Raw genomic sequence first — 144,179 nt, forward strand, 5'->3', positions numbered from 1 at the left:
ATCTGGAATAACTTTTGGGTTCAAGGTTTTTGATGTACAAGAAGAATTCCCACTTAGTACAAGCGAAGACTAGCAATTAGATTGAGAAGCGGCCAACTAGAGAGCAACAACGGCCATAAACATGAATTATTTGTAAGTAACATTGGACACTAGCATGAGTAGGATATGAACACCATGAACATAAATTTCATAGAGGCTACGTTGGTTTTGATTCAACTACATGCATGACCATGTGCCAAGTCAAGCCACTCGAACATTCATAAGAGGATACCATATCATCATACTACATCACAATCATTTTAACGCAATGTTGATATCCAAGATAAATCATTATCCACACCCAGCTACTTATGCATGGCATGAGAAACTATAATATCTAATTGTGATTGCAAACATGTTTAATCATAATGGGCTGAATCATGGATACTAGGTTAAACATATTTACACAAATAGAACAAGTCGAGTTCATACCAGTTTCTCTCTGCCACGGCCAGTTCATCGAATGTTGTCATTATTGCCTTTCACTTGCACGACCGAATGATGTGAATGTAATAATAGTGCAAGAGTGCCATGGACTAAGCTGGAATCTGCAAACATTTTATTCAACAGGAGAAGACAAGGTAAAATGGGCTCTTTATTAGTTCAACAATTATTCATATGAGAGCCACTCAACATTTTCATCGTGGTCTTCTCCTCGGTACAAATCGAATAAAAATAAAAGATATACAGAGAAACACACTGAAATATTTTTGGAGTTTTTGGTTTTCTTGAACAAGCAAATAAAAAGGGAAAAGCGGAAATGAGAAAAACTATTTACACGGGAAAGCTCCCAACAAGCAAAAGAATAACAAGGAAATCTTTTTTGGTTTTCTTTTTAATATTACTACTAAGCATGCATAGAAAGTAAACTAGCTACAACTAATTTTTTTTGTTTTTTCTAAGGTTTTTCAAACACACAAGAAGAAAGCAAGAAAATAAATCTAAGCATGGATGATATAATGAAAAAGTGTGAACACCAACAAATGCAATAAGTGAACATGAATGTAATGTCAGTGAGAACACGTAGTCACCCAATCTTAGGCTTTTGGCCTATCTTGGTAGTCGATCAGTAGCCTGGATGGTAATAGGGGTACTGAGGAGAGAGCATCCACTCATCCCACTGCTGAGGTTCCTCTGCTGCCTCTGCGGTAGCCTGAGCGTTCCGGTAGGCGATGATGTCCGCATGCATAATCCTATATCCACCCCTGGCAATAGAATCAAACAATGCAGGAGCAGGCAACGGAAAAATATCACGAGTCTCAATGCTAAAAACCAGGTTGTAAGGGATTGGAATGTCAGGAGAATTTTTATCAGTGAAATGGTGGTGATCAATGGCTGTGCAGTCTAGATAAACCTTAGTTAGAGGGTAATCTTGATGGCATATCTCAACATTAAAGTGAGCCGCCAAACGAGTAGCATAAATCCCACCATGTATTTTACCCTTGGATTTATTAATGTGGAGGCGACGAGCCACAATAGCCCCCAAGCTATAAGTGTTGTCACCCTCCAGTGCACGACGTAAAACAACAAGGTCCCGTGAACTAATTGCACCCACCTTCTCTCTAGAAAGCAAGCATTTTGTAATGAAAATAGCAAAGTAATGAACAACAGGAAAATGCAAGCCAGTTGCAGTGATAGCTGACACCCCTCTCTCATCTCCCACTATCAAAGTGCGATAAAACGTCTCAAACTCCGCCGGCCTAGGCTCGGCTAAGCTCCCATTAGAAGGGATCATGCATATGTCACAAAATCTAGTAAGTGGTATCTGATGGTTTTCAACATATAAATCAAAGCTCACTTTAGGAGGATTATTCCTAGGCAGGAAAGTAAAACTTTGAACAAAGATGTTTGTGAGGATTTGATCCTGTTCACACTCATCTGCAATGAAGTCGGTGAGGCCGGCATTAGCAGCATATTGTGTGAACTCCTGAAGAATTCCAGCCTCTTCCCGGAACGGGGTGTGCGGCCATTCACACGGCGTACTTCTGCCAACCTCCAAGGATGGAGATCACTATCAGAGGACTCCCCAATAACACCCTTGGAGTTCTTCTTAGAATCAAACTTCCTAAAGATATTCATCTTTTTCCTATGAACAAAAATTCCAAAAATTTTAGTCCACAAATTTTTCCAACAGAACTTCACTAAATTGATAGCAACTACTCATAGGGATGCATAGAGGCCATAACAAGCATTCAAACTACTTAGAACTCTAAGAATTCAACATGCAAGCTCATCTACAACAACACCAAGAGTAGCTAATTATTCAAAATATAAACCACTAAAACAAAAACTAATTGGACAAACGGTGGATTCACATACCAAGCAACAATCCCCCGAAACAATTTCGGAAACGGAGCTTCGAGCAAAGAGATCAAAATCCGCGGGTTTGAGAGCAAGAACACGGGAGAGAGAGCAATGGAGATTTTTTTCTGGAGGTAAGTGATGATGTGGTATGAAGAGATAAGTGAGGGGGCCCACGTGGGGACCACAACCCACCAGGGTGCGTCGGGGTGTGTTGGCACGCCCAGGTGGGTTGTGCCCACCTGGTGCACCTCCCTCTAATATTATTTGCACCAGAAATTCTGAAATATTCAGAAAAAATTGCATTAAATTTTCAGGGCATTTTGAGAACTTTTATTTTTGGGTCATTTTCTATTGCAGGGGAAATTCAGAAAACAGGCAAAACATGGAATTTTATTTATTTAACTAAAAAACAGAAAACAAAAGGTAGGGACAGAAGGTGGTTCTTACTAAATTCATCAACTTCATACCTCTAAAAAATGATCCATTAATAATGTTGATTAGGTCTTATTAACAACCACTTTCGATTAGCATGAAACCAAAGAACTTTCATAAATTACTAAGTTACTTCAATGGGGATGTGAATGTCCCCAGCAATAAGCATTTCATATTTCTTTTTGACGGTAGGTAGAGGTATTTGAAAACTTCCAATAGTGATTGTCGGAGATTTTTCAATAACATTAATACCATTCACTTGGAATTGTTTCTTCGGAAAGTGCACCGTATGCTCATTACCATTGATATGAAAAGTGACCTTGCTTTTATTGCGATCAATAATAGCCCCTGCAGTATTCAAGAAGGTTCTACCAAGGATAATCGACATGTAGTCGTCCTCGGGCATCTCAAGTATAACAAAGTCAGTCAAAATAGTAACATTACATTCATTTTGATGAGATGTATGTTGTCTTTCCTCTAGTGGTGTTATGTGAACGTCGACTACATGACACTTCACCATTGTTTGGTCCTAGAGGAAGGCATTGGGAAGTAATAAGTAGATGATGGGTTGCTAGAGTGATAGAAGCTTAAACCCTAGTTTATGAGTTGCTTCGTAAGGGGCAGATTTGGATCCATATGTTTCATCCTATGGTTAGGTTTACCTTAATACTTCTTTTGTAGTTGCGGATGCTTGCAATAGGGGTTAATCATAAGTTGGATGCTTGTCCAAGAAAGGGCGGTACCCAAGCACCGGTCCACCCACATATCAAATTATAAAGTAACGAGCACGAATCATATGAGCATGATGAAAACTAGCTTGACGATAATTCCCATGTGTCCTTGGGAGCGCTTTTCTCTATATAAGAGTTTGTCCGGGCTTGTCCTTTGCTACAAAAAGGATTGGGCCACCTTGCTGCACCTTATTCACTTTTCTTACTTGTTACCCGTTACGAATTACCTAATCACAAAACTATCTGTTACCGATAATTTCAGTGCTTGCAGAGAATACGTTACTGAAAACCGCTTGTCATTTCCTTCTGCTCCTTGTTGGGTTCGACACTCTTACTTATTGAAAGGACTATGATAGATCCCCTACACTTGTGGGTCATCAATCCTCATAGATACCGATAGGTATGGAAGTTGATTTGTCAGCCATTTGCAAAGATATTTCAGTAGGTGTGAGTTTATTCAAATCAAGTCTTTTATATAAAGAGAAAGGCATAACACTAACACCACCTCCTAAATCACACAAAGCAGTTTTCACATAATTCTTTTTGATGGACCAAGGTATAGTTGGTTTTCCCGGATCTCCAAGTTTTTTAGGTATTCCATCTTTAAAAGTATAATTAGCAAGCATAGTGGAGATTTCAACTTTTGGTATTTTTCTCTTATTAGTGATGATGTCTTTCATATACTTTGCATAAGGAGGCACTTTCAATATATTAGTCAAATGAGTATGCAAAAATACTGGCCTCAGCATTTCAGCAAAGCATTCAAATTCTTCATCATATTTCTTTTTAGTTGAATTAGGTGGAAAAGGCATAGGTTTTTGAACCCACAGTTCTCTTTCTTTACCGTGCTTTCGAGCAATGAAGTCTCTTTTGTCATATCTTTTATTCTTAGGTTGTGGGTTATCAAGATCAACAGGTGGTTCTGTCTCAACATCATTATCTGGTTCTTTTTCATTTGGTTGAGAGTCTTCATGAACCTCATCATTATCATTTTCATTATCACTAGGTGAGTTTTCATTACCTAATTGAGTTTCAGCATCAGAGATAGAAGTTTCATTATCATTATCACGAGGTTTTTCTATTTCAGGTTCACTAGAAGCATGCAAAGTCCTATCATTTTTCTTTTTCTTTTTCTTTCTAGAAGGACTAGGTGCATCAGAGTTAACTCTTTGTGAATCTTGTTCTATTCATTTTGGGTGTCCCTCAGGAGAAAGTAGTTCCTCGGTCATTTTACCTCCTCTAGTTGCAACTCTAACAGCAAAATCATGTTTATTATCATTATTTCATCAAGTAATTCTCTTTGTGATTTAGCAACTTGTTCTAACTGGGTTTGTACCATAGAAGCATGCTTTCCAAAACCTCTAACATCATTTGAGATTCTAAATAATAAGTCACTCAAGCGAGCAATAATATCAGAATTATATTTCAATTGTTTCATAACATTTGCATTGAAGTGATCTTGCTTTCTAATGTAGTTTTTAAACTCATAAAGGCATTGGCTAGGGTGCATATTGTGAGGATTGTAATTAGCATTGAACTTCATTAGAGAATTTACCTCTACCACCTTAGGCATTGGTGGTGTATCAAACCCATGTATTTCTTCAATAGGAGGTAAATTTTTAACATCCTCAGCTTTAATACCCTTTTCCTTCATAGATTTCTTTGCCTCTTGCATATCTTCAGGACTGAGATATAATATACCCCTCTTCTTCGGAGTGGGTTTAGGCGGTGGTTCAAGAATAGTCCAATCATAATAATTTTTCAATATATTATTCAATAATTCTTCAGCTTGCCCAACAGTTCGTTCCCTGAAAACACAACCAGCACAACTATCTAGGAAGTCCCTAGAAGCATCAGTTAGTCCATTATAGAAGATATCAAGTATTTTATTTTTCTTAAGAGGATGATCAGGCAAAGCATTAAGTAACTGGCAAAGCCTCCCCCAAGCTTGTGGGAGACTCTCTTCTTTAGTTTGCACAAAGTTAAATATTTCTTGTAAGGCAGCTTGTTTCTTATGAGCAGGAAAATATTTTTCAGAGAAGTAATAGATCATATCCTGGGGACTAGGCACACAACCAGGAGCAAGAGTATTGTACCAAGCTTTAGCATCCCTTTAATGAGAACGAAAATAATTTGAGAATAAAGTAATAATGAGTTTTCTCATCATGAGTAAAAAGGGTGGCTATGTCATTCAACTTAGTAGTATGTGCCACAACAGTTTCAGTTTCATAACCATGGAAAGGATCAGATTCAACCAAAGTAATTAACTCTGGGTTGACAAAGAATTCATAATACTTATCATCAATAAAGATAGGTGAAGTAGCAAACTTAGGACCATATTTCATTCTAGCATTTAGAGATTTTTCTTTATACTTGCATAATAATTTCTCTAGATCATCTCTATCCTTACAAGGAAGAATATCTCTAGTTGTCTCCTCATTCATAACATAACCTTCCGATACCTTAGGCAATTCATATCTAGGAAGGCTAGTTCTAGCAGGTGTTTCAGGAGTTTCAGTTTCAAGCTCATCATCAGATTCAACAACATCATGTTGTATCACTCTTGCAATTTGTTCATCAAGAAATTCACCCAGTGGCACATCATCACTAAGCAAGGTACTAGCATCATCATAAGAATTATCCATAGCAGAAGTAGCATCATCAATAACTTGCGACATATCAGAATTGATAGCATGTGGTGGTGTTGCAAGTTTACTTATAATAGAAGGTGAATCTAAAGAAGAACTGGATGGCAGTTCCTTACCTCCCCTCGTCTTTAGGGAAATATCTCAGTCTTAGCACTACTACAAGATGCTGCTAACGCGACACTACGATCAGAGACCCTTCGACGGAACTGTGTGCGATGCAATAATCGCAAACGGTGGTGTAAAAACACGTCAAAAAAGGTGCAAAACATTTGCGATGGAGGATGCATCAAACAATGTTCAGAATTAGCTGCGTGTGCGATGCAGAGCATACGGTTCAGTTCAATTAACTATTTGCAATGAGGAGGAACAAAAGAAACGGGCAGCCAGATGGAGGTGTGTGAGATATACAACATACGGTTCACTCGGATGAACTGTTTGTGATTAGGCAACACAAAAGAAACGGTTATCCAGATCAAGGTGTGTGCTATATACAGCATGCGGTTAACTCAGATGAAGTGTTTGTGTTGAGACAAGAAAACAGAAATGGTTCAATATAACAAGATGTGTGTGATACGCGGCAAACAGGTCTGTAATCAGAAATGTGTGCGAAGACCGATAATAACACAGGCGGTTGCTGCTAATAAGACGTATGTGTTGTGCGATGGGATTGCATACAGAACAACAACATTATATACACACTTATAAGGACATGGTTGCATAACCAAATTAAACATCCACTTACATAGGTGGCTACTACAACCATGGCATTTGCACACACCAAAGTAAACTATTACATGCATAATTACATAGGTGGCTACTACACACATGACATTTCCACACACCAATAAAGTAAACTATATATTACATGCATGATGAACTAGCATAAACGATCATCTGATCATCATGTACTTCTTGTGACGCTTGCTCTTCTTGTGGCTTGATCCGGGCTCGTCAATTTGGGTAACGAGGCACTTCCTCATGTTAACGATCCGCCTGTGCATCTTGTACCATGTGAACACGCTCTTGGCCACGAACCTGAGGTGAGGCTCATCTAGTTGCCTCATCCAGGCCATGTGCCAGGATATGAGACTTGTTCTCTGGGCATCCTGCTTCATCTTTTCATAGTAGGGGTCGATGATGGCCAAGGCAAGTTCGACTAGGGGGTCCTTCTTCGTGCTGCCGCAGACCATGTAGTGGTCACGAATTTCGACAAGGTTCTTGTAGGCCAAGCACGTAACACTGAGCGCTTTTACATCATATTTGGTTTCCACCGTGGCGAACTTGTAGTCGGTGCTGTTGACAAACCTGTTGAAACGGTCGCAAGGCTCGGTGGCCATGCAGTAGTGGTAGATGAGGACATGATGGCGCACGCAAGACTGGGTGATGGCAACCTTCTGATCTACGCCGGGACGATCGGCGGTGTACTGGAGGTCGGTGCCGACCACCTTGTACTTGTCTCGAGCAAGCAACTGCTCAACGCTGTTGATGTAGCTCTCCACCACGACCGGGTCGATGGTGTACACCACCGAGAGAGATCCGCCTCTCTCGCGTGTGTTGGGGGAAATGACACCGATGGGACCACAAGGATCCCTTCTACGGTTGGCGGGGCATGGAGCTGTGCAAAGAGCAGGTCTAGTGATCAGCACGAGGGGATTTTACCCAGGTTTAGGCCGTAGAGATGCGTAATACCCTAGTCCTGCTTTGGTGTATATTTAGTGTTCTTGAGCTCTTGAACAAGCTGCGGTGCATGCCTAGCCCAAAAAGTCTGAATCCTCCCCCAGTACGCCTCGAGCCTCCTTTTATATGTCAAAGGGGTTGCCACCGGGGCACACAAGAGGTGGAAAGTATCTACAGTATACAAGCTTATCGCCTGACATTATAGGACAAACACTTTTAATGCGCCGCTTACGTGTCCTCTCGCTTTATCGGGGATGGCAATAGAGCTCATACCATCCGTCGCTGCCTCGCCTTGCTTCAACACGCGTCCAGGCCGACAAGGCATGTAGTGCCATGCAGGCTGGCAGGTTGCTGTGCTTCTGCGGTGTCAGGTCTTCACGAAGATCTGCATGCCACCATGCAGGTGCTTGACTCGTTGGTCTAGAAGCCACACGCTACCACGCAGGCACTTGCCTAGTTGATGAGCCAGCCACTGTGCTGGGGCGGTGACAGGGCGGCAAAGCCTTGCTGATACGTTTCCAACATATCTATAATTTTTTATTGTTCCATGCTATTATATTATCTTTTTTGGATGTTTAATGGGCTTTAATATGCCCTTTTATATTATTTTTGGGACTAACCTATTAACCGGAGGCCCAGTGCTAGTTTCTGTTTTTTTGCCTATTTTAGTGTTTTACAAAAAAGTAATATCAAACGGAGTCCAAACGGAATGAAACCTTCGCGAGGATCTTTCTTGGACCCAAAGCAATCCGGAAGACTTGGAGTTGAAGTCTAGGACTCTATGAGGAAGCCACGAGGAAGGAGGGCATTCCTAGGGGGGTAGGCACACCCCCCACCCTCGTGGCCCCCTCGTAGCTCCACCGACGTACTTCTTTCGCCTATATATACTCTTACACACTAGAAATATCAGGGGGAGCCATGAAACCACTTTTTCACCGCCGCAACATTTTATACCCATGAGATCCCATCTTGGGGACTTTTCTGGTGATCTACCAGAGGGGAATCGATCATGGAGGGATTCTACGTCAACACCATTGCCTCTCCGATGAAGCGTGAGTAGTTTACCACAGACCTTTGGGTCCATAGGTATTAGCTAGATGGTTTCTTCTCTCTCTTTTATTCTCAATACAAAGTTCTCCTCGATGTTATTGGAGATCTATTCGATGTAATACTCTTTTGCGTTGTGTTTGCCAAGATCTGATGAATTTTGGATTTATGAACTTGATTATCTATGAATATTATTTTGTTCTCCTCTGAATTCTTATATGCATGATTTGATATCTTTGCAAGTCTCTTTGAATTATCGGTTTAGTTTGGCCTACTAGATTAATCTTTCTTGCAACGGGAGAAGTGCTTAGCTTTGGGTTCAATCTTGCGGTGTACTTTCCCAGTGACAGTAGGGGCAACAAGGCATGTATTGTATTGTTGCCATCGAGGATAAAAAGATGGGGTTTATATCATATTGCTTGAGTTTATCCCTCTACATCATGTCATCTTGCTTAATGCATTACTCTGTTCTTATGAACTTAATACTCTAGATGCATGCTGGATAGCGGTTAATGTGTGGAGTAATAATAGTAGATGCAGAATCTTTTTGGTCTACTTGACACGGACGTGATGCCTATGTTCATGATCATTGCCTTAGATGTCTTCATAATTATGCACTTTTCTATCAATTTTTCGGCAGTAATTTGTTCACCCACCGTAATACATGCTATCTTGAGAGAAGCCACTAGTGAAACCTATGCCCCCAGGTCTCTTTACTATCATATTACATCTCTTTTATTTACATTGCATCTCGTTTACTATTTTGCAATCTTTACTTTCCAATCTATATAACAAAAATACCAAAAATATTTAGTTTACTATCTTTATTAGATCTCACTTTTGCGAGTGACCGTGAAGGGATTGACAACCCCTTTATCACGTTGGTTGCAAGGTTCTTGATCGTTTGTGCAGGTACTAGGTGACTTGTGTGTCATCTCCTACTGGATTGATACCTTGGTTTTCAAAACTGAGGGAAATACTTAAGCTACTTTGCTGCATCACCCTTTCCTCTTCAAGGGAAAACCAACGCATGCTCAAGAGGTAGCACTTGTCGTGATCTTGCTGAAGCCCCTGGCAAGGGTCTGCCGAGGCCTTGTGGGCGCCCTCGGCAAGGATCTTGCCGGGGCCTCATGGCATCCTCGGCAGGGATCTTGCTAGCATCTTGTCTTGTGGTTCTTATATAGGCTTTGCAGGCTTTTGGTCTTGAAAAAGATCTGCATGCCATTATGTAGGCGCTCCCGAGCCTTGTTCTTGGTGTTATCGATCGTGTCAGTACTCTCAAGCTCAAGGGTAGCGGCCTTGCTTGTGTTGGGCAAGTTGCCCCAGCAAGGCTCTTGCTGGGGCTACGCGGGCCGTCCTGACAAGTGCCTTGCCGGGGGAAGCCCATCTTGCCTCTTTGCTCTTCATGCCTCTGGCTTGTGTGCTTGTCTTGGCACTCTCATACTTTTCCTTCCTCTGCTCCGCCAAGCAAGGCCGCAGGTGCGGCTACGACTGCCCGTGCACAAGTAAAGGGGTATAGAAGGGCCCCAACTTTTGTACACCGACAGGAGCCCCTGGGCTTGGACCACACAGAAGTGTGAAACATTGTTGGGCTAGGCCCATAACAGTGCGCGGGCACGCGTATCAGAGTCTTAATCACGGTAATTTTTTCTTCCGTCGTGTTTTGCCAGTTGCGCTTCCCCACGACCTGCATTGAGTGCGTGACGTGGGGGGCATGCGTGGAACAGTCGCAGCACAATTGCGTCACCTCGCGGTAAATAGTAAAGAGGCGGCCCACGCCTTCCCCATAAAAAGAGGAAACCGCAGGGGCGCTGCTCATTTACTCTCCGTGCCTTTTCCAATCTTGGAACCGCCGTTCCCCTCTTCTTCTTCAAGCACAAATCCGAGCTTTCGCCCCTGCTTGCCGCCGCCGCCGCGCCCCCATTGCTCTTGATTCTTCATCTCTTCTCAGCCGCCATGGCACCCAAGACAAGCAAGGGCAAGGGAGCGGCCAAGGACGCTGAGGGGAAGGAGGCGCCGGAGAGCGAGTTAGTGGAGCTACGAATGCAACGCGCCCTCTTCCTCTTCACTGAGGGAGTCCTGGATTAGGGGGTATCCGAACAGTCGGACTATATGCTTTGGCCGGACTGTTGGACCGTGAAGATACAAGACTCAAGACCCCATCCTATGTCCGGATGGACTCTCCTTTGCGTGGAAGACAAGCTTGGCGATCTGGATAATATATTTCCTTCTTTGTAACCGACTCCGTGTAAACCCTAGCCCCCTCCGGTGTCTATATAAACCGGAGGGTTTAGTCCTCAGGGGGACGATCACAATCATAATCATCATAGGCTAGCTTCTAGGGTTTAGCCTCTACGATCTTGTGGTAGATCAACTCTTGTAACACCCATATCATCAATATCAATCAAGCAGGAAGTATGGTTTTACATCCATCGAGAGGGCCCGAACCTGGGTAAACACTATGTCCCTTGCCTCATGTTACCATTAGCCTAAGACGCACAGATCAGGACCCCCTACCCGAGATCCGCCGGTTTTGACACCGACATTAGTGCTTTCATTGAGAGTTCCTCGGTGTCGTCGCTGCAAGGCTCGATGTCCCATCTTGTTGTCAAGGACAATGTCAACTCTAGGGGAGCGCTGGCTGCAGGCCAAACTCTCTGACTAGGCGGCTTCATCATGGCCGCCCAATCGGCTCTCGCGCCGACAATGACCTCTTGGGTCATCACGAATAGACTCCACGTCAATTTGGAACTCGCCAAACAGATGGATCGGATGGAGCTCTCCTCCCTTAATGAGCTCTTGGATCGCATTGCCGCTTGGGGAGATGCCACAGACTATGACCGGATTGGGCTTAAACCCGACCAAAGGGATATTAAATCCCCGCCGGTCACCCACGAGATAGCGGTAGTGGAGGAGCCACATACAAATTACCCTCTATTTTGAGGACGAATTATGTCTGAATCACCGAGCTCCCTTAGCAGGGAAGACATGACCCAGACCCCGGACTTAGAATCGGGTATTGGGCCAGAAAAATTGGGCAGCACCCCGGATCCCGAGCTGTCAAGCCCGGAAGCTCGCCTGCCCCAGGGTGTTAGATCGGATCAGAATCCAGATTCAGCTACACCCACCCACCCGGACTTAAACCGTCTCTCCCAGATTAGTCAAGAGCCCCAAGAGACAGTACATCGCTACTGTGCCAGATTCCTCCTTGTGCTAAACAAGGTCAAGGACTGTTGTGAGGTGGACGCAGTCTCACTTTTCTGCAAAAACTGCACGAACAAAGGAATGCTTAATGCTATAAGTCGATGTGACATAGTACACTTTGCTGACTTGGCAACCATAGTACAGAAGTACTGTGCGATGGAAAGCGCCTGGAAAACCCAAACATAATTTCGGGATAGTCCGGCTCTCACTAAAACCTTTGTCCGAGCTAAATGGGCGAACTCCCATAAGTCAGCCGATCCAATCCCCAAGAAACCAAAGCCCACCCCAGGGCGTGGAACCGTATTGGAAGAATGGCTCAATGGGCCATGTAAACTCCACAGCACGCCGGACACTACACCAACACATAGCCTTAGAGCATGTTGGATACTCCGGCAGGTAGCAAAAAGTGGCGAGGATCTTCTCGTAAGCCTTAAAGAAGAACAACATCCCACCAAAGAAAGCAATATGGTATTAACAGTCTTTGAGACTTTCGCCTCAAACAATAGGCGCAAGTGAGCTCATCGAAGCTCCGCTGAAGTTTGCCACGTGGCACAAATAAATCCGTGGAACGACGCTGCTATAACTTTCAGTGCCAGTGATGAACCTCAATTCCAAACAGTCCGGGCACCAGCCTCTTTGGTCCTTAGCCCAATCGTGGACGGCTTTCGGCTCACTAAAGTACTCATGGACGGCGGAAGCGGATTAAACTTGATCTACGAAGAAACACTCAACAAGATGGAAATTGATAAAAACCGCATTGAGAAAAGCGGCACAACCTTCAGGGGAATCATCCCTAGTCGGGAAGCATGGTGTGCGGGAAAAATCACACTCGATGTGGTATTCGGCACTCCGGAGAATTATAGGTCCGAATAAATCACATTCCAAGTGGCTCCTTTCAGCAGCGGATACCAAGCCCTTTTAGGGCGGGACGCGTTTACAAGCTTTCAGGCTATACCCCATTACGGGTACATGAAGCTTAAAATACCCGGACCCAATGGAATCATCACTCTAGCCAGTGATCCAGACGACGCACTTCGCGCCGAAAACAAAACTGCAGCACTAGCCCTGGAAGCATTATCCGAAGCCCTAGCAGCCTAAGAACTAACGACGCTGCGTGCCACCATGGACAGGTCCATCCAACGGACCCCACGAAAACAGCTTCCATCGGGACACAGTTGAGCCCCACAATGGACGCCGCACTGCGAGACTTCCTACGCGAGAATTGGGACATTTTCGCCTGGCACCCCTCGGACATGTCGGGCATCCCACGCAGACTGGCCAAACACAGCCTCAATATACTAAATGGATACAAGCCTGTCAAGCAGACTCTAAGGCGCTTTTCAGAGCCCAAACAGCAAGCCATGGGGAAGAGCTAGCCAAGCTACTCGAGGCCGGATTCATTAGAGATATCAATCATCCGGATTGGCTGGCAAATCTGGTAATGGTACCAAAGAAGGACAAATCTTGGCGCCTATGCGTCGACTTCAAAGACCTCAACAAGGCTTGCCCCAGGGATCCCTTCCCCCTCCCTCGCATCGACCAAATCATCGACACCACCACAGGACACGACTCACTGTGTTTCCTCGACGCATACTCTGGATACCATCAAATAAAGGTGGCAGAGTCCGACCAAGCTGCAACGGCTTTCATAACGCCATATGGTCCTTTCTGCTTCAACACTATGCCTTTCGGGCTTAAAAATGCCGGCGCAACCTATCAACACATGATTCAAACATGCCTGGAAAAGCAAATCGGCAAGACAGTGGAGGCATATATGGACGACGTGGTCATAAAAACAAGACACGTCGAAACCCTAATAGACGACTTGAGGCTTACATTCGACAATCTGCGAACATACGACATCAAGCTAAACCCGAAAAAATGTGTTTTCGGCATGCCCTCTGGGAAGCTGCTCGCTTCATTTTTTCCAATAGAGGAATTGAGGCGAATCCGGCAAAAATCCGAGCTCTATCGCAGTTGGCTATCCCAAGAGACCTCAAGCATATCCAGAAACTAGCTGGATGCATGGCTGCCTTAAGCCGCTTTATCTCCCAATTAGGAGAAAAGGCATTACCTCTTTACCGCCTTCTTCGGCGCACCGAACACTTCGTGTGGACGGAGGCAGCCACGGCCGGACTGGACGACATAAAGACCTTGTTGGCCAGTAATCCAGTCCTAACAGCGCCAAATATTGGCGAACCTATGCTCCTGTACATAGCTGCAACATATCAAGTTGTAAGTGCAGTTGTCGGCATTCTAGGAACGGGGGTCCCCAGACTTGCCTGACTGCGGCTTGTGGCGTGGCTCAAAGGGGGGCCCAGCGCGGCCCATCTTCATCGACTCAAGATCAAGACCGTCGCGAGGGGCCAAGCCTCGCGGGGCGGACGACAAGGGGCTTCCTCAGGCACGGCCTCATCAGGCTGGCTCGTGAGGAGGCGGAGAGTTCAAGGCGGGGTACCTCGCGTGGTGCCCATGACGCAAGCCATGACGACTAGGGGCGCCAGTTGGGCGCCAACCCGCGCAGTGTCCTCCTTTCCTCTTTGGTGAAAAGGGAGCAAGCGCAGGCGAGAGCATCGAGCAAAGGCATCCATTTCGGTGCTACAAGACCAAGACCAGCCCAACGGCAGGGAGGAAGTCATTATGGATCCCAAGCTGGCGTCACCACCAGAGCCTTTGGCAGGCGAGGACCAACTTTAATCAGGATAAGTGTACCAGATGTTCCCCTTCAAAATGGCCAATTGTTGGCGCCCTTCTCGCTCAATATTTGGGAAGAGGCCCAGGGCCTTTTCCTATAAATAGGACTAGCCACCCCCGGGGTAGAAAGAGGCTGGACCTGATCGAGAACTGTCACGCCCAAGATGCGACCCTATCCTAAAGGAACTCGAAGGTCCCACCAAGGATAGAAGTGCATCTTGGGCGTGACAAGTTGGTATCAGAGCCTCGACCGACCCTAGGAGCCCCCTTGATTGATCGTGTAGTTTGGCCGTTGTTGAGTCTAGGAAAAAACTGTTTTCTGAGTCTAGTTATATCGGAGAGTTGGAATTCTTTTTACTCCTCAGCCCCTTCGTTGCTCTGGTGAGAAATCTTGACGTAGGTGTTTTGAATTACTCCTCTTCCCCTTCAAATTTTTCTTTAGGACCACGTTGTTAGTTTCGTGAGTTGTCCATCCTCTTTTATCCGGTGCATCTCTCGTCAAGCTGATTCGAACCTCTTTGTCTTTGGGAGATCAATCCTCAGCTTTTTTTCAATCAACGTTGTTTCCCTGTCCGAAGTTGTCCTTGTTTTTCCCACCGACCCACCCCTTTTCTTCTCGGAACCGGAGTCCGTAATCGAGTATCCATCCTACTCGTGCGAAGTTTTTGCTTTCTTTCCTCAATGATTTCAACCGGTGTTTCCTATTCAAGATATTCGTCGTTTTCCTATTTGGGAACGTAGTAATTTCAAAAAAAATTCTACGCACACGCAAGATCATGGTGATGGCATAGCAACGAGAGGGGAGAGTGTTCGTCCATGTACCCTCGTAGACCGTAAGCGGAAGCGTTAGCACAACGCGGTTGATGTAGTCGTACGTCTTCACGATCCGACCGATCCAAGCACCGAACGTACGGAGCCTCCGAGTTCAGCACACATTCAGCTCGATGACGATCTCCGGCGTCCGATCCAGCCGAGCTCCGGAGATGAGTTCCGTCAGCACGACGGCGTGGTGATGATGATGATGTTCTACCGGCGCAGGGCTTCGCCTAAACTCCGCGACGATATGACCGAGGTGGAATATGGTGGAAGGGGGCACCGCACACGGCTAAGGAACGATCCGTAGATCAACTTGTGTGTCTTTGGGGTGCCCCCCGCCCCCGTATATAAAGGAGCCAGGGGGTGAGGAGGGGGCCGGCCTAGAGGGCGCGCCAAGGGGGGAGTCCTACTCCCATTGGGAGTAGGACTCCCCTTTTCCAAATAGGAGTAGGAGAAGGGGGGAAAGAGGAGGAAGAGGGGAAGGAAAGGGGGGGTGCCGCCCCCTTCCCTTGTCCTATTCGGACTAGGAGGGGGAGGGGCGCACGGCCCCCTCCTGGCTCCTTCCTTCTTCTCCCTCTTGGCCCATGTAGGCCCATTAACCCCCCGGGGGGTTCCGGTAACCTCCCGGTACTCCGGTAAAATGTCGATTTCACCCGGAACCATTCCGATGTCCAAATATAGGCTTCCAATATATCAATATTTATGTCTCGACCATTCCGAGACTCCTCGTCATGTCCGTGATCACAGCCGGGACTCCGAACAAACTTCGGTACATCAAAACTTATAAACTCATAATAAAACTGTCATCGAAACGTTAAGCGTGCGGACCCTACGGGTTCGAGAACTATGTAGACATGACCTAAAACCATTCTCGGTCAATAACCAATAGCGGGACCTAGATGCCCATATTGGTTCCTACATATTCTACGAAGATCTTTATCGGTCAAACCGCATAACAACATACGTTGTTCCCTTTGTCATCGGTATGTTACTTGCCCGAGATTTGATCGTCGGTATCCAATACCTAGTTCAATCTCATTACCGGCAAGTCTCTTTACTCGTTCCGTAATACATCATCTCATAACTAACTCATTAGTTACATGCTTGCAAGGCTTAGGTGATGAGTATTAGCGAGAGGGCCCAGAGATACCTCTCCGACAATCGGAGTGACAAAACCTAATCTCGAATTATACCAACCCAACAGGTACCTTCGGAAACACCTGTAGAGCACCTTTATAATCACCCAGTTACGTTGTGACGTTTGGTAGCACACAAAGTGTTCTTCCGGTATATGTGAGTTGCACAATCTCATAGTTGCAGGAACTTTGTATAAGTCATGAAGAAAGCAATAGCAGTATACTAAATGATCAAGTGCTAGGCTAACGGAATGGGTCATGTCAATCACATCATTCTCCTAATGATGTGATCCCACTAATCAAATGAAAACACATGTCTATGGTTAGGAAACATAACCATCTTTGATTAATGAGCTAGTCAAGTAGAGGCATACTAGTGACTATAGTTTTGTCTATGTATTCACACATGTATCATGTTTCCGGTTAATACAATTCTAGCATGAATAATAAACATTTATCATGATATGAGGAAATAAATAATAACTTTATTATTGCCTCTATGGCATATTGCCTTCAGTCTCGCACTTGCACTAGAGTCAATAATCTAGATTACATAGTAATGATTCTAACACCCATGGAGTCTTGGTGCTGATCATGTTTTGCTCGTGAGAGAGGCTTAGTTAATGGGTATACAACATTCAGATCCGTATGTATCTTGCAAATCTCTATGTCTCCCACTTGGACTAGGTCCCGAATGGAATTGAAGCGTCTCTTGATGTGCTTGGTCCTCTTGTGAAATCTGGATTCCTTTGCCAAGGCAATTGCACCAGTATTGTCACAGAAGATCTTCATTGGTCCCGATGCACTAGGTATGACGCCTAGATCGGAAATGAACTCCTTCATCTAGACTCCTTCATTCGCTGCTTCAGAAGCAGCTATGTACTCTGCTTCACATGTAGATCCCGCCACGACGCTTTGTTTAGAACTGCACCAACTTACAGCTCCACCGTTTAATAAAAACACGTATCCGGTTTGCGATTTAGAATCGTCCGGATCAGTGTCAAAGCTTGCATCGACGTAACCATTTACGACTAGCTCTTTGTCACCTCCATATACGAGAAACATATCCTTAGTCCTTTTCAGGTATTTCAGGATGTTCTTGACCGCTGTCCAGTGATCCACCCCTGGATTACTTTGGTACCTTCCTGCCAAGCTTATTGCTAAGCATACGTCAGGTCTGGTACACAGCATTGCATACATGATAGAGCCTATGGCTGAAGCATAGGGAACATTTTTCATTTTCTCTCTATCTTCTGCTGTGGTCGGGCATTGAGTTTGACTCAACTTCACACCTTGTAGCACAGGCAAGAATCCTTTCTTTGCCTGATCCATTTTGAACTTTTTCAAAATTTTGTCAAGGTATGTGCTTTGTGAAAGTCCTATTAAGCGTCTTGATCTATCTCTATAGATCTTGATGCCCAATATGTAAGAAGGTTCACCGAGGTCTTTCATTGAAAAACTTTTATTCAAGTATCCCTTTATGCTATCCAGAAATTCTATATCATTTCCAATTAATAATATGTCATCTACATATAAAACTAGAAATGCTACAGAGCTCCCACTCACTTTCTTGTAAATACAGGCTTCTCCAAAAGTCTGTATAAAACCATATGCTTTGATCACACTATCAAAGCGTTTATTCCAACTCCGAGATGCTTGCACCAGTCCATAAATGGAACGCTGGAGCTTGCATACGTTGTTAGCACCTTTTGGATCAACAAAACCTTCCGGCTGCATCATATACAACTCTTCTTCTAGAAATCCATTCAAGAATGCAGTCTTGACATCCATTTGCCAAATTTCATAATCATGAAATGCAGCAATAGCTAACATGATTCGGACAGACTTAAGCATCCCTACAGGTGAGAAAGTCTCATCGTAGTCAACCCCTTGAACTTTTCGAAAACCTTTCGCAACAAGTCGAGCTTTATAGACAGTTACATTACCATCAGCGTCAGTCTTCTTCTTAAAGATCCATTTATTCTCAATGGCTTGCCGATCATCGGGCAAGTCAACCAAAGTCCATACTTTGTTTTCATACATGGATCCCATCTCAGATTTCATGGCCTCTAGCCATTTTGCGGAATCTGGGCTTATAATCGCTTCCTCATAGTTCGTAGGTTCATCATGGTCAAGTAACATGACTTCCAGAATAGGATTACCGTACCACTCTGGTGCGGATCTTACTCTGGTAGACCTACGAGGTTCAGCAGAAACTTGATCTGAAGTTTCATGATCAATATCATTAGCTTCCTCACTAATTGGTGTAGTCGTCACAGGAACCGATTCTCGTGATGAACTACTTTCCAATAAGGGAGTAGATACAGTTATCTCATCAAGTTCTACTTTCCTCCCACTCACTTCTTTCGAGAGAAACTCCTTCTCTAGAAAGGATCCATTCTTAGCAATGAATGTCTTGCCTTCGGATCTGTGATAGAAGGTGTATCCAACAGTCTCTTTTGGATATCCTATGAAGACACATTTCTCCGATTTGGGTTCGAGCTTATCTGGTTGAAGTTTCTCACACATAAGCATAGCATCCCCAAACTTTAAGAAACGACAACTTTGGTGTCTTGCCAAACCATAGTTCATAAGGCGTCGTCTCAACGGATTTTGATGGTGCCCTATTTAACGTGAATGCGGCCGTCTCTAAAGCATAACCCCAAAACGATAGCGGTAAATCGGTAAGAGACATCATAGATCACACCATATCAAGTAAAGTACAATTACGACGTTCGGACACACCATTTCGTTGTGGTGTTCCGGGTGGCGTGAGTTGCAAAACTATTCTGCATTGTTTCAAATGTAAACAAAACTCGTAACTCAAATATTCTCCTTCACGATCAGATCGTAGAAACTTTATTTTCTTGTTACGATGATTTTCCACTTCACTCTGAAACTCTTTGAACTTCTCAAATGTTTCAGACTTGTGCTTCATTAAGAAGATATACCCATATCTGCTCAAATCATCTGTGAAGGTGAGAAAATAACGATATCCGCCACGAGCCTCAACATTCATCGGACCACATACATCTGTATGTATGATTTCCAACAAATCTGTTGCTCTCTCCATAGTTCCGGAGAACGGTGTTTTAGTCATCTTGCCCATGAGGCACGGTTCGCAAGTACCAAGTGATTCATAATCAAGTGATTCCCGAAGTCCATCAGTATGGAGTTTCTTCATGCGTTTTACACCGATATGACCTAAACGGCAGTGCCACAAATAAGTTGCACTATCATTATCAACTCTGCATCTTTTGGCCTTAACATTATGAATATGTGTTTCACTACTATCGAGATTCAATAAAAATAGACCACTCTTCAAGGGTGCATGACCATAAAAGATATTACTCATATAAATAGAACAACCATTATTCTCTGATTTAAATGAATAACCATCTCGCATTAAACAAGATCCAGATATAATGTTCATGCTCAACGCTGGCACCAAATAACAATTATTCAGGTCTAAAACTAATCCCGAAGGTAGATGTAGAGGTAGCGTGCCGACCGCGATCACATCGACTTTGGAACCATTTCCCACACGCATCGTCACCTCGTCCTTGGCCAGTGCTCGCTTATTTCGTAGTCCCTGCTTTGAGTTGCAAATATTAGCAACAGAACCAGTATCAAATACCCAGGTGCTACTACGAGCTCTAGTTAGGTACACATCAATAACATGTATATCACATATACCTTTGTTCACTTTGCCATCCTTCTTATCCGCCAAATACTTGGGGCAGTTATGCTTCTAGTGACCAGTCTGCTTGCAGTAGAAGCACTCAGTTTCAGGCTTAGGTGCAGACTTGGGTTTCTTCTCTTGAGCAGCAACTTGCTTGCCATTCTTTTTGAAGTTCCCCTTCTTCTTCCCTTTGCCCTTTTTCTTGAAACTAGTGGTCTTGTTGACCATCAACACTTGATGCTCCTTCTTGATTTCTACCTCCGCGGCTTTTAGCATTGCGAAGAGCTCGGGAATAGTCTTGTTCATCCCTTGCATATTATAGTTCATCACAAAGCTCTTGTAGCTTGGTGGCAGTGATTGGAGAATTCTGTCAATGACACTATCATCAGGAAGATTAACTCCCAGTTGAATCAAGTGATTATTATACCCAGACATTCTGAGTATGTGTTCACTGACAGAACTATTCTCCTCCATCTTGCAGCTATAGAACTTATTGGAGACTATATATCTCTCAATCCGGGCATTTGCTTGAAATATTAACTTCAACTCTTGGAACATCTCATATGCTCCATGACGTTCAAAACGTCGTTGAAGACCCGGTTCTAAGCCGTAAAGCATGGCACACTGAACTATAGAGTAGTCATCAGCTTTGCTCTGCCAGACGTTCTTAACGTCATCAGTTGCATTAGCAGTAGGCCTGGCATTCAGCGGTGCTTCCAGGACGTAACTTTTATGTGCAGCAATGAGGATAATCCTCAGGTTACGGACCCAGTCGGTGTAATTGCTACCATCATCTTTCAACTTTGCTTTCTCAAGGAACGCATTAAAATTCAACGGAACAATAGCACGAGCCATCTATCTACAAACAAACATAGACAAGCAAGATACTATCAGGTACTAAGTTCATGATAAATTTAAGTTCAATTAATCATATTACTTAAGAACTCCCACTTAGACAGACATCTCTCTAGTCATATAAGTGATCACGTGATCCAAATCAACTAAACCATAACCGATCATCACGTGAGACAGAGTAGTTTTCAATGGTGAACATCACTATGTTGATCATATCTACTATATGATTCACGCTCGACCTTTCGGTCTCCGTGTTCCGAGGCCATATCTGCATATGCTAGGCTCGTCAAGTTTAACCTGAGTATTCCACGTGTGCAAAACTGGCTTGCACCCGTTGTTGATGGACGTAGAGCTTATCACACCCGATCATCACGTGGTGTCTCGGCACGACGAACTTTGGCAACGGTGCATACTCAGGGAGAACACTTCTTGATAATTTTAGTGAGAGATCATCTTAAAATGCTACTGTCAATCAAAGGAAGATAAGATGCATAAAGGATAAACATCACATGCAATCAATATAAGTGATATGATATGGCCATCATCATCTTGTGCTTGTGATCTCCATCTCCGAAGCACCGTCATGATCACCATCGTCACCGGCGCGACACCTTGATCTCCATCGTAGCATCATTGTCATTTACGACATCTATTGCTTCTACGACTATCGCTACCGCTTAGTGATAAAGTAAAGCAATTACAGGGTGTTTGCATTTCATACAATAAAGCGACAACCATATGGCTCCTGCCAGTTGCCGATAACTTCGGTTACAAAACATGATCATCTCATACAATAAAATATAGCATCACGTCTTGACCATATCACATCACAACATGCCCTGCAAAAACAAGTTAGACGTCCTCTACTTTGTTGTTGCAAATTTTACGTGGCTGCTACGGGCTTAGCAAGAACCGTTCTTACCTACGCATCAAAACCACAACGATAGTTTGTCAAGATGGTGCTGTTTTAACCTTCGCAAGGACCGGGCGTAGCCACACTCAGTTCAACTAAAGTTGGAGAAACTGACACCCGCTAGTCACCTGTGTGCATAGCGCGGCGGTAAAACCAGTCTCGTGTAAGCGTACGCGTAATGTCGGTCCGGGCCGCTTCATCCAACAATACCGCCGAACCAAAGTATGACATGCTGGTAAGCAGTATGACTTGTATCGCCCACAACTCACTTTTGTTCTACTCGTGCATATAACATCAACGCATAAAACCTAGGCTCGGATGCCACTATTGGGGAACGTAGTATTTTAAAAAAAAATCTACGCACACGCAAGATCATGGTGATGGCATAGCAACGAGAGGGGAAAGTGTTCGTCCACGTACCCTCGTAGACCGTAAGCGGAAGCGTTAGCACAACGCGGTTGATGTAGTCGTACGTCTTCACGATCCGACCGATCCAAGCACCGAACGTACGGAGCCTCCGAGTTCAGCACACATTCAGCTCGATGACGATCTCCGGCCTCCGATCCAGCCGAGCTCCGGAGATGAGTTCCGTCAGCACGACGGCGTGGTGATGATGATGATGTTCTACCGGCACAGGGCTTCGCCTAAACTCCGCGACGATATGACCGAGGTGGAATATGGTGGAAGGGGGCACCGCACACGGCTAAGGAACGATCCCTAGATCGACTTGTGTGTCTTTGGGGTGCCCCCCGCCCCCGTATATAAAGGAGCCAGAGGGGAGGAGGCGGCCGGCCTAGAGGGCGCGCCAAGGGGGGAGTCCTACTCCCATCGGGAGTAGGACTCCCCTTTTCCAAATAGGAGTAGGAGAAGGGGGGAAAGAGGAGGAAGAGGGGAAGGAAAGGGGGGGCGCCGCCCCCCTTCCCTTGTCCTATTCGGACTAGGAGGGGGAGGGGCGCGCGGCCCCCTCCTGGCTCCTTCCCTCTTCTCCCTCTTGGCCCATGTAGGCCCATTAACCCCCCGGGGGGTTCCGGTAACCTTCCGGTACTCCGGTAAAATGCCGATTTCACCCGGAACCATTCTGATGTCCAAATATAGGCTTCCAATATATCAATATTTATGTCTCGACCATTCCGAGACTCCTCGTCATGTCCGGGATCACATTCGGGACTCCGAACAAACTTCGGTACATCAAAACTTATAAACTCATAATAAAACTGTCATCGAAACGTTAAGCGTGCGGATCCTATGGGTTCGAGAACTATGTAGACATGACCTAAAACCATTCTCGGTCAATAACCAATAGCGGACCTGGATGCCCATATTGGTTCCTACATATTCTACGAAGATCTTTATCGGTCAAACCGCATAACAACATACGTTGTTCCCTTTGTCATCGGTATGTTACTTGCCCGAGATTTGATCGTCGGTATCCAATACCTAGTTCAATCTCGTTACCGGCAAGTCTCTTTACTCGTTCCGTAATACATCATCTCATAACTAACTTATTAGTTACATGCTTGCAAGGCTTAGGTGATGAGTATTACCGAGATGGCCCAGAGATACCTCTCCGACAATCGGAGTGACAAAACCTAATATCGAATTAAGCCAACCCAACATGTACCTTCGGAAACACCTGTAGAGCACCTTTATAATCACCCAGTTACGTTGTGACGTTTGGTAGCACACAAAGTGTTCTTCCGGTATACGGGAGTTGCACAATCTCATAGTTGCAGGAACTTTGTATAAGGCATGAAGAAAGCAATAGCAGTATACTAAACGATCAAGTGCTAGGCTAACGGAATGGGTCATGTCAATCACATCATTCTCCTAATGATGTGATCCCACTAATCAAATGACAACACATGTCTATGGTTAGGAAACATAATCATCTTCGATTAATGAGCTAGTCAAGTAGAGGCATACTAGTGACTATAGTTTTGTCTATGTATTCACACATGTATCATGTTTCCGGTTAATACAATTCTAGCATGAATAATAAACATTTATCATGATATGAGGAAATAAATAATAACTTTATTATTGCCTCTAGGGCATATTTTCTTCATTTCCCCCTTCCAAGTTACCCTTGTTTTCCCGCCCTCCCACCCTCTTCTTCCCGAAGCCTGAGTCTCTTTCGAGCATCAATTTTCATTCGTGCGGAGCCTCTTCAATCTTGCCTCAATTATTTCAATAGGTGAATTCTCGTCTCGTTCGTCATTCTTCATCTCTTTTTCTTATACGGTGGATTCAATTCAAGTTTTCGGGTTGATCATATTCTTTTCCTTGGATCAAGTGTTCTCCTTTCTCGTTTGCCTCTCGCCATTCAATCATTCCGGAGTTCGGAAGACATCTCAGGAGATTCGTCCGTGTTCCAATTAATTCGAGGTGGTCACCTCATTGAAATATTTCAATTGTTCCGGTGCATCATCTACCTGTTCAACAATCCTTTTCAACGGTGTTTTTTCTCTTTAGTGGGCCCTAACCCACAGGTCTTTTCCCAGGTTCTTACCTGACTCTTCTAATATCCCCGGAGCTATTCTCAATTTTTTTTCGGAGTTTGACGTAAGTATGAATTTCATCAGTCAGATGCTTTCCCAAGATCGATTTCAAATCATTTTCATTGTTGACTCAACATTTTCGGTTTTTCATTCTACCGGAGTACCTCAGTAATTTTGGTGGTGTTTCTCATCATCATTTGAAGAAGAGTTTTCCCCCTAAATCTTGTCTGTTATCCCGGAGATTCGCTGTGCTAGCTCGATGTTATCCTATCAAATTGTTTTCCAGTCGTGCAAATTCTTTTCACTCATCCGGAGTTTTTCAGGAGTTGTTTTCTCGTTTCTTTTCACCGGAGACCATCATTCCAGAAGAATTCTTAGCCCTCACATTTCAGCTACTGTTATCCAATTATCCCGGTGCTTCGTTCAAGTGTTCTTAATCAGCTCATGATCTCTTTGTTCTTTTGCATCTATATCCCCTCAAGCATATTTGGTTTTTCGAATTCTTCCCGGTGATTCATCCTTTTTCGTCAATCATTTTCGAATTCTTACAGTGGTTCGTTCAAGATAATTTTCCTTGTTTATCATATTAATCCATTCGTTCTTTTCAATCCTACCGGTGGTTCTTGAAGACCTTCTCAAGTTTGCGATATGTCACTTCTCAACCCCTTTTCAAGAAGACTAAGTAGTACGCAAAATCCATTGCTTGTCATCAATTTAATTTGATGAAGGATAAGCATACAATAAATCTTATTCTTATTTCATCTTCGTGGCTTCATCTTCTTCATGGACTCGTTCTTCTTCCTTGCGGGATTTTAGGCAAGATGACCACTACCCTGGATCTCCCTACTATCATTGCTATGCTAGTTGCTTTGTTCTATCGCTATGCTGCGTTACCTATCATTTGCTCTTCAAGCCTCCCAAATTGACATGAACCTCTAACCTTTGACACCCTTCCTAGCAGAACATTGCTTGGCTATGTTACAGCTTTGCTCAGCCCCTCTTATAGCGTTGTTAGTTGTAGGTGAAGTTGAAGATTTCTCCATGGTGGACAGGGTTATGTTGGGATATCACAATATCTCTTATATATTTAATGCATCTATATACTTGGTAAAGGGTGGAAGGCTCGGCCTTATGCCTGGTGTTTTGTTCCACTCTTGCCGCCCTAGTTTTCGTCATATCGGTGTTATGTTCCCGGATTTTGCGTTCCTAACGCGGTCGGGTGATTTATGGGACCCCCCTAACAGTTCGCTTTGAATAAAACTTGTCCAGCAAGGCCCAACCTTGGTTTTACCATTTGCCTCACCACCACCTATACCTTTCCCTTGGGTCGGCCAACCCAAGGGTCATCTTTATTTTAGCCCCCCCCCCCCGGGCCAGTGCTTGTCTAAGTGTTGGTCCGAACCGAGCAACCTACGGGGCCACCTCAGGGCAACTCGAGGGCTGGTTTTACTCGTAGCTTGACTTATCCGGTGTTGCCCTGAGAATGAGATATGTGCAGCTCCTATCGGGATTGTCGGCGCATCGGGTAGCTTTGCTGGTCTTGTTTTACCATTTTCGAAATGTCTTGTAAACCGGGATTCCGAGACTGATCGGATCTTCCTAGGAGAAGGTATATCCTTCGTTGATCGCGAGAGCTTATCATGGGCTAAGTTGGGACACCCCTGCAGGGTATGAACTTTCCAGAGCCGTGCCCGCGGTTATGTGGCAGATGGGAATTTGTTAATGTCCGGTTGTAGATAACTTGACACCAGATCCGAATTAAAACGCATCAACCGAGTGTGTGGCCGTGATGGTCTCTTCTCGGCGGAGTCCGGGAAGTGAACACGGTTTCTGTGTTATGTTTGACGTAAGTAGGAGTTCAGGATCACCTCTTGATCATTGCTAGTTGACGACCGTTCCTTTGCTTCTCTTCTCACTCTCATTTGCGTATGTTAGCCACCATACTTGCTTAGTCACTGCTGCAACCTCACCACTTTACCCCTTCCTTTCCCATTAAGCTTTGCTAGTCTTGATACCCATGGTGATGGGATTGCTGAGTCCTCGTGGCTCACAGATTACTAAAACAACAGTTGCAGGTACAAGTTATGCGATGATCTTGACGCGAGAGCGATGTTGCTTGTTTTGGAGTTTCTTCTTCTGCTTCTTCGATCAGGGGATAGGTTCCAGGTCGGCAGCCTGGGCTAGCAGGGTGGATGTCGTTTGAGTTTCTGTTTGTGTTTCATCCATAGTCGGATGGTGCTCTTATGTAAGATGATGTTGTACTCGTGTGGCACTGTATGCCTTTTGTATGTATCCCCATCTATATTGTAATGTTGATGTAATGATATCCACCTTGCAAAAGCGTCTTCAAGATGCGCTTCTATCCTTGGTGGGACCTTCGAGTTCCTTTAGGATAGGGTCGCATCTTGGGCGTGACAAGAACCAAGTAGCACCAACCAAGAACAGACCCTCGCGAGGCTGTTCTTCCTTGTATAGTTCATCGTTAGCCCAAGAGGCAATCCACCACACCACACACTGGAGTAGGGTATTATACCGCAATGGTGGCTTGAACCAGTATAAACCCTGTGTCTCTTGTGTTGTTTCTTCCGTGGTTTAGATCCTAGCGATTTGGCGAGGAGCAAGTAGGCAGAGGGTGAAATCTCCGCGCGCACCCCAGTGTTCCAACCTCAAGGGTCTGCCAGAACCCGAAATCCGACATTTGGCGCGCCAGGTAGGGGTGCGCCGGGATCCACCTTCTGCCACTTCGCGTCCCATCGCATCGTCATCACCATGTCCAGCGACCAGGCGGGCAACCCTGATCCCTCGGCTGCTTGGCCCGCCCGCACAGAGCCGCTCGCCCCGGGCGACCCCATGCCCCAGGCAGCTCGCGGTTCGCAGGGGGCTGCGGTCCGCGGGCGGCGCGGACAGGCCCCGACAGCTCTCACGCCGCGGTAGACGCGGTCGGCAGCAAGGGCCTCCAACCACGCCGTGGCCACGACGCCATACACCCGTCGGGAGCAGGCGAACTCAGGGGCCACGCTCACGGTGGCCCGAGAGCTGCTGCAGTGCAGGCTGATGGAAGGCGGCCGCGATGTACTACTGGAGCGGGTGGCAGAGCTCCTGGGCTTCGCCGCCTCAGGGGCTCATCCCTTCAGCACTTAGCTCCCGTCTCAGGCCCAGGGCGGCCCGCGCGGGGGCCCCACGCGCACCCGCGGGCTCCAAGGCTACTCCAACACCAGCGAAGCTGTCAGCACCGAGCTAGTGGCAGCACTGACTCCGCTCCCCGCCAGCGAAGAAGGACTCGTCGCGACCCACGGCCCCAGTGGGCCGCCGCGCTACTACCCCCAGGTTGGCACATCAAGCAGAGCTGCATGGCAAGCGGCGCACTATGGCGCGGCTTTCAGGATGACGGCCCCAGAAGAGTACGTGCCCCACATGATGGACCAAGGGCACCCACGTGAGGGCGAACAAGGCTCGCTCCTCAGCCCAAGCTGGGGGGACGCGGCGCCAGAAGCTGAACTCTTCCAGGAACCCCGGGACGGCCCCACCGGCCACGTTGGAAGCGATGATTATCGGGTACCACTAATTCCTCAAGAGCAGGCATACGGTAATCATGGGTCGCAGGAGGTGCAGGTCGCCACAGCAAGCAGCTGCCCCGCTCCCGCTGTCTCCTACCCCTCAGGAGGAGGGCATCAGGGGCTGCAGGGGAGGGGCCAGGATCCGACATCACCACCGCGACATTCGGAGCAAGGCGTTCCTAGGAGGTAGGCCCTCCGCTGGGGAGGTGCCTCAGGGCCTGCCCCTAGAGGAGGACCCGTGGTCGTCGGGGGAACCGCTGGCGACCGCTCTACCCCATCGGCGGCGTCCTAGTTTCCGGTCGTCGTTGATGGCACTATAGTGTGGCGCAAGGCGGGGCCCTCATCTGGCGATATGAAGCAAGGCCGGTACCTGTGAAGAAGGCCCAGTGCCTGTGAAGCTCGCCGCCCCGTCACACTCTCACGTAATAATGAGTCGGGCTGTACACGCCCCGGAGTCTCAGGGGTGCCGGCCTCAGGCCCTAGGGCTCCCTCCCACGCCTAGTGGCAGCACTTAGCTCCACGCTGGTGAGAAGACGTCCAAGACTAGACTAGGTGCCGGACACGGCCTTTTTCTGCTTTCATTGCTTTTCTCTTGGTTGTTGCTTTCCCCTGCTGGATTTAAGTCGGACTCGAATTTGAGATTTGTGTGTGTTCGGGGAAGGGGTGCTTAGTCTCGTTCGAGCAATCTCTCGCGTTTCGGTTACGACCTCGCCTCAGCTGCCTCCCCTCGTGAGCCCCTCGCGAGCCGGGTCTGGCCTAGCTTGCGTGCAGCCCAGACTGCCGCTGACACACCCTCTCAGGAGGTTTTTCACTGCAGATCCTACAGATTCGATCAGGAGGCATTCGAGGCACCACGGCCTCCCGCAAGCTATCTTAGGACCGGCTCGGGACCAAGGTAAACTAGCCAGCCGGCTCGTCACATAGCCAACCACTTGGCACGGGCATGTGGGTAAAGTAGCATTCACCAGTACGCTGAACATAAGTTTTACAATGAGGGGCACCCCCTCCCAAAAATGCTCTTACAACCATCAGGACAAAAGCCTGAGTTCTGTTCGTGCAGGGTAGGGAAACAGGAGCAATGCACCGTTAGTCGGATAAATCCCCCAATGCATCCTCAGGAACGCCGCCCAAACTATCGCTGGCACTGTTGGCCTCGCCATCGCCCTCCGCGTTGTCGTCAGCGGCGTCAGGGCCGTTCACCATGCTGCCCTCGTCGGCGGCCACGATCGCGCCATCATCATCTGAAGCAAAGGCCCTGACGAGAGCGTCCGCGTTGTCTTCTACCCAGTACGCCAGGTCGTCCCGGACAGCCTGGGAGACTGGGGCGATGGCGGCATCAAATTCGAAGTGAGGATCCATGTTCTGGAGGTGGCTGAAGACGCGGGAAAAGGCGCGCCCGAGCAGGGCTCGGCTCCTCTCCTCCACTAACCTGTTGGCCCTGACCGACCGCGCCTCCAGTTGCGTCACGATATCGGTGAAGAACTGAAGATTTCCGGCGTAGTTAATGGCGTGCGGCTCGCCGACGGCCGCCTCGCAGATGTTACCTAAGGCAGTGTTGGCCCTCTCCTGAAGCGTGGTGAGCATGGGGGCGTTCTCATGCTCCAGGAGCCGCCGCTGACGTATCTCGTCTGCATTCTGGCGGGCGACGGCCTCAGCCTCAACCACCCGCTGGCGAAGAAGAAGCATCTCGGCATGGGAAGTAGTTGACTCCCCCTGCGCTGCCTCAAGTGCGGCCTGCAAAGCATCGACCCGCCGCGTTGCTTTGTCCAGCTTGGTCCTCAGGACGGTGGTCCTACCTTCGGCCTCGGTCCGGACCAACTCCAGCCTCTCCTCGAACTCGCGTTCGAGGTTCTGGCGCGCCGTCGCCACCCGATATCCGACCTCCTCCGAGACACGGGTTTCTCGCGCAGTGACGTCGTCCTCCGCCCGTGTCACCAAGCGCTCCCTTGTCTCCAGGCGCTCATACTCGCGTGCGCGTTCGGCGGCTTCTAGCATCAGCGCCTCCTCACGCTTCTAGAGCTCCGCTGGGTCGCCGGAAGCCACCTTCATCGACGCGAGGGCCGCCTCGCGCAGCTCCATCTGCTCCTCCAGTGAGCGGCACCGGGCCAGGAGTTTCCGTGCCCGCTCCTCTGTGGCCTCACGCCGCCGGTCAGCTTCCCGGGCTTCTTCGACGGCCCGGGAATGGGCCTCCCGAGAGGCCGCCAGCGATGCCTTAGCCTCCTCATCGTCAAGATCGCGCCGACGGCGTGCGAGGGCGACGGCCGCCTCCAGCTCGTGCCTCTCTGCAACCAGGCGCAGGCCCTCGGCCTCAAGGCACGCATCCTCATCAGCGAGCTCTTCACCAAGAAGTCCCACCGCGTCAGCCGCCCTCCGGAGAAACCCTTGGTGAAGGGCGCGACGCTCCCGGGTGCGCTTGAGTACGTATTCCACACCATCATCCAGCCCAAGCAAGCGCCCGGGGGCACGGATCAGCACTCCCGCTCCGGGCTGGGGGCTGGGGGCTGGCGTCCTTGAGGCTACCAGGCACGCCCTGCCGGAAGCCTGACCTAGAGCCAGTCCGCCTCCAAGTGAAGAGCGGAGGAAGTACCCCAGTCAATCACAGTCCACGACCAGACAAGAAGCCCACGGCAGGCTGGCTATGCCACGAGAAGGCTCGCGAAGGAAGGTCGCAGGGCGCGCAGGGCCGTGTTGCGCCTCGGGATGGTTTGTCTCTCCAACCGGCCTCACCACAAGGGCCCTGCTGCTCGAAGCGATCGAAGACAGCGGAGAAGGCGGAGGCGAGGGGGATGGCTCCTCAGCCATCTCCATGAGCTCAGAAGGAAGGGCCCTGCGGAACAAGGATCAGGAAAGGCAATAGAAGAATCAGGAGCTGGGAAGGAAGAAGGCTTACTCATCGATGGCGAAGTACTTCCTACGCTTCAGCAGGCGACAAGGGTAATCATCGCCCAGGGCCTCCCTTCTCTTCCGTAGGGCCTCAAAGTCCATGCGGAAGCGACCCAAAAGTTGAGCGCAGGGGTCAGCCTGCGACGAGGAGGAGGCACCAAGATGACCCGTGTTGGGAGCATCTTCCTGATGCGCGCCGCCGGTCGCCTCACCAAGGAGAGCAGCTGGGGCCTCGGGGGCCTCGGCCGCAGGCACTTCGAGCGGCTGCTCGCCGCCTTCAGCTACGGCAGCACGAGCCTCAGGGGCCGCTCCCTCATGAGCGCCGCCCAGTGTTGTCACCTCGGCAGGGGCACCCTCGGCCTCCAGAGGCCCGTGTCTCCCTGCTCTGCCACCTGAGGGAGAGTCGCCTTGGCCGACCGCAAGGGCAACCACCACCACTGGGTTCTCGCGAGGCCCCTGGAGGCCAGTAGGGCGCGGGCCCCACTCGTCGAAGACGGGCATCTGACCCACAAAGTCACTTCGATTCGAGCAGAGGTACAGCAAGGCCCCTCCTTGCCGGATGCCGCCGGGGGAAGGATTCCCAGTCAATACCAAGAGCACCTTCCTCAGCGCTTCGGGCGTCAGGTCCTCTTCCTGGAGCCGCATACGATCCCCACGACCGCTGAAGGCCCACATCCGGTGAGAATGGCGTTGGAGAGGGGCAACACGGCGTAGCAGGAACTCCTTCACCACCTTGGGCGCTGTCACGCCGAGCTCCCTCAAGAACTCAAAGCGACGCCAGACGAAGGCGAGCCGGGGGCTCGCGAGCGTCTCCTGACCCCAGCCTGAGTTGGGGATAGCAGGCGAAGATGGCTCTGTCAGAAGGCGGCTGGGCACCCCTACGTCCACATACAGCCACCGCTCGCGAAACCCAGGCGCGGCCCGAGGAACACTGAAGTCAATTCTTGAAGCCGCCGTCTCAGGCGCAACAACAAAGCTCACGCACCCCGAACATTGGGTGGGGTCGACCAGGCGCAGGGAGAAAAAATGGCGCAGCAAGGCAACTGAGGGAAGGATGCCCATCATTGCCTCACAAACGAAGGCGAAGACCACGAGAAGAGTGATGGACTCAGGACCCAGATGCATCATATGGATCTGATAATGGGAGAGCACGGCGTTGAAGAAATCAGAAAAGGGGGGAACCAGTCCCGCCCATAGGGCGTCGACGAAGTATCAGACCTTGGTGGCAATCCAGTCAATGGAGAAGTGGGACGCGGGCCAGGCCGTCGTCCTCCCGCATTCGTTGAAGATGGTGGCCAGGGCCGAGCTGACCTTGCTCAAGCCCTCTTGATTGATTATGATCGGCCGATCGATGGCGGGGGCCGCTGCCGACGATGAGCGAGGCGGCGACATGGGCTTCTTCCCTCTTCCCTTCTTCGGCGGAGCCATGATGGCAGGAAGGGGGGGGAAGGTTCGAGATTGGATTGGATGTGGAAACTGGAGTTCGAGAGGAGAAAGGACAGAGATCGCTCGAGCAGCGGAAAGGGGAGCGGCTGTGTGCGGCTACGAGTCCGCCTAGCAAGGAATAAAATAAGGAGGCATGGGGTAACGGTGCCGCCCACGTCCAATCAACCGCCACACGGCGCCCAAGGCCGCAGGCTGTTAGGGCCCGCGACACTTCGCACTTGCCCTTTCGCCTCTTTGCTCGGCCAAGTCCGAGCGCGCCGTGGGCCTGGGGGCTACTGTCGGCGTTCTGGGAACGGGGGTCCCCAGACTTGCTTGCCTGCGGCCTGCGGCGTGGCTCAAAGGGGGGCCCAGCGCGGCCCATCTTCATCGACTCAAGCTCAATACCCACGCGAGGGGCCAAGCCTCGCGGGGCGGACGACAAGGGGCTTCCTCAGGCACGGCCTCATCAGGCTGGCTCGCGAGGAGGCGGAGAGTTCAAGGCGGGGTACCTCACGAGGTGCCCATGACGCAAGCCATGACGACCAGGGGCGCCAGTCGGGCGCCAGCCCGCGCAGTGTCCTCCTTTCCTCTTTGGTGCAAAGGGAGCAAGCGCAGGCGAGAGCATCGAGCAAAGGAATCCATTTCGGTGCTACAAGACCAAGACCAGCCCAACGGCAGGGAGGAAGTCATTGTGGAGCCCAAGCTGGCGTCACCACCAGAGCCTTTGGCAGGCGAGGACCAACTTCAGTCAGGATAAGTGTACCAGATGTTCCCCTTCAAAATGGCCAATTGTTGGCGCCCTTCCCGCTCAATATTTGGGAAGAGGCCCAGGGCCTTTGCCTATAAATAGGACTAGCCACCCCGGGGGTAAAAAGAGGCTGGACCTGATCGAGAATCCAAGGGCCAGAACCAACTAGCACCAACCAAGAAGAGACCCTCGCGAGGTTGTTCTTCCATGTATTGTTCATCATCAGCCCAAGAGGCAATCCACCACACCACACACTGGAGTAGGGTATTAAACCGCAATGGTGGCCTGAACTAGTATAAACCCTGTGTCTCTTGTGTTGTTTCTTCCGTGGTTTAGATCCTAGCGATTTGGAGAGGAGCAAGTAGGCAGAGGGTGAAATCTCCGTGTGCACCCCAGTGTTCGAACCTCAAGGGTCTGCCGGAACCCGAAATCCGACAGCAGTGCTCGTCGTTGAACGAGAGGCTGACGGATACAAATTCCCGCTCCAAAAGCCAGTATATTACGTATCCACGGTCCTCACCCCATGCAAATCCCGATACCCACACTATCAAAAGATAGCATACGCGGTCTTCATGGCATCCTGCAAGCTACAACACTACTTTCAAGAGTGTTCGATTACGGTGGCTTCCGAAGTACCACTCAACGACATAATAAATAACCACGACGCTACGAGCCGGATTGCTAAATGGGCCATTGAGCTCCGCCTGTTCTACTTAACATACAAGCCACGACGGGCCATCAAGTCACAAGTACTGGCTGACTTTGTCGCCGAGTGGACAGAAGCCAAACTCCCTAAAGAGTACGGCGCGTACTCTAACTAGATCATGCACTTCGATGGTTCTAAAATGCTGGCCGGATTGGAAGCAGGTGTAGTCCTGACGTCTCCCACCGGAGACACGGTCCAATACATACTCCAAATATTATACACAGACTCCAACAATGCGGCCGAATACGAGGCTCTATTGCACGGTCTTCGGATGGCAGTCTCTATGGGCATTCAATGCCTGGAGGTGCGCAGGGATTCAAACCTCGTAATATCACAAATAAACGGAGACTTTGATGCCAAAGACCCGAAAATGGCGGCCTACCGTAATGCCGTCCTCAAAATGTCAGCTCAGTTCGAGGGGCTCGAATTCCACCATGTGGCTCGAGAAAACAATCAAGCGGCGGATATCCTCACCCGAATCGGCGCTAAACGCGACCCTGTCCCACCTAACATATTCCTGGAAAGGTTGTTCAAGCCATCTGTGGTATGGGAAGGGGAGTCCGACAACACTAGCACGGATCCGAATACACCCCTAGATTCCGAACCGTCACACATAATCGGAGGCTTCGCCACCGAAATAACACCTTCGGCCCACAAAATCATGGCTGTAATCGCCTCGTGGACTGAGCCTTTCTTGGCCTAACTAAATAGGCAGGAGCTCCTCGAGGACCAAAATGAAGCACGTTGCATCGTGCGGCGTTCTAAAGCTTACAAAGTCCATGAAGGGGAACTCTATAAGAAAAGTGCGACCGGAGTGCTCCAAAGGTGCATCTCCGAAGAGGAAGGGCGGCAGCTCTTGGCTGAAATCCATGTCGGACTGGGCGGGCACCACGCCGCAGCTCAAGCAGTAGTCAGCAAGGCCTTCTGTACAGGCTTTTATTGGCCGACAACCCGAGCGGACGCACAGGACCTTGTCCAACACTCCGTCGGTTGCCAGCTCTTTGCCAATCAGAGTCATATGCCCCCTACCACTCTCCAAACAATCCCCATTACATGGCCCTTCGCGGTCTGGGGGCTGGATATGGTCGGACCCTTTAAAGGGGGAAGACATAAGAAAAAATACATATTGGTCATGGTGGACAAGTTCACCAAATGGATAGAAGCTAAACCATTCAAAACGGCCGAATCTGGACCAGTGATAGACTTCATATCCGGGGTTGTACACCGATACAGCGTCCCCCACAGCATCATCACTGATAATGGCTCAAACTTCACAGCCGATGAAGTGAAAACTTGGTGCGGCAACATGGGCATTAAGCTCGATTACGCCTCCGTCTATCATCCCCAAACAAACGGCTAGGTCGAACGTGCAAACGGTCTCATCATGAGCGGCATCAAACCCAGACTAGTGCGATCCTTGACAGAATCGTACACGCACTGGGTCGAGGAGCTCGACTCCGTACTCTGGGGGATGCGGACCACGCGGAATCGCACCACCGGATATACACCATTTTTTATGGTGTATGGCGTGGAAGCAGTACTACCCTGTGACATAATACATGATTGGCCTCGCCTACGCATGTACGAAGAGAAGGAAGCCGAGTTGGACCAGCAGGATAACTTAGATGCCCTGGAGGAGGAGCGCGACGTCGCAAAAGCCCGTTCCGCATTCTATCAACAGCAGGCTCGACGGTACCAAAGCAGAGAAGTGCGGGCCAAAACTTACAATATTGGCAAAATCGTTCTACGCCTACCAGAGAAGAAGAAGGACAAGCTCAAACCTAAGTGGGAGGGTCCCCTCGTCATTGATAAAGTTCTCACCGGAGGAGCGTACTGCTTATGTAATGCATCCCATAACAGACTCGAGCCGAACCCATGGAACGCGGCCAGAATATGGAGATTCTACGCCTAGCGCCGAACTCAGTGTTCGTCTCCTTACCCCCTCCTTTTTAATTTTGTTCTCTCCTCTTTCCTTTCTCGACCTTTTTCCTCTTCACACAAAGTACTCAATACAGTGCGGACGCCCGGATTACTCCAGCCGCACTATGTGTGTAAGCCATACCTGGGGGCTTCCTATCCGGAAGCTAAATGTAATAACTTTAATGGCTTTTTGCCCATCACACATGCGTTCTTTTTCCATATGTGCCTTTTCTTCACCATTATATGCATCGATATGACTTAAGATGTGTCCATGATGGGTTGCCTGGCTCTTGTGTTTATGCCCTAGGTTCCCGTTAATTCGGCTAGGGTATAAGGGTAGCACCTCTGCGATTGTTACTGCCGGTTCAGCCGGATGTGTACATCAGACTGGGTGAAGCCGAAAGCTAGGGTTCTTAGGGAATATTCAGTCGGTGAGCAAAAGACATTCCTTCTGTTTCTTACAACTTAAATCCCCAGAAGTTTTGTATCCTGCACCTTTGTTCGCAATCCGGACATGTACATCATTGCATGCATACCCAGGGAAAGGAACCCCTAATGGAACTATTCTCCCTGGAAGATGTTTCTTACTATCCATGTAATATAACATAACTAGTTGGGTACTTGTCTGTTCAAGCACTTATGATCCCTATGCCTGGTTTCCACGCATACCCCGGTTCTGTATAACTGAGCGGGTATTCGGATACACCCGAGACTATCGGATCCGGGGGCTGAAGCGAAAAGGTCCGCCATGACAAATTGATTTTAATCCGGCTAGGGACTACTTATGTCCATTGAATTACACAGTCACTTGGACTGACTATATTCCTCCTCTATTCCATCCAACTTGCTATCTAGCTTACAATCCTATTGGGAATACTTTGCGGCTAACGCTACCTGGTCATACACCAAACTCAAGGGAATTTCTTGCCCATCTGGCCCCGCCGGTCCGACTTCGGCCATATGGTTCGGGTCAAGCTTGGTGTAGCGCATCTTCACCATAGCCCAGGCTTCTCTTGCACCTTGTCGACAGGCTGACATCTTCCACAATCGGAAGCACCACCGTGCTCCTTGGAGCACATCCATGAGCTCCCCCATGCCCTTCGGCAGGAAGCTTGATGGCCACAAGGCCTGAGCAATGCCCTGCATCACCTGTCGAGATCGCTCGTGTAGCTGTGAGAGGTCTTGCAGCAAATCACCTGCAGACGCGGGCATCAACTCTTCAGGGCGGCCCTTCAACATATCTACAAATAAAAATTCTTTCAATATGCTTCCTCGCCGAGTTTTACTATAGTTCGTCTAGGCACTTACCATAAGTGCCACGACGAAGCCTTTTGTTTTCCTTCACGGAGTCCGCCAGCTAAGCGCGAACATCTTTTAATTCGACGTCTAGCCGGACATTGGCATCTTGAAGATTGTTCTTCTCCTGCCTAACTTGCGTAAGAACACGCTCACCAGCTTTTAGCTGCCTTTGGAGATGCGACTCGTTATCTCTTACGACCTACGGATTCACCCCGGGATTGTCTGCAGAATTTTCTATTAGACTTATCATACAAGCCACTTACTAACTGGTACATCTCCGTACAATTGAGACAAATGTTACCAGATGAGGCCTTCTGGGATTCCTCTAACTTGGCAACCGTGGCCCTCAGCTGGGTCATGCACTCCTCCAGCTCTCGAGACAATTGCTCATTCTTATCTACAAGGACTTGTGCATAAACTGATCCTTAAAACAATTGTTCCAACCGTTTCAAGTCTCAGGGGCTACTGCTATACATGCTTATCTAATTTTCTTACCCGTATATCTTTGGCATACTGGTCCATCGCTTGGGCAAGCCCGCCTTGAGCAGCTCGGATGTATGCGTCTCCCGAATTGAAAGCATTAAATGCCTCTTCGGAAAAGATGTTGTTACGAAGTACGGCCCGTCGGCGCCGGTGATTCGTGGCGCTCTCTACTTCGGATTTCATGGCGGAGAGCATATCTGCATCCTCTGTCGGAGGACAATGCGGCATCGGCCCCGCGTCCGCCTCCTCTCTTGAATCCGGTTATGGAATCCGGCTGGTGGAGGCGTGATTGGCAGGATCTCTGAATATAGTTCGGCTATTCCTCTTTCTGCCAGGACACGAAGGACACTGTTACATTTCAAACATAATAATCACAGAGCAGGTTTTTACCATACCTATGTAGCGGCTTTTTGGCCCTAACCGCCTTCCTCTTAAGCCTGCCCGATGCGGACACCCTTTGCCGATGAGTCCCCAGGGGCTCGGCGCCGCGCTCTGGCCGTCGTCTCTACAAAAATACGACACTTCAGGTGTATGGCATGGCATCAGAAAGGAGTCCTCTTCGGAGGATAGGGTTTTTTGGCTTGGCTTAAACGCGATGTAGGTAGCAGTCTGGGATAGTCAACGATAATAGCCACTGAGGCGCCATCGCAGCTCGCCTAATAAAATATCTCGTTGACGAGCTCCACAGTAATATCCGGGTCTTCTTTGAGTCCTGGATCAAAGGCCCTTCCGAGGTCCTCTGGCTGCGGGGAGGGGCTGGAGATTCCTTCTACGTCCCTCCTTAGTTCCTGCTCGAAAATATCGAGGTAAATTATCTTGACAAAGAACGCCAGAATGAGTGAAGCGGGGGAAGGAGTGACGACTTACCCAGCTTGGGGGGTTGTACATAGAAAACCCATCGCGTGGTTTAATGTGAAGGAATTCTTCTTCTTCTCATTTTTACAGATTGGACAATATCCTCGCTAGAGCAGTGGCGGAGTCCGGACCCTTGCGGCCACAACGGGTGGCATCATCTTCCCTGTTGTAGTGCCACATGGGCTTCCCCAGATATTGAAGCGGCTGCACTCCCCACATTATGCATATTTCCATAACCTCGACTATCGTCAGCCTGGATTTGGCCAGTAACTTTATCCTGCTCATCAGGAAGTGTATTTCTCTGGTGTCCTCCTCTTGGGGGCCCCAAGGGCGCCAGCTTTGGTGTGCCTTCGGCGGAGCGTTACTGAACTTAGGGAGACCTATCCGGACTTGATCCGAAAGGGGAACGTTGTCGACATAAAACCACTCCGAAGGCCAGTTCTCCTGCGCCTTCTTGGGAGTACCGGATAGATATCCGGTCTTGGCGATGTGCCATACTTCGACTCCGCCCACTTGACATAGGGACTCCCCTGGTTGCGAGGGACAAGGTAGAACAACTTCTTCCATAACCCAAAGTGAGCCTCGCAGCCTAGAAATAGCTCACAAAGAGCAACGTATCCTGCTATATGCAGTACAGAGGTAGGGGTGAAGTTGTGCAACTGGAGGCCGTAGAACTCCAAGAGCCCACGAAGAAATGGGTGGATAGGAAACCCGACGCCCCTTAGCAGATGCGGGATGAGACATATTCGCTCCTCTGGGGATGGATTAGGAGATCCCTCCGCTTGCTCCCCGCCATTATAGGGGCAAGTCTGGCTCGGACGGGGACCATGAACGCTGGTGGGAGAAACCCTTGGGTATGTAACTCTATCAAACGGCTGTGAGGAACTGAACACTCCTACCAGTCACCCGGCTTGGAGCAAGGGGAGCGAGAAGAAGAGCTGCGGCGACCAGCCATGTTGGAATGGTTTTTCCGAAGCACTCTATTGGATGATTGCTCGAGGGAAGAGGGTGAGCTTTGGATCTGAGAATCCCCGTCTCTTCAAATAGACGGTTAGCCTGCCGGACCGGGGGTGGGAAATGCAAAACTGCCTCGGTTCCTCGTATTCGCTCGACACGTGGAGATGGTCATTATTGAGGCATGGAAGCCGAGGAGTACAACATTGATGGGAAGCCGGACACTGTTTGTTGCAACAGGTACTTTGGAGTATTCGGAGATGGAACCCGCCTTGCAATGCCGAAGACAAAACTGCACGCCGGACTCATCGTCATTGAAGCCTAGTTCAGAGGCTAGTGAGGGAGTCCTGGATTAGGGGGTATCCGGACAGCCGGACTATATGCTTTGGCCGGACTGTTAGACCACGAAGATACAAGACTCAAGACTCTGTCCCGTGTCCGGATGGACTCTCCTTTGCGTGGAAGACAAGCTTGGCAATCCGGATAATATATTTCCTTCTTTGTAACCGACTCCGTGTAAACCCTAGCCCCCTCCAGTGTCTATATAAACCGGAGGGTTTAGTCCTCGGGGGGACGATCACAATCATAATCATCATAGGCTAGCTTCTAGGGTTTAGCCTCTACGATCTCGTGGTAGATCAACTCTTGTAACACCCATATCATCAATATCAATCAAGCAGGAAGTAGGGTTTTACCTCCATCGAGAGGGCCCGATCCTGGGTAAACATTGTGTCCCTTGCCTCCTGTTACCATTAGCCTAAGACGCACAGATCGGTACCCCCTACCCGAGATCCACCGGCTTTGAACCGACACTCACCCTCGAGGAGGAGTTCACGCTGCTGTGGGGGTGGGAGATGTTGGGCACCCCGCCACATGCATCGTCCCGGCATCCTTCGCCAAGGCTGGTCGAAACCGATATCCTTTTTTGTCGATTATTTCTCCTGCGGGCTTTGCCCCCCTTTCTCAGATTTCTTCAACGACGTCATGCGCACCTGCGGCTTCCACCTCCTGGACCTCCGAACATCGTGGCATGCATGGCCTTCTTTTCCCACCTTTGCGAGGGCTTCGCCGGAGTACTCCCCAGCATGGCGCTCTTCCCTCACTACTTCGCCCCTCACATTCAGCCAGGGGGTGCCATCTCTGGTTGCATCACTTGGATTCTGAGGTCCCAGAACAAGGGTACTGTTGACGCTGGAACGCGTCACACGAACACGTCGATGTGTACCCGCGGCGCCGAGGGAGATGCTCCGCAACTCACACCGCGGGAGGCCGACTTCCAGCGCGATACGCAAGACAGCAAGCCGGCGCTTTTGGGACCCTAAACCCCACACGCCCGGGAGCGACCCCGTCTGGGCGCGTGGCGGCTATGGGCTGACCTAGGTCGACCTGATCGCCCCTAGGGCCTCGAGGTTCGCCACCCTGCAATGAAGAAGAACGAACGAAGAACGAGGAAGAAGAAGAACTAGGGTTAAGGAGAAAAGATAAAAGATAAAAAGTGGTAGATTGGTTTGTTCGATTGTGTGTTGTTCAATCGGCCGTCACCTCTCAGGTATATAAGAGGCGGCTGGACTTCCCGTGCAAGGAAAAGGCTTGGATTCACGTCCAAAACCCTAGTCAAATTCGGATTGGTTTTGTCCGAACTTTCCAAAACTGTTCGGTTTAAACTGGTTGCACCTTGCGGGTAACTTTTGAGGTGGTAAACGACCTCGGATTGAAACGAGCCCAAAAGAAAACTTGACCGTTTCGACGAGACGAACAACTGTCATGTTGAACGTTTTTTGATTAGAGTTCTTCTTGAGGGTCAAATCGCTCGTGCAATACATGCTGTTATTCGCGCTACCCATCAGACAGGGTGTCTGGTGGGGCGCGCCACTTTTGGCTCGTGATAGTACTGTATTCGGATGGCTCTAACTTTTGCATACGAACTCGGATTGGAACGATTCTTATAACAAAATCGAACGTTTCGACGAGACGAAGACAATCCATGTAGATCATTTTTCCATACGAGGCAGTCTTGGGGGCGTAATGTGTCGAATAGTGTTCTGAATACAAAATCTCAGTATTTCGAACACAACTTGGGCCTTCGAGATGAGATCAGATGGCGATGGCCCAAACTTCAAAGATGTTCGTATCGACAATGCGAAACTTTTTCATGTAGAACATTTCTCCACTTGAGGCCATTTTAAATAAGTCTTGACTGTGCCAAAATCTGGTGTCAACACATGCCCCCCTGTTTTTCGGCAAAGCCTGTGTGCCGAAAAATAACTTGCACATAGCTTGCTCTAAGGACGATGTCAACACTCCATCGGCCATTTTGGCATATTCTTAGGACGATAAGTTTATATCGGTCATTGCTTGTGTGAATATTTTGACGCAAGCTTGGGTGAAACTTTCTCAACTTCCTTAACAATCCGATGATAAAGTCCCATAGATATGTATCTCAAAAAGTGTGTTGACGCTGGAACGCGTCACACAAACACGTCGATGTGTACCTGTGGCACCGAGGCAGATGCTCTGCAACTCACACCGCGGGAGGCCGACTTCTAGCGCGATACACAAGACAGCAAGCCGGCGCTTTTGGGACCCGAAACCCCACAAGCCCGGCAGGGACCCCGTCTGGGCCCGCGGCGGCTATGGGCTGCCCTAGGTCGACCTGATCGCCCCTAGGGCCTCGAGGTTCTCCACCCTGCAATGAAGAAGAACGAACGAAGAACGAGGAAGAAGAAGAACGAGGGAGAGAGATAAAGGTAAAGGTAAAAAGTGGTAGATGATTTGTTCGATTGTGTGTTGTTCAATCGGCCGTCACCTCTCAGGTATATAAGAGGCGGCTGGAATTCCCGTGCAAGGAAAAGGCTTGGATTCACGTCCAAAACCCTAGTCAAATTCGGATTGGTTTTGTCCGAACTTTCCAAAACTGTTCGGTTTAAACTGGCTGCACCTTGCGGGTAACTTTTGAGGTGGTAAACGGTCTCGGATGGAAACGAGCCCAAAAGGAAACTTGACCGTTTCGACGAGATGAACAACTTTTATGTTGAACATTTTTTTATTAGAGTTCATCTTGAGGGTCAAATCTCTCATGCAACACAGGCTGTTATTCGCGCTACCCATCAGACAGGGTGTCTGGTGGGGCGCGCCACTTTTGGCTCGTGATAGTTCTGTATTAGGATGGCTCTAACTTTTGCATACGAACTCGGATTGGAATGATTCTTATATCAAAATCGATCGTTTAGACGAGACGAAGACAATCCATGTAGATCATTTTTCCATACGAGGCAGTCTTGGGGGCGTAATTTGCCGAATAGTGTTCTGAATACAAAATCTCAGTATTTCGAACACAACTTCGGTCTTCGAGATGAGTTCAGATGGCGATGGCCCAAACTTCAATGATGTTCGTATCGACAATACGAAACTTTTTCATGTAGAACACTTCTCCACTTGAGGCCATTTTAAATAAGTTCTTAACTGTACCAAAATCTGGTGTCAACACATGCCCCCTTGTTTTTCGGCAAAGCCTGTGTGCCGAAAAATAACTTGCACATAGCTTGCTCTAACGACGATGTCAACACTCCATCGGCCATTTTGGCATATTCTTAGGACGATAAGTTTATATCGGCCATTGCTTGTGTGAATATTTTGACGCAAGCTTGGGTGAAACTTTCTCAACTTCCTTAACAATCCGATGATAAAGTCCCATAGATATGTATCTCAAGGTCATCCTCGGAACCATATTATTCACCCTTTTGCTAGGATTTTGCTGATAATAAATAATAAACTTTCTCCAATCCTTATTTTCGCCTGTATAAGAAAAAATCATTAGTGGCCGAAGCGGTGGACTTCGGTTCGGCCTTACCTATTCTAACGAGACTAAGCATCGGCTATTGATAGAAATGCAACACACCATGATTAACATAGTAGCCGGATGCTTGCTGTGCCAACTCTTTCAAATTGTCATGTCTAGAAATATGAACAATTTTATAGCAACCCAAGGTAATTTTGCATCTAGACATACCTTAAGATAAACTATAAGTGACTCGTCAAAGCATTGATAACCCTTGGATATTTGTTGTACTACTTATAACGAATCACTGAAAGCCTCAATCTGTATAGCACCTATAGCAACCAAAAGCTCCAAACCGAATAAATTTCATATTCGGCTTTGATTATTGTGTAAAAATATTTTAAGAGGCATGAGGCTTCACATAACAGCACCATATGGAGATATATAAACAACACCAACACCATGGCCATTGTTATGAATTCAACTATCAAAACATAATCTCCATAGTACTTGTCTCGCTCTCCATTTGAACTAAGGACGATGTAAGAATATTACACCGGCCATGATCGGATAGTTTCTTAGGACGATAGTTAATTATCGGCCATTATCATGAGGTCCATGTAGAATTCATCCATTAAAGCATGTATAGCCGAAATAAACATATAAAATAGCAATAAAATATTTCGGCCCCTTTGTCTTAGCAACAAAAATGTAACTAACCAAATGTATAGTGATTTGGTAATACTCTGTCATGATATGGAAAATTATGTTGCATCCATGGATCAAAATAAGTCCATGGAGGGTAACTGATCATACCTGTGGATGAATTCCATGGCAAAGGCATCAATGGCATTGTTGAAGAAAATGGATGATGTGCTAACCGAAGATTTTGATGTTGTGATGCGCACCTTCGGCTTAATTGTTTGTGGCTTTCATTATTTTCCTTGTTCACTTTTATTGTACTTGTTGCAACAGAAGCATTTACATCATTTTTGTCTTGATTGATCTTCTTGGGAACCCATGCCATGTTCCTCTTTCTCAGCTCTTGTGCACTAAGATTTTGTAATTCCTTTTTTTGCCAATACGATAAGCCGAGTGGGCATCTAGGCTGTGATTCTGTTTTGACCAATGGCAATTCTTTCTTGGCCTTGTGCACTCTCAACTTCTTTTCTTCAGGTTTGACACTTTGACTCTTAATAATTGGTTGCTTCATCTCATTGCCTTTAGTAGCCAATGTCAACACTTTCATTGGCTCTTTTTCATTTGAGATCAAATCTGAAGTAGCACTCTTACGACCATCTCTTTTAACGCGGTAAACTTGTTTGACCACCTCTTTCTTCTTCCTTGAGCTCTGGACCGATTCCTTATGATTGAAACGGTCTTTAACATGTGATTGTTCAGATGTTGATCTTCTTGGAGCTGCATAATATTGGTGAGATGGTCTAAAATAAGATGGAGAATGCGCCCTTGTATCATACCTGTCCCATGATGAATATGTATCTATATGAGCATAGGGAGGCATCCACGACATTGGCATTGGCGGCCCAAAATAAGGATATGAATATGTTGCATTAAAATTCGCACTTTGCCAATACCGATCCTCATATTTGCGCCTTGGGGGTGATCTTGGTTTCTTTGCATGATTTGGCCGATAAGCATTCTTCTCTTCACTCTTCTTTTGATTTTTCTCCAATAGTTCAGCGAAGGTGATTTTTGATCTCTTACACTTGCGCTTATTTCGGCCTTTGTTTTCTTTTCGTTTGCTTCCATCGATCATTGGATTTGCTTACTACCCCCCAGTCCTTGGCGTCTCCATTGTAGCTTCGATGGAATTTTTGCCCTCAAGGTTATGTTCATTATGCTCTTCAACAAATTCTTTACTTGAAAGCTCGATCCCATCACCTGCTGTTTTTACCTTCTCTTTAAATGGATCGGCTTGAAGCAGCCGATGCAAAAACTTTCTGCCATCGGGACCAACCGGAATAGACTGGTCATCTCTTGGTGTCTCAACAAATTTCAATCGTCCTTTATCAATGGCCGATTTAACTATTTGACGAAACATATTGCAATCCTCAAAATTATGTTTGAACGAATGATGCAACCTACAATACATTCGTCCTTGAATTGATGGCTTAACATGGTGATCAAGAATTCTAATGTAATTATTTTTCAACAACAAATCAAAGATTTGATCACACATGTTTGAATCAAAGGTATACCTTTTGTTTTCTAGCCGATCTTGTTGTGAGAACGGCTTTGGAGTTAAGCAAACGAATGGTTCAGATTTGGCATCTTCCCATTCGGCTATGAATTCTCTTTCGCGTTCTTTTTCCAATGTCCTTAAATAAGAAACTATACTAGCATCGGTTTTCCCAAAAGATTTTAACCTTGGCTTTGAATTTCTGAAATCAAAGTAGTTAGAACATACACGTCTCAATTGAGACCATGCGTAAGCCAAGTATGAAGCAAACAAAGCTACCCAATTAGATATGAACTTTAAATAAAGCAATGGGAAAAGCTTTGGTTGCAGTAATAAGTCACTATCGGTCTCTTTGAATGGTACAATATATTGACCGATATGCTTAGTAACAATTTTATTGCTAACAAGTATATTGCCCTTCTTCATTGGTCTTTGAAAATTACTTATTAGAATTTTTCTAATAGATGCATCAACAATAAAGTTGTGACCAAATCTGAAAATAGGTAAATTACTTGCTAGACATACCTCTTCAAATATGTTGGGGGAGCATGATGATTGCATATGATGAATAATATTGTGCTTTGCTTCTGGATGACTTCCCAACACCATGTCACAATTTTCTTCTTGATTTCGTGCATCATAAATTTGAAGATCTTTGTCAACCGAACTTTGTTCGGCTACTTGTTCTTGTCCTTGAAGCTCATCAATTTCTATGGAACAAAACTCATAGGGCAGCAAGTAGGTTCCCTTAATTTCAGAAAAATCAAGTATGGTCGTTTTGCCATGCTTTCCATGCTCGTTCTCAATACCGCTTGCCTCTTTGGATTTGATGGATTCAGAATATATACTACTTGATTCGGCTTTTTCAACCGAAGCACTTTCATGTTTCGAATTATCCATCTTTTCAATGATACTATCAATTGGCAATGCTTCTTTTATTTGAGCCAATTCTCCTTCAATTTGTTTTCGGCGGCGAGCGGCAAGATTGGCTTTAAGCTTTTTCTCAACGTTAGCCCACTCCGGATATGATCGCCCCCCAATGCTTTTAGATTCTTTCGGCAATGACACATGGATGTTGCCGAAGCTTTGCAATTGTGTAGGGGGTGTATAATATGATGTAGTACTAGGTGAAGGCATATGCATTGTTGTAAAACCATATTTTTGCTCGCCATTTTTATCAACTGGCAAAGATTCATCTTCTTGCAAAACTCTAGCTTTTATTGCGGCATAATCAGGAAATATCCCCTTTTCATGTTGTTCAAGGCAAAGAGCACTAATCCTCTTATTTTGGGCTAAACTCTTCAATGCAGCCACCACTACCTCATCTTCTACAATATTGGGCACAACCGCTCCAGTAAAATTTACATTTATTCGGCTATGACCAGGAAGGTGTGAAGCCGAATTATGAACATCTACAGTTGTGTATGGTGCTGAAAAATTGTTGTCATGAGGTGTAGCATATGACAGTTGGGAATAACTGGCCGAATAGCTAGTAGTAGCATGGCCAATTCTCTCATTCATCGGCATGGTTGGATTAGTATATTGCACATTACTTGCCGATGAATAAAAGGTTGAAACACTTTCTTGCATGGCATTGGAAATCCTAACATGAGGTGTTTCAAATTTATTAACCAAACTCACCATGTTGTTCATCGGCATATGGATTTGTGGGGTTGCCGATGCATGAGAGTTTGGATACATATGTTGTATGTTGCTAAAATCATAACAATCTGAAGCATGAAAATTGTTTTGCATCGGCCCTTGCGCATAATTAGATGCATGATTGATAAAACTAGGGTTAGCCGATACATTATGCTCATTAGATGATCTAGCAACAACATATGGGTTATTTCCATCTACAAAGGGGAATTGGGTACTCATATTACCTTTGTAGATTGCAGCAACTTGATGACGATCTCTTTGTAGCAAGAACGGGCCAGAGACCGTTCGAAGCTTCGTCCCCAGCGGAGTCGCCAAAAAGTGTGTTGACGCTGGAACGTGTCACGCGAACATGTCGATGTGTACCCGCGGCGCCAAGGGAGATGCTCCGCAACTCACACGGCGGGAGGCCGACTTCCAGCGCGATACGCAAGACAGCAAGCCGGCGCTTTTGGGACCCGAAACCCCACACGCCCGGGAGGGACCCCATCTGGGCGCGCGGCGGCTATGGGCTGCCCTAGGTCGACCTGATCGCCCCTAGGGCCTCGAGGTTCACCGCCCTGCAATGAAGAAGAACGAACAAAGAACGAGGAAGAAGAAGAACGAGGGAGCGAGATAAAGGTAAAAGTAAAAAGTGGTAGATGATTTGTTCGATTGTGTGTTGTTCAATCGGCCGTCACCTCTGAGGTATATAAGAGGCGGCTGGACTTCCCGTGCAAGGAAAAGGCTTGGATTCACGTCCAAAACCCTAGTCAAATTCGGATTGGTTTTGTCCGAACTTTCCAAAACTGTTCGGTTTAAACTGGCTGCACCTTGAGGGTAACTTTTGAGGTGGTAAACGACCTCAGATGGAAACAAGCCCAATAGCAAACTTGACCGTTTCGACGAGACGAACAACTTTTATGTTGAACAGTTTTTGATTAGAGTTCATATTGAGGGTCAAATCGCTCATGCAACACAGGCTGTTATTTGTGCTACCCATCAGACATGGTGTCTGGTGGGGCGCGCAACTTTTGGCTCGTGATAGTGTTGTATTCGGATGGCTCTAACTTTTGCATACGAACTCGGATTGGAACGGTTCTTATATCAAAATCGATCGTTTCGACGAGACGAAGACAATCCATGTATACCATTTTTCCATAAGAGGCAGTATTGGGGGCGTAATGTGCCGAATAGTGTTCGGAATACAAAATCTTAGTATTTCGAACACAACTTCGGCCTTCGAGATGAGATCAGATGGCGATGGCCCAAACATCAAATATGTTCGTATCGACAATACGAAACTTTTTCATGTAGAACACTTCTCCACTTGAGGCCATTTTAAATAAGTTCTTGACTGTGCCAAAATCTGGTGTCAACAGGTACATACCCGGAGGGTGCCCAGAAGGAGAGGTGGGAAGAGTGGCGGGGCTGGTGGTGCTGGATTGAGGAGACAGATCTGCAGGAGTTCTACCGGGTCCGCCGGAGGCCGCCAGTCTGTCGCAAGGACTGGAGCGAGCTTGACGCCGACGACAAGAAGCTCACGGTTGCCACCACCAGGATCCATCGCCTCACCTCAGCCGGGCTTACTCTTGAGATGATCGGGGACGATTTCATCTGCCACCGGATTGCCCCACTGCACAATAAGGGGAGGCCGGCCTGGGACTTCAGGAATGCGGTTGATATCATGAGGCTTCTCCCCGGCCTGAAACACAACTTCACGGTGCTGCAGGATGCCCATCACTCCCTGAGGCTTTTCCAGCTTAAGGTTCACGAGGTCAGCAAGGTCGAGAGGACCGGCAAGGCCGAGAAGTCCAGCAAGGCCACCAAGGCTGGCAAGTCTGATGGCTTGTTCGGGTTACCAATGGGGGTAGTCCTGTTGAGCAACAATTCTCGCTAGACCGCCATTATCGCCATGATGCCGGTTTTCAACGCGCACGACCTCGACCTAACCTGGGTTGAGCCAAAAGCAAAGGTGGTGCAGGCATTCTTCGACAACTTGTCCGAGAGGTATGTTCGTGACGAGCCACTGCTCATTAGTGACACCACCAAGGAAGAGTTGGTGTACATCACCGCCAGGGCGGAGGAGGCAACACTTGCCGAGGAGGCCGGCAGCCTCGGCATTGTGGAGGACGAGGCCGACACGGACGCCCAAGAGAAGGAGTTCACCGAGTGGGCGGGGTCTGCCAGGGAGCCCAGCGGCGTTGGTGTTGGGGCCCCCTTGTTGAAGAAGTGGTCGAGGAGTCGGCCGAAGAGGAGATCGATGCGGACGATTCCTTGGCCCCAAGGAAGAAACGCGTCCTGCGACGGGCTAGCTCCGGTGATCCGCTCTGGCCCGGCAGGTCCGTACAGCGGCAGTAGGCCCAGGTGCAGCCCGTGCACCAGACGAGGGTTGCGGCAGCGGCCGCTGCCTCTTCTTCGTCCAAGCGGCCCAAGACTCCATCCCCTTCTCCTCCCCTTGCGGATACCAGCCTGGAGGCTGATTTTGACCTTGGGTCCTTTAGCCCGAAGAGGAAGAGGAGGCTAGAGGAGGAGGAGGACGAGTAAGCATCTTGCTCCTCACCATTTCCTAACCCTCCACCCGTGCCATCTTTCCCTAACTTAGTCTTGTCTTCTCAGGTACATGGAGACACTGGCTCAGAGGGCGGCAAAAAGAGCCAAAGCTTCGACGGGAGATGAGACGTTGGTGAGCGCTCGGTGTCAAATTTCGGGTTCCGGCAGACCCTTGAGGTTCGAACACTGGGGTGCGCACGGAGATTTTGCCCTCTACCTACCTGTTCCTCGCCGAATCGCTAGGATCTAAACTACCAGAGGAACAACACAAGACACACAGAGTTTATACTGGTTCAGGCCACCATTGTGGTGTAATACCCTACTCGAGTGTGTGGTGTGGTGGATTGCCTCTTGGGCTGATGATGAACAATACAAGAAAGAACAGCCTCGCGAGGGTCTGCTCTTGGCTGGTGCGATGAACTGCAAGGAGGAGTTCAGTCTCTCTCTCTCCCTCTCTTGATTTTAGATGCCCCCTTCCCTGGGGGTGGCTAGTCCTATTTATAGGCAAAGGCCCTGGGCCTCCTCCCAAATATTGAGAGGGAAGGGCTCCAACAATTGGCCATTTTGAAGGGGAACAGCGGGTACACTTATCCTGACTAAAGTTGGTCCTCGCCTGCCAAGGCTCTAGCGGTGATGCCTGCTTGGGCTCCACAATGACTTCCTCCCTGCCGTTGGGCTGGTCTTGGTGTTGTTGCACCGAAATGGGTGCCTTTGCTTGATGCTCTTGCCTGCGCTTACTCCCTTTGCACCAAAGAGGGAAGGAGGACACTGCGCGGGCTGGCGCCCGACTAGCGCCCTTGGTCGTCATGGCTTGCATCACGGGCACCTCGCGAGGTACCCTGCCTTGATCTCTCTGCCTCCTCGTGAGCCAGCCTGATGAGGCCGTGCCTGAGGAAGCTCCTTGTCATCCGCCTCACGAGGCTTGGCCCCTCGCGAGGGTCTTGAGCTTGTGTTTATGAAGATGGGCCGTGCTGGGCCCCCCTTTGAGCCACGCCGTAGGCCGCAGGCAGGCATGTCTGGGGACCCCCGTTCCCAGAACACCGACAGTAGCCCATGGACCCAAGGCGCGCCCGGACTTGGCCGAGCAGAGAGGCGAAAGGGCAAGTGCGAAGCGCCGCAGGGCCTAACAGCCTGCAGCCTTGGGTGTCGCGTGGCAGTTGATTGGACGCGGGCGTCTCCACTTCCCCATGATGCCTCGGCAACTGGGCTTGACAAGTCCCCTTCCAGTTTATCCCCTCTTGCTTCTCCTTCTTCTCCATGGCCCCGTCAAGGAAGTTCTCGGCCGTAGAGAAAGGAAAGGCCGCCAGGTTGAGCCTGCCTCTCCCCCGCCTAAGCGCGGTCGAGGCCGCCCTCGCAAACACCCTGTGGCCTCCACGGAGGCCCCCCGCGATCGCGGAGGTGAATTCCCGCGCGATGACGGGCGGCTGACCATGGCCAGGGGGCGTACTTCGGCCGTGCGACCCCCTAGGCCGCGCTTCCACTCCGTGGAAGTGCTGTCGGAGTTCGTTGTGTGGGCGGCGGAACCGACCAGCGCCCGGCTTCAGCTCCCTTGCTTCCTCCTAGGTGAGCTCCTGGCTGGCACCCCGGGCGGCCTCTGGCTCCAGGCAGATGGCTGTTGCAGCCGGGCCTCGTGGGCTTCGCTGGAGGTCTCCGCGGCCGGGAGCCTGGCCTTGACCCGCGGCTGCCAGACGTTTGCCCGCGCGCGTGGCCTGAGCCGTCGATGCACCCTGCACTTGAAGTTCGACGGTGATGCCACCCTCTACGTGAGGGTGTTTGTGGAAGATGGTCGCTGCGCAGGGTGCTGCCCTGAAGACGACGACTGCGGCCGGGGACCCAGCCCCGGCGAGGACGGAGAGCATAGCGCGCGCGTGGTTGGCAGCACCTAGGGTTCCTCAAGCTTCACTGGCTCTTCTTCGGGCAGCGACTCTTCTAGCAGCAGCCGCGGTCAGCCTCCACGCCGTCGTGCCTGCTTGGAGGGTGGTAGCGAGTCTGCTCACCGTCGCGCCCTGGTGAAGCGCGAGAGGGAGTCCGCTTGAGCTCCGGAGGCAACTCGAGTCCTCCCTGAGGGCCGGCGTAGGGGGACCTTCGCCTGATTTGTTCTTTCTTTTCCTTTTTCCTGCGCAAAAAGACAACAGTGTGGGGCGCCGTGGGGGCGTGTTTGGGTTACCGTTGTTAATCATCATACTATTTCCGTTATTTTGGCATTGTTCCTTCCTGTCGTACGCCCGCGCGTAGGTAATCCCCAACCTCAGTCGTGGGGGCGACCGACCCAGGTCCTGTATTCGTGTCGCGGTGCCTGTGAGGCACGGACTGGAGGGGTGCTCCCGTAGGGGACCCGGGTTGTGAAACCTTGAACGATAAGGATAGAAACACTCGCGAGGGCCCTCGGGGCTGCCCCCTCGCGAGCCCTTGCGCAAGAGAAATCGAGGTAGGAGGCCGAAAAGTCGAAGAACCATATGTCAAAAGACGGCGATAGTTGCAATAAAACTTCAAATGAGAATGAACTAGCCAACTGCAGAAAGCAAATAAAAAGCCGCGTCCGGCACCTAGTCTAGTCTACGACGTCTTCTCACCAGCGCGGAGCTAAGTGCTACCACTGGGGGTGGGAGGGAGCCCCAGGGCCTAAGGCCGGCGCTCCTGAGACTCCGGGGCGTGTACAACCCCAGCTCATTATTACGTGAGAGTGTCACGGGCGGCGAGCTTCACAGGCGCTGGCCTTCTTCACAGGCTCCGGGCCTTTCTTCGGGTAAGCAAGCTTCACGGGCATTGGCCCTCTTCACAGGCTCCGGGCCTTTCTCAAAAAGATAGTCTTCACAGGCATTCGCCTTCTTCACAGGCTCTGGGCCTTTTCAAAAAGGTGATCTTCACAGGCTCTGGGCCTTTCCCAAAAAGGTGATCTTCACAGGCGTTCGCCTTCTTCACAGGCTCTGGCCCTTTTCCCAAAAGGTGATCTTCACAGGCGTTCGCTTTCTTCACAAGCTCTTGGCCTTTTCCAAAAGGTGATCTTCACAGGCGTTCGCCTTCTTCACAGGCTCTGGGCATTTTAAGGGTAAAACCTCCGGAGGTGCTGGATGTTCCACGCGTTCTGGACTGGCACCCCTTCCTGAGTCTCCAAGCGCGCGGAGCCGGGCCTAGAAACATGAACAACCTTGAACAGGCCCTCCCACATGGGAGAGAGCTTATGTAGTCCCTCCCTGGAGAGAACCCGCCTGAGCACGAGGTCCCCTACCTCAAGAGTTTTGGGGCGGATGTTGCGGCAGTGGTATCGCCGTAGTGCTTGTTGGTATCTTGCCGCTCACAACGCGGCCTCTCGGCGACGCTCCTCCCCCAGCACGAGGTCCATCCCCCGCATGGCGTCCTGCTGCACTTCGTCGAACGCCAGGACCCATGCGGAGCGACGTCTGACCTCGTGAGGGAGGACCGCCTCGGCTCCATAGACCAAGAAGAACGGGGTCTCTCAAGTCGGCTTGGTTGCGGTCATGCGGATGGACCAAAACACGGATTGAAGCTCATCGTACCAGCCTCTGCCGCAGGCTTCCAGCTTCTTCTTGAATGTTCTGGTCTTGAGGCCACTCAAGACCTCCGCGTTGCCCCGCTTGGCCTGGCCGTTGCTTCGGGGGTGCGCCACTGAAGCGTAGCATATATGCGTTCCAAGGTTAGCACAGTACGTTTTGAAGAGGTTACTGGTGAACTGCGAACCGTTGTTGGTGATGATGCGGTTCGGCACCCCGAACCGGCTCATGATGCCCTTGATGAACTTGACTGCTGAGCCCGCAGGGATGGTGTGGACGGCTTCCACTTCGGCCCACTTGGTGAACTTGTCCACGGAGATGTAGAGGTAGCCATAGCCCCCCGGTGCCCGAGGGAACGGGCCCAGGATATCCAGCCCCCAGACTGCGAATGGCCACGAGAGGGGTATAGTTTGCAGAATTCCTACCGGCTGATGGATCTGCTTGGCATGGAATTGGCAGGCTTCGCAGGCCTTCACTAGCTCGACAGCGTCATTGAGTGTAGTAGGCCAATAGAAGCCGCTGCGGAATGCCTTGCCCACGAGGGTCCGTGATGACGAGTGGTGCCCGCAGTCTCCATCGTATATATCTGCCAGCAGCTCCTTCCCTTGCTCCCTGGATATGCAACATAGGGACAAACCATTTGGTCGCTTCCGGTAGAGTTCTCCATCTCTGATACAGTACGCCGAGGCTTGCCGTGCCACACGCTCCGCCTCCTCCTCCTTCTCCGGCAGGGTCCCTTGCGTTACGTAACTCCGGAGCTCTGTGATCCAGCACCCCTCCTGAGGCTCCATCGTCAGGAGTAGGCGCGCTCCTGAGGCTGGGCCACAGACCGGAGCTCCCGAGGCAGGTGGCTGGGGGAGCTCTTCCCAAGGCTGCGCCGTGTTTGATAATGATGGCATGGCCGAGGGCTTGAAGAGCCACTCCTCAAAGACGCCAGGCTCCTAAGGTAACCGCCTAGATGCTCGTTTGGCGATGTCATCGGCCTCCTGATTGGTGCCACGGGGCACATGCTGCAACTCCAACCCCCAGAACTGCTTTTCCATCCTGCGGACCTCCGCAAGGTAGGCCTCCATGTTCTCATCTTTTGGCTCGTATACCTTATTGGGGAAATTGACGAGGAGTTGTGAATCACCCTTGATGGTAAGGCGCTTTACCCCTAGGGCAGCTGTGGCCTTCAAGCCTGCTATCAGTCCTTCATACTCCGCTATGTTGTTGGAGACCTTTTCGCCTTGCTGGAAATAGAGCCGCACGGCGTAATAGATCTTGTCCTGAGTGGGAGATATGAGCACCTCCCCAGCCCCAGCGCCATGCTTGGAGAACGCCCCGTCGAAGTACATGACCCAGCCTTCTGGCGCCTCGCTTCCTGGGGAGAGGGATAAATCCTCGCCGGCCTTGTGGCCCGGTGCCTCTGTCCATTCGGCCACGAAGTCCGCTAGCACGCCCCCCTTGATGACTCTGGTCGTGCTGAATTCGAGATGAAACGCTTGTAGCTCAATGTTCCACTCGGCGACCCTTCCGGCTGAGTTTAGGCTCCTGAGCACCCTTTCCAAGGGGTATGCCGAGACAACCTTGATAGGGTGACCCTGAAAGTAGTGCCGCAGCTTGCGCGAGGCCACTAGTAGCGCGAGGAGGAGTTTCTGGGGCATGGGGTACCGTGCCCTCGCATCCCGCAACACTGTGCTGACGAAGTACACTGGGTGCTCGACGAGGCTTGTAGCGTTGGTGCTGGCGGCGTCCTCCGGAGGCCATGCCGCCTCCTGAGGCGGGGGAGCCTCCAGAAGCTGGTTGCCCGGGGGAAGGGCCTCTTCCGTTTCCGGTGCGCTCCCCTGCGGCGGCTGATCCTCCTCAGCCGTGGTAGTGATCTCCGGGAGTCCTTCTTGGTCCTGCTTTGCCTTGACACGGGTGGCTGCCGTGGCCTTGGTCCGGCGCTCCTCCCTAACCGCCACTAGAGCCGCGCTAGCGGAGTAGGGAGTGGCAGTGAGGTAGAGCACCAAGGGCTCTTAAGGGCGTGGGGCCACCTTCACCGGAGGGCTGGTTAGGTATCTCTTGAGATCTTGGAACGCCTTGTCGGCCTCTTCAGTCCATTCAAAGGGCCCCTTTTTCTTCATCAGCTGGAAGAAAGGCAGCGCTCGCTCCCCTAACCTGGAGATGAAGCGCCCTAGCGCAGTCACGCGCCCAGTGAGCTTCTACATCTCTCTGAGGGTCTTCGGCGGGCTAATGTCCTTGATTGCCTTGACCTTTTCTGGGTTGGCCTCGATGCCTCGGTGGGACACGAGGAAGCCCAAGAGCTTGCTCGAGGGGACTCCAAACACACACTTCTCCGGTTTGAGCCGCAGGCTCACTGCATTGAGGTTTGCAAAGGTTTCCTCCGGGTCTTGTATCAGGGTCTTGGCCTCGCGAGACTTCACTACAATGTCGTCGACATAAGCTTCCACATTCTTCCCGAATTGCGGGCCCAAGGTGATGTGCATGAGCCGCTGAAAGGTTGCCCCCGCGTTGCATAGTCTGAACGGCATGCATGTATAGCAGTACACCCCACACGGGATCAGGAAGGCCGTCTTCTCCATGTCTTCCACCGCCATCTTGATCTGGTGATACCCGCAGAAGGCATCCAAGAAGCATAACAGGTCACACTCAGCGTTGGAATCGACGATCTGATCGATGCGAGGGAGCGGGAACGGATCTTGCGGGCATGATTTGTTGAGGTTGGTGAAGTCGACACACATGCGTTCCTTCCCTACCTTCTTTGGCACAACCACAGGGTTGGCCAACCAATCTGGATATCGGACCTCGCGAATGACCCCCGCGGCTTCTAGCTTGCGGGTCTCCAGGACGATGCAGGCCTGCTTTTCAGTGGACTGCCGCCTTGCTTTCTGTTTCACGGGGCGCACGTTGAGGTGGTGCTCGATTACGCCCCGTGGGATCCCTGCCAACTGATCGGGTTCCCAGGCGAATACCTTCTTGTTTGCGCGCAGGAACTTGACTTGGGCTTCCTCCTGCTCGGGCCCGAGGTTGGCGCCTATGGTGAAAGTGGCGTTAGTGGACCCGTCCTCGTCGATGGGTATCTTCTTGGTCTCTGCCTTGTCTTGGGCGAACAAATGTTTCTTCTTGGTTGGTGCAGCCCCCTTGGGCTCGGGGGTCCCCGCGTTGGCGGGCTGTGCCGACGCTGCCGTCTTGAAGGCGAGCTTGAGTGCTTGCAGCGCATCCCCGGTGTCTCCAGGCACGGTGAGGACACCGCTACTCCCGGGCATCTTCATAAGGTTGTACGCCGGGTGAGTCACGGCCATGAACTGGGCCAGTGTTGGATAGCCGAGGATGGCATTATAGTGGAGGCCGATGGGGGCGATATCGAAATCGACCTGCTCCATGCGGAAATTTTCGTAGGTGCCGAAAGTTACTGGGAGCCGGATCTGTCCCAAGGAGCTGGATGAATCGCCCCCGACGCCCGAGAAGGGCCGGCTGGGTTGCAGCCGCTCCCGGGGTATGCGGAGGAGGTTGAAGGCCTCAACTGAGAGCACGCTGAGGCCTGCGCCGCCGTTGATGAGAGTCCTGGTGACAGCCACCTGGCAGATGGTGGGGGTGCACAGCATGGGGAGCGCACCCGAGCTGGCCGAGTTGGAGGGGTGATCCTCCGAGCTGAAGGCCAGCCTGGCCTATGGCTCCGACCGGTCCGGGGGAGCCCCCTGCCGCATGGAGGCGGCGCCAACCTGGCGGACGAACGGCTTGACGTGGTGACTGGAGGGCGGCGCCTGCGAGCCGCCCAGGAGGGCCGCGATGACCGGGGAGACCGGCACGGCGTGGTGGGGGAGGAAGAGGCCACGTAGCACTTCCAAAGAGGACGCGGGGGGATCCTGGGACAATGCTTGCTGCTCGTTCCCCGCCGGGCCGGTGGCAGCGTTGACGGCAGGTGATGGGGAACGACGAGGACGCCCGCCGACGGGAACCATCTGGGTGACGCGGGAAGCGAGGGCGGCTCGGAGCTCGGCGCGAGCCCGACGAGCATCAGACATGGATGCGACGGTCGGGGAAGAACAGGGCGACGGAAGACGAATTCCGGTGCACCCCTACCTGGCGCGCCAAATGTCGGATTTCGGGTTCCGGCAGACCCTTTTGGTTTGAACACTGGGGTGCGCACGGAGATTTCGCCCTCTACCTACCTGTTCCTCACCGAATCTAAACTACGAGAGGAACAACACAAGAGACACAGAGTTTATACTGGTTCAGGCCACCATTGTGGAGTAATACCATGCTCCAGTGTGTGGTGTGGTGGATTGCCTCTTGGGCTGATGATGAACAATACAAGAAAGAACAGCCTCGCGAGGGTCTGCTCTTGGCTGGTGCGATGAACTGCAAGGAGGAGTTCAGTCTCTCTCTCTCCCTCTCTTGATTTTAGATGCCCCCTTCCCTGGGGGTGGCTAGTCCTATTTATATGCAAAGGCCGTGGGCCCCCTCCCAAATATTGAGCGGGAAGGGCGCCAACAAATGGCCATTTTGAAGGGGAACAACGGGTACACTTATCCTGACTAAAGTTGGTCCTCGCCTGCCAAAGGCTCTGGCGGTGATGCCTGCTTGGGCTCCACAATGACTTCCTCCCTGCCGTTGGGCTGGTCTTGGTGTTGTTGCACCGAAATGGGTGCCTTTGCTTGATGCTCTTGCCTGTGCTTGCTCCCTTTGCACCAAAGAGGGAAGGAGGACACTGCGCGGGCTGGCGCCCGACTGGCGCCCTTGGTTGTCATGGCTTGCGTCACGGGTACCTCGCGAGGTACCCCGCCTTGATCTCTCCGCCTCCTCATGAGCCAGCCTGATGAGGCCGTGCCTGAGGAAGCTCCTTGTCATCCGCCCCGCGAGGCTTGGCCCCTCGCGAGGGTCTTGAGCTTGTGTTGATGAAGATGGGCCGTGATGGGCCCCCCTTTGAGCCACACCGCAGGCCACAGGCAGGCAAGTCTGGGGACCCCCGTTCCCAGAACGCCGACACTCGGTGCACGCCGGTATTTGTGGAGATGAGCCCGGACGACAGCCCTCAGTGCAGCCCCCGCTCCAGCCCCCAGCGCGAGTCCATCATTCACTCCCCACCAATGGGCGTTGGGCTATGTGGCCTTGTTGCTGACCTTGCTGGGTTTGTAGGAGGAGAGCAGCAATAGGAGGAGCCGTCGAGGGCCGCCCCTGACACAATGCCCTCGTTGACCACACCACTCAGAGGGGTGTCTCCGGTAAGGGCATCCACCGCCAGGCCCACGCACATGGAAGAACAGGGTGCGAGTATGGGCACTGGTGGCTCCGTCCCGGCAACGAGTGTTGGCGGGGAAGGAACCACTTCTACACAGCTTGGTACAGGTAAGCTGCGTGCCTTCCGTCTCTTGCCGTTTCAGGCATGCGATGTTCTTTCTTTTCTTGTTCTAAACTTTTGATTTTCGGCCCTGCTTTATCCTCCTTTCTGGTTTCCAGATCCTCCCTCCACGGATCAGATCGACATAGATACTATCATCGAGGAGGTTGCTAAGGATGTCGAAGCTGAGGCGCCAAGATCGCGGCTGCGGAAGCTGCCAAGTCCGCTGCCGAGGAGGCCACCAAGGGGCATGCCGGGGAGACCGAAAAGCCACTGCCGAGGAGGCCAGCAAGGACGCTACCGAGGAAGCCGCCAAGGAGCCCGTCGGGGAGGAGGTGGCCGATGACCAACCTTCTTCCCCTACAGCCCCCACCCTGGGCAAGTACTTGAAGGTGGGCGATGATTTGTTCATCCGCCTCACAGGGACGACAAGCATCAGAGCACCAGCCAAAGGGAAGGTCTATGATGATGAGGCCCTTGCCACCGCCGGGCTCTAGGTTGTCGACGAACCGAGCACCAATGGCGGTGGTTCCCAAGAGGAGCAGCTCATCCGGGCCATGAGTGTTAATTTCTGGAAGCTTCAGGTGCTCCACCGTGCCCGCCAGGACAATGCAAACTCCAGGATGGCAGCCGTGGACAAGGCGGAAGCAGATTTTCAAGGGCGCATCGCTCAGATGCAAGTCGGGTTCAATGAGGCCCGGTAGGACCTGAGGGCCACATAGGATCAGCTGGACGAGGGCGAGCGAGAGCTCCTCCTGAAGCAGGCCGACATCGAGAAGGCCCAAGAGGCGGCGAAGGAACAGGCTGCTAGGGACAAAGCTGACCGACAGCAGCAGCAAGCTTTGCTGCACACCCAAGAAGAAGACCTCATTGCTCGCGAAAAGGCGCTTGCTGCCACACTCCATGGCAAGGACGAGGAGATCGAGAGGCTCGTTGTGCAGCAGACCCAGGAGCTGGAGCAGAAGCACAAGGATGCATTCGATGCTCAATTTCTGGATCACACCCGCAAGGTGGGGAAGCTGGAGCTGGAGCTGAAGGAGCTTAATGAGGAGATTTCAAAGCTGGTGGAGGACAGGGACACGGCTAACCGCACTCTGGGGGATTTGCAGGTTGCCATCTCTGTCAAGGCCAAGCTACTCTCCGAGGCCAACGGTTCAATCGGCGATCTGAAGCAGAAGCTGGACACCTTGGAAGGGACACTTTCAGAGGTCAGGGCCCATGAGGAGACCCTGAACAAGGCACTTGAGAATGAGAGGCAGCTGCTGCAATGTACCGCCGCTACCCACAATGACTATGTGGACAACATGAAGCTCTAGATTAGCCGCCTCGTCGATGTTGCAGAGAGGCTCACCACGCAGCTAGCCGCCATGGGCATGACGGACTTCAAGTACTGGCCAGAGGTGAACATAAGCCCCAACGCCAGGCTAAGCCTGTTCTTCGAAGGTGTCCTCGACACCCTGGAACAGCTCCGCTCCAGTCGAGCAACTTATCTGGCCAATGAGGCTCGGAAGCTTTGCCAGGGAACCCTGACCAAGGTGCTCACCAAGGTAGCATTCTTGAACCCCATCGTCGACTTCGCCAACACGCTTGAGAGCTTACTGGAGGATGTGGACCTCACGGCACTCGAAGAGCATATCGAGCCCATCATCAGCTGCGTCGACAGAGTCAAGAGGTTGAAGGGCCATCGTCGGAACTAGCCGCCCCATTTCTTATTGCCGATGCAAGTTCATGCCCAAGACAGTTTTATCTTAAGTTAGAACCATGGCAACTACTGATGTAGTATAACTTTATAGTATTTTGAAGCAATGCATGCTATTTTCCTGTTTGATATTTGTTTGTATGTACACAACCTACGCTTAGTTGGATAGGTTTGCCGGCGCGTAAACCCATGCCACGGTGCTTCGAGGATGGATGCTTAGCAGCCTGTCGGGTGTGCTTGCTGCCAGGCAAGCCACCTTGCCATTCTTGGCGCAACCGCTTGAACTATTGAGCAGACTCAAAACGGAACAATGGCGTTGCCAATAGCGGAAGGGTTCTGTCAGTGTCAAAACCGGCGGATCACGAGTAGGGGGTCCCGAACTGTGCGTCTAGGCGGATGGTAACAGGAGACAAGGGACACGATGTTTTTACCCAGGTTTGGGCCCTCTCGATGGAGGTAAAACCCTACTCCTGCTTGATTGATATTGATGATATGGGTAGTACAAGAGTAGATCTACCACGAGATCAGAGAGGCTAAACCCTAGAAGCTAGCCTATGGTATGATTGTTGTTCGTCCTACGGACTAAAACTCTCCGGTTTATATAGGCACCGAAGAGGGTTAGGGTTACACAGAGTCGGTTACAATGGTAGGAGATCTACATATCCGTATCGCCAAGCTTGCCTTCCACGCCAAGGAAAGTCCCATCCGGACATGGGACGAAGTCTTCAATCTTGTATCTTCATAGTCCAGGAGTCCGACTAAAGGCTATAGTCCGGCCATCCGGATACCCCCTAATGTGGGACTCCCTCAGTAGCCCCCGAACCAGGCTTCAATGGCGATGAGTCCGGCGCGTAGATTGTCTTCGGCATTGCAAGGCGGGTTCTTCTCCAAATCTTGTGTACCTGTTGAATGGCGTCCGGTTTCCTGTGAATATTGCGCTCCTCGGCTTCCACGGCCAATAGTGGCCGTCTTCCAAGTGTTGAACGAATGCGAAAAGTTAGGGTATTTTTACATTTACCCCCCTAGCTGCGCAAATGAGCTGTCTATAAAAGAGTCGAGGATCTACATCCGAATCACACCATCCTCCCTTCGCGAGCATTCATCAAAGCGCATCTGACAGAAATCCATTCCATCATGGACAGTCGACGCGGCTCCTCCTCTCGCCCTCCCAGCCCTCAGCCTGGAGATTGGGATAGATGCTTTGTCCCGCATAGCAAGCTAGTGGCACTCAAAACCAAGGGATTTCTTCCCCCAGCCTTCATGGTCCCAGTTCGAGCCAGACTCGCCACCTATAAGGGCGGAAAGCAAGCGGAGAGCGTCCCCAGCTCCTCCAAAGGAGAGCGGGTATGCCTTGTCTCTTATTTGATAAGAGGGCTCGGATTTCCAATTCATCTATTTCTCCGGGGGCTCCTGGAGTTCTATGGCCTCCAGTTGCACAACCTTACGCCTGCCTCCATTCTGCATATCGTGGGCTTTGTGGCCCTTTGCAAGCTGTTTTTGGGCATCGAGCCCCATTTCGCGCTGTGGAAGAAGCTATTCTGTCTTGTGCCCCGTTCTCAAGAGGGGTCGATATATCAAGTGGGCGGAGCCGAACTATGGCGCATCGCCGGGACCGGATATCTATCCGGAACCCTGAAGAAGGCGTTCGAAGACTGGCCTTTGGCATGGTTTTATATAGAAGATGTCCCCCTGCCAGACCCTGTTCGGGTCGGCCTCCCTGAGTTTAATAACGCTCCTTTGAAGAAACGCCTAAGCTGGCGTCCACGGAGCACTCAGAGGGAAAACCACAGGGACGTCATTTACCTGATGAGCCAGATAAGGTTGTTAGCTCATTCCGGACTGACCATGACCGGGGTCATGGCCATATGCATTATGCGGGGGGTGCAGCTGCTCCAGTATAGAGGCCACCCCATGTGGGATTTCAACGGGGAGGATGATGCCACCCGATGCGGCCGTAAGGGGCCGGGATCGGTCGCCGATCTGATGAAGATCTTGTCCGCATTGTACAAGGGAGAAGAGGAGGAATTCCTCCGCATCAATCTGCAGGGCGGATTTTCTATGAACAATCCTCCAAGCTGGGTAAGCGGGCATTCATTTTTGCCTATCCGATCCGTACTCCCATAGTCAAGTATCTCATTTTGTGATTTTGGCGCAGGAACTGCGCCGGGCCGTAAAGGATATAAACAGCCCACCTCCACAACCCGAGTATCCTAAATGGTTCCTCGATCCGACCTCCCAAGAGGATACGGACATATCGGTGGAGCTGATCGATGAGGTATTTCACCAACTGAGCATCGGTAATGCCTTGGTCGCCATTACGGCCGATTACCCCGGACTATTTCCCGCTTCGCAGGTAACTGAGACCGAAGTCCCAACACTTTGAAAATGACCCATCCGTGCGTGTTTTTGATCACCGTATACCAATGGTGTTTCGCAGGAGGCGCCCTTGAGGCGGAAGGCCAAGCCCGCGGCGGCTGGCCGACAAGGGGCAGCACGGCCCAGCAGGCTGAAAAGAAGTGCGGTCCGGATCGAAACTCCGGTGCAACGGTATGGCGCGTCACCTTACTCCCCGGCTTTATTCCCGGGAGGCATACTAACGCTCGTGCCTTTTCAGGAGGAAGAGCGCTCGCCGGACTGTATCCGGAGAGGTTGCCAATCAGTCCTCCGCTCGCAGGCTCCAAAGCCAGGTCCAGAAGCGGAGGCGAACACGGGGCGTGCGTCGGATGTTGCTTCAACAGAGGATGCCGACAGGTTATCTGCCACCAATTCCGAGGTGGAGAGTGCCATGAATCACAGGCGCCACCGGACAACTCTTCGTGACGCGTGTTTCTCCGCAGAGGCATTGGATGCCTTTAATTCGGGAGATGCGCACCTCCGTGCCGCTCAATATGGTCTAGCCAGAGCCACGGAGCAGTATGTAAAACATACGGGTGAGAAGATTTGACAGTTATATATGCCAGTAGCCCCCGAGACTTGAAATAGTTAGAATAACTGATTTAAGGATCATTTGTTGTGCAGGGTCTTACCGAGAAGAATACCCAACTGTCCAAGGAGCTGGAGGAGTGCAAAGCCCAACTTGAGGCCGTACTAGCCGCAGCGGGGGAAGCCAAAGAGACCCCCTCTGGTAATATATGCTTCAAAAGACAAGTAATTTGTGAAGTGCGGCGTGTGTATAAGTCTGAAAATAATATTGCAGATCGCGCCGGGATAGATCCGGACAAGCAATAGTTCATGCGCCAGTTAAAGGCTGGTGAGAATGTGCTTACAAGGGTGAGGCAGGAGAAGAATAATCTCCAAGATGCCAACACCCAGCTGGGTGAGGAACTAAAGGATGTTCGGGCCCAGCTATCTGACTCCGTTAAGGAGAATCAGCGGCTTCGACGTGGCATTTTTAGTAAGTGCTTGAACGAACTTTGAAAAAGAGTTATGTCTGTAGGTATGCTCACAGGCCGTCCTGCAGAGGAGATGCCCGGTTCTACGGGTGACCTTCTTCCCGAGCTCTTGCAACTGCACGAACGAGTTCGACAGGTGATGAAAGGCGTCGCCCAGGCCTTGTGGCCATTTGTCTCCCTGCCCGAAGGCCTTGGAGAGCTTGCAGAGAGGCTTCAGGGAGCGTGGCAGCGCTTCCGCTTATGGAAGATATCGGCCTGCCGTCAAGGCGCCAGGGAGGCCTGGGCCATGGTGAAAACGCGGTACACGAAGGCTGACCCAAACCACATGGCCGAGGTCGGACCTCCGGGGCTCGATGGGAAGGAGATCCCTGTGAGCTTAGTGTACGACCAAGTAGAATTGGCCGCAAAGTATTCCCAACAGGACTGTAAACTAGACAGCCTGCTGGATGGATTGAAGAGGAATATGCCCAGTCAAGTTTACTATGTAATTTAAGATGACATGTAAAATGCCTTCTAGCCGAATTGTAGATCGTTTGTCATAGCGAACCTTTTCGCTTCAACCTCGGGACCCAATAGTCCGGAGTGTGTCCGAATACCCTCGCGGTTATATAAGAACCGGGGCATGCGTGGAGACCAGGCGTAGGGGTCATTAGTGCTTTATCAGACAAGTGCCCAACTAGTTATTTTATATTACATGGTTAGTAAGAAACATCTTCCAGGGAGAATAGTTCCGTTAGGGGTTCCTTTCCCTGGGAGGCATGCCCTAAAGTGCATGTCCGGACTGTGAAAAAAGCAGAAAAACATCTGGGGGCAGATGAATAAATAGGTATGAAATTGTCTTTTAGTTCACCGACCGAATATTCCCTTAAGAACGCTAGCTTTCGGCTTCACCCAGTCTGAGGTACACATCCGGCTGACCCGGCAGTAACAATCGCAGAGGTGCTCCCTTTACCACCTAGCCGAACAATCGGGAACGTAGTGGTAAGCACAGGAGCCAGGCAACCCAGCTTGGCCAAAACTTCAGTCATATCGATGCATATAATGATGAATAAAAGGTACATGCGGAAGTGTGACACATGTGTTGGGCATGAAGCCCGTATAAATAAGCTTCTATTAAAGAAGCACCCAGGTATAATGAGCGCGGATAGTGCGTCAAGTGTGTGCGAACAGTGCGCGAACAAGCTTTCAAAGGCTGTAATAGGAAAAGGGGGAGAAGGAGAGAAATAAAAGATAGCTAATATGTAAAATATAGACGCGGGAAGAAGACAAACTCAGAATCCGGCGCTAGGCGTAGAATCTTCGGAGACGGGTTGCGTTCCATGGGTTCGGCTCAAGTCGGTTGTCCGATGCATCTCACAGACGGTACGCTCCACCGGTCAGGACTTGGTCAATGATAAAGGGACCTTCCCATTTGGGCTTGAGTTTGTCCTTTTTCTTGTCCGGCAAGCGTAGAACTAACTCGCCAACGTTGTAAGTTTTGGCCCGTACTTCTCTGTTTTGATATCTTCGAGCTTGCTGTTGATAGAATGCGGAACGGGCTTTTGCCACATCACACTCCTCCTCCAATGCGTCCAAATTGTCCTGCCGATCGAGCTCGGCTTCTCTTTCTTCATACATGCGCACGCGAGGTGAATCATGAATTATGTCACAGGGCAGAACTGCCTCTGCGCCGTATACCATAAAGAATGGTGTAAATCCGGTGGTGCGATTTGGAGTGGTCCGCAGCCCCCAGAGTACGGAGTCGAGCTCCTCTACCAGTGCGTGTTAAATTCCTTAAGGGACCGCAATAATCGGGGTTTGATGCCGCTCATGATTGGACCATTTGCTCGCTCAACTTGACCGTTAGTTTGAGGGTGATAGACTGAAGCATAGTCGAGTTTGATGCCCATGTTTTTGCACCAGAGTTTAACCTCGTCGTCCGTAAAGTTCGTGCCGTTGTTAGTGATGATGCTATGGGGGACGCCGTAACGGTGTACGACCCCTGATATGAAGTCTATCACCGGTCCGGATTCGGCCGTCTTAACAGGCTTGGCCTCTATCCATTTGGTGAACTTATCCACCAAGACCAGTAGGTATCTTTGCTTGTGGGTTCCTCCTTTAAGGGGTCCAACCATGTCAAGCCCCCAGACCGCGAAGTGCCAGGTTATGGGTATAGTTTTGAGGGCTGTGGGTGGCATGCTGCTTTGATTTGCAAAGAGCTGGCAACCAACGCATCGTTGGACTAAGTCCTGAGCATCTGCCCGGGCCGTCGGCCAATAAAATCCTGTACGGAAGGCCTTGCCTACAAGGGCCCGGGCTGCGGCGTGGTGCCCGCCGGGTCCGGCATGAATTTTAGCCAGAAGGTTCCGCCCTTCCTCTTCGGAGATACACCTTTGAAGGACTCCGGTTGTGCTTTTCTTGTAAAGCTCTCCCTCATGGACCTTATAGGCTTTAGATCGCTGCACTATGCAGCGGGCCTCGTTTTGGTCCTTGAGAAGTTCCTACCTGGTTAGGTAGGCTAGGAATGGTTCCGTCCACGGGGCAATGACTTCCATTATTACATGGGCTGAGGATGTTACTTCGTTGGCAGAACCACCGATTGTGTCAGAATGTTCGGTGTCGGGCAGTGCGGTTGGGTCCGGGTTATTATTTACGGATTCCCCCTCCCATAGTACGGATGGCTTAAACAGCCTCTCTAGGAAGATGTTGGGAGGGACGGCATCGCGCTTTGCTCCAATGTGTGCCAATACGTCTGCTGCCTGGTTGTTATCCCGGGCTATATGGTGAAATTCAAGCCCTTCAAACCGAGCTGACATTTTTAGGACGGCGTTGCGATAAGCTGCCATTTTCGGATCCTTGGCATCGAAGTCTCCATTTATTTGGGATATCGCGAGGTTCGAATCCCCGCGCACCTCTAGGCGTTGAATGCCCATGGAGACTGCCATCCGGAGGCCATGTAGAAGGGCCTTGTATTCGGCTGCGTCGTTGGAGTCCGTATACATTATCTGGAGTATGTATTGAACCGTATCTCCGGTTGGGGACGTCAGGATGACGCCAGCCCCCAGACTAGCCAACATTTTGGAGCCGTCGAAGGGCATGATCCAGTTGGAATATGCGTTGTACTCTTTAGGGAGTTCGGCTTCAGTCCATTCGGCGATGAAGTCGGCCAAAACTTGCGACTTAATAGCTGTGGCTTATAGGTTATGTCGAATGGGAGGAGCTCAATGGCCCATTTGGCAATTCGGCCCATCGCATTGCGGTTGTTTATAATGTCGTTAAGAGGTACTTCAGAGGCTACTATTATCGAACACTCTTGAAAGTAGTGTCGCAGCTTCTGGGATGCCATGAACACAGTGTACGCTATCTTCTGATAATGCGGGTACCGTGACTTGCATGGAGTCAGGACAGTGGATACGTAGTAAACTGGTTTTTGAAGGGGGAACTTGTGTCCGTCCGTTTCTCGTTCGACAATGAGCACCGCACTCACCACTTGATGAGTTGCTGCGATATATAATAGATTGGTTCGCCTATGTTGGGCGCGGCCAGGACCGGGTTTTTTGCCAATATGGCTTTTATTTCTTCGAGTCCGGCCGTGGCGGCATCCGTCCACTCGAAGTGTTCGGTGCGTCGGAGGAGGCGATAAAGGGGTAATGCCTTTTCTCCTAAACGGGAGATAAAGCGGCTTAAAGCCGCCACGCATCCCGTCAATTTTTGTATTTGTTTGAGGTCCTTTGGGATGTCCAATTGTGACAGAGCTCGGATCTTGGCTGGGTTTCCTTCAATTTCTCTACGGGATACAATGAAGCCCAAGAGCTTTCCGGCTGGCACGCCGAAAACACATTTTTCCGGGTTAACCTTGATGTCATATGTTCAGAGATTATCGAACGTGAGCCTCAAATCGTCTACTAGAGTTTCGACGTGCTTGGTTTTGATGACCACATCGTCTATGTATGCCTCCACCGTTTTGCCGATCTGGTTTGACATACATGTCTGAATCATGCGCTGATATGTTGCACCGGTGTTTTTGAGCCCAAAGGGCATTGTGTTGAAGTAGAATGGGCCGTATGGGGTGATGAATGCCATTGCGGCCTGGTCGGGCTCTGCCATCTTAATTTGGTGGTAGCCGGAGTATGCGTCGAGGAAACACAATGAATCGTGTCTTTGCGGTAGCGTCGATAATTTGATCAATGCATGGGAGGGGGAAGTGATCCTTTGGGCAAGCCTTGTTGAGGTCTTTTAAATCGACGCATAGGCGCCAGGATTTGTCCTTCTTTGGTACCATCACCAGGTTTGCTAGCCAGTCCGGATGTTTTATGTCTCTGAAGAATCCGGCAACCAATAGTTTGGCTAGCTCCTCTCCCATGGCCTGTCTCTTGGGTTCGGAGAAACGCCGAAGAGCTTGTTTGACTGGCTTGAATCCTTTTAGGATGTTTAGGCTGTGCTCGGCCAGCCGGCGTGGGATTCGTGGCATGTCTGAAGGGTGCTAGGAAAAGATGTCCCAATTTTCACGTAGGAATTCTCGTAGTGTGGCGTCTACATCAGGGTTTAATTGTGCCCCAATGGAGGCTGTTTTTGTAGGGTCCGTTGGATGGACTTGGAATTTGACTATTTCGTCCGCTGGTTTAAAGGAGGTGGACTTGGATCTCTTATCGAGTATCACATCGTCCCTATTCACCATGGAGCGCAGCGTAGTGAGTTCCTCGGCCGCTAGGGCTTCGGATAGTGCCTCCAGGGCCAGTGCGGCTGTCTTATTTTCAGCGCGGAGTGCTATGTCCAGGTCACTAGCAAGAGTGATGATTCCGTTGGGCCCGGGCATTTTGAGCTTCATGTACCCGTAATGGGGTATAGCTTGAAAAATTGTGAATGCCTCTCGCCCTAATAGAGCGTCATATCCGCTGCTGAATGGGGCCACTTGAAACGTGACCTCCTCAGACCTATAATTATCCGGCATGCCGAACGCCACATCCAGTGTGATTTTTCCTGTGCAGCATGCTTCCCGACTGGGGATTATTCCTCTAAAGGTTGTGCTGCTTCGCTCAATGCGGCTCCAGTTTATTTCCATTTTTCGGAGGGCTTCCTTGTAAATGAGGTTCAGTCGGCTGCCACCGTCCATGAGTACCTTGGTAAGGCGAAAGCCGTCCACTATTGGACTGAGGAGCAATGCAGCTGGTGCTCGGGCTGTTCGGAATTTAGGTTCGTCACTAGCATTAAAGGTAATAGCCGTGTCACTCGATGGGTTTATTGTCGCTACTTGGTAGACTTCGGCAAGGCTGCGGAGTGTTCGTTTCCGCATATTATTTGATGCCAAAGTCTCGAAGACTGTTAATACCGTACTGGTATCCTTGGACTGGTGCTCTGGAGTTAGAAGCTCTTCGCCACTTTTGGCCACCTGCCGTAGTATCCTACATGCTCTAAGGCTATGGGTTGGAGTGGCGCCCTCTGTACTATGAATTTTGCAGGGTCCATTGAGTCATTCCTCCAGTACGGTTCCATGCCCTATAGAGGGTTTTTGCTTTTTGGTATTTAACCCGGGTGCCTGGCGATGATGCACCCTTTTATTTCGGACTGGAGTTGTATTCAGGGCCGGACTGTCCCAAAAATTGATTTCAGTTTTCCAGGCGCTTTCCATCACACAGTACTTTCGTACTATGGACGCCAAGTCAGCGAAGCGTGTAATTTCACGACGACTTACGACGTTGAGGATTCCTTTGTCCGTGCAATTATTGCAAAAGAATGAAATTGTGTCCTCCTAGCGGTGGTCCTTTATCCTATTCATAACCAGGAGGAATCTGGCCCAGTAATGGTGTATTGTTTCTGCGGGCTCTTGCCGGATTTGGGATAGATAGCTTATGTTTGGGTGGGCGGGTGGAATTAAATTCGGAACCCCGTCCACTTTAAAGCTCAGGGGCCAAGTAGTTTCCGAACTTGGAAGCTTGGGTTCTTGGATGTTGTCCAATGAATCTAGCCCGCTGCCTGACTTTAGGTTCAGGGCTTGAGTGACGTCCTCCCCTCTGCAGGAATCCGGCATGGAGGGATCAGGAGTCCGGACATAGCTAGTCCTTAAGATAGAGGAAGGGTCGCCACATTGTTCCTCTACCACAACAACATGGTGGGTAACCTGGGGAGAGTTAATCTCTCTCAGATCGGGTTTAAGCCCAATCTGATCATAGTCTGTAGCGACTCCCAGGGCGGCGATGCGATCCAAGAGCTCGTTTAAGGAAGAGAGATCCATCGGATCTAACTGCTTGGTGAGTTCCGAGTTAACGTGAAGATTGCTTTCGATGACCCGAGAAGTCATCGTCAGCACGGCGGCCGAACAGGCAGTCATAAGGAAACCGCCTATCCGGAGAGTTTGGCCGATATCCAAAGCTCCTTTAGCCACAATGCCGTATTTAAAGACGGGACGGGGCATCCTTCCTGATGGCGACGACACAGAGGAACTCTCAATGAAAGCACCAATGTCGGTGTCAAAACCGGCGGATCTCGGGTAGGGGGTGCTGAACTGTGCGTCTAGGCGGATGGTAACAGGAGACAAGGGACACGATGTTTTTACCCAGGTTCGGGCCCTCTCGATGGAGGTAAACCCTACTCCTGCTTGATTGATATTGATGATATGGGTAGTACAAGAGTAGATCTACCACGAGATCAGAGAGGCTAAACCCTAGAAGCTAGCCTATGGTATGATTGTTGTTCGTCCTACGGACTAAAACTCTCCGGTTTATATAGGCACCGAAGAGGGTTAGGGTTACACAGAGTCGGTTACAATGGTAGGAGATCTACAGATCCATATCGCAAAGCTTGCCTTCCACGCCAAGGAAAGTCCCATCCAGACACGGGATGAAGTCTTCAATCTTGTATCTTCATAATCCAGGAGTCGGGCTAAAGGCTATAGTCCGGCCATCCGGACACCCCCTAATCCGGGACTCCCTCAGGTTCCCTTGCATGCAGTTTTTCCATACAAGGAGCAAAATCTTTCGAGGAGAATAGCTCTATAAAAAGGAAATTGCTCAAGGTTTTGTGTGACTTAGCTTTTCCGTCGCCACACAAACGGCTGCTGCAGCTGCAGACGATGCTACTCGCTTGGCCCACCTTCCTCTTTAGAGCCATGGTGATGAAGAAACTGCTATACACACTACTAGACCAGATTTTCACAACCTCCGCTTCCCCTATCGGGCGCGCCAAAGATGTCGGGGGAAACGGCACCTATGGGACCACAAGGATCCCTTCTACGGTTGGCGGGGCGTGGAGCTGTGCAAAGAGCAGGTCTATTGATTAGCGCATGGGGATTTTACCTAGGTTCAGGCTGCAGAGATGCGTAATACCCTAGTCCTGCTTTGGTGTATATTTAGTGTTTTTGAGCTGTTAAACTAGCTGCGGTGCATGCCTAGCCCAAAAAGTATGAATCCTCCCCCACGCCTCCTGCCTCCTTTTATATGTCAAAGGGGTCGCCACACTAGCACACAGGAGGTGGAAAGTATCTACAGTGTACAAGCTTATCGCCTGACATTACAGGACAAACGCATTTAATGCGCCGCTTATGTGTCCTCTCGCTTTATCGGGGATGGAAACAGAGCTCGTCCCGTCCATCGCCGCCTCGCCATGGTTCGACGCGCGTCCAGGCCGACGAGGCATGCAGTGCCATGCAGGCTGGCAGGTTCTTGTGCTGGTGCAGTGGCAGGGTCTTCACGAAGCTACATGCCACCACGCAGGTGCTTGACTAGTTGGTCTAGAAGCCACACGCTCCCACGCAGGCACTTTCCTAGTTGGTGGGTTGGCCACTGTGCTGGGGTGGCGACGGGGCGGCAAAGCCTTGCCACGATCTTGCTGAAGCCGCCGACAAGGGTCTTTCCGAGGCCTTGCGGGCACCCTCGGCAAGGATCTTGCCGGGGCCTCATGGGCCTCCTCGGCAGGGATCTTGCCAGTGTCTTGTCTTCTGGTTCTTATGTAGGCTTTGTAGGCCTTTGGTCCTCACAAACATCTGCATGCCATTATGCAGACGCTCCTGAGGCTTGGTCTCGATGTTGTCGATGGTGTCAGTACTCTCAAGCTCAAGGGTAGCGGCCTTGCTGGTGTTGGGCAAGTTGCCCCAGCAAGGCTCTTGCCGGGGCTACATAGGCTGTCCCGGCAAGTGCCTTGCCGGGGGTGTTGGGGAACGCGGTAATTTCAAAAAAATTCCTACGATCACGCAAGATCTATCTAGGTTATGCATACCAATGAAGGGGAGAGTGTGTCCACGTACCCTCATAGACTGAAAGCGGAAGCGTTAAGTAACATGGTTGATGTAGTCGAACGTCTTCGCGATCCAACCGATCAAGTACCGAACGCACGACACCTCCGCGATCTGCACACATTCAGCTCGGTGACGTCCCTCGAACTCCGGTTTTATCCGAAACTTCTCCAGAACACTTCCGGTGTCTGAACATAGCCGTCCAATATATCAATCTTTGTTTCTCAACCATTTTCAGATTTCTCGTCATGTTCGTGATCTCATCCGTGACTCCGAACAATCTTCAGTTCATCAAATGCCATAAACTCATAATACCAATCGTCATCGAACATTAAGCGTGCGGACCCTACGGGTTCGAGAACTATGTAGACATGACCGAGACACGTGTCTGATCAATAACAAATAGCAGAACCTGGATGCTGATATTGGTTCCTATATATTCTACGAAGATCTTTATTGGTCAAACCGCATAACAACATACGTTGTTCCCTTTGTCATCGGTATGTTACTTGCCCGAGATTCGATCGTAGGTATCATCATACCTAGTTCAATCTCGATACCGGTAAGTCTCTTTACTCGTGCCATAATACTTCATCCCGCAACTAACTCATTAGTCACAATGCTTGCAAGGCTTATAGTGATGAGTATTACCGAGAGGGCCCAGAGATACCTCTCCAAAACACAAAGTGACAAATCCTAATATCGATCTATGACAAACCAACAAACACCTTCGGAGACACCTGTAGAGCACCTTTATAATCACTCATTTATGTTGTGACATTTGGTAGCACAAAAAGTGTTCTTCCAGTATTCGGGAGTTGCATAATCTCATAGTCTGAGGAACTTGTATAAGTCATGAAGAAAGCAGTAGCAATGAAACTAACATGATCATAATGCTAAGCTAACGGATGGGTCATGACCATCACATCATTCTCCTAATGATGTGACCCCGTTCATCAAATATCAACACATGTCTATGGTTAGGAAACATAACCATCTTTGATTAACAAGCTAGTCAAGTAGAGGCATACTAGGGACAATATGTTTTGTCTATGTATTCACACATGTACTAAGTTCCTGGTTAATACAATTCTAGCATGAATAATAAACATTTATCATGAAATAAGGAAATAAATAATAATTTTATTACTGCCTCTAGGGCATATTTCCTTTAGTCTCCCACTTGCACTAGAGTCAATAATCTAGATTACATAGTAATGATTCTAACACCCATGGAGCTTTGGTGCTGATCATGTGTTGCTCGTGGAAGAGGCTTAGTCAATGGGTCTGCAACATTCAGATCCGTGTGTATCTTGCAAATCTCCATGTCCCCATCCGACACTTGATGACAGATGGAATTGAAGAGTATCTTGATGTGCTTGGTTCTCTTGTGAAATCTAGATTCCTTTGTCAAGGCAATTGCACCTGTACTATCACAAAAGATTTTCATTGGACCCGATGCACTAGGTATGACACCTAGATCGGATATGAACTCCTTCATCCAAATTCCTTCATTTGCTGCTTCCGAAGCAGCAATGTACTCCACTTCACATGTAGATCCCGCCACGACGCTTTGCTTGGAACTGCACCAACTGACAACTCCTCCATTCAATAAAAATACATATCCGGTTTGCGACTTAGATTCATCCGGATTAGTGTCAAAGCTTGCATCGACGTAACTGTTTACGACGAGCTCTTTTTCACCTCCATAAATGAGAAACATATCCTTAGTACTTTTTAGATATTTCAGGATGTTCTTGACCGCTGTCCAGTATTCCACTCCGGGATAACTTTGGTACCTCCCTGCTATGCTTATAGCAAGGAACACATCAGGTCTGGTACACAAAAATGCATACATGATAGAACCTATGGCTGAAGCATAGGGAATGATTTCATTTTCTCTCCATCTTCTGCAGTGGTTGGGCATTGAGTCTGACGCAACTTCACACCTTGTAACACAGGAAAGAACCCTTTATTTGACTGATCCATTTTGAACTTCTTCAAAACTTTATCAAGGTAAGTGCTTTGTGAAAGTCCAATTAAGCATCTTGATCTATCTCTATAGATCTTGATGCCCAATATGTAAGCAGCTTCTGTGAGGTCTTTCATAGAAAAACTCTTATTCAGGTATCCCTTTATGCTATCCAGAAAATCTAGATCATTTCCAATCAACAATATGTCATCCACATATAATATCAGAAATGCTACAGAGCTCCCACTCACTTTCTTGTAAATACAGGCTTTTCCAAAATTCTGTATAAAACCATATGCTTTGATCACACTATCAAAGCATTTATTCCAACTCCGAGTGGCTTGCACCAGTCCATAAATGGATCACTGGAGCTTGCACACTTTGTCAGCACCCTTTGGATTGACAAAACCTTCTGGGTGCATCATATACAACTCTTCTTCCAGAAATCCATTCAGGAATGTAGTTTTGACATCCATTTGCCAAATTTCATAATCATAAAATGCGAAAATTGCTAACATGATTCGGGCAGACTTAAGCATCGCTACGGGTGAGAAAGTCTCATCGTCGTCAACTCCTTGAACTTGTCGAAAATCTTTTGCAACAAGTTGAGCTTTGTAAACAGTAACATTACCGTCTGCGTCAGTCTTCTTCTTAAAGATCCATTTATTTTCTATGGCTTGCTGATCATCGGGCAAGTCCACCAAAGTCCACACCTTATTCTCATACATGGATCCCATCTCAGATTTCATGGCCTCAAGCCATTTTGCGGAATCTGGGCTCTTCATCGCTTCCTCATAGTTCGTAGCTTCATCATGGTCTAGTAACATGACTTCTAGAACAGGATTACCGTACCACTCTAGTGCGGACCTTACTCTGCAAGACCTACGAGGTTCGGTAGTAACTTGATCTAAAGTTTCATGATCATCATCATTAACTTCCTCACTAATTGGTGTAGGAATCACTAGAACTGATTTATGTGATGAACTACTTTCCAATAAGGGCGAAGGTACAATTACCTCATCAAGTTCTACCTTCCTCCCACTCACTTCTTTCGATAGAAACTCCTTCTCTAGAAAGGATCCATTCTTAGGAACAAAGATTTTGCCTTCGGATCTGTGATAGAAGGTGTACCCAACAGTTTCCTTTGAGTATCCTATGAATACACACTTCTCCAATTTGGGTTCAGGCTTATCAGGTTGAAGCTTTTTCACATAAGCATTGCAACCCCAAACTTTAAGAAACGACAACTTTGGTTTCTTGCCAAACCACATTTCATAAGGCGTCGTCTCAACGGATTTTGACAGTGCCCTATTTAAAGTGAATGCAGCCGTCTCTAAAGCATAACCACAAAACGATAGCGGTAAATCAGTAAGAGACATCATAGCTCGCACCATATCCAATAAAGTACGGTTATGATGTTCGGACACACCACTTCGCTGTGGTGTTCCAAGTGGCGTTAGTTGTGAAACTATCCCATGTTGTATCAAACGAAGACCAAATTCGTAACTCAAATATTCTCCTCCATGATCAGATCATAGAAACTTTATTTTCTTGTTACGATGATTTTCCACTTCACTCGGAAATTCTTTGAACTTTTCAAATGTTTCAGACTTATTTTTCATTAAGTAGATATAACCATATCAGCTCAAATCATCTGTGAAGGTAAGAAAATAACGATACCCACCACGAGCCTCAATACTCATTGGACCACATACATCGGTATGTATTATTTCCAACAAGTCAGTAACTCATTCCGTTGTTCCGGAGAACGGAGCTTTAGTCATCTTGACCATGAGGCATGGTTCGCAAGCACCAGGTGATTTATAATCAAGTGATTCCAAAAGTCCCTCAGCATGGAATTTCTTCATGCACTTTTCACCGATATGACCCAAATGACAGTGCCACAAATAAGTTGCACTATCATTATTAACTTTGCATCTTTTGGCTTCAATATTATGAATATGTGTATCATCACTATCGAGATTTAATAAAAATAGACCACTCAGCAAGGGTGCATGACCATAAAAGATATTACTCATATAAATAGAACAACCATTATTCTCTGATTTAAATGAATAACCGTCTCGCATCAAACAAGATCCAGATATAATGTTCATGCTCAATGCTGGCACCAAATAACAGTTATTCAAGTCTAAAATTAATCCCGATGGTAGATGTAGAGGTAGCGTGCCGACGGCGATCACATCAACCTTGGAACCATTTCCCACGTGCATCGTCACCTCGTCCTTAGCCAATCTTCGCTTAATCCGTAGCCCCTGTTTCGAGTTGCAAATATGAGCAACAGAACTAGTATCAAATACCCAGGCGCTACTGCGAGCATTAGTTAAGTACACAAAAATAACATGTATATCAAATATACCTTTCACTTTGCCATCCTTCTTATCCGCCAAATATTTGGAGCAGTTTCGCTTCTAGTGAACAGTCCCTTTGCAGTAGAAGCACTCAGTTCCAGGCTTAGGTCCAGACTTGGGTTTCTTCTGTTGAGAAGCAACCTTTTTGCCGTTCTTCTTGAAGTTCCCCTTCTTCCCTTTGCCTTTTTCTTGAAACTAGTGGTCTTGTTGACCATCAACACTTGATTCTCCTTTTTGATTTCTACCTCCGCAGCCTTTAGCATTGCAAAGAGCTCGGGAATAGTTTTGTTCATCCCTTGCATATTATAGTTCATCATGAAGCCTTTATAGCTTGGTGGCAGTGATTGAAGAACTCTGTCAATGACACTATCATTAGGAAGATTAAATCCCAGTTGAGTCAAGTGGTTATGTTACCCAGACATTCTAAGTATGTGTTCACTCACAGAACTATTCTCCTCCATTTTACAGATGTAGAAATTATTGGAGACTTAATATTTCTCAATCCGGGAATTTGCTTGAAATATTAACTTCAACTCCTGAAACATCTCATATGCTCCATGACGTTCAAAACATCATTGAAGTCCCGGTTCTAAGCCGTAAAGCATGGCACACTGAACTATTGAGTAGTCATCAGCTTTGCTCTGCTAGACGTTCTTAACGTCATCAGTAGCATCTACAGTAGGCCCGGCACCCAACGGTGCTTCCAGGACGTAATTCTTCTGTTGAGCAATGAGGATAATCCTCAAGTTACGAACCCAGTCCGTGTAGTTGCTGCCATCATCTTTCAACTTAGCTTTCTCAGGAACGCATTAAAATTCAAAGGAACGGTAACACGGGCCATTGATCTACAACAACATAGACATGCAAAATACTATCAGGCACTAAGTTCATGATAAATAAAAGTTCAATTAATCATATTACTTAAAAACTCCCACTTAGATAGATATCCCTCTAATCATCTAAGTGATCACGTGATCCAAATCAACTAAACCATGTCCGATCATCACGTGAGATGGAGTAGTTTTCAATGGTGAACATCACTATGTTGATCATATCTACGATATGATTCACGTTTGACCTTTCGTTCTCAGTGTTCCGAGGCCCTGCATATGCTAGGATTGTGAAGTTTAACCCAAGTATTCTACGTGTGCAAAACTGGCTTGCACCCATTATATGTGAACGTAGAGCTTATCACACCCGATCATCACGTGGTGTCTCGGCACGACGAACTGTAGCAACGGTGCATACTTAGGGAGAACACTTATACCTTGAAATTTAGTAAGGGATCATCTTATAATGCTACCGCCGTACTAAGAAAAATAAGATGCATAAAGGATAAAAATCACATGCAATCAAAATATGTGACATGATATGGCCATCATCATCTTGTGCTCATGATCTCCATCACCGAAGCATCGTCATGATCTCCGAAGTCACCGGCTCGACATCTTGATCTCCATTGTAGCATCATTGTTGTCTTGCCAACTATTGTTACTACGACTATCGCTACCGCTTAGTGATAAAGTAAAACAATTACATGGCGATTGCATTGCATACAATAAAGAGACAACCATATGGCTCTTGCCAGTTGCCGATAACTTTGTTACAAAACATGATCATCTCATACAACAATTTATATCACATCATGCCTTGACCATATCACATCACAACAAGCCCTGCAAAAACAAGTTAGACGTCCTCTACTTTGTTGTTGTAAGTTTTACGTGGCTGCTCCGGGCTTCTAGCAAGAACCATTCTTACCTATGCATCAAAACCACAACGATTTTTTGTTAAGTGTGTTGTTTTAACCTTTAATAAGGACCAGGCGTAGCCACACTCGATTCAACTAAAGTTGGAGAAACAGACACCCGCCAGCCACCTATGTTCATAAGCATGTCGGTAGAACCAGTCTCATGAACGCGGTCATGTAATGTCGGTCTGGGCCGCTTCATCCAACAATACCGCCAAATCAAAGTATGACATACTGGTAAGCAGTATGACTATTATCGCCCAGAACTCTTTGTGTTCTACTCGTGCATATAACATCTACGCATAGACCTGGTGTCGTTGTCAAAACTGGCAGATCTCGGGTAGGGGGTCCCGAACTGTGCGTCTAAGGCTAATGGTAACAGGAGGCAGGGGACATGTTGTTTTACCCAGGTACGGGCCCTCTCGACGGATGTAATACCCTACTTCCTGCTTGATTGATCTTGATGATATGAGTATTACAAGAGTTGATATACCACGAGATCGTAGAGGCTAAACCCTAGAAGCTAGCCTACGATTATGATTGTTCTTGTCCTACAGACTAAACCCTCCAGTTTATATAGATATCGGAGGGGGCTAGGGTTACACAGAGTCGGTTACAGCGAAGGAGATCTACATATCTGAATTGCCAAGCTTGCCTTCCACGCAAAGGAGAGTCCCATCCGAACACGGGACGAAGTCTTCAATCTTGTATCTTCATAGTCCAACAGTCTGGCCAAAGTATATAGTCTGGCTGTCCGAGGACCCCTTAATCCCAGAATCCCTCAGTAGCCCCCGAACCAGGCTTCAATGACGATGAGTCCGGCGCGCATATTGTCTTCGGCATTGCAAGGCGGGTTCTTCTCCAAATTCTCCAGAGCATCTGTTATAGCGAGCAGTGTCCGGCTCCCCACCAATGTCGCACTCCTCGGCTTGTGTGCTTCAATAATGGCTATCTCCACGTGTCGGGCGAATGCGAGAAGTCGGGGCATTTTTTATTTGCCACCCTGACCATGCAAGTAAATCGTCTATTTAAAGATTTGAGGATCCTCTGATCCAAATCACACCATCTCCTCCCAGCGAGTATCCATCAGAGCGCGCCCGAAGGAAACCATCCCACCATGGCCGACTGTCGCAGCTCCTCCTCTCGCTCCCGTAGTACTAGGACAGGCGATTGGGAGAAATGTTCTGACCCCCACAGCCGCTTAGTAGAGTTGCAGACCAAGGGGTTTCTCCTTCCTGCGTACATGGTCCCTGTCCGAGCTGGACTAGCCACTTATAATGGCGGGGAGCAAGCGGAGAGTTCTCCAAACCCATCCAAGGGGGAGCGAGTATTCTTTGTCCCCTATTTGCTGAGGGGACTCGGATTTCCAATCCATACTTTCCTCCGCGGGATCCTGGAGTTCTACGGCCTCTAGCTGCATAACTTTACCCCATCCTCCATACTGCATATCCCAGGCTATGTCGCCTTCTGCGAGCTATTTCTAGGTTGCGAAGCTCATTTCGAGCTGTGGAAGAGGCTATTCTGCGTCGTACCTCACACTCAGGAGGGGCGGTATATCAAGTGGGCGGAGCCGAAATATGGCGCATCACCGGGACCAGATACCTGTCCAGTACCCCGAAGAAGACATCCGAAGACTGGCCTTCGGAGTGGTTCTATATGGAGGACGTCCCTCTTTCGGACCCTATTCGGAAGGGCCTTCCCGAGTTTGTAAATGCCCCGTTGAAGAAATGCCACAGCTGGCGCCCCCGGTGCCCCCAGGAGGAAGATAACAGAGAGATCCTTTTCCTGATGAACAGGATAAAAACGCTGGCCAAATCAGGACAGACAATAATGGAGGTTATGTCCATATGTATAATTCGGGGAGTGCAGCCACTCCAATATCGGGGGAAACCCATGTGGCACTTCAATGGAGAAGACGATGCCACCCGCTGCGGCCGTAAAGGTCTGGACTCCGCCGCTGCTATGGCGAAGATACTGTCCGATTTGTACAAAGGAGAAGAAGAGGAGTTCATTCGTATCAAACCGTGGGATGGATTCTCCATGTACAACCCCCAAGCTGGGTGAGTTGTTATATTTTATTCCAGTCTTTCCCTTATTTTTTAGCACAAATATTTACCTTGTCAATTCATAGCAAGAACTGCAAAAGCTATGAGGGAGGTGAGAGTGTCCTGGATTAGGGGGTATCCGGACAACAGGACTATATACTTTGGCCGGACTGTTGGACCATGAAGATACAAGACTCAAGACTTCGCCCCGTGTCCGGATGGGACTCTCCTTTGCGTGGAACACAAGCTTGGCGATTCGGATGTTAGATCTCCTTCTCTGTAACCGACTCTGTGTAACCCTAGCCTCCTCTGGTGTCTATATAAACCAGATGGTTTAGTCCGTAGGAGGAGGACAATCATAATAATAATCATAGGCTAGCTTCTAGGGTTTAGCCTCTACGATCTCGTGGTAGATCAACTATTGTAACACTCATATCATCAAGATCAATCAAGCAGGAAGTAGGGTATTACCTCCATCGAGAGGGCCCGAACCTGGGTAAAACATCATGTCCACTTCCTTCCTGTTACCATTAGCCTTAGACGCACAGTTTGGGACCCCTACCCGAGATCCGCCGGTTTGGACACCGACATTGGTGCTTTCACTGAGAGTTCCTCTGTGTCATCGCTACAAGGCTTGATGGCTCATCTCGTTGTCAAGGACAACATCACCTCTGGGGGACCCCTAGCGGTAGGCCAAATTCTCTGACTAGGCGGCTTCATCATGACTGCCCGATCGGCTGCCGTTCCGACGATGACTTCTTGGGTCATCAAAAACGGCCTCCACGTCAATTTGGAACTCGCCGAACAGATGGATCCAATGGAGCTCTCCTCCCTTAATGAGCTCTTGGATCTCATCGCTGCTCTGGGAGTCGCTACAGACTATGATCGGATTGGGTTTAAACCCGACCAAAGGGATATTAAATCCCCACCGGTCACCCATGAGATAGCAGTAGTGGAAGAGCCACACATGGATTATCCCTCTACTTTGAGGACCGGTCTGGATTACCGAGATCTCTGAGCCGTATACCCGTTCGCGGGAGGACGTGACCCAGACCCCTAACTTAGAATCGGGCAATGGGCCAGAAAAATTGGGCAACATCCCAGAGTCCGAGCTGCCAAGGCCGGAAGCTCCTCTGCCCCTGGATATCAGATCGGGTCAAAATTCGGACTTAACTACGCCCACCCACCCAGACTTATGCCATCTTTCCCATATCAGACAAGAGCCCCAAGAGACAGTACATCGCTACTAGGCCAGATTCCTCCTTGTGATAAACAGGGTCAAGGACTGTCGCGAGGAAGATGCAATCTCACTTTTCTGCAAAAATTGCACGAACAAAGGGATCCTTAATGCTATAAGTTGTCGTGACATAGTACACTTTGCTGACTTAGCAGCCATAGTACAGATGTACTGTGTGATGGAAAGCGCCTGTAAACCCAAACAGACTTCTGGGATAATCCGGCTCTCACTAAACCCTTCGACCGAACTAAAAGGGCAAACTCTCATAAGTTACCCGATCCAATTCCCAAAAAACCAAAGCCCGCTCCAGGGCGTGGAATCGTATTGGAAGAATGGCTCAATTGGCCATGGAAAATTCACAGCACGCCGCATACCGCGCCAACGCATAGCCTTAGAGCATGTTGGATACTCCGGCAGGTAGCGAAAAGCGACTAGGATCTTCTTGTAAACCATAAAGCAGAGCAACATCCCGCCGAAGACAACAATGCGGTACTGACAGTCTTTGAGACTTTCGCCTCAAATAATAGCGCAAGCGAGCTCATCGAAGTTTCGCTGAAGTCTGCCACATGGCAAAAATAAATCTGTGGAACGACACTGCTATAACCTTCAGTGCCAGTGACGAACCTCAATTCCAAACAGTCCGGACACCAGCCGCTTTGGTCCTTAGCCCAATCATGGACGGCTTCCGGCTCACCAAAGTACTCATGGACCGCGGAAGTGGATTAAACCTGATCTATGAAGAAACCCTCAACAAGATGGAAATTGATAAAAGCCGCATTGAGCAAAGAAGCACGACCTTCAGGGGAATCATCCCTAGTCGGGAGGCACAGTGTGTGGGAAAAATCACACTGGATGTGGTATTCGGCACGCCGGAGAATTATAGGTCCAAAGAAATCACGTTCCAAGTGGCCCCGCTCAGCAGCGGATACCACGCCCTTTTAGGGCGGGACGCATTCAAGAGCTTTCAAGCTATACCCCATTATGGATACATGAAGCTCAAAATGCCCGGACCCAATGGAATCATCACTCTAGCCAGTGATCCAGACGTCGCACTCCGTGCCGAAAATAAAACTGCCGCACTAGCCCTGGAAGCATTATCCGAAGCCCTAGGCCGAAGAACTAACAACGTTGTGCGCCGCAGTGGACAGAGACGACGTGATACTCGATAAACGACCCAAGTCCACCTCATTCAAGCCAGCGGACAAGATAGTCAAATTCCAGGTCCATCCAATGGACCCCACAAAGACAGCTTCCATCGGGACACAGTTGAGCCCCACAATGGACACCGCATTGCGAGACTTCCTACGTGAGAATTGGGACATTTTTGCCTGGCATCCTTCAGACAAGCCGGGCATCCCACGCAGGCTGGACGAACACGGCCTCAATATACTGAAAGGATACAAGCTAGTCAAACAGACTCTTAGGCGCTTCTTAGAGCCTAAACGGCAAGCCATGGGAGAAGAGCTAGCCAAGCTACTTGCGGCCGGATTCATCAGAGATATAAAACATCCGGATTGGCTGGCAAATCTGGTAATGGTACAAAAGAAGGACAAATTCTGGCGCCTATGTGTCGATTTCAAAGACCTCAACAAGGCCTGCCCCAAAGATCCCTTCCCCCTCCCTCGCATTGACCAAATCATCGACGCCACCGCAGGACACGACTCACTATGTTTCCTCGACGCATACTCCAGATACCATCAAATAAAGATGGCAGAATCCGACCAAGCCGCAACGGCCTTCATAACACCATATGGCCCCTTATGTTTCAACATTATGCCTTTCGGGCTAAAAAATGTCGCGCAACCTATCAACGTATGATTCAGACATGCCTGGAGAAGCAAATCGGCAAAACAGTGGAGGCATACGTGGACGATGTGGTCATAAAAACAAGACACATCGAAACTTTAATAGATGACTTGAGACTCGCGTTCGACAACCTCCGAACATACGACATCAAGCTCAACCCGGAAAAATGTGTTTCTGGCATACCATCCGGGAAGTTGCTCGGCTTCATCGTTTCCAATAGAGGAATCGAAGCAGATCCGGCAAAAATCTGAGCTCTGTCGCAGTTGGCTATCCCAACAGACCTCAAGCATATCCAGAAACTAACTGGACGCGTGGCTGCCTTAAGCCGCTTTATCTCCCAATTAGGAGAAAATGCACTACCTCTTTACCACCTTCTTCAACGCACCGAACACTTCGAGTGGACGGATGCGGCCACGGTCGGACTGGATGAAATAAAGACCCTATTGGCCAGCAACCCAGTCCTGACCGCGCCAAATACTGGCGAACCTATGCTATTATACATAGATGCAACACATCAGGTTGTAAACGCAGTGCTCATCATCGAACGAGAAGTAGACGGATACAAGTTTCCGCTCCAAAAGCCGGTATATTATGTGTCCACTGTCCTCACTCCATGCAAATCCTGATACCCACACTATCAAAAGATAGCATACGCGGTCTTCATGGCATCCCGGAAGCTACGACACTACTTTCAAGAATGTTCGATTATGGTGGCCTCCGAAGTACCACTCAACGGCATAATAAACAACCGCGACGCCATAGGACGGATTGCTAAATGGGCTATCGAGCTCCTTCCGTTCGACATAACATACAAACCATGGCAGGCCATTAAGTCGCAAGTACTGGCTGACTTTGTCGTCGAATGGACAGAAGTCGAAGTACCTAAAGAGTACAACGCGTACTCCAGTTGGATCATGCACTTTGACGGCTCTAAAATGCTGGCGGGATTGGGAGCGGGTGTAGTCCTGACATCCCCAACCGGAGACACGGTCCAGTACATACTCCAAATATTATACACAGACTCCAAGAACGCAGCCGAATACGAGGCTTTGTTGCATGGTCTTCAGATGGCAGTCTCTATGGGCATTCAAGGCCTAGAAGTGTGCGGGGACTCGAACCTCGCAATATCACAAATAAACGGAGATTTTGATGCCAATGAGCCGAAAACGGCGGCCTACCGTAATGCCATCCTCAAAATGTCAGCTCGGTTCGAGGGGCTCGAATTCCACCATGTGGCCCGAGAAAACAATCAAGCGGCGGATATCCTCGCCCGCATCGGCACTAAACGCACCCCGTCCCACCTAATATATTATTGGAAAGGCTGTTCAAGCCATCTGTGGTATGGGAAGGGGAGTCCGGCAACACCAGTCCGGCTCCGAATACAACCCCAGATTCCGAACCATCTGACGTAATCGGGGGCTCCGCCGCCGAAATAACACCTTTGGCCCATGAAATCATGGCTGTCATCGCCCCGTGGACCGAGCCCTTCTTGGCCTACCTAAATAGGCAGGAGCTCCCCGAGGACCAAAATGAAGCACGTTGTATTGTGCGGCGTTCCAAGGACTACAAAGTCCATGAGGGAGAGCTCTATAAGAAAAGTGCCACCGGAGTGCTCCAAAGATGCATCTCCGAAGAGGAGGGGCGGCAGCTCTTGGCTGAAATCCATGCCGGACACGGCGGGCACCACACTGCGTCTCCGACACTTGTCAGCAAAGCCTTCCGTACATGTTTTTATTGGCCGATAGCCCGGGAAGATGCACAGGACCTTGTCCAACATTGCGTCGGTTGCCAGCTCTTCGCCAATCAGAGCCATATGCCCCCTACCGCTCTCCAAACAATCCCCATAACTTGGCCCTTCGCGGTCTGGGGGCTGGGTATGGTCAGAGCTCTTAAAGGGGGAAGCCATAAGAAAAAATACTTATTGGTCATGGTGGACAAGTGCACCAAATGGATAGAAGCCAAACCAGTTAAAAGCGGCCGAATCCGGACCAGTGATAGACTTCATATCAGGGGTTGTACACCGTTACGGTGTCCCCCACAGCATCATCACTGACAATGGCTCAAACTTCACAGCCGATGAAGTGAAAACTTGGTGCGGCAACATGGGCATTAAGCTCGAATACGCCTCCATCTATCATCCCCAAACAAATGGCCAGGTCGAACGTGCAAATGGTCTCATCATGAGTGGCATCAAACCTAGACTAGTGTGATCCTTGAAAGAATCGGACACGCACTAGGTCGAGGAGCTCGACTCCGTACTCTGGGGGCTGCGGACCACACCAAACCGTACCACCGGATATACACCATTTTTATGTTGTACGGCGCAGAAGCGGTACTACCCTGCGACATAATCCATGACTCACCTTGCGTGCACATGTACGAAGAGAAGGAAGCCGAGCTAGATCGACAGGACAACTTAGATGCCCTGGAGGAGGAGCGCGACGTCGCAAAAGCCCATTCCTCTTTCTATCAGCAGCAGGCTCAAAGATATCAAAGCAGAGAAGTGCAGGCCAAAATTTATAATGTTAGCGAACTCGTTCTGCGCCTACTGGAGAAGAAGAAGGACAAGCTCAAACCCAAGTGGCAGGGTCCCTTCATCATTGATAAAGTTCTCAACGAAGGTGCGTACCGTCTGCGCAATGCATCCCATAACAGACTCGAGCCGAACCCATGGAACGCGGCCAGACTCCGGAGATTCTACGCCTAGTGCCGAACTCTGTGTTCATCTCCTTACCCCCGCTCTTTCAATTATGTTCTCCCTTTTTCCTTTCTCGCCCTTTTTACCTTCTTCACACAAAGTATTAAATACAGTGCGGATGCTCGGCTCGCTCCGGCCGCACTATGTGTGCTCACCATACCTGGGGGCTTCCTGTACGGAAGCTAAATATAATTACTTTTATGGATTCCTGCCTACCACATATGCGTCCTTTTTCCATATGTGCCTTTTCTTCACCATTATATGCATCGATATGACTTAAGATTTGGCCATGCTGGGTTGCCTGGCTCTTGTGTTTATGCCCTACGTTCCCATTAATTCGACTAGGGCATAAGGGGAGCACCTCTGTGATTGTTACTGCCGATTCAGCCGGATGTGTACCTCAGACTGGGTGAAGCCGAAAGCTAGCATTCTTAAGGGAATATTCGGTCGGTGAACAAAAGATTTTTTTTCGTTTATTACAATGTGAATCCCCAAATGTTTTGTATCCTGCACTTCTGTTCGCAGTTTGGACATGCACATCGATGCATGCGTACCCAGGGAAAGGAACCCCTAACGGAACTTTTCTCTCTGGAAGATGTTTCTTACTACCCATGTAATATAACATAACTAGTTGGGTACTTGTCTTTTTAAGCACTTATGACACCTAGGCCTAGTTTCCATGCATACCCCGATTTTACATAACTGAGCGAGTATTTGGATACACCCGGACTGTCGGGTCCGGGGGCTGAAGCGAAAAGGTCCACCATGACAAATGATTTTTAATCCAGCTAGGGACTACATGTCCATTGAATTACATAGTCACTTGGACTGGCTATATTCTTCCTCTATACCATCCTACATGCTATCTTGCCTACAATCCTGTTGGGAATACTTTGCGGCTAACGCTACGTGGTCATACACCAGACTTATGGGAATCTCTTGCCCATCTGGCCCCACTGGTCCGACTTCGGCCATATGGTTCGGGTCAACCTTGGCGTATCGCGTCTTCGCCATGGCCCAGGCTTCCCTTGCACCTTGTCGGTAGGCTGATACTCCATAATCGGAAGCGCCGCCGTGCTCCTTTGAGCATATCCACTAGCTCCCCCATGCCTCCTGGCACGCAAGCGGATGGCCACAAGGCCTGGGCAATACCCTGCATCACCTGCCAACCTCGTCCGTGCAGTTGTGAGAGATCTTGCAGCAAATTGCCTGCAGACCCGAGCATCTCCTCTTCAGGACGGCCCGTCAGCATACCTACAGACATAAACTCTTTTAATACGCTTCCTCACCGAACTGTACTGCAGTTCGTTTAAGCACTTACCATATATGCCGCGACAAAGCCTCCTGTTCTCCTTCATGGAGTCCGCAAGCTGAACTCGAACATCTGCTAATTCGACACCCAGCCGGATGTTGGCATCTTGGAGATTATTTTTCTCCTGCCTAACCAACGTAAGCACACGCTCGCCAGCCTTTAGCTGTCTTTGGAGATGTGACTCACTATCTTTTCCGATCTCCGAATTCTCCCCGGGATTGTCTGCAGAATTTTTTGTTAGACTTATAAAGCAAGACAAATACTAACTGTTGTATGTCCTTAAAATTTCTCTATTGAGACAAGTGTTACCAGATGAGGCCTTCCCGGATTCCTCTAGTTTGGCAACCGCAGCCCTCAGCTGGGTCTTGCACTCCTCTAGCTCACGAGAAAAATGGGTATTCTTCTCTAAAAGAACATGTGCATACAAGGATCCTTAAATCAGTTGTTCCAACTGTTTCAAGTCTCAGGGGCTACTGATATACATTCTTATCAAATTTTCTTACCCGTATATCTTTTGCATACTGGTTCGTCACTCGGGCGAGTCCATCTTGGGCAGCTCGGATGTATGTGTCTCCTGAATTGAAGGCATTGAATGCCTCTTCGGAAAAGATACCATTTCGAAGTACGGGCCGTCGGTGTCGGTGATTCATGCCGCTCTCTACTTTGGAATTTGTGGCGGAGAGCCTATCCGCATCCTCTGTCAGAGGACAATTCGGCATCGGCCCCGCATTGGCCTCCTCTCTTGAAGCTGGTTCTGGAATCCGGCTGGTGGAGGCATGACCGGCAGGATCTTCGGATATAGTCCGGCGACTACTCTTTCTACCAGGACACAATGTTCACTGTTACATTTCAAACATGATGATCACAGAACAGATTTTAACTATCCCTCTGCAACGGCGTTTTGACCCTAACCGCCTTCCTCTTGAGCTTGCCTAGCCCGGATGCCCTTTGCTGATGAGCCCCTAGGGGCTCGGCGCCGCATTCCAATGGTCGTCTCTATAAAAATACGATATTTGTGCATAAGTCATGGTATAAGGAAGGAATCCTCTTCAGAAGTTAAGGCTTCAGCTTTGCTTACACGTGACACTGGGAGCAGTCCGGGATAATCGGTGATAATAGCCACCAAGGTGCCGTTGTAGCTTGCCTGATAAAATGTCCCGTCGACAAGCTCCACAGATATATCCGGATCTTCTTCAAGTCCAGGGTCGAGGGCCCGGCCAGGATCCTCTGGCTGTGGAGAGGGGCTGTTGAACTCTTTCACGACCTTCCTCAGTTCCTGCTTAGAAATATCAAGTTAAATGATTGTGATGAAGGGCGCAAGAGTGGATAGAGTTGGGTAAAGAGTAACGGCTTACCCAGCTTGGGGAGTTGTACATGGAAAATCCATCCCGCGGTTTGATATAGAGGAACTCCTCTTCTTCTCCTTTATATAAATCGGACAGTATTCTCGTCAGAGCAGTGGCGGAGTCCGGACCTTTATGACCGCAGCGGGTGGCATTGTCTTCCCCGTTGAAGTGCCACATGGGCTTCCCCCGATATTGAAGTGGTTGCACCCCCCGCATTATGCATATTGATATAACCTCGACTATTGTCAGTCCTAATTGGGCTAGTGTCTTTATCATACTTATCAAGAAGTGGACTTCTCTGGTATATTCCTCCTGGGGGCTCCGAGGGCGCCAACTTTGGCGTTTCTTCAGCAGAGCGTTATTAAACTCAGGGAGGCCCGTCTAGATTGGGCCCGGAAGGGGAACATCATCTACATAAAACCACTCTGAGGGCCAGTCTTCAGATGCCTTCTTTGGAGTGCCGGACAGGTATCCGGTTTGGGCGAAGCGCCATATTTCGGCTCCCCCCACTTGATATATAGATCCCCCCTGATTACGAGGGACGAGGCAGAATAACTACTTCCATAACTCGAAGTGAGCCTCGCAGCTCAGGAATAATTCACAGAGGGCAACGTATCCTGCGATGTGTAGCACGGAGGCGGGGGTAAAGTTATACAACTAGAGGTCGTAGAACTCCAGGAGCCCGCGGAGGAAGGGATTGGAAACCCGATGCCTCTTAACAAATACGGGACAAGGCATACCCGCTCCCCCTGAGATGGGTTAGGAGATCTCTCCGCTTGCGCCCCGCCATTGTAGGTGGCTAGTCCGGCTCGGACGGGGAACATGTACGCCGGTGGAAGAAACCCTTGGGTCTGCAACTCTACTAAACGGCTGTGGGGGGTGGAACATCTTTCCCAATCACCTGGCTTAGATCTAAGGGAGCGAGAAGAGGAGCTGCGGCGATCGGCCATGATGGAATGTTTTTTTGGATGCACTCTGTTGAATGCTTGCTTAAGGGAAGAAGGTGACATGTGGACCTGAGGATCCCCGTCTCTTCAAATAGACGGTTTGCCTGCAGGGTTGGGGTGGCAAATGTAAGAATGCTCCGGCTCCTCGTATTCGCTCGACACGTGGAGATGGCCATTATTGAAGCACAGAAGCCGAGAAATACAAGATTGATGGGAATCCGGACACTGTTCGCTACAATAGGTACTCTGGATCCGGAGATGGAACCCGCCTTGCAATGCCGAAGACAATCTGCGTGCTGGACTCATCGTCATTGAAGCCTGGTTCAGGGGCTACTGAGGGAGTCCTGGATTAGGGGGTATCCGGACAACCGGGCTATATACTTTGGCCGGACTGTTGGACCGTGAAGATACAAGACTCAAGACTTCATCCCGCGTCCCGATGGGACTCTCCTTTGCGTGGAAGACAAGCTTGGCGATTCGGATGTTAGATCTCCTTCTCCGTAACCGACTTTGTGTAACCCTAGCCTACTCTGGTGTCTATATAAATCGGAGGGTTTAGTCCGTAGGAGGAGGACAATCATAGTCATAATCATAGGCTAGCTGCTAGGTTTTAGCCTCTACGATCTCGTGGTAGATCAACTCTTGTGTCACTCATATCATCAAGATCAATCAAGCATGAAGTAGGGTATTACCTCCATCGAGAGGGCCCGAACCTGGGTAAAACATTGTGTCCCCTGCCTCCTGTTACCATTAGCCTTAGACGCATAGTTCGGGACCCCCTACTCGAGATCCGCCAGTTTTTACACCGACAGGAGGTTCACAGCCCGTCTCCACAGCCAGAGGACCCCAACCGGGCCCTCTACCCCGGACTCAAAGAAGATCCGGACACATTTGTGGAGCTCGTCGACAGGACATTTTATCAGTTAAGCTCCGATGGTGAGTTGGTGGCCATCATAGCTGATTATACTGGCCTGCTCCCCGTATCAGATGTAAGTAAGACCGGAGTCCCAACTTCCAAAAAGGAATCCCTCTTTGCGCCTTACTCACCGCACATGTATTGCATTTTATAGGGAAGGCCATCGGGACACCATGCCGAACCCGCGGTGACTCGTCAACAAGGGGCACCGAAGCCGGGTAGGCTTAAAAGGAAGGCGGTCAGGACCGAGACGTTGTTGCAAGGGTATGTTTAAAAACCTGCCACGAAATTATCATCGTTAAAATATAACAATTATTGTTGCCTCGTGGTAGAAAAAGCGCTCGCCGGACTATATCCCGAGAGCCTGCCGGCCGCGCCTCCACCAGCCGGACTCCGTGGTCAGACTCAAGGGCGGAGGTCGACGCGGGGACTGAGGGAGTCTTGGATTAGGGGGTATCCGGACAGCCGGACTATATACTTTGGCCAGACTGTTGGACCGTGAAGATACAAGACTCAAGACTTCGTCCAGTGTCCGGATGGGACTCTCCTTTGCGTGGAAGACAAGCTTGGCGATTCGGATATTAGATTTCCTTCTTTGTAACCGACTTTATGTAAACCCTAGCTCCCTCCGGTGTCTATATAAACCGGAGGGTCTGGTCATATAGGGACAATCATAATCATCATAGGCTAGCTTCTAGGGTTTAGCCTCTATGATCTCGTGGTAGATCAACTCTTGTAATACTCATATCATCAATATCAATCAAGCAGGAAGTACGGTCTTACCTCCATCAAGAGGGCCCAAACCTGGGTAAAACATTGTGTCCCTTGCCTCCTGTTACCATTAGCCTTAGACGCACAGATCGGGACCCCCTACCCGAGATCCGCCGGTTTTGACACCGACATTGGTGCTTTCATTGAGAGTTCCTCTGTGTCATTGCTGCAAGGCTTGATGGCTCCTTCAATCATCAACAACAACACGGTCCAGGGTGAGACTTTTCTCCCCGGACAGATATTCGTGTTCGGCGGCTTCGCACTGCGGGCCAATTCGCTTGGCCATCTACAGCAAATCGACAGCTACGCCCCTGGCCATCAAGTCAGGCTCAGAAACTTGAACTACATGGCCGACATCCGCGGAGACTTGTTCTTCAACGGATTTGGGCCTGCGCCAGGAGCACTGGACAGTCACGATGAGCACGGCTTAGACCTGCTGTCGGACAATGCTCGGGATATCGCCCATGCAGGAGCCCCGCACCTAAATCCGGGGCAGATTGCGTTGCTCGAGGACAGGTGGATGGACCCCGCCCTGGAGGTCGCTCACCCATCGGTGGTAGAGCCGGACACAGACTTCACCCCCAAGGAAGCCTGTGACACCGGACCACCGGACTCGTATCCGGCTATAGGTTCCAGTCCACGCACCCCCGAGCCCGCCGAATCTGGTTGGGCTCCGATAATGGAGTTCACTGCTGCGGATATCTTCCAGCACACGCCCTTTGGCGACATGCTGAACTCGTTAAAGTCTCTCTCTTTGTCAGGAGACTCTTGGCCGAACTATGTCCGACTCGAGTGGGAAGCAGGCGACGAAGGAACTCGTTGCCCACCCACCACCCACTTCATTACCACGGTTGATGATTTAACCGACGTGCTTGACTTGGACTCTGAAGACATCGACGGTATGGACGACAATGTAGGAGAAGAACAGGAACCACCGCCCACGGGGCGGTGGACATCCACCTCCTCATATGATATATATATGGTGGACACTCCGAAAGAAACCAATGGCGATGAGGCAATGGAGGATAACCCCTCAAGGAAGAAAGCAAAGCATGGGCGTCATCGGCGCCGCTCCAAGCCACGCCACAGCAATACCGGCACAGGAGACGAAAACAATATGGATGGTGCCGAAGATGAATACAACCCCGATCAGCCTGCCTTCGAGCAGGCCGAACAGGAAGACGGGCAGGTCAACCCAGACGAACAGGCGACGGACGGATATCCGGAGGAGGACAACTACATGCCCCCCTCCGAAGACGAGATTAGCCTCGGCGACGACGAGTTCCGCGTGCCTGAGGACCCCGTGGAGCAGGAGCGCTTCAAGCGCCGGCTTATGGCCACTGTGAGGAGCCTGAAAAAGAAGCAGCAGTAGCTCCAAGCTGATCAAGACCTGCTCACAGACATATGGACTGAAGTCCTGGCAGCTGAGGAATATGGACTCGAGCGCCACACGGCTGACCGGCCACCTCGTGGCCGGGATAAAACGGCGTATCAGCCCGAATACCAGCCCGCACCCCTATGCCAATACACTACGACCCATGGCAATAGGTAGGACCTGCAAGATATACTGGAAAACAAGGCAGGACAGCCAAGATCGATCTACGGATTGCGGGGGCGCGCCCCAACAGGTGACGATGATCGTCATGCCGGATACACTATCAACAAGTCCGGCCGGGCCGAATACAGCTAACCACACTCACTCGAACTGCGTAGCCACATAGCCCGGCATAGAGGCGCCGCACACCCCCTCTGCTTCACTGACGAAGTGATGGATCATGAATTCCCAGAAGGGTTTAAACTTGTAAACATCAAATCATACGATGGCCAACAGACCCTGCAGTATGGATCGAAGATTTCCTTCTCCACATTCACATGGCCCGCGGAGACGATCTACATGCCATCAAGTATCTTCCCCTTAAGCTCAAAGGACCGGCCCAACACTGGCAAAACAACCTGTCGGCAAATTCCATTGGCAGTTGGGAACACCTGGAGGACGCGTTCCTCGACAACTTCCAGGGCACGTACGTGCAACCACCGAATGCCGATGACTTGAGCCACATTACCCAAGAGCCCGAAGAGTCATCCAGGAAATTCTGGACTCGGTTCCTAACCAAAAAGAAACAAATAGTCTACTGTCCGGACGCCGAAGCCCTGGTGGCCTTTAAGCATAATATCCGTGACGAGTGGCTCGCCCGACACCTTGGCCAGGAAAAACGAAAGTCCATGGTGGCCCTCACGACACTCATGACCCGCTTTTGCATGGGCGAGGACAGCTGGTTGGCTCGCAGTAGCACCACGCCAATAAATTCCGGCACCTCAGATGTCCGCGACAATAACGGCAAGCCACGGCGCAACAGACATAAGCGATGGAACAACGGCGACAACACTGAAGACACAACAGTCAACGCCGGATTCAGTGGCTCAAAATCCGGTCAGCGGAAAAAGCCATTCAAAAGAAACAATCAGGGACTGTCCAGTCTGGACCGCATACTTGACCACTCATGCCAAATTCATGGCACCCCGGATAAGCCAGCAAACCACACTAATAGAGACTGCAGGGTGTTCAAACAGGCCGGTAAAATAAATGCCGAAAACAAGGACAAGGGGCTGCACATCGACGATGACGAGGAGCCCTGGCGTACGAACATGGGGGGACAAAAGAAATTTCCTCCCCAGGTGAAAACAGTCAACATGATCTACGCCACCCACATTCCCAAACGGGAACGGAAGCGAGCACTACAGGACGTCTATGCGATGGAGCCAGTCGCCCCAAAATTCAACCCATGGTCACCCTGTCCGATCACCTTTGATCGTAGGGATCACCCTACCAGCATCCGTCATGGCGGCTCAGCCGCATTGATCCTAGACCCAATCATCGACGGATTCCACCTCACGTGAGTCCTTATGGATGGCGGCAGCAGCATGAACCTGCTCTATCAGGACACAGTGCACAAAATGGGCATCGACCCTTCGAGGATCAAGCCCACCAAAACCACCTTCAAAGGTGTAATTCCAGGAGTAGAGGCCCGTTGCACGGGCTCCATAACACTGGTAGTGGTCTTCGGATCTCCGGATAACTTCCGAAGTGAGGAGTTAATCTTCGATATCGTCCCTTTCCGTAGTGGTTATCACACACTGCTTGGACGAACCGCATTCGCTCGATTCAATGCGGTACCACACTATGCATAACTCAAGCTCAAGATGCCAGGACCTCGCGGGGTCATAACAGTCAAAGGAAACATGGACCGCTCTCTCCGTACAGAAGAGAATACTACAGCCCTCACGGCAGAAGTACAATGCAGCCTTCTCCGGCAAACCACCAATCCGGCGACAAAAACCCCGAACACCGTCAAGCGAGTCCGGAGTACCCTACAACAGGATCGCCAGGCACGCCAAGAGCGTGACTAGTAGTCCGGCCTCCGCTCCAGCCCCATCAAGGCAGCATTCGTGCTGTGCGTACACAATTACACACTCAAAATACCATGGGCATAGGCGGAGGCGCAATAGTGACTCAGTTAACGGTGCTGTACAGCCACAACATACTTTAATAACCCCCCTTTATCTTTCAAGACACTGCTTTCGGGCAGCCTCTTCAAAAGAGCCGGATTATCGGACTTGCACAGGAGAGAAAACCAAGGAGGCAAAAGGCTTTGCGCACAAAGGGAATACCCAGGTGGAATCTGCTCAGGATCGTTATACCTGTTTTATATACCTACATGCGGCCCGCCCTTGGATAGGACATGTTAAATAGTCCTATTTACTTCTGCTTAACGCATTCATTGTAAACATACGCTTAGACGTATTATTCATCAATCGGAGATAATATATAGTTTCAGCTTATTATTCCTATTTGCACATTCTTCCTATAAATGTTTACTTAATATTGCATCCATACACCTTGGTACGCTCCGGGGCGGCTTTCCTTTTCTTCTCCTCCCTAGTGAGAGAGGCGGAGTTTCCTCGTGTTTCCCCCTGCCTCTGCGGGAGGAATCTGCCTCGTCGTCTTCGGACGACGAGTTTATGATGGCCTTGCGCCGGGGTCCCTTCCTGGTCCCCTGGGTTGCCCTCTTAGGCCCTTCGGCCTCCTCGGGTGGGGCGGCCCCTTCCTTTTCCTCCTCCCCTTCGGGGGAGGAGTGTGCCTCGTCGTCTTCGGACGAGGCGTCCGGTACGACCTTATGCCGAAGACCCTTCCTGGTCCCCGGGGCCTTCTTTTTGGCCTTCTTTTCCGGCGCCTTGTAGGGCGCCGGGACTAGCATCTCCGTCAGGAGAGCATCTGCTAGACCTTCTGGTAGTGGAGCCGGACAGTCAATCCGCTCCGCCGTCACCACATACTCCTAATTAAGTACACACGATGACTTAAGATCCTCCCTTGAGTACGCTGGGAAAAACTACATCTAGTGATGGTCAGAAAACTCACCGGACGGGGGAGCCGCGTGGCATGAAGTCCGAGGTCCTCGGATGGGGGAGGAGGTATTTCGGAAGCCTTGAATAGCACCTTCCATGTGTCCTTGTGTGTCGTGCCATAGAGCTCTCGAAGTGTCGTTCGGCTGGGACGAACTCCCACAGATTAAATGCCCGTCTTTGGCACGGAAGAATTTGGCGGACGAGCATGACCTGGACCACGTTGACAAGCTTGATTTTCTTGTCCATCATATTTTTGATGCAGTTTTGAAGTCCGGTCAGCTCCGCAGGCTCACCCCAGGCCAAGCCCTTCTTTTCCCAAGAGGTGAGCCGCATGGGAATTCCGGTTCGGAATTTGGGGGCCGCCACCCAGTTGGCGTCACGTGGCTTGGTAATGTAGAACCACCCCTATTGCCACCCTTTCACGGTCTCCGTGAAGGAGCCGTCGAGCCAGGTAACATTGGGCATCCTGCCCACCATGGCGCCTCCGCACTCCGCTTGCTGGCCGCTCACGATCTTCGGCTTCACGCAGAAGATTCGTAGCCACAAGCCGAAGTGAGGCTTGATGCGGAGGAAGGCCTCGCACATGACGATACATGCCGAGGTGTTGAGGACGAAGTTTGGGGCTAGATCGTGGAAGTCTAGCCCATAGTAAAACATGAGCCCGCGGACAAAGGGATGAAGTGGAAATCCCAGTCCAAGGACAAAGTGGGCAAGGAACACGACCCTCTCGTGGGGTCCTAGAGTCAGAATGATCTGCCCTGCGTCCGGCAGCCGGTGTGCAATATCTGCGGCCAAGTATCCGGCCGCTCGGAGCTTCGTGATGTGCTACTCCTTGACGGTGGAGGCCACCCACTTGCCTCCTGCTCCGGACATGTTTGGCTGTGCGGAGGAGGTGTGAACTAGGGCACTGGAGCTCGAGGGGGCAAGAATGGACAAGCGAAGGAGGAAGAAGGCGTGGGTGAAAATGGAGAATCCTTATCCCTTTATAGAAGCGATGAAAACGGTGCGCCTCCCCACTTTCCCATTGAGAATCGCTTATTTCCCGAGCGCCACGATTGATGGCGCTGTTGGGTTACCCATACCCATATTGATGGGAATCCCTTGATAAGGGGACATGATCTCTGCTTCGACAAGACGTGCCGAGGAAACCGCCCTGCTCATTTGTGGCCGGTTGCGGGAAAACAGTTCGAATAATGACCCGACCGTAGTGTCATGTCACGTTGTCTAAAGTTGTCAGCAGATTATATTTGTGGAATGTCATTCTCTCTACGGTGGTATGGGAAGATCATCTTGCAGATCCGGACATGATTTGAGTGTTCGATAATTACTTTGGAGTATTCAGAGACGGAACCCGCCTTGCAATGCCGAAGACAATCTACGTGCCAGACTCATCGTCATTGAAGCCTGGTTCAGGGGCTACTAAGGGAGTCTTGAATTAGGGGGTATACGGACAGCCGGACTATATACTTTGGCCGGACTGTTGGACCGTGAAGATAGAAGACTCAAGACTTCGTCCCGTGTCCGGATGGGACTCTCCTTTGCGTGGAAGACAAGCTTGGAGGTCTGGATATTAGATTTCCTTCTTTGTAACTGACTTTATGTAAACCCTAGCTCCCTCCGGTGTCTATATAAACCGGAGGGTCTGGTCCATATAGGGACAATCATAATTAGCATAGGCTAGCTTCTAGGGTTTAGCCTCTACGATCTTGTGGTAGATCAACTCTTGTAATACTCATATCATCAATATCAATCAAGCAGGAAGTAGGGTTTTACCTCCATCAAGAGGGCCTGAACCTGGGTAAAACATCGTGTCCCTTGCCTCCTGTTACCATTAGCCTTAGACACACAGATCGGGACCCCCTACCCGAGATCCGCCGGTTTTGACACCGACAGGGACAATGCCGGACGACCCTCCTACAGAGGATGCGGATAGATTTTTCACTACAAACTCTGAAGTGGAGAGCGCCATGAATCATAGGCGCCGACGGGCCGCATTACGCGACCCTAATTTCTCTGAAGAGGCGTTCAATGCCTTCAACTTAGGGGAAGCATACATCCAATTTCCTCAAGATGGTCTCGCCAGAGCCACGGACCAGAACGTAAAGGATATACGGGTAAGAAAATTTGATAAGTATGTATATCAGTAGGCCCTGAGACTTGAAACAGTTGGCACAAGTGATTTAAGGATCCTCGTGTGCATAGGCTCTAACAGAGAAGAATACCCAGCTGTCTAAAGAGCTGGAGGAGTGCAAAGCCCAACAGCGGGCCGCAATCGCCGGAATGGAGGAGTCCACGAGGGCTCCATCTGGTAATACTTGTTTTGGTCGAAAATTACATAATGGCGTGTACCAGTTAGTATTTGGCATGAATGCAAATCTAATAATAGGTTCCGCAGACAATCCCGGAGGCGATCCGGAGATCATACCAGAGGATGAGCAACATGCTCAACGGTAGCTGAAGGCTGGCGAGAGTGTGCTTACAACGGTTATACTAGAGAAAAATAATCTCCAGGATGCGAACATCCGACTGGACGTCGAATTAAAGGATGTTCGGGCCCACCTTGCTGACTCCATGAAGGAGAATAAGAGGCTTCGACGCGGGCATATTTAGTAAGTGCTCTAACGAACCACTATAAAGTTCAGCGAAGAAGCGTGCTAATAGAATTATGTCTGTAGGTATGTTGACAGGTTGTCCCTAAGAAGAGATGCCCAGCTCTGCCGGCGATCTTCTACAGGAGCTCTCACAACTGCACGAACAAGTTCGGTAGGTGATGCAGGGCATTGCCCAGGCCTTGTGGCCATCCGCCGCCCTGCCAGGAGGCATGGGGGAGCTTGTGGAGATGCTCAAGGGAGTGCGGCAACGCTTCCGATTATGAAAGATATCGGCCTGCCAACAAGGCGCAAGGGAAGCCTGGGCCATGGTGAAGACGCGATACACCAAGGCTGACCCGAACCACATGGCCGAGGTCGGACCTGTAGGGTCAGACGGGAAAGAGATCCCTGTGAATCTGGTGTATGACCAAGTAGTATTAGCCGCTAAGTATTCCCAACAGGACTGTAGGCTAGACAGCCTGTTGGATGGTATAGAAGAAGAATTTAGTAAGTCTAAGTGACTTTGTACTTCGAAGGACACATTTTGTCCCTAGCCGGATTGTAAATCATTTGTCCTGGCGGACCTTTTTGCTTCAACCTCTGGACCCGACAGTCCGGAGTGTATCCGGATACCTCCTCAGTTATGTGAAAACCGGGGCACGCGTGGAAACCAGGCGTAGGGGTCATAAGTGCTTGAACATACAAGTATCCAACTAGTTATGTTATATTACATGGGTAGTAAGAAACATCTTCCAGGGAGAATAGTTCCGTTAAGGGTTCCTTTCCCTGGGTGTGCATGCGTTAATGTGCATGTTCGAACTGCGAAAAATTACGCAGGATATAAGCATCTGGGGGCATGTTTTGTAATAGGTAAAAGACATCTTTTATTCACCGACCGAATATTCCCTTAAGAGCGCTAGCTTTCGGCTTCACCCAGTCTGAGGTACACATCCGGCTGACCCGGCAGTAACAATCGCAGAGGTGCTCCCCTTATGCCCTAGCCGAATTAACGGGAACGTAGGGCATAAACACAAGAGCCAGGCAACCCAGCTTGGCCAAAACTTAAGTCATATCAATGCATATAGTGGTGAAAAAAGGCACATATGGAGAAATGACGCATATGTGGTGGGCATAAAGCCCAGAAGACAATTATATTAAGCTTCTGTATAAGAAGCCCCCAGGTATACTGAGCACGCATAGCGCGGCAGGAGTGTGCGGTCAAAACATACTTGAAGCTTTTAAGGCTATATATGTAAAAAGGAGAGAGAGGATATAATTTAAAAATGAAGACGGAGGTAAGGAGACAAACACAGAGTTTGGCACTAGGCGTAGAATCTTCGGAGTCTGGCCGCGTTCCATGGGTTCAGCTCGAGTCGATTATCGGATGCATCACGCAGACGGTACGCTCCTCCGGTGAGAACTTTATCGATGATGAAGGGACCTTCTCATTTGGGCTTGAGCTTGTCCTTTTTCTTCTCTGGTAGGCGTAGAACGAGTTTACCAATGTTGTAAGTTTTGGCACGTACTTCTCTGCTTCGATACCTTCAAGCCTGCTGTTGATAAAATGCAGAACGGGCCTTTGCGACATCACGCTCCTCCTCCAGGGCATCTAAGCCATCCTGCCTATCCAGCTCGGCTTCTCTCTCTTCGTACATGCGCACTCAAGGTGAGTCATGGATGATATCACAGGGTAGCACTGCCTCTGCGCTGTACACCATAAGAAATGGTGTGTATCCGGTTGTGCGATTTGGCGTGGTCCGCAGCCCCCATAGTACAGAGTCGAGATCCTCGACCCAGTGCATATCTGATTCCTTTAAGGATCGCACTAGCATGGGCTTAATGCCGCTCATAATAAGACCATTCACTCATTTGACTTGACCGTTTGTTTGGGGGTGATAGACGGATGCATAATCGAGCTTTATGCCCATTTTGCCGCACCAAGTTTTCACCTCGTCGGCTGTAAAGTTTGAGCCGTTATCGGTGATGATGCTGTGGGGGACACCGTAACGGTGTACGACCTCACATATGAAGTCTATCACTGGTCCAAACTCGGCCGTTTTAACTGGTTTGGCTTCTATCCATTTGGTGAATGTATCGACCATGACCAACAAGTATTTCTTCTTATGGCTTCCTCCTTTAAGGGGTCCAACCATATCGAGCCCCCAGACCGCAAAGGGCCAAGTTATGGGGATTGTTTGGAGAGCGGTAGGTGGCATATGGCTTTGATTTGCAAAAAGCTGGCAACCAACGCAATGTTGGACAAGGTCCTGTGCGTCTGCCAAGCTATCGGCCAGTAGAAACCTGTACGGAAGGCCTTGCTTACTAGCGCCCGGGCTGCGGCATGGTGGCCGCCGAGTCCGGCATGAATTTCGGCCAAGAGCTGCCGCCCTTCCTCTTCGGAGATGCACCTCTGGAGCACTCTAGTCGCGCTTTTCTTATAGAGCTCTCCCTCGTGGACCTTGTAGGCTTTAGAGCGTCGCACAATGCAACGAGCCCCATTTTAGTCCTCAGGGAGTTCTTGCCTATTTAAGTAGGCCAAGAAGGATTCTGTCCACGGGGCGATGACAGCCATAATCACGTGGGCCAAAGGTGTTATTTCGGTGGCGGAGCCTCTGATTATGTCAGATTGTTCGGGATCTGGGGTTGTGTTCGGATCCAGACTGGTATTGCCGGTCTCCCCTTCTCATACCACGGATGGCTTGAAAAGCCTTTCCAAAAAGATATTAGGTGGGACGGGGTCGCGCTTAGCGCCCATGTGGGCGAGGATATCCGCCGCTTGGTTGTTTTCTCGGACCACATGGTGGAATTCGATCCCCTCGAACCGAGCTGACATTTTTAGGACGGCATTGCGATAGGCCGCCATTTTTGGGTCCTTGGCATCAAGATCTCCATTTTTTTGGGATATTGTGAGGTTTGAATCCCCCACGCACTTCTAGGCATTGAACGCCCATGGATACTGCCATCCGGAGACCATGCAACAAGGCCTCGTATTCGGCTGTGTTGTTGGAATCTGTGTATAGTATTTGGAGTACATATTGGACTGTATCTCCGGTGGCGGATGTCAGGACAACGCCTGCCCCTAGACCCACCAGCATCTTAAAGCCGTCAAAGTGCATGATCCAATTGGAGTACGCGCCGTACTCTTTAGGGAGTTCGGCTTCTGTCCATTCGGCAACGAAGTTAGCCAGTAATTGGACTTAATGGCTCGCCGTGGTTTGTACGTTATGTCAAACGAGAGGAGCTCGATAGCCAATTTAGCAACCCGGCCCGTGGCATCACGGTTATTTATTATGTCATTGAGTGGTTCTTCGGAGGCCATCGTGATTGAACACTCTTGAAAGTAGTGTCGTAATTTTCGGATTCCATGAAGACCGCGTATGCTATCTTTTGATAATGTGGGTGCCGTGACTTGCATGGAGTGAGGACAGTGGATACGTAGTATACCGTCTTTTGAAGTGGGAACTTATGTCCATTTGTCTCTTGTTCGACGACGAGCACTGCGCTTACAACCTGGTGTGTTGCAGCTATATATAGCAGCAAGGGTTCGCCAACATTTGGCGCGGCCAGGATTGCATTGGTTGCCAAGAGGGCTTTTATTTCCTCCAGTCCGGCCGTAGCCGCATCCCTCCACTCGAAGTGTTCGGTGCGTCGAAGAAGGCGATAAAGAGGTGGTGCCTTTTGTCCTAATCGGGAGATAAAGTGGCTTAAGGAGGCCACGCATCCAGTTAATTTTTGGATTTGCTTGAGGTCTATTGGGGTAGCCAACTGTGACACAGCTCGGATTTTAGCAGGGTTTGCTTCGATTCCTCTGTTGGAAACGATAAAGCCCAAGAGCTTTCCGGCAGGTACGCCGAAAATGCATTTTTCCGGGTTGAGCTTGATGTCATATGTTCGGAGATTGTCGAACATAAGCCTCAGGTTGTCTATTAAAGATTCAACGTGTCTGGTTTTGATGACCACATCGTCTACATATGCCTCCACTATTTTGCCGATCTGTGTTTCCAGGCATGTCTGAATCATGCGTTGATAGGTTGCACCAGCGTTTTTGAGCCCGAAAGGTATGATGTTAAAACAGAAGGGGCCGTATGGAGTGATAAATGCCGTTGCGGCTTGATCGGACTCCGCCATCTTGATTTGATGGTATCCGGAGTATGCGTCGAGGAAACACAATGAGTTGTGTCCTGCGGTAGTGTCGATGATTTGATCGATGCGGGGTAGGGGGAAGGGATCCTTTGGGCAAGCCTTATTGAGGTCCTTAAAATCGATGCATAGGCGCCAAGATTTGTCCTTCTTTGGTACCATCACCAGGTTTGCTAGCCAGTCTGGATGTTTTATTTCTCTGATGAACCCGACCTCGAGTAGTTAGGCTAGCTCTTCTCCCATGGCTTGTCGCATGGGTTCTAAAAAGCGCCGAAGAGTCTGCTTGACCGGCTTGTATCCCTTTAGTATGTTTAGGCTGTGCTCGGCCAGCCTGCGTGGGATACCTAGCATGTCTGAAGGATGCCAGGCGAGGATGTCCCAATTCTCGCGCAGGAACTCTCGTAGTGCAGTGTCTATTTTGGGGTTTAGCTGTGCCCCAATTGATGCTGTTTTTGTAGGGTCCGTTGGGTGGACCTGCAATTTGACAATTTCGTCTGCTGGTTTAAAAGAGGTGGACTTGGGTCGTTTGTCGAGTATCACGTCGTCCCTGTCCATTGTGGAGCGCAGCGCAGTTAACTCTTCGGCCGCGAGAGCTTCGGATTATGCCTCCAGGGCTAATGCGGCGGTTTTATTTTTGGCGCGAAGTGCTATGTTCGGCTCACTGGCTAGAGTGATGATCCCATTGGGCCCAGGCATCTTAAGCTTCATGTACCCATAATGGGGTATAGCTTGGAAGCTTGTGAATGCATCCCTCCCTAAAAGGGCGTGGTATCCGCTGTTAAACGGGGCCACTTGGAAAGTGATTTCTTCAGACATATAGTTCTCTGGCGTGCCGAATACCACATCCAGTGTAATTTTTCCCGCGCATCGTGCCTCCCGACTAGGGATGATTCCTCTGAAGGTCATGCTGCTTTGCTCAATGCGGCTCTTGTCTATTTCCATTTTGTTAAGAGTTTCCTCATAGATGAGGTTTAATCCACTGCCACCGTCCATGAGCACTTTTTTAAGCTGGAAGCCATCCACAATTAGGCTAAGGACCAAAGCGGCCAGTGCTCGGACTGTTCGGAATTGAGGTTCGTCACTGGCATTGAAGGTTATGGCTGTATCGTTCCACGGATTTATTGCTGTGACGTGGCAGACTTCGGTGAGGCTGCGGAGTGCTCGCTTACGCCTATTGTTTGAGGCAAAAGTCTCGAAGACTGTCAGTACTGTATTGTTATTCTCTGTGGGATGGTGCTCTGCGGTATTGTTGAAGAGAAGGTCCTCGCCGCTCTTGGCCACCTGTCGGAGTATCCAACATGCTCTAAGGCTGTGTGTTAGTATGATGCTCGGTGCACTGTGAATTTTGCATGGCCTGTTGAGTCATCCCTCCATTACGGTTCCACGCCCTGTAGAGGGCTTCTTTGTAATTGGATTGGGTGACTTGCGAGAGCGCACCCTTTTAGTTCGGACAAGGGGTTTAGTTAGAGACGAAGGATCCCAGAATTTTGTTTGGGTTTCCCAGGTGCTTTCCATCGCACAATACTTCTGTACTATGGCCGCCAAGTCAGCGAAGTGCACTATGTCCCTGCGACTTATACCGTTGAGAATTCCCTTGTCCATGCAATTTTTGCAGAAGAATGAAATTGCGTCTTCCTCGTGACAGTCCTTCACCTTGCTCATTACAAGGAGGAATCTGGCCCAGAAGTGATGTACTGTCTCTTGGGGCTCTTGTCTGATGTGGGAAAGATCACTTGTGTCTGGGTGGGTGGGTAGCTTTAAGTCCAAATCCTGACCCGATCTGAGACCCAGGGGCAAAGGAGCCCCCAAGCTTGGCAGCTCGAACTTCGGGATGTTGCCCAATATTTGTGGTCCATTGCCCGATTCCAAGTTCAGAGCCTGGGCCATGTCCTCCCGTAGATGGGTGTCCAGCTCAGAGAGCTCGGGAATCCGGACATAGTTCATCCTCAAAATATAGGAAGAATCGTTGTTTTGTTCCTCCACCACCGCTATCTGATGGGTGACCGATGGAGAGTAAATCTCCCTTTGGTCGGGTTTAAGCCCGATCTGATCATAGTCCATAGCGACTCCCAGGGCGACGACGCTATCCAAGAGCTTGTTTAGGGAGGAGAGCTCCATTGGATCCATCTGCTTGGTGAATTCCGAGATGACATGGAGGTTGTTCTTGATGACCTGAGAAGTCATCATCGGCGTGGCAGCCGAACGGGCGGCCATGATGAAACCGCCCAGCCGGAGAGTCTGGCCTATATCCAGGGTTCCTCCAGAGGTGATGTTGTCCTTGACAACAAGGCGAGCCACCGAGCCTTATCGGGACGGCACAGTGGAACTCTCAATGAAAGCACCAATGTCGGTGTCAAAACCAGTGGATCTCAGTTAGGGGGTCCCGAACTGTGCGTCTAAGGCTAATGGTAATAGGAGGCAGGGGACACGATGTTTTACCCAGGCTCGGCCCCTCTCGATGGAGGTATACCCTACTTCCTGCTTGATTCATCTTGATGATATGAGTATTACAAGAGTTGATCTATCACGAGATCGTAGAGGCTAAACCCTAGAAGCTAGCCTATGATTATGATTGTTCTTGTCCTACGGACTAAACCCTCCGGTTTATATAGATACTGGAGGGTGCTAGGGTTACACAGAGTCGGTTACAGAGAAGGAGATCTACATATCCGAATTGCCAAGCTTGCCTTCCATGCAAAGGAGAGTCCCATCCGGACACGGGACGATGTCTTCAATCTTGTATCTTCATAGTCCAACAGTCCGACCAAAGTATATAGTTCGGCTGTCCGAGGACCCCTTAATCCCGGACTCCCTCACCTGGCTCTAATTCCACTGTTGGGGAACGCGGTAATTTCAAAACTTTTCCTACGATCACGCAAGATCTATCTAGGTGATGCATAGCAATGAAGGGGAGAGTGTGTCCATGTACCCTCGTAGACCAAAAGCGGAAGCATTAAGTAACGCAGTTGATGTAGTCGAACGTCTTCGCGATCCAACCGATCAAGTACCGAATGCATGACACCTACATGATCTGCACACGCTCATCTCGGTGACGTCCCTCGAACTCTAGATCCAGCTGAGGCCGAGGGAGAGTTCTGTCAGCACAACGGCATGGTGACTGTGATGATGAAGTTACCGGCGCAGGGCTTCGCCTAAGCACTACAACGATATGACCGAGGTGGAAATCTGTGGAGGGGGCACCGCACACGGCTAAAAGATCAACTTGATCAACTTGTGTGTCTATGGGGTGCCCCTCCCCCGTATATAAAGGAGGGGATGAGGGGGTCGGCCGGCCTCATGGGGCGCGCCCCAAGGGGGGAATCCTACCCCTACTAGGATTAGGTTCCCCCTTTCCTAGTCCAACTAGGAGGGGAAGGAAAGAGGAAGAGGGAGATAAGGGAAGGGAGGTCGGCCCCCTCCGCAATTCGGATTGGGCTTGGGGGGGCGCCTCCACCTGGCCTCCTCCTCCTCTCTTCCACTAAAGCCCATGTAGGCCCATTAACCTCCCGGGGGTTCCGGTAACCCTCCGGTACTCCGATTTTATCCGAAACTTCTCCGGAACACTTACGGTGTCCGAACATAGCCATACAAGATGTCAATCTTTATGTATCGGCCATTTCGAGACTTCTCTTCATGTCCGTGATCTTATCCGGGACTCCGAACAACCTTCGGTTCATCAGATCACATAAACTCATAATATCAATCGTCATCGAATGTTAAGCGCGCGGACCCTACGGGTTCGAGAACTATGTAGACATGACCAAGACATGTCTCCGGTCAATAACCAATAGCGGAACCTGGATCCTCATATTGGTTCCTACATATTCTACGAAGATCTTTATCGGTCAAACCGCATAACAACATACGTTGTTCCCTTTGTCATCGGTATGCTACTTGCCCGAGATTCGATCATCGGTATCATCATACCTAGTTCAATCTCGTTAGTAAGAAGTCTCTTTACTTGTTCCGTAATACTTAATCCCGCAACTAACTCATTAGTCACAATGCTTGCAAGGCTTATAGTGATGAGCATTACCGAGAGGGCCCAGAGATACCTCTCCGAAACACAGAGTGAAAAATCCTAATATCGATCTATGCCAACCCCACAAAGACCTTCTAAGACACCTGTAGAGCACCTTTATAATCACCCATTTACGTTGTGACATTTGGTAGCACACATAGTGTTCTTCCGATATTCGAGGGTTGCACAATCTCATAGTCCGAGGAACTTGTATAAGTCATGAAGAAAGCAGTAGCAATGAAACTGACACGATCATAATGCTAAGCTAACGGATGGGTCATGTCTATCACATCATTCTCCTAATGATGTGACCCCGTTCATCAAATGACAACACATGTCTAGGGTTAGGAAACATAACCATCTTTGATTAATGAGCTAGTCAAGTAGAGGCATACTAGGGACAATATGTTTTGTCTATGTATTCACACATGTACTAAGTTTCCGGTTAATACCTGAGTTGAGAGATATGAAGTCTCCAACAAGTTCTATAGCTAAAAGATGGAGGAGAATCCCTCAACTAGTGAGCATGTTCTCAGATTGTCTGGGTACTACAATCGCTTGAATCAAGTGGGAGTTAATCTTCCAGATAAGATAGTGGTTGACAGAGTTCTCTAGTCACCATCACCAAGTTACTAGAACTTCGTGATGAACTATATTATGCAAGGGATGACGAAAACGATTCCCGAGCTCTTCGTGATGTTGAAATCGACGAAGGTAGAAATCAAGAAAGAGCATCAAGTGTTGATGATTGACAAGACCACTAGTTTCAAGAAAAAGGGCAAAGGGAAAGAAAGGGAACTTCAAGTAGAATGACAAGCAAGTTGTCACTCCCACGAAGAAGCCCAAAGCTGGACCAAAGCCTAAAACTGAGTGCTTCTACTGCAAAGGAAATTGTCACTGGAATCCGAAATGCCCTGAATATTTGGTGGATAAGAAGGATGGCAAAGTGAACAAGGGTATATTTGATATACAGGTTATTGATGTGTGCCTTACTAGTGTTTATAGTAGCCCCTGAGTATTTGATACTTGTTCGGTTGCTAAGATTAGTAACTCGAAAACAGGAGTTACAGAATAAACAGAGACTAGTTGAAGGGGAAGTGACGATGAGTGTTGGAAGTAGTTCCAAGATTGATATGATCATCATCACACACTCCCTATACTTTCGGGATTAATGTTAAACCTATATAAATGTTATTTGGCGTTTGCGTTGAGCATGAATATGATTTGATCATGTTTATTGCAATACGGTTATTCATTTAAAGTCAGAGAATAATTGTTGTTTTGTTTACATGAATAAAACCTTCGATGGTCATACACCCAATGAAAATAGTTTGTTGGATCTCGATCATAGTGATACACATATTCATAATATTGATGCCAAAAGATGCAAAGTTAATAATGATAGTGCAACTTATTTGTGGCACTGCCGTTTGGGTCATACCGGTGTAAAGCGCATGAAGAAACTCCATAAAGATGGATTTCCAGAATCACTTGGTTATGAATCATTTGATGCTTGCGAAACGTGCCTTTTGGGCAAGATGATTAAAACTCCGTTCTCCGGAACAATGGAATGAGCTACTGACTTGTTGGAATAATACATACTGATGTATGCAGACCAATGAGTATTAAGGCTCGTGGCGGGTATCGTTATTTTCTAACCTTCACAGATGATTTGAGCAGATATGGGTATATCTACTTGATGAAACATAAGTCTGAAATAGGTGAAAGGTTCAAAGAATTTCAGAGTGAAGTGGAGAATCATCGTAACAAGAAAATAAAGACTCTACAATCTGATCATAGAAGAGAATATTTGAGTTACAAGTTTGACCTTCATTTAAAACAATGTGGAATAGTTTCACAGCTAACGCCACTTGGAACACCACGGCATAATGGTGTGTCCAAATGTCGTAACCGCACTTTATTGGATATGGTGCGATCTATGATGTATCTTACCGATTTACCACTATCGTTTTGGGGTTATGCATTAGAGACAGCTGCATTCACTTTAAATAGGGCACCATCTAAATCCGTTGAGACGACACCGTATGAACTATGGTTTAGCAGTAAACCTAAGCTGTCGTTTCTTAAAGTTTGGAGTTGCGATGCTTATGTGAAAAAAGGTTTTAACCTAATAAGCTCGAACCCAAATCGGAGAAGTGCGTCTTCATAGAATACCCAAAGGAAACTATTGGGTACACCTTCTATCACGGATCTGAAGGCAAAACATTCGTTGCTAAGAATGGATCCTTTCTAGAGAAGGAGTTTCTCTCGAAAGAAGTGAGTGGGAGGAAAGTAGAGCTTGATAAGGTAATTTGTACCTTCTCCCGAATTGGAAAGTAGTTCATCATAGAAATCAGTTCCAGTGATTCCTACACCAATTAGTGAGGAAGCTAATGATGATGATCATGAAACTTCAGATTAAGTTACTACAAAACCTCGTAGGTCTTCCAAAGTACAGTCCGCACCAGAGTGGTACGGTAATCCTGTTCTGGAAGTCATGTTACTAGACCATGATGAACCTATGAACTATGAGGAAGCGATGATGAGCCCAGATTCCGTGAAATGGCTTGAGGCCATGAAATCTGAGATGGGATCCATGTATGAGAACAAAGTGTGGACTTTGGTGGAGTTGCCCGATGATCGGCAAGCCATATTATATAAATGGATTTTCAAGAGGAAGACAGACGCTGATAGTAGTGTTACTATCTACAAAGCTCGACTTGTCGCAAAAAGGTTTTCGACAAGTTCAAGGTGTTGACTACAATGAGATTTTCTCGACTGTAGCGATGCTTAAGTCTGTCCGAATCATGTTAGCAATTGCCACATTTTATGAAATCTGGCAAATGGATGTCAAAATTGCATTCCTTAATGGTTTTCTTAAAGAAGAGTTGTATATGATGCAACCAGAAGGTTTTATCAATCCTAAAGGTGCTAAAAAAATGTGCAAGCTCCAGCGATCCATCTATGGACTGGTGCAAGCATCTCAGAGTTGGAATATACGTTTTGATAAGTTGATCAAAGCATATAGTTTTATACAGACTTGCGGTGAAGCCTGTATTTACAATAAAGTGAGTGGGAGCACTACCGCCTTTCTGATAAATATATGTGAGTAACATATTGTTGATAAAAAAAGATGTAGAATTTTTTTCTGGAAAGCATAAAGGAGTATTTGAAAGGAGTTCTTTAAAAGAAAGACCTCAGTAAAGCTACTTACATATTGAGCATCAAGATCTATTGAAGTAGTTCTTGCCTTGTCAAGATTTTGAAGTAGTTCAAAATGGAACAGTCAAAGAAAGAGTTCTTGCCTGTGTTGCAAAGGTGTAAAATCAAGTAAGACTCAAATCCCGACCACGGCAGAAAATAGAAAAGAGAATGAAAGTCATTCCCTATGCCTCAGTCATAGGTTCTATAAAGTATGCTATGCTATGTACTAGACCTATTGTATACCTTGCTCTGAATTTGGCAAGGGAGTACAATAGTGATCTAGGAGTAGATCACTGGACATTGGTCAAGAATATCCTTAGTGAGGACTAAGGAAATACTTCTCGATTATGGAGGTGATAAAAGAGCCCGTCATAAAGAGTTACATCAGTGCAAGCTTTTACACCAATCCAGATGACTCTAAGTCTCAATCTTGATACATATTGAAAGTGGGAGCAATTAGCTAGAGTAGCTCAGTGCAGAGCATTGTAGACATAGAATGTTTGCAAAATACATACGGCTCTGAATGTGACAGACCCATTGACTAAACTTCTCTCACGAGCAAAACATGATAACACCTTAGTACTCTTTGGGTGTTAATCACATAGAGATGTGAACTAGATTATTGACTCTACTACACCCTTTGGGTGTTGGTCACATGACGATGTGAACTATGGGTGTTAATCATATATAGATATGAATATTGGTGTTAAATCACATGGCGATGTGAACTAGATTATTGACTCTAGTGCAAGTGGGGGACTGAACGAAATATGCCCTAGTGGAAATAATAAAGTTATTATTTATTTCCTTATTTCATGATAAATGTTTATTATTCATGCTAGAATTGTATTAACCAGAAACATAATACATGTGTGAATACATAGACAAACATAGTGTCACTAGTATGCCTCTACTTGACTAACTTATTGATCAAAGATGGTTGTGTTTCCTAGCCAAAGACATGAGTTGTCATTTGATTAACGGGATCACATCATTAGAAGAATGATGTGATTCACTTGACCCATTCCGTTAGCTTAGCACTTGATCGTTTAGTATGTTGCTATTGCTTTCTTCATGACTTATACATGTTCCTATGACTATGAGATTATGCAACTCCCGTTTATCGGAGGAACACTTTGTGTGCTATCAAACATCACAACGTAACTGAGTGATTATAAAGGAGCTCTACAGGTGTCTCCGTAGGTACATGTTGAGTTGGCGTATTTTGAGATTAGGATTTGTCCCTCCAATTGTCGGAGAGGTATCTCTGGGCCCTCTCGGTAATGCACATCACTATAATCCTTGCAAGCAATGTGGCTAAAGAGTTAGTTGCGGGATGATGCATTACATAACGAGTAAAAAGACTTGCCGGTAACGAGATTGAACTAGGTATTGAGATACCGACGATCGAATCTTGGGCAAGTAACATGCCGATGACAAAGGGAACAACGTATGTTGTTATGCGGTTTGACCGATAAAGATATTCGTAGAATATGTAGGATCCAATATGAGCATCTAGGTTCCGCTATTGGTTATTGACCAAAAACGTGTCTCGGTCATGTCTATATAGTTCTCGAACCCGTAGGGTCCGCACGCTTAAGGTTTTGATGACAGTTATATTATGAGTTTATGTGTTTTGATGTACCGAAGGAGTTCGGAGTCCCGGATGAGATCGGGGACATGACGAGGAGTCTCAAAATGGTCGAGACGTAAAGATCGATATATTGGACGACTATATTCGGACAACGGAAAGGTTCCGAGTGATTCGGGTATTTTTTGGAGTACCGGAGAGTTACGGGAATTCGCCGGGGAGTATATGGGCCTTATTGGGCTTTAGGGGAAAGAGAGAGGAGAGGTTGGGCGCCCCCCCAAGGCCTAGTCCGAATTGGACTAGGGGGAAGGGCTGCGCCCCCTCCTTCCTTCTCTTCTCTCTCCCCTTTCCTTGACTCCTACTCCTACTACTTGGAAGGGGGGAATCCTACTCCCGGTGGGACTAGGACTCCTCCTAGGGCACGCCATAGAGACGGCCGGCCCGCCCCCTCCTCCACTCCTTTATATCGGGGAGGGGGGCACCCCTTGGGGCACAACAATTGATCTCTTGATCTCTTAGCCATGTGCGGTGCCCCCCTCCACCATAGTCCTCCTCGATAATATTGTAGCGGTGCTTAGGCGAAGCCCTGCGACAGTAGAACATCAAGATCGTCACCACGCCATCATGCTGATGGAACTCTCCCTCGACACTCAGCTAGATCGGAGTTCGAGGGACATCATCGAGCTGAATGTGTGCTAGAACTCGGAGGTGCCATAGTTTCGGTGCTTGATCGGTCGGGTCGTGAAGACGTATGACTAAATCAACCGCGTTGTTCTAACGCTTCCGCTTTCGGTCTACGAGGGTACGTGGACAACACTCTCCCCTCTCGTTGCTATGCATCACCACGATCTTGCGTGTGCGTAGGATTTTTTTTGAAATTACTACGTTCCCCAACAAAATATACCTTTGTTTACTTTGCCATCCTTATCCGCCAAGTATTTGGGGTAGTTTCTCTTGCAGTGATCATTCCGTTTGCAGCAGAAGCACTCAGTTTCAGGCTTAGATTTAGCTTTGGGTTTCTTCACGGGAGTGTCAACTTGCTTGCCATTCTTTCTTGAAGTTCCCTTTCTTTTCCTTTTCCCCTTTTCTTGAAACTAGTGGTCTTGTTAACCATCAACACTTGATGTTCTTTCTGGATTTCTACCTTCGCGGATTTTAGCATCGCGAAGAGCTCGGGAACCGTTTTTGTCATCGCTTGCATATTATAGTTCATCACGAAGTTCCAGTAACTTGGTGATAGTGACTAGAGAACTCTGTCAATCACTATCTTATCTGGAAGATTAACTCCCACTTGATTCAACCGATTGTAGTACTCAGACATTCTGAGCACATGCTCACTGGTTGAGCTATTCTCCTTCATCTTGTAGGCAAAGTACTTGTCAGAGGTCTCATACCTCTCGACTCGGGCATGAGTCTGAAATATCAATTTCAGCTCTTGGAACATCTTATATGCTCCGTGGTGTTCAAAATGTTTTTGAAGTCCCGGTTCTAAGCCGTAAAGCATGGTGCACTAAACTATCAAGTAGTCATCATACCGAGCTTGCCAAACGTTCATAACATCTGCATCTGCTCCTGCAATAGGTCCGTTACCTAGCGGTGCATCAAGGACATAATTCTTCTGTGAAACAATGAGGATAATCCTTAGATCACGGACCCAGTCTGCATCATTGCTACTATCATCTTTCAACTTATTTTTCTCTAGGAACATATCAAAAAATAAAAGGGGAACTACATCGCGAGCTATTGATCTACAACATAATTTGCAAATACTACCAGGACTAAGTTCATGATAAATTAAGTTCAATTAATCATATTACTTCAGAACTCCCACTTGGACAGACATCCCTTGAGTCATCTAAATGATCACGTGATCCATATCAACTAAACCATGTCCAATCATCACGTGAGATGGAGTAGTCTTCAATGGTGAACATCTCTATGTTGATCATATCTACTATATGATTCACGTTTGACCTTTTGGTCTCCCGTGTTCCGAGGCCATGTCTGTACATGCTAGGCTCGTCAAGTTTAACCCGAGTATTCCGCATGTGCAAAACTGTCTTACACCTGTTGTATGTGAACGTAGAGCCTATCACACCCGATCATCACGTGGTGTCTCAGCACGAAGAACTTTCGCAACGGTGCATACTCAAGGAGAACACTTATACCTTGAAATTTAGTTACGGGATCATCTTATAATGCTACCGCCGTACTAAGCAAAATAAGATGCATAAAAGATAAACATCACATGCAATCAAAATATGTGATATGATATGGCCATCATCTTGTGTCTTTGATCTCCATCTCCAAAGCACCATCATGATCTGCATCATCACCGGCTTGACACCTTGATCTCCATCGTAGTGGCGTTGTCTTCTCGCCAACTATTGCTTCTACAACTATCGCTAACGCATAGTGATAAAGTAAAGCAATTACATGGCAATTGCATTTCATACAATAAAGCGACAACCATAAGGCTCCTGCCAGTTGCCGATAACTTATACAAAACATGATCATCTCATACAACAATTTATATCTCATCACGTCTTGACCATATCACATCACAACATGCCCCGCAAAAACAAGTTAGACGTCCTCTACTTTATTGTTGCAAGTTTTACATGGCTGCTACGGGCTTCTAGCAAGAACCGTTCTTACCTACGCATCAAAACCACAATGATTTTTTGTCAAGTGTGTTGTTTTAACCTTCAACAAGGAACGGCCGTAGTCAAATTCGATTCAACTAAAGTTGGAGAAACAGACACCCGCCAGCCACCTGTGTGCAAAAGCACGTCGGTAGAACCGGTCTCATGAACGTGGTCATATAATGTTGGTCCGGGCCGCTTCATCCAACAATACCGCCGAATCAAAATAAGACGTTGGTGGTAAGCAGTATAACTATTATCACCCACAACTCTTTGTGTTCTACTCTTGCATATCATCTACGCATAGACCTAGCTCGGATATCACTTTTGGGGAACGTAGCATGCATTTTCAAAAAAAAATCCTACGATCACGCAAGATCTATCTAGGAGATGGATAGCAATGAGAGGGGGGAGTGTGTCCATGTACCCTCGTAGACTGAAAGCGGAAGTGTTAGTTTAACGTGGTTGATGTAGTCGAACGTCTTCACGATCCAACTAATCTTAGTACCGAACGTACGACACCTCCGAGTTCAGCACACGTTCAGCTCGATGTCGTCCCTCGAACTCTTGATCCAGTAGAGGGTCGAGGGAGAGTTCCGTCAGCACGACGGCGTGGTGACTGTGATGGTGATGTGATCAGCGCAGGGCTTCGCCTAAGATCTACGCCGCTATGACCGAAGGAGTAAACTGTGGAGGGGGCACCGCACACGGCTAAGAGAACAATTGATGTGTCTTTGGGCTGCCCTCCGCCCCCGTATATAAAGGAGGGGATGAGGAGGCGGCCGACCAGGAGGGGGCTGATGACCCACAAGTATAGGGGATCAATTGTAGCTATTTTCGATAAGTAAGAGTGTCGAACCCAACGAGGAGCAGAAGTAAATGACAAGTAGTTTTCAGTAAGGTAATGTCTGCAAGTGCTGAAATTGTAAGTAGCGTGTAGTTTGATAGCAAGATAATTTGTAACGAGCAAGTAACGATAATAGTAACAAGTATGCATCAAGGTAGCCCAATCCTTTTGAAGCAAAGGACATGCCAAAATGGTCTCTTACGATAAGCAAAGCGTTCTTGAGGGTACACGGGAATTTCATCTAGTCACTTTCATCATGTTGGTTTGATTTGTGTTCGCTACTTTGATAATTTGATATGTGGGTGGACCGATGCTTAGGTGATGTTCTTACTTCAAGAAACCTCCTACTTATGATTAACCCTCCCGCAAGCATCCGCAACTACGAGAAAAGTATTAAGAATAAATTCTAACCATAGCATTAATTTTTTGGATCCAATCGGTCCCTCATGGAAAAGCGCATAAACTGGGGTTTAAGCTTCTGTCACTCTCGCAACCCATCATCTAATTGCTACTCCACAATACATTCCCTTAGGCCCAAATATGGTGAAGTGTCATGTAGTCGACGTTCACATGACACCACTAAGGGAATAACAACATACATATTATCAAAATATCGAACACATATCAAATTCACATGATTACTTGCAACATGATTTCTCCCGTGACCTCAAGAACAAAAGTAACTACTCACAAATGATAAACATGTTCATGATCAGAGGGGTATTAAATAGCATAATGGATCTGAACATATAATCTTCCACCAAATAAACCATATAGTAATCAAATACAAGATGTAATCAACACTACCAGTCACCCACAGACACCAATCTATAGTTTCGGTAACAAGATTGAATACAAGAGACGAACTAGGGTTTGAGATGAGATGGTGCTGTTGAAGATGTTGATGGAGATTGCCCTCCCCAATATGGGAGAGTTGTTAGTGATGATGATGACGATGATTTCCCCCTCCGGCGGAATCGCTCCACCGGAGGGCAAAAGTGCTCCTGCCCAACTTCCGCCTCGAGACGGCGGCGCTCCGTCCCGAAAGCCTTCTCCTTATTTTTTTTCTAGGTCGAAATGACTTATATACCATAAGATGGGCACCAGAGGTGGGCTGCGGAGGGCACAACACCAAGGCGCGCCTAGGCTCCCTGGCGCGCCTAGGTGGGTTGTGCCCACCTGGTGGGCCCCCACTGGTAGTTATTTGCTCAAATATTTCTTATATATTCCATAAAAAATCTTCGTGAAGTTTCAGCTCATTTGGAGTTGTGCAGAATAGGTAGCCTGGCGTAGCTTTTTCAGGTCCAGATTTCCAGCTCCCGGAATTCTCCCTCTTTGTGTGTACCTCGTAAATTATGAGAGAAAAGACATTAGAATTACTCCAAAAAGCATTATTATAAATAAAAACATCTATATATTATATATAAAAAGTATTTTTCGGGTTTACGGAGTAACCAGAAAAAAGAGAATTATGCTAGAAATTACCACAAAAATCGGAACATCTGACCTTTGGTTTTGTACCATCAGAAACTCATAACCGTTAGGAGTGTGTTTTTGTGTAGCTCGAGCTACATGGTACCCCTTAGCCATCCATTTTTGCATCGTGATCCGTGGAGGCATATTTGTCATTTTTGTTTCTTTCAAACGAAATAACGTATAAACTTCAAACTTTGCAGGACAAAAAAACATTCTAATTACTGTGTGGGAAAAAACTTTCAGATTTTTTCATGAATTTTAAATGCTAAATATTATTATTATTAATCAAAAAATCCTCATTTTGTATATTTATGTCGGTCCAAAAAATCTGAAAGTTTTTTCACACATTAAAGTTGTAACGTTTGTTTGATCTCCAAGTTGGAATTCTATATATTCTTTCATTTGGGAGAAACAAAAAAGAGAAACCTTCTTGTTGTAAGTTAGTTGGAGAGTACAAATCTCAAAGCAATGTTGGAGGGCTGAAGATAAGAGGTTCCATGTAGCTCGACCTACAGAGAAACTTTACCAACCGTTAGATCTACTTTAAAGGTAAAAAATTACCCATCGTTGCCATCACATAAAAGAGAATTATGCTAGAAATTACCATAAAAATCAGAAACATCTAACCTTCAATTTTTTACCATCAGAAAATCATGACCGTTAGATCTACTTTAAAGATAAAAAATTACCCACCATTGCCATTACATAAAAGACATTTTTTAGGAGACATAATAAAAGACAGTTTTATTTTCCGAAACATAAAAGGCAGTTTATTTTCCGCATGACTATGAGAGCATTATTAGGGCGAAAAGAAAACTGGCCTCATAAGGAAGTCCTTTGCTTCCTGGCTGCTGCCGCCTCCATCGCGTGCTTTTCAGATCGCCGCCGACCAGCCAGCAGGAGCTGCGTGTAGGCAGTAGCCGTGGCAATGAGTAGGTCAAGGTCGACGCCGGCACGGCATGTAAGAATTAAACGAGGTACTAGTATGCACGTTGTATCAGGCAAAATCCATCAGTTAAACGAGGTACAAGTATGCATGTTGTATCAGGCAAAATCCATCCAGGAGCTTGCTTAAGCTTTTTTTTTAGAAAAGAAGGATCATCCCCGGCCGCTGCATCTGAACGATGCATACGGCCATTTTATTAATTATTCTCACAAGACCTTATAAAGTAATATCACAGTAAGACTAAAGCCACCGTCTAAGCAACAAATTGTCGCTACACCTATCAAGTTGATGAAGGGACACAGATACCCTGGTCCTAATACCAAACAGACATCGCAGCCAAATCTAACATCTAAGACATGAGGATCCATCCAGTACGCCTGCCGGGCATTGTCTCGCCGGTCCGGCGTGCTCTCAGAGGCTGCCGCCGCCAACTGCCACCGCTCCATCTTCAGATCTGTACTGATGCATCAACCTTGCTCGGTCTAGCTATCGTCGAACCACGGTGCCCAACGACACCTCCTCCCTGCGCGCAAACAGCTGTGCACGTCGCGGTCGCCACTGATACACCTCAGCAGCATGCTGCCAAGTACCACCAGCCGACACAGTTTGAAGTCTTTGAAAGATCTGTCGTGCGTAGCACCTGCCGACCAGGCATGACAAAGCGTAGCAGCTGTCGATCAGGCATGACTTAACATCTCCACCGAAGCTCCGTGCAAAACGAAGCCGTTCCACCTCCTGCCTCTGACTTTCAGCGCTGCTCCACAAACGACGCTCCCAAGTGAGAAACGACACCGCAGTGCCGCCATCATCCGATCTGGAACACCAGATCCTAGGGTTTCCCCCAGAGCAGCACTAGTGGGTCGACAGTAGTTGCACGATGATTCCTCCATCAAGGTAACAGCGTAGAACGCCGCCATCGCCTGCCAACGGCTCAGTTTTCACCGGCAACCATGTCTCCCCAACTCGCAGCCGGGACTAGATGATGGATCTCGAGATCCGATCACCAAGCCTCTGGCCGGCCATCTCTGACGACGAAGATGACCACCACCATTGGCCAGCGAGACGGTGCGAGATGAAGTAGGGCGCTGCCAGCGTGCGTCCTGGCCAGCACCACCGGCGCTCGGCCCGTCCCAGACCACGCCTCATGGCCGAGGGCAACGACAATCGCTGCCACGACGAGGACGCAGACCGGAAGCCCAGATCCGACCAACCCGCGCGCCGCCACATGGCCACCACCAAGCGCCGTTCAGGGGCAGCCCCGCCGCCGTGAGGGACGCCGCCGCACGGGCAGCTGGCGCCAGCCACCGGCGGAACACCGCCGCGCGCCACCGGCTGCCGCGAGATCGCCACCGGCCACCGCGAGATCTGCGCGAGAACGACGAGGACGCCCCGCCGCCACCTTCCCTGGGGACCACGCGGGCTTCGCCGGTGTCCCCTCCGGCGGCGGCGAAGCGGGGGAGGAGCGAGGAGGGGCGGCGCTGTGTGGAGGGGTCGGAGAGAGCCGTCGCTGCGCCGCCGCTGCCGAAGTGGCGGCCGGAGGCGGCCGCGCGCTAGCTGCATGTGTACGTGCATGTCCCATATGCTTTTGTCTCCTTGCAATATCCGTCGCCTCAGAAAGTAATCGAGCCAGCAACATACAAGCTGACATCATCGGGGAATACTCGGATGGTTTGGCACAAACGCCTGTGCAACTGCAGCAGCATGTTGAGGCATAACATGTAGGAATTAACCATGAGGTACAAGTATGCATGTTGTATTATGCAAAATCCATCCAGGAGCTTGCTTAAGATAGCTCTATGTGTACGTGCATGTCCGCGCGCGTATATATACTGTTGTCTCCTTGCAATATATGTCAGCCCGGAAACTAATCGAGCCAGCAACGCACGAGCGAACCTCATCGGAGAATACTCGGATCGCCGGTGCAAATATAGCAGCATGTTGTTGTGCTGCTAGTGCCCGGTTGATGATTGGGTTAATACCAATAATCTTGCCGGAACCTGCCATGTATGGATGATTAGCTGGAGTCACCTAACTTGCAGAACAGCCGACGATTGATGGGTTGATCCTTTGGACCGCAAGCCCGCAACTGCAGCAACATATTGTCCTGGTGGCCGAGGATGATTGGTTCAATAGGAATAATCCTGCCTGAGCCTATCATGTGTGGACGATCTACAACAAAGAAAGCAGCAACAGGGTTGAGGGAGGGGGCACTAAAAACAACCAAGTTACCTTATATCTGGAAGTACGAAATTTGGTTCTTTCAGTAATTACTCGACGACCATATGTTGAAGATGTTGGTTGCAGCGGCCTCAGAGATTTATGGCTCAACTCTTATTACCATCGCTTTCACGCTCTGCGGCAATCTCCAGGTTGGTACACCAAACACGAACAGTCAAACACGTTATGATATAGTTAACTAATTGCATATGTATGTTTTGTTGTAAGTAAGCTATTTGATTATAGTCTACACATGCTCAGTTGCTTATTGTTCTGGCATTAGATGGGGTACCTCGATGTGGATGTAGAAAAGTAATTTGATATTCAGTTACACATGCCCTATTACTTAGTGCATACCTGATAAAATATAGTGATAAATCATGATGTGCCTGTTAGGCGACGGCTGATCGAGCCAGCCAGCACCAAGAGTCAGCGCAGGAGCGCCCCACGCTCCAAGCCACGATCGCCACGATCGCCATGATCCCACGCTCAGCCATTCCTACGGCTGCTATATGTACCCCCTGTATCTCTTTGTAAAGCAATGAGAATCAAACTATCACAGTCTTTCATGGTATCAGACTTCGATCCTACTCCTCTTTCCTCGCCATGACGAACCCTGGCAGTTCGCCAACTCCTCCCCCACCTCCTCTTCCCGGCATGACCGCTTCTCTCACCACTACACCTCTTCCCGGCGGCCCGATCCCTCCCAACTCCGGTGGCCCAGCATCTTCCACCCTCGTCCTTCCCGCTCCCATCTCTTTCAGTGACACCATCACCGACATTACACCATTCATCCCCATCGTTCTCGACCTCAACAATCACAATTATTATCATTGGCGTCATCTCTTTGAGATCCATCTTGGGCGTTGCTCTCTCCTCCCCCATATCTCCGACGACACCCCGCCTGCTCCTCACGATCCTCGATGGGTCAAAGATGACCTCGCCATCATCCATTGGCTGTACACTCGCATTTTGACTGAGCTCTTCAACCTCGTCGTCACGGATGGCGCCTCTGCATGCGACATCTGGTTCGAGCACCACCGGCTCTTCTAGGATAACCGCGACGCCCGTGTGTCCACACTCAACACCGAGCTCCGTACGATCACGCAGGGCGATCGCCCCGTTGGCGTGTTCTGTCAGCGGATCAAGGCGATTGGCGACGAGCTCCGTGAGCTCGGGGAGGTGGTTGCTGATCGCTCGCTCCTGCACGCTCTGATGAGTGGTCTGGACGATCGTTTCGCCCAACAGGCGACCCTGATCCCTCTCCTTCGTCCTCTGCCGACGCTCGCCGAAGCCCGCTCCATGCTCCAGATGGAGGAGCAGAACCAGCCGCGTAAGGCCAGCGCGCCGCGTCTCTTCCACGCCACGCCGCGCCCTGCGGTGACATCTCCTCTAACCCCAGCGCCGTCCTCTGGGGCGTCCTCATCGCAGCCGCCGCCGGGATGGCGTCCGAGTCCGAACTACAAGGGCAAGAATCCCATCTATCGTCTTTCCACCAGCAGCGCGCACCGGGTTCGTCGTCAGGCTCTTCCCCGCCGCCACCGCCTCCGCCACAACCTGCTGCTGCGGCTCCCGCCGCTTCCACCCCTGCTTCAGCGCCGTGGCGGCCTGCGCATGATCCTGGACCTGGCTCGTGCAGGCGTGGTCCATGCCGTGGTCCGCGCCTTCTCCGTTCGGTGCTCCTCCGGCTTACAGCGGCGGTTGGGCCCCGGGCATGCGTCCTCAGCTCGGCGCCTAGGTCTCCTCGGAGCGCGACCTCCTCAAGATGCGTACACGGCGTACGCTCCTCTCTACCAGGCCGCGCCGCCACCCTCGGCTGCATCACAGTACCACTACGGCGCTCCTTCTGCTTCACCATGGGACCAGGCGTCGCCGGCGGCTTCCTCTACTTCACCATGGGATCCGCGCCCGCCGGCTGCTCCTGCTGCTGCTGCCACTACTACACCGCCTCCTCCGACCTGGGATCAAGCCGCTTTCATTGCCGCCATGAACTCGCTTACCACCCAGGACGCATGTACGGAAAGGATTTTCAATTCTGGCGCTTCCTCGCACATGTCCGCATCTAGTTCCTCGCTTTCTTCTTTTCATCGCTCTATTTTCCCATCCAATACTGTCGGCAACGGGTCCTCTGTTCCCGTTTCATGCATTGGTTCTACCTCACTTTTTCCTAACTTGTCATTACGCGACGTGCTTGTTGCTCCAGCGCTCATTAGGAACTTGATTTCTGTTCGACAGTTCACTATTGACAACCTTGTCTCTGTTGAATTTGATCCATTGGGTGTGTCTGTCAAGGATCTTCGCAGCAAGGAGGTGATCGCACGGTTCAATAGCTCAGGTGACATGTACACTGTTTGCGGCGGCTCTTCCTCACCCCATGTCCATGCCCTGGTCGCCTCCGTCTCTCTTTGGCATCGCCGGCTGGGGCATCCGAGTAGCGCCACCACCACTGCTCTTCTTCGCGAGTTTCAGCAACCTCACGTCCGCGAAGCTCACGATGACGCTTTGTGCCTGTCAGCGGCGGATCTCGGGTAGGGGGTCCCGAACTATGCGTCTAAGGCTAATGGTAACAGGAGACGGGGGACACAATGTTTACCCAGGTTCGGGCCCTCTTGATGGAGGTAATACCCTACTTCCTGCTTGATTGATCTTGATGATATGAGTATTACAAGAGTTGATCTATCACGAGATCGTAGAGGCTAAACCCTAGAAGCTAGCCTATGATTATGATTGTTGTTGTCCTACGGACTAAACCCTCCGGTTTATATAGACACCGGAGGGGGCTAGGGTTACACAGAGTCGGTTACAGAGAAGGAGTTCTACATATCCGAATTGCCAAGCTTGCCTTCCATGCAAAGGAGAGTCCCATCCGGACACGGGACGTAGTCTTCAATCTTGTATCTTCATAGTCCAACAGTCCGGCCAAAGTATATAGCCAGGCTGTCCGAGGACCCCCTAATCCAGGACTCCCTCAGTAGCCCCTGAACCAGGCTTCAATGACGATGAGTCCAGCTCGCAGATTGTTCGGCATTGCAAGGCGGGTTCCTTCTCCGAATACTCCATAGAAGATCTTGAATATGAGGATCGTGTCCGGCTCTGCAAAATAAATTCCACATACCACCGTAGAGAGTACAATATTTCACAAATCTAATCTGCTGACAACTTTTCATAGCGTGACATCACGCCGCGGCCCGGTCATTATGCGAACCGTTTTTCTCAACCTGCCACCGCACATATCGCGAGGCGGTTTCATTGGCACATCTTGTCGAAGCAGAGATCATGTCCCCTTATCACGGGATTCTCATCAATATGGGTGTGGGTAACCCAACCGCGCCATCAACGCGGCGCTTGGGGAATAAGCGAGTTTACCGGGCAAGTGGGCAGGCGCGGGATCCCTGCTGCCTTTATAAGGGGATAAGGACTCCCTTTTTCACCCATGCCTTCTTCTTCCTCTGCTCATCCATTCCATCTCGCTCAAGCCCTAGCGCCAAGCATTTGTCTTCTCCGCCCAAAAAGGTCTTCCGAAAATTTCCAGATCTGGAGCAGGAGGAAAGTGGATGGCCTCTACCGTCTGGGAGAAGGATATCAAAAAGCTTCGGGAGGCCGGGTATCTGGCCAAGAAAATCAGCCACCGTCTTCCGACGGCGGGACAGATCGTCCCTAATCTGGAACCCCATGAGAGGGTTGCATTGCTCCCTCATTTTGTCCGCGGGCTAGGGTTTCCCCTCCACCCATTCATTCGCGGCATCATCTATGATTACGGGATCAATTTTCATGATCTATCCCCCAATTCCTTCCTCAACATCTCGACATTCATCGTCGTGTGCGAGGCCTTTCTCCACATCTCGCCACACTTCGGCTTATGGCTGAAGGTTTTTAATGTGAAGCCCAAGGTAGTGAGCGGCGAGCACGCCGAGTGCGGAGGCGCCATGGTGAGCAAGATGCCCAATGTCACATGGTCAAGGAGTGGCAGCAGCAGTGGTTTTACATCGCTGAGCCGCGCGGCACAGAATGGGCCGCTGCTCCGAATTTCGATCTGGAGCCCCCCTGCGGCTTACGTCCTGGCCCAAGAAGGTCCTGAACTGGTCTTCGTCCAACGAACTGTCGATGCTCCAGATGCACGTCAAGGATATGGAAGACAAGAATATCAAACTTGTCAATGTAGTCCACGTGATGTTAGTTCGCCGGATTCTTCCTTGTCAACACCGGGCTTGCTATTTATGGGAATTCGACCCGACCAAGCACTAGACCCTACTGGAGCTCTTTGTCTCCTTGCACAAGGACATGTGGAAGGTGCTTTTTAAGTCCAGCAAATCGTGGCCAGACTCCGCCGAGGACCGCGGGTACCAACTGTCCCGCCCTGCAAGTTCGGTAAGTCACCATTATGTTGGCAATTCATATGTTTTATTCGCATCTCCTGAGGAAAATGCTTAATGTGTTTTCCACAATTCTCCTAGGGCTGGGCGAAGAAGGCGGGGCGGATCTACTATCCGGCCCCGCTGCCAGAAGAACCGGCCAGCCCACTTCTGACGAAGATGCTGGTCCCAGTGCCTTACAAGGCGCCGAAGACGAAGGCCGAGAAGGAGGCCAAGAAGACCAGGGCGGCCTCCATCGCCGCGGCGCTTCGGGCACAAAATCCGAAGACTCCAATGCTCGTTCTTCTTCCGAAGAGGAGGAGGAGGAGGAGGAAGACGAATCCCCAGCGGGGGAAGAAAGAAAAGGACGGCCTCCACATCCTTGGAGGTCGAGTCACCTAAGAGGGGAAAAATCCTCTTCCAAAGGAGTCCACCTCCGCCGCCGATAGCAGCCCGGAGTGGGATCCCAGGGCCCATCCCCTGGTGAACTCGTGAGTATATAAAATACGAACACGCTTATGCATCTAGGCTCGTCATGGCATAATATTTTAATCTGAGTCATACTTCTTTGTAGTCCGGCGAGGTCCCGCACCGAACAATCCTCGTCGGAGGATTTGCTGGGTTCGGATGCTATGGAGAGCGGGACACCCCCGAAGGCCCCTTCCCCCAAACATGTGAATGACACCGAGGTTTCGTCCTAGGAGGACCCAGGCCAAGGAGGGGGGAAATATCGTAAAGGTGGCGCCAGGAGGTCAAACTTCAAGGGCCGGACACATGGGAGAGAAGGCTTCCATGGACGTCGACGGCGGGGGCGATCTTGAATTCGGCCCCCAGCTGGACGCGATTCCGGAGACCAATATGGCTCCAGAATCCGGCAGGCAGCCTCCCTCGGCTGGAGGGGGCGTGCCTGTTCCACCGGCAACCTCTGTCCAACCGGAGGTGCCGGATACTTTATCGGCGGCGCTGAAAAGCGCCTCCATCGTTGATGAACACCGTGCCCTTATGGGCACGATGATTGGGAAGATTCAGTCTGCTGAGAGTGTACTGGATGAAGCGCGCATCAGCCTTATAAGAGGCTTTGAGGTATGTTTTATAAGGTTTCGAAGAGTGTCATAGTATAGATAGTAGCCCCTGATACACTGTTCGGTGAAAGAAAGAACCGGACAGAGGATCAAATTTATGTTCGCAGGAGACTCACTTGATGACATCTATCTCTCTTCTTTTATAAGCAGGCGTCTATAGAGACCGCCGCATCTCATACTGCGGAGGTCTCCGGATTGAATCAAAGTCTGGAGCGGGCCAAAGAAGAACTTGGCCAGTTGAAAAGGCAGTTGGAGGATAAACAAGGTATGCACAAACCTTGCTCGCGTTCAGTGCGAACGAATTTTTAGTATGATAAAAATATGTTTCATGATTTGCTCTAGGGGCGATGACCAAAGTCGAGGCTCTTAAGAAGGCTGTGGCCGAGGCCGAGAAAAAGGCAGCCGTAGAGTAGGCCTTCGTGAGAAGCACGAGGCCATGGTTATCGAAGCTGAGCAAGAGCTTCAAAAGGCCGTGAAGAAATGTGAGGCCTTGGAGTAGAGTTTAACGGAGAAAGAATCCGAACTCACCAAGGCTCATCAGGCCGCACGCGATGCCCGTGGGGAAACCCAAGGCGCCCTGCAGGAGATCCAAGAGGCGAGGAAGATCGCGGCGGGTAAGGCTTTTTCCATGTAAAGCAAGTGTTTGAGGAGAAAATCATGTTTCTAAGTTTGAGTTCTGATTTCTCCAGGTGTGTTTGCAGAGCTGCCACGCAGCATATCTGATGCCGCCCAATTCTACCGAGCCGAAGAAAGGAACACTACGGATAAGCTCATCTGGTTGCAGTATCTGACACCGAATTATCTGGTGCCTTTTGCCGATCAACTGAAACAGCTGATCGAACTGCATAAGGCGGCCGAGCTAGCCATGAAGGATTTAATTATCCGGCTATGGCCCGCCGAGCCAATTCCAAGCAGCTACTTCGGGCTCGTGAAGCGGCTTGTGAGCGCCTGCCCACGACTTGATGTCATCAAGCGGGCGGTTTATATGGAAGGCACGCGAATGGCCTTCGCCCGTGCCAAGGTGCACTGGGGGAAGATGGATGCTGAAAAGCTGATGACCGAGGGGCCGCCGGAGGGGAAGGAGCACCGCAAGCCTGAGCTATATTATGATAGCGTCCTGAAAGGAGCCCGCCTTGCGGCGGAGCAATGCACCAAGGACATTGTATTTCCATGAATACAGTCATGTCGTCCTTTGTAATGTTTGAACAAGGTCATTTCTATTATTTATTGCCTGTTATTTGAAAGTGTTTCCTCCTGCGCGGCCGTTATATATATATTAATCCTGAGAGTTGGCCAGTCGTCGGCTTCTGCCCCCACGTAGGAAGTACGGGGGTGTTCGGGGTAAACTTGAGCACTCTTTATCCCAGTTTTGGATCCTTGAAGGAGGTGTTCAGCACAACGAACCAGGCAATCGGACTATAGGGCTTTATCACTCTCACTTAGCCATAGGAGCTTGACAAAAGGAAGGTAGGCGCAGCCCCTAGTGTTCGGAAGACCGCACGAGGGGCTCTATAAGCGCCCGATCGGAAGAAAAGCTGATCCATTGCACGCTGCATTAGTTATGGCATTATGCGGAAGAAATCCTTAAAGATTTTACAACCTCTCATACAGCTGACCAGCTCTCACCGTATCATGATAGTCAGCTTTTGGCTTTCTCTACTGAGGTGCTCGTCCGGAAGAACCGAGACACAATCGCAGTAGTTCTCCCTGAGCTACCTTAGCCGATATAGTGGAACGTAAGGTACCAAAACATGGCAGCCGGGCAAACCCAACTATTGACCCCAGACATGATTCGGAGCTGATGCATATAATGCTATAAGTTCAGGGTGCCGAACGTCCACGAAGGTGTTCGGACTTTTATTTCCATATTATGGGTACAATGAAGCCCCTGGCATGTTAAGGCATATCATGATGTACGGATGCCCTTTTGACGAAGGGTGTCAAGTAAGAAACAATAGCAGATAAGTGTCATATAAATCCACATGTTGTATTTGAGTAATACGTCGATGCGTATGGGTACAGGTAATGTTATAAAAATAAACATGACTACAGAACCTGCTGAGACCAGGCGGGAAGAAGCTGTGTGCGGATCCGGAGTGTAGTCGGATGGTCGTGGAGGGGAATATCTAAGGATTCCCTTGCGCGTTCGAGCTGCTTTCATGTCACCAGTCCTGGCCTGTGCAGAAGTGAACCTGTAAAGAAAATGCGAGAAATATATGTATACCACAGAGCGGTTGAGCTGCAGTATGTGGCATTTCCTAGCTTTTGCCGGAGTGTTTAATTGAGCTCCGGACGAGTCGGGCTATCCTGCCGCGAAGTAGTTCGGACTCCTTTGGCGATGTTCGGGAGCTTGGCCGAAGACTCGAGGTTCGATTGAAAGGTGCCACTTGTTGCTTCTGCTGTTAAAGCGGCGATATACTCTTTGGCACCGAGGGGGAGTTCGGCCCTGCCATTAACCGCGATGACGTCGCGCGGACCGGGCTTCTTGAGCTTACGGTAGGAAAAATGTGGCACTGTGTTGAATCGAGCGAACGCGGTTCGTCCGTGCAGTGCCTGATAATCACTACGGAAGGGGACAATGTCGAAGATTAACTCTTCGGTACGGTAATTGTCTGGTGGTCCAAAGACTACCTCGCGAGCGAGCCTTTACAACAAGCCTCCACACCTGGTATAATACCTTTAAAGGTTGTTTGAGTGGGCTTGATCATCGAATCATCAATACCCATCTTGCGCACTGTGTCCTGATACAGTAGGTTTAGACTGCTGCCTCTGTCCATAAGGACTCGTGTGAGGTGGAACCCGTCAATTATTGGGTCGAGGACGAGTGCGGCTTAATTACCCTGATTGGTGTTGGCCGGACGATCAGTATGATCGAAAGTGATCGGCCATAATTTATATTGTGGGCGACTGGCTCTGTTAAGTCGACGTCCCTAAAAGTGCACGTCCGTTCCCGTTTGGGGATGTGGATGACGTTTATCGTATTCACTGTTTTGATTTGCGGGGGAAATCTCCTTTGCCCTCCTTTATTTGGTGATCAGGGTTCCTCGTCGTCATCATTGCTTTGAGACCCTTTCTCCTTGTTTGCGGCACCTGACCTGCCGGCTTGTTTGAAGACCCAGCATTCTCTGTTGGTATGATTGACTGGTGTTCCTGGGGTGCCATGAATTTGGCATGGATGATTGAGTATGCGTTCCAGACTGGACGGGCCCAAATTGTTCTTTTGGAATGGCTTTTTCCGCTGACCGGACTTAGAGCCACTGAATCCGGCATTGACTATCGTGTCTACAGAATTATAACCATTTTTGCGATGCTTGTGTTTGTTGCGTCGGGGCTTGCCGTTGCTATCCCTGGCCTCTGATGTGCCAGGATTGCTTGTTGTGTTGTTGCTACGAGCCAGCCAACTATCCTTGCCAGCGCAAAAGCGGGTCATGAGTGTCGTGAGGGCTGCCATGGACTTTGGTTTTTCTTGACTGAGATGTTAGGCAAGCCACTCGTCACGGATATTATGCTTAAAGGCCGCTAGGGCTTCGGCATCCGGAAAGTCGACAATTTGGTTCTTTTTAGTTAGGAACCAAGTCCAGAATTTCCTGGCTGACTCTCCGGGCTGTTGGCTTATGTGACTTAAATCATCAACATCCGGTGGTCGCACATACGTGCCCTGGAAGTTATCAAGGATGCGTCTGCCAGGTTCTCCGAACTTCCGATGGAGTTTGCCAGCAAGCTATTCAGCCAATGCCGAGCCAGTCCCTTAAGTTTTAGTGGGAAGTACTTGATGGCATGTAGATCATCCCCGCGGGCCATGTGAATGTGGAGAAAGAAATCTTCTATCCATACCGCGGGGTCTGTAGTCCCGTTGTAAGGCTCGATATTTACGGGCTTAAACCCTTCTGGGAATTCATGATCCATTACTTCGTCTGTGAAGCATAAGGGGTGTGCGGCGCCTCTATGCTGGGCTACATCACAACACAGTTCAAATGAGTCTGGTCTGTTGTATGCGGCCCAGCCGGATTTTTTTAGTATATCCAGCGTCAGGGTCATCGTCACGCGTTGGGGCGCACCCTCGTGATCCGTAGATCGATCTTGGCTGTCCTGCTTTGTTTTTCAATCTGTCTCGCAGGTCATGCGTGGAGCCCTGGGCCTTCGTGTTTCTGCTTGCTTGGCGCCGGAGTGCAGGCTGGACTTCGGGCTGATATGCCGCTTTGTCTCGACCATGAGGTGGCCGGTCAGCCGCATTGTGCGCTGGTAGTGTAGGCTTTAATGCCTCCTCCTCGAGTTGAGGTAGCATCCTGCGCTTTGGGTAAGACTTGGTTGGGTGCTCGAGTCCATGTTCCTTGGCTGCCAGGACCTCAGTCCATCTATCAGTTAGCAGATCTTGATCAGCTTGAAGCTGCTACTACTTTTTCTTTAGGCTTTTTGCAGTGGCTATAAGCCGGCGCTTGAAGCACTCCTGCTCGACGGGATCCTCAGGCACAATGAATTCTTCGTCGCCAAGGCTCACTTCGTCTTCGGAGAGGGGGCATGTAATTGTCATCCTTTGATTCTCCATTTGTTGCCTGTTCCTTAGGGCTAGCTTGTCCATCCTCTCGCTCGGCCTGCTCGAAGCCTAGCTGGGCGGGATTGCTTTCGTCTTCGGCACCATCCGGATTGCTATCATCTCTTGTGCCGGTATCGCTATTTTTTGCTATGGCGGGTCTTAGAGCGGCGCCCGTGACGCCGGTGCTTAGATTGCTTCTCAAGCGGTTTATCCTCCGTTACCTCATCGCCATTGCTTTCCTTGGGGGTGTCCACCTTGTATATATCATATGATGAGGTGGCTGTCCGGCGCCCTGCGGGCGGTGGTTCCTATTCTTCTCCTGCATCGTCGTCCATACCATTGATGTCTTCGCAGTCGAAGTCAAGCATGTCGATTAAGTCATCGACAGTGGCTATTAAGTGGGTGGTGGGTGGGGAACGAATTTCTTTGTCGTCCGCTTCCCACTCAAGCTGGACATAGTTCGACCAAGAGTCCCCTGTCAGAGAGAGAGACCTTAATGAATTTAGCACGTCGCCCAAGGGCGAGTGCTGAAAGATATCCGTGGAGGTAAACTCCATGATCGGTGCCCCATCAGATTCGATAGGCACGGACGCACGCGGTTCGGAACCTATGGCCGGAGATGAGTCCGAGGGTCCGATGACACAGATCTCTTTGGAGGTGAAGTCTGTGTTCGGCTCTAGCGCCGATGAGTGTGCGGCCTTTGGGGCAGGGTCCATCCACCCGTCCTCGGATGGCATGATCTGCTCTAGATTAAGGGCCGGGGCCGCCGCAGGTGTGATCTCCCGAACACCGTCCGACGGCAGATCTAAGTCATGCTCGTTGTGACTGTTCAGCGCACCTGACATGGGCTCGAATCCGTCGAAGATCAAGTCTCAGCGGATGTCGGCAGTATAGTTTAAGCTTCCAAACCTGACCTGATGGCCAGGGGCGTAGCTATCGATCTGCTCCAAATGGCCAAGCGAGTTGGCCCGCAGTACGAAGCCGCCGAATATGAAGATCTGTCCGGGGAGGAAAACCTCAGCCTGAATCGTATTGTTGCAGATGATTGAAGGAGCCATCAAGCTTTATCGTGATGGCACAGTGGAACTCTCAATGAAAGCACCAATGTCGGTGTCATAACCGGCGGATGTCGGGTAGGGGGTCCCAAACTGTGCGTCTAAGGCTAATGGTAACAGCAGGCGGGGGACACAATGTTTACCCAGGTTCGGGCCCTCTCGATGGAGGTAATACCCTACTTCCTGCTTGATTGATCTTGATGATATGAGTATTACAAGAGTTGATCTACCATGAGATTGTAGAGGCTAAACCCTAGAAGCTAGCCTATGATTATGATTGTTGTTGTCCTATGGACTAAACCCTCCGGTTTATATAGACACCGAAGGAAGCTAGGGTTACACAGAGTTGGTTACAGAGAAGGAGATCTACATATCCGAATTTCCAAGCTTGCCTTCCACGCAAAGGAGAGTCCCACACGGACACGGGACAAAGTCTTCAATCTTGTATCTTCATAGTCCAACAGTCCGGCCAAAGTATATAGTCCGGCTGTCCGAGTACCCCCTAATCCAGGACTCCCTCAGTGCCCATCCTACCAGATGGGCAAGCATGTTAGGCTGCCATTTAGCACGTCCACTACTACAAGTTCAATTCCTTTCGAGTTGTTGCATTGTGATCTCGCAATCTCCTGTTCCTAGTGTATCCTGTTTTAAATTGTGGACGAATACTCTCACTTTATATGGACCTTTCCTCTTTGTTCCAAATCTGATGTGCACGCCATGTTTGTTAATTTCCAATGCTTTGTGTACACTCATTTTTCTCTCCCGATTCGTTTTCTCCAATGCGATAATGGACGTGAATTCAATAATGCTCGAAATCGTGATTTTTTCCTTCACCATGGCATCCTCCTCCATTTTTCCTGTCCCTACACCTCTCCACAAAATGGGAAAGCAGAACGATCCCTTCGCAGCATTAATGATATTCTTCGCACCCTCTTAATACAAGCTTCCATGCCACCAAAATACTGGGTAGAATCTCACCGCCATGCCACCTTTTTGCTCAACATCCGACCCACCAAAACCTGCCCCAAAATCACTCCCTATGACTCTCTTTTCCTTGCACCTCCTTCCTACAATTATCTTCGCATATTTGGATGTCTATGCTTTCCAAATCTCTCTGCTACAGTAGCCCACAAACTCGAGCCACGGTCATTGCCTTGTGTGTTTCTAGGATATTCAGAAGATCACCGTGGCTACCGTTGTATTCATCTTCCTACTAGCCGAGTCATTCTCTCTCGTCACGTTACTTTTGCCGAAACCACGTTTCCTTTCGCTCAGCATAACCCCCCCCCCGATCTCTCCCGCCCTCTCTTCACAAACTCTACACCCGCACCTAGTCTCCCTCTGATCGACGTGCATGCGGTGCATGGCACTCTTCACGTCGATCGCAGCTCCCCCACAGAGCCTCCCTCCAACCCGCCTCTCTCACCTACCGCCACTACCACCCCTCATGCACTGGACCCACCATCCCCATCCACTCCTAGCGCACATGCAGACGCTGACCGCATGCTCTCCTCTCCACTAAATCAATCCGCTACCCCCCATCTACGTCTCCCGTTGCATCTTCTTCTTCCCCCGTTTCTTCTCCCACTCCTTCTCCTCTCGACACTGGTCGTGCTCTCCCACCTCGCGCAATCCCAGTTCCTGCCCCTGACAATGCCCACACCATGCGCACTCGCGGAAAAGCTGGTTTTAGGCTCCCCACTCGATGTTTTAACCTCACAGCCTCTGCTACCGCATCACCCATCTCACCTATCCACAACTCTTACAAGGCCGCTCTGCTTGATCCTCACTGGTTCCAAGCCATGAAGGAAGAATACGATGCCCTGCTCCTTAATCACACATGGTCTCTCATTCCTCACCCCACCGGTGCCAACGTGGTCTTGAGTAAATGGGTTTTTCGCCACAAGTTCAACTCAGATGGATCGCTCTCGCGTTACAAAGCTCACTGGGTCTTCATATGTCTCCAACGTATCTATAATTTATGAAGAATTCATGCTATTTTATTATCTATTTTGAATGATTACGGGCTTTATTATACACTTTTATATTACTTTTGGGACTAACCTACTAACCGGAGGCCCAGCCAATATTGTAGTTTTATTGCCTGTTTCAGTATTTCGAAGAAAAGGAATACCAAACGGAGTCCAAACGGAATGAAACCTTCGGGAGCGTGATTTTTGGAACGAACATGATCTGGGAGACTTGGAGTACAAGACAGGGAAGCTTCGAGGAGGCCAGGAGATAGGGGGGCTCGCCCGCTATCTCGTGGGCCCCTCGAGCCTCCCCCGACCGACTTCTTTTGCCTATATATTCCCTTATACCCTAAAACCATTGAATATCAAGATAGATCGGGAGTTCTGCCGCCGCAAGCCTCTGTAGCCAATAAAACCTCTCGGGAGCTCGTTCCGGCACCCTGCCGGAGGGGGGATCCCTCACCGGTGGCCATCTTCATCATCCCGGCGCTCTCTATGACGAAGAGGGAGTAGTTCACTCTCGGGGCTGAGGGTATGTACCAGTAGCTATGTGCTTGATCTCTCTCTCTCTCTCTCTCTCTCTCTCTCGTGTTCTCTCTATGGAACGATCTTGATGTATCGCAAGCTTTGCTATTATAGTTGGATCTTATGATGTTTCTCCCCCTCTACTCTCTTGTGATGAATTGAGTTTTCCCTTTGAAGTTGTCTTATCGGATTGAGTCTTTAAGGATTTGAGAACACTTGACATATTCTTGTCGTGCTTATCTGTGGTGATAATGGGATATCACGTGATCCACTTGGTGTATGTTTTGGTGATCAACTTGCGGGTTCCGCCCATGAACCTATGCATAAGGGTTGGCACACGTTTTCGTCTTGACTCTCCGGTAGAAGCTTTGGGGCATTCTTTGAAGTACTTTGTGTTGGTTGGATAGATGAATCTGAGATTGTGTGATGCATATCGTATAATCATACCCATGGATACTTGAGGTGACAATGGAGTATCTAGGTGACATTAGGGTTTTAGTTGATTTGTATCTTAAGGTGTTATTCTAGTACGAACTCTATGATAGATTGAACGGAAAGAATAGCTTTATGTTATTTTACTACGGACTCTTGAATAGATAGAACAGAAAGGATAACTTGGAGGTGGTTTCGTACCCTACCATAATCTCTTCGTTTGTTCTCCGCTATTAGTGTCTTTGGAGTGACTCTTTGTTCCATGTTGAGGGATTGTTATATGATCTATCTATGTTATTATTGTTGAGAGAACTTGCACTAGTGAAAGTATGAACCCTATCCCTTGTTTCCTACCATTGCAATACCGTTTATGCTCACTTTTATCATTAGTTACCTTGCTGTTTTTATATTTTCAGATTACAAAAACCTATATCTACTATCCATATTGCACTTGTATCACCATCTCTTCGCGGAACTAGTGCACCTATACAATTTACCATTGTATTGGGTGTGTTGGGGACATAAGAGACTCTTTGTTATTTGGTTGCATGGTTGCTTGAGAGAGGCCATCTTCATCCTACGCCTCCCACGAATCGATAAACCTTAGGTCATCCACTTGAGGGAAATTTGCTACTGTCCTACAAACCTGTGCACTTGCAGGCCCAATAACGTCTACAAGAAGAAGGTTGTGTAGTAGACATCAAGCTCTTTTCTGGCACCGTTGCCGGGGAGGTGAGTGCGTGAAGGTATATCTTTAGATGTTGCAATAGAATCTTTTTGTTTCTTGTTTTATCACTAGTTTAGTATATAAAAGAAAACTACAAAAAATGGAATTGAGTTTGCCTTATACGCTTCATCTTTTTAATATCTTTCGTAAGTATGATGAAAAGGAAAATTGTGCTCAAGTGCTAGAAGAAGAAGTCTATAAAATGTTTGGTACTAGATCTTTGTATGATGAGCATGATTGCAATGTTGTTAGTATAAGTTGCTTGAATATCCATGATGGTAATGATATGCAAAACCACAAGCTTGGGGAAGCTATGTTTGATGAAGATGATATTTATTGTCCCCCAAGTTTTGATGAGAATATTTATTATGATGAAAGCATGCCTCCTATTTATGATTATTATATTTATGAAAGTGGGTTTGGAAGAGTGTCAACTTTAGTAAGTAGTGATCCCACTATTTTGGAGGATGTTGAATCTTATTGTGATGAACATGAAAGTGGATTTGGAAGAGTGTCAACTTTATTTAGTGATGATTCCACTATTTCGGAAGAGGTTCCAATTGATTATGAGAACAAAGTTGCTATCTATGAGGATTATGGTGATGACTTGTATGCTATTAATAATAATGATAACCATGAAACTTGTCATCATGATTTTAGTTTTCAATTGGATTATGCCTCACATGATAATTATTTTGTTGAGTTTGCTCCCACTACTATGCATGAGAAGGTATTTGCTTATGTGGAGAGTAGTAAATTTTCTATGCTTGTAGATCATGAAAAGAATGTTTTAGGTGGTGGTTATATTGTTGAATTCATTCATTATGCTACTGAAAATTATTATGAGGGAGGAACATATGCTTGTAGGAATTGCAATAATATCAAGTTTCCTCTCTATGTGCTTAAAATCTTGAAGCTATGCTTGTTTTGCCTTCCTATGCTAGTTGATTATTGTTCTCATAAGTTGTTTGCTCACAAAATCCCTATGCATAGGAAGTGGGTTAGGCTTAAATGTGCTAGTCATATGCTTCATGATTCTCCCGTTATGTTTCAATTCTTATCTTTTATGTGAGCATCATTGTCATCATCATGCCTAGCTAAAAGGCATTAAAGAAAAGAGCGTGTTGGGACACAACCCAATATTTACCCTTACTGTTTTTGTGTGTTCAAATGATTATGCTAATGTATTAATCATGTTTTATAGATTTTGTTTCAATAAAGTGCCAAGTAAGACCTTTAGGATAGCTTACAGTGATAGTTTTGTTGATCCTGCTGAAAATCAGAAACTTTTGCACCCAGTAAATTAGTTTTGATAATTCACAGAAACGTTCTTATGATCTGATTCTTTTTGCTCTTGATTGGTACACAAATTTCGTAGGACTTCCTAATTTTGTAGGAGTTTTGGAGTTCCAGAAGTATACGTTCGATACAGATTACTACAGACTGTTCTGTTTTTGACAGATTCTGTTTTCTATGTGTTGTTTGCTTGTTTTGATGAATCTATGAGTAGTATCGGAGGGTATGAACCATAGAGAAGTTGTAATACAGTATATATTACACCAATATTAATTTAGAATAACTTCACTACAGTACCTAAGTGGTGGTTTTATTTTCTTATACTAACGGAGCTTACGAGTTTTCTGTTGAGTTTTGTGTTGTGAAGTTTTCAAGTTTTGGGTAAAGATTCAATGGACTATGGAATAAGGAGTGGCAAGATCCTAAGCTTGGGGATGCCCAAGGCACCCCAAGGTAATATTCAAGGACAACCAAGAGCCTAAGCTTGGGGATGCCCCGGAAGGCATCCCCTCTTTCGTCTTCGTTCATCGGTAACTTTACTTGGAGCTATATTTTTATTCACCACATGATATGTGTTTTGCTTGGAGCGTCATTTTATTTTATTAGTATTTGCTTGATGTCATTTATAATAATGTTTTGCATCTTTATTTTCAATAAAAATGTCAAGGATAGCCTTTGCCATGCTTATTTTGCTAGTATACATGTTGCTGTTTGAAAACAGAAAGTTTACCGCTATTGCAAAAATTCCCTAGAAAAGTCAGAGAACGGTATAATGTTGAAACTCTTAGCATATTGAGATATGATAAATCTTATATAGTGTAGTATTTTTCTCATAATTTTTGGAGTTAGGGAAGTATTGATACTCTTGCATTCTTTACAGACTGTACTGTTTTGGCAGATTGCTGTTATGTTTGCATTGTTTGCATATGTTTGCTTTTTTAATGATTCTATTTGAGGATAGGAGTATTAAATATGCAGAGGAATTTAGTATGCAATGTTGAATAATAATTTAAGTGATTTGTTACAGTAGAAAATGATAAGGTTTTGCATTGGTTTATACTAACCTATCTCACGAGTTCTTGTTGAGTTTGGTGTGGATGAAGCTTTTGATAAAAAGAGAAACCATGATATGAGAGGAATTAAGGAGACACAAAAGCTCAAGCTTGGTGATGCCCAAGGCACCCCAAGATAATATTTCAAGAAGTCTCTAGCATCTAAGCTTGGGGATGCCCCGTTAGGCATCCCACCTTTCTTCTTCAACAACTATCAGTTAGTATCGGTTGAGCCTAAGTTTTTGCTTCTTCACATGAGTCGTGCTATCCTTGCAATGCCATTTTATTTTGATTTGCTTGCTGTTTGAATGAAATACCAAGATCTGAAATTCTTTAATGAGAGGGAGTCTTCACATAGTTACACAATTATTTAGCTACTCATTGATCTTCACTTATATCATTTTGGAGTAGTTTGTCATTTACTCATGTGCTTCACTTATATCCTATGAATAAATTGTTGAATGAGTTGATTGTCATAAATCTGAAATTATATATGTCTCATTTGCTCATACCATGGGGAGTAATGACTTCACATCTAAAAAGTAGAGGTTGTATGTTTAAGGTTAGCAAGCATTGTATTGGTCATTTGAACAATTCATGAAAGAATATTGAAGGAAGAGGGATTTCACATATAAATATACTAATCTTAGACATCTTTTATAATTGTGAGCACTCATTAAGTATGACATTCTAAAGAGTTGATGTTGGACAAGGAAGACAATGTAATGGGTTATGTTTTCTCACATCTCAGTTAAAGTATATTGTCATGGATCATTCAAACATGTTGAGCTTGCCTTTCCTCCTCATGCTAGCCAAATTCCTTGCACCAAGTAGAGATATTACTTGTGCTTCCAAATATCCTTAAACCCAGTTTTTCCATGAGAGTCCACCATACCTACCTATGGATTGAGTAAGATCCTTCAAGTAAGTTGTCATCGATGCAAGCAATAAAAATTTCTCTCTAAATATGTATGATCTATTAGTGTGAAGAAAATAAGCTTTATATGATCTTGTTATGAAAGCAATAAAAGCGATGGACTGCATAATAAAGGTCCATATACAAGTGGCAATATAAAGTGACGTTCTTTCACATTAAGATTTTGTGCATCCAACCATAAAAGCGCATGACAACCTCTGCTTCCCTCTGCGAAGGGCCTATCTTTTACTTTATGCCTTTTACTTTATGCAAGAGTCAAGGTGATCTTCACCTTTCCCTTTTTCATTTTATCCTTTGGCAAGCACCTCGTGTTGGAAAGATCCTGATATATATATCCAATTGGATGTAAGTTAGCATGAACTATTATTGTTGACATCACCCAAAGGTGAATACGTTGGGAGGCAACACTATAAGCCCCTATCTTTCTCAGTGTCCGATTAAAACTCCACAACCATTAGTATTGCGTGAGTGTTAGCAACTGTAGAAGACTATATGATAGTTGAGTATGTGGAGTTTGCTAAATCCAAGCTCTGACATAGACCCTTCCTAAAAATAAGATGAATTGCAATTGTTTGATGACTAAGAATGAAGTTTGCTAGTTTTCAAGAAAGTTTATGGTCTATGCTTTAACATGTGAATAGCTTGTTACTTGACCGTGAGAAGTTTTATGAGATGAACTAATGTTATGACATATAATCATGCTAGAAAAGGTGATTGAAATTATCATTGATCAAACTTGTGCACTTGCTAGCATTCACACTTCATAAATTCTTTCTTTTATCATTTACCTACTCGAGGACGAGCAGGAATTAAGCTTGGGGATGCTAATACGTCTCCAATGTATCTATAATTTGTGAAGCATTCATGTTATTTTATTATCTGTTTTGAATGATTACGGGCATTATTATACACTTTTATATTAGTTTTGGGACTAACCTACTAACCGGCGGCCCAGCCCATATTGCTGTTTTATTGCCTGTTTCAGTATTTCGAAGAAAAGGAATATCAAACGGAGTCCAAATGGAATGAAACCTTTGGGAGCGTGGTTTTGGGAACGTACATGATCCGGGAGACTTGGAGTATAAGCCAGGGAAGCTTCAAGGAGGCCAGGAGATAGGAGGGCGCGCCCACCCCCCTGGGCACGCCCCCTGTCTCGTGGGCCCCTCGAGCCTCCGCCGACCGACTTCTTTCGCCTATATATTCCCTTATACCCTAAAACCATCAAATATCAAGATAGATCGGGAGTTCCACCGCCGCAAGCCTCTGTAGCCACCAAAAACCTCTCGGGAGCCTGTTCCGGCACCCTGTCAGAGGGGGGATCCCTCACCAGTGGCCATCTTCATCATCCCGGCACTCTCCATGACGAGGAGGGAGTAGTTCACCCTCGGGGCTGAGGGTATGTACCAGTAGCTATGTGTTTGATCTCTCTCTCTCTCTCTCTCTCTCTCTCTCTCTCTCTTGTGTTCTCTCTATGACACGATCTTGATGTATCGCGAGCTTTGCTATTATAGTTGGATCTTATGATGTTTCTCCCCCTCTACTCTCGTGTGATGAATTGAGTTTTCCCTTTGAAGTTTTCTTATAGGATTGAGTCTTTAAGGATTTGAGAACACTTGACATATTCTTGTCGTGCTTATCCGTGGTGACAATGGGATATCACGTGATCCACTTGATGTATGTTTGGTGATCAACCTGCGGGTTCCGCCCATGAACCTATGCATAAGGGTTGGCACACGTTTTTGTCTTGACTCTCCGGTAGAAACTTTGGGGCATTCTTTGAAGTACTTTGTGTTGGTTGGATAGATGAATCTGAGATTGTGTGATGCGTTTCGTATAATCATACCCATGGGTACTTGAGGTGACAATGGAGTATCTAGGTGACATTAGGGTTTTGGTTGATTTGTATCTTAAGGTGTTATTCTAGTATGAACTCTGTGATAGATTGAACGGAAAGAATAGCTTTATGTTATTTTACTACAGACTCTTGAATAGATAGAACAGAAAGGATAACTTTGAGGTGGTTTCTTACCCTACCATAATCTCTTCGTTTGTTCTCTGCTATTAGTGGCTTTGGGGTGACTCTTTGTTGCATGTTGAGGGATTGTTATATGATCTATCTATGTTATTATTGTTGAGTGCACTAGTGAAAGTATGAACCCTATGCCTTGTTTCCTACCATTTCAATACCGTTTACGCTCACTTTTATCATTAGTTACCTTGCTGTTTTTATATTTTCATATTACAAAAACCTATATCTACCATCCATATTGCACTTGTATCACCATCTCTTTGCCGAACTAGTGCACCTATACAATTTAGCATTGTATTGGGTGTGTTGGGGACACAAGAGACTCTTTGTTCTTTGGTTGCATGGTTGCTTGAGAGAGACCATCTTCATCCTACGCCTCCCACAGATTGATAAACCTTAGGTCATCCACTTGAGGGAAATTTTCTACTGTCCTACAAACCTGTGCATTTGCAGGCCCAACAACGTCTACAAGAAGAAGGTTGTGTAGTAGACATCAGGTCTGCCGTGATGACTCCCAACAACCTGGCGTCGATTTTGACGAAACTTTTTCCCCGGTTGTTAAACCTAGTACCATCCGCACTGTTCTAAGCATCGTCGTGTCATCTGCTTGGCCAATTCACCAACTAGATGTAAAAAATGCCTTTCTCCATGGATCCCTAAGCGAAACGGTGTATTGTCGGCAGCCTCTTGGGTTCACTGACCCAAACTACCCTGGCCATGTATGTCATCTGCAGAAGTCATTGTACGGGTTAAAACAGGCTCCCCGAGCTTGGTTTCAACGATTTGCTGCCTTTCTTCATACCATTGGTTTTCTTCCTTCTCGGTCTGATTCTTCTCTCTTTATTTTCAAATCACACGACCACATTGCCTACCTTCTCCTCTATGTCGATGATGTAGTTCTCACAGCCTCTTCTGAGCCCTTCCTTGACCATGCTATTTCCTCTCCGCGTGCTGAGTTTTGCATGACTGACCTCGGCGATCTTCATCACTTCCTCGGCATCGCTGTCTCTCGGACGCCCTCGGGGCTGTTTCTTTCTCAACGGCAATATGCCCTCGACATCCTCTCCAAAGTTGGCATGCTCGAGTGCCATCCGATGCGCACTCCCGCGGAGGCTGGTTCCAAGCTTTCCTCCAACAACGACTCTGTTCCCGATGCTACTCTCTATTGCAGTATCGCTGGAGCCTTGCAGTACATGACTCACGCGTCCTGAGCTTGCTTACTCCATTTAGCAAGCTTGCCTCTACATGCATGACCCTCGTCTTCCTCACCTTCACCACGTCCGGCGTATCCTTCGCTACCTCAAAGGCACTATCGACCATGGTTTCCTCATCAACACCTCTTCTCCTCATACTCTTACAACGTACTCTGATGCGGACTGGGCTGGTTGTCCTGACACTCGACGGTCTACTTCCAGATTTTGTGTTTATTTGGGTGATAACTTGATTTCTTGGTCATCAAAGAGACAACTTACCATTTCCAGGTCCTCTGCGGAAGCCGAGTATCGCTCGATTGCTCACACTGTTGCTGAGACAGTATGGCTTCGTCAGCTCCTTGGTGAACTTCATCAACCCGTCCAACAAGCTACAATTGTGTATTGTGACAATGTACACTACAAAAAAAGACACATCCGTGACATTTTGGGCCGAACGAAATTATTTTCCGTCATACATATGACACTTCTATGACGATAATTGTGACAAAACCCGGTATCATCATAGATGTGGTGGGCTCCTACTTCTATGACAAAAAATCATGACAGAAAATGGGCTTTTCATCCTGGGCGGGCCGGAGACGCAGCTGCATGACATTCTTTGGGCCGTCCATGATGGAAAAAACCGTGGTAGAAGCGAGGGGGAGGAAAATTTCAGGGAGCTGCCGGTTACAGTGGGAGAGCGATGCGCGTTTCTCTTGTACAGGTACGCGCGTGTGTGCGAGGCGTTGGCTCTAACTGAACCCGAGTGAGGCGTTGGGCTCTAACTGAACCCGAGCAATTGCACTGCAGGCTACGTGTTACTGAACTCGAGCGATCGATCGATGGCTGTTAACTGAACCCGATGGAGCGATTCCTTCGCTACTGCTGCTAACTGAAGCTGATCGATTGGATGAACAGTGAGCGTTGCAGGCGGGGGGGGGGGGGGGGGTTGGATGAACAGTGAGCGGTTGCGTTGCCTCTGGATGAACAGGAACCCGTGGTGTGGAGGGCTGGATGAACAGTAGACAGTGGAGGGGTGGCCTTGGAGGGGTGGTTGAACAGGACCCCGTGGTGTGGAGGGCTGGATGAACAGTAGACGGTGGAGGGGTGCCCATGGAGGGGTGGCTGAACAGTAGCCGATGGAGTAGCGCGCGGTGGAGGCTGGATGAATAGGAGCCCGTGGACGCTGGAGGAGGTCGACGGTAGCCCGTGGAGGCTGGAGGAGGTCGACGGTGGAGATGAACAGTATCCCGTGGAGTCCCGTTTTGCAGTACGCCACACCCCTCCCCCCCGTTTCGATCGTAGCGCTCCAACACAAGTCCGTTTCGTCCGTTTTGCGGTATGCCACACCCCTCCCGATGAACAAGACCCCCGTTTCGACCGTAGCGCTCCAACACAAGTCTGTGTCATCCATTTTGCAGTAAGCCACACCCCTCCCGATCAACATGACCCCCGTTTCGACCGTAGGAGGTCCGTTTCGTCCGTTTTGCGGTACGCCACACCCCTCCCGATCAACAGGACCCCCATTTCGACTGTAGGAGGTCCGTTTCCTCCATTTTGCGGTACGCCAGGCCCCTCCTGATCAACAGGACCCCGTTTCGACCGTAGGAGGTCCATTTCCTCCATTTTGCGGTACGCTAGGCCCCTCCCGATCAACAGGACCCCGTTTCGAACGTGGCCGGTCGAACACAAGGCCGTTTCCTCCGTTGTGCGGTTCGCCAGGCCTCGTTTCCATCGCCTGTTCCGTCCAAGCCCTCCGGATGAACACGACCACGCATTCCATTCCGACCCAGCCAGTTGGCTCCCCATGAACACGACGACGACGCTGTTTCTCCGTTCCGACCCAGCCATGTACGTATGCGTGAGTATGCGTTCGAGACCCTACCCGTATGTACGTACGTGGCCGTATTTTCTTTCTTGCACCCTCGCCGCTGTACGTACGTGTACATGCGCGCCTCTACTACGACCAGTATGTACATACACGTTCGCGACCAGAATGACAATGCTATGTACGCTTCGACCAGGTGGGTCCCGACTGTCAGGCACTTCCTTGCCTGCGAAGATGTAGCTGGTGGGTCCCAGCAGTCAGGGGGGCGAATCATTTTTTTCTTTGCCCAGACGCACTTCCTTGCGTGCGAAGATGTAGCTGGTGGGTCCCAGCAATCAGGGGGGCGAATCGTTTTTTTTGCCCGGACGCACTTCCTTGCGTGCGAAGATGTAGCTGGTGGGTCCCAGCAGTCAGGGGGAAACGTTTTTTTCGCGAAATACGATGGCCCGTCCGGTGGGTCCCTGCTGTCAGGTGGAGGAATAATTATTTTGTGCGTAATAAGGAGGCACTTCCTTGCAGCCGTCGTGGACCCAGCTGTCAGCCTCTCCACGCACAGTACTCTTCCGATGGAAGTCGGTCGTTGACCATATTGACCATGCCGCGCCGAGAGCACCACAGCGGTGGACGACGGCGAGGCCTAGGAAGGGGACGATGCAGAGCCGGGGAAGACGCAGCAGTGGATGCCCACGTGAAGAGGAGTACGAGGGTGAGGCTGCCGTCGCCGCAAAATAACAGGGGGTGTGGGTGAGTAGAGGGATGGCCTGGCCAGCGATGGGAGTAGTAGGGGGCGGTGAGGCCTCGGCGGCGTCACAGCCGGCCACGGGAGGCAGGAGCACGCGGCACGACCGGCGCTGCTTTGGGAGGCTGGAGCACGAAGACCAAAGGTTCAAGAAGCACTACGGCCGTTGGATGGACATCGTACGGTCACTGGAGCTAGATTCATTCATATTGACTAAGTTGACAAAGCTCTCCGTCCCCATAAACTTAGTCGGCCCACAAGTTAGCCTCCCACCAAGGTGAGTCCTAGCTAGCCGGGGAGTATTCATTTTTTTGTGCGTAATAAGGAGGCATTTCCGGTGGGTTCGAGCTGACAGCGGGGGGGGGGGGGACATTTTTTTCGCGAAATACAGAGACCCTTCCGGTGGGTCCCAGCTATCAGGTGGAGGAATCATTATTTTGCGCGTAATAAGGAGGCATTTTCCTGTATGGGCCCCTACTGTCAGCCTCTTCCGATGGATGTTGTTCGTTGACCATGTTGACCTCGCGGCGCCGAGAGCACAAACACGATGGATGAGCGTGGGGCCCAGGAAGAGAACCACCCGGAGCCGTCGAAGCCACCGAAGTGGATGCCCACCCTGAGGGGAGAACGAGCGCTGACTAGTTGGCTGCGGGGTGAGGCTGACGTCGCAGGAAAATAACAGGATGTGTGGGTGGTTAGAGGGATGGGCTGGCAGCAGCACAACCAGCCACGGGAGGAGGGAGCAGGTAGTCCCGCCAGCGCTGGTTTGGGCGGCTGGAGCTGGAAGATCAGAGATTGAAGAAGCACGGCGGCCGTTGGATGGACATCCAACAGTCACTGCTGTGTGTTGACTAAGTTGACAAAGCCTTGCGTACGCGTCAAAAAAAATTTAGGACAGCGTCATCTTCAACCTAGTAGGCCCAGAAGTCAGCCTCCAAATCTATGGAAAACAGCATACAACCCATTAGCCATTATTTTCAATAATTTACAGCCCATTTGCTAATTCTTAAGGATATTTGAAGCTCATATTCTTTTTATTAGCATTACAGACCATATATTCTGGGCACTGCTAAAAAATTCAACGAAATTTTGCATATTTCGGTGGGGTCCGAACTCTTTTAATCACGAAATTTCGAGTCAGGTTAAAAAAGTTTTCAAAAAATCATATCAAAATAAAATTCAAAAAAAATTCTACGCAAAAAAATGAATGAAATTTAGAATCTTAACTAGCAAGATGCCCGTTCGTTGCACGAAACATGAAGATGCATTTGTATGAGTAGTTTATCTTGTGGGTGAAAAGATGATATTTTAATGTAATTGCCAGTTGGCTTTGGTTTTTATAAGAGTAGAGAGTAGAGAAA

Source organism: Triticum aestivum, chromosome 4B (assembly GCF_018294505.1).
Source record: "Triticum aestivum cultivar Chinese Spring chromosome 4B, IWGSC CS RefSeq v2.1, whole genome shotgun sequence".
Classification (NCBI taxonomy): domain Eukaryota; kingdom Viridiplantae; phylum Streptophyta; class Magnoliopsida; order Poales; family Poaceae; genus Triticum; species Triticum aestivum.